The 121896-nt window shown below is 43.1% G+C and overlaps 2 protein-coding genes across 3 annotated transcripts in view; one reads left to right on the top strand and one right to left on the bottom strand.

Moving 5' to 3' along the window:
• Positions 1 to 24184: 24184 nt before the first annotated feature.
• On the top strand, positions 24185 to 68761 carry LOC129853781 (NMDA receptor synaptonuclear signaling and neuronal migration factor-like). The gene is made up of 16 exons (XM_055920177.1): positions 24185 to 24698; positions 36705 to 36766; positions 37275 to 38063; positions 40930 to 41002; positions 42051 to 42056; positions 44907 to 44984; positions 59382 to 59446; positions 60507 to 60596; positions 62347 to 62474; positions 62765 to 62848; positions 63102 to 63135; positions 63275 to 63345; positions 63505 to 63584; positions 63719 to 63821; positions 66200 to 66275; positions 66842 to 68761. The coding sequence occupies exons 1-16, from the start codon at positions 24628 to 24630 to the stop codon at positions 66937 to 66939; spliced, it is 1908 nt and encodes a 635-aa protein (XP_055776152.1). The 5' UTR covers positions 24185 to 24627; the 3' UTR covers positions 66940 to 68761.
• A 36785-nt stretch (positions 68762 to 105546) lies between these two features.
• LOC129853778 (dual specificity testis-specific protein kinase 2-like) overlaps positions 105547 to 121896 on the bottom strand; it is a 28761-nt gene continuing 12411 nt past the window's right edge. For both annotated transcript variants that reach the window (XM_055920173.1, XM_055920172.1), the window contains exons 4-10: positions 120716 to 120837; positions 118233 to 118281; positions 115665 to 115814; positions 108486 to 108659; positions 108244 to 108327; positions 107938 to 108024; positions 105547 to 107509 (exon numbers count right to left, since the gene is read on the bottom strand). In XM_055920173.1, the coding sequence (XP_055776148.1) occupies positions 107405 to 107509; positions 107938 to 108024; positions 108244 to 108327; positions 108486 to 108659; positions 115665 to 115814; positions 118233 to 118281; positions 120716 to 120837 (771 nt within the window). In that variant the 3' untranslated portion in view covers positions 105547 to 107404. The remainder of the gene's footprint in view (positions 107510 to 107937; positions 108025 to 108243; positions 108328 to 108485; positions 108660 to 115664; positions 115815 to 118232; positions 118282 to 120715; positions 120838 to 121896) is intronic.

Here is a 121896-nt window from a genome sequence, read left to right as displayed (position 1 = left end):
TCTAACAAAACATATGCTATACAATAAATATGTTATCAGACTGTCATCTGATGAAGTTGTTTCTTGGTTAGTGGCTATTTATATCTTTATTTGGTCGAAATTGTGATAGCTACCTATGCAGGAAAAAAATGGTGGAAAAAAAAGTTGTGTCTTTTGCTATCGTGGTTAGCAAGATAGATAGATAAACAGATTTACATATTGTGTCTTCCCTGTAAAACATTTTAAAAATCAGAAATGATGGCTGGATTCACAAGATGTGTATCTTTCATCTGGTGTCTTGGACTTGTGATTTAATGATATTTAGATGCTAGTATTTACTTGTGACGCTATGCTAGGCTATGCTAGTCAGCTTTTTTTACTGATGGGGGTGCTCCCGGATCCGGGATTGTGTGCAAGTAGAAGTTTGTGGAGAAATTTGTGGAGTGGTTGAAAAACAAGTTTTAATGACTCCAACCTAAGTCTATGTAAACTTCCGACTGTCAACTGCGTTTATTTTCAGCAAACTTAACATGTGTAAATATTTGCATGAACATAACAAGATTCAACAACTGAGAGATAAACTGAACAAGTTCCACAGACGTGACAAACAGAAATGGAATAATGTGTCCCTGAACATAGGGGGGGGTCAAAATCAAAAGTAACAGTCAGCATCTGGTGTGGCCACCAGCTGCATTAAATACTGCAGTGCCCCTCCTCCTCATGGACTGCACCAGATTTGCCAGTTCTTGCTGTGAGATGTTACCCCACTCTTCCACCAAGGCACCTGCAAGTTTCCAGACATTTCTGGGGGGAATGGCCCTAGCCCTCACCCTCTCCAACAGGACCCAGACGTGCTCAATGGGATTGAGATCCGCGCTCTTCGCTGGCCATGGCAGAACACTGACATTGGTGTCTTACAGGAAATCACGCACAGAACGAGCAGTATGGCTAGTGGCATTGTCATGCTGGAGGGTCATGTCAGGATGAGTCTGCAGGAAGGGTACCACATGAGGGAGGAGGATGTCTTCCCTGTAACACACAGCGTTGAGATTGCCTGCAATGACAACAAGCTCAGTCCGATGATGCTGTGACACACCGCCCCAGACCATGATGGACCCTCCACCTCCAAATCAATCCCGCTCCAGAGTACAGGCCTCGGTGTAACACCATTTCTTCAACGATAAACGCAAATCCAACCATCTCCCCTGGTGAGACAAAACCGCGACTCGTCAGTGAAGAGCACTTTTTGCCAGTCCTGTCTGGTCCAGCGACGATGGGTTTGTGCTCGTAGGCGACATTGTTGCCAGTGATGTCTGGTGAGGACCTGCCTATTGCGGACAGTCTGAGCACTGATGGAGGGATTGTGCGTTCCTGGTGTAACTCGGGCAGTTGTTGTTACGATCCTTTACCTGTCCCACAGGTGTGATGTTCGGATGTACCGATCTTGTGCAGGTGTTGTTACACGTGGTCTGCCACTGCGAGGACGATCAGCTGTCCGTCCTGTCTCCCTGTAGCGCAGTCTTAGGCGTCTCACAGTACGGACATTGCAATTTATTGCCCTGGCCACATCTGCAGTCCTCATGCCTCCTTGCAGCATGCCTAAGGCACATTCACGCAGATGAGCAGGGACCCTGGGCATCTTTCTTTTGGTGTTTTTCTGAGTCAGTAGAAAGGCCTCTTTATTGTCTTAAGTTTTCATAACTGTGACCTTAATTGCCTACCGTCTGTAAGCTGTTAGTGTCTTGACAACCGTTCCACAGGTGCATGTTCATTAATTGTTTATGGTTCATTGAACAAGCATGGGAAACAGTGTTTAAACCCTTTACAATGAAGATCTGTGAAGTTATTTGGAGTTTTACGAATTATCTTTGAAAGACAGGGTCCTGAAAAAATTGTGTTTCTGTTCTGCGTTTTTGTTTACAATACCAGTCAAAAGTTTTAGAACACCTACTCATTCAAGGGTTTTTCTTTATTTTTACTATTTTCTACATTGTAGAATAATAGTGAAGACATCAAAACTATGAAATAACCCATTTGGAATCATGTAGTAATCAAATCAGTGTTATACATATCAAAATCTTTTTTATATTTGAGATTCTTCAAAGTAACCACTCTTTGCCTTGACAGCTTTGCACAGCTTTGCACACACACATGAGACTGAGCTGTCCATCACCCAGCTTCACCTGGAATGCTTTTCCAACAGTCTTGAAGGAGTTACAATGATGGCCTACTCTGGCCAAACCCTCCCCTAACCCGGACGACGCTGGGCCAATTGTGCGCCGCCCTATGGGACTACCGATCACATTCGGTTGTGATACAGCCCGGGACCGAACCAGGGTCTGTAGTGATGCCTATAGCACTGCATCGGGATCAGATCTGTGTAGATCAGTGACACAAAATCTCTGTAACACAAAATGTGAAAAAAGTGAAAGGGGTGTGAGTAGTGTATGTCAGCCTTCGGAAGAAAGAGAAACACACTCGATCATAAAGTATATACAGTCTATACAGAACCCCTGGTAGAGAAAGTCCAAAAATAATGATTGAGAGAGCAGTAGCGATAGCTAGTAATATTACATTTGTTTCGTGGCCTGCCTTCCTCCCATTTTCAAAAAATGATTTATCTGATGTGCCAACCCATCCCCCCCATCCTCACTCACCACAGCACTCTCCTCTTTCTCCTCATCCTCCGTCCCTCCTCCACCTTCTCCTCCAAAACACAGCCTCCCATATCATCAATTTTTTAAGGGGAAAACAAAGCAGTTCCCTCAGGCAGCCAGGCAGGTATGTGGGTCACAGCGCAGCAGCAAGCAGCTCCAGTCAGAGAACCCCTCTGGCTCACATGCAATATGTGCAGCATAAATGGCCAATTGGCCCCTGGGTAATTAAGATGTGGTGATGACGGTGGCACGCTGCTTCAGTCAGTCAGGCCACACAATCAAATCAATGAGCCAAGGGTACGATATGCAGTGTCTCAAATGGCATCGTATTCCCTAATAGTGCATTACTTTTGACCAGAGCCCTCTGTGGTCAAAAGTACAGTAGTGCACTATATAGGGAATAGGATGCCATTTGAGAGACTGACCTAATCAAGTGTATGCAGAAAACACAATGCATTGATTACACTCCGTCCAATAGGCATAGATTTAATTTAATTGACATTTTCTATACCGTATTGACACAAAATGAGGTACTGTTGGTTAAGATGAACTTCTAACTTCTTCCAATGTCTCTCATGGTCAGTCGTCCAGCTGTAAAGATCTTTCCACCAGTGTTGTTGCCTCAGCTGTATTGTATTGGATAACTACTTCACTGGTTTTATTGTCTGGTGTCTGTGTAGTGGGAGAACTACTTCACTGGTTTTATTGTCTGGTGTCTGTGTAGTGGGAGAGCTACTTCACTGGTTTTATTGTCTGGTGTCTGTGTAGTGGGAGAGCTACTTCCCTGGTTTTATTGTCTGGTGTCTGTGTAGTGGGAGAACTACTTCACTGGTTTTATTGTCTGGTGTCTGTGTAGTGGGAGAACGTGTAGCAGATGAGTATCTAGCACAAGAGGCCGCTGAGGGGAGGACGGCTCTTAATAATGGCCCGGAACGACGCGAATGGAATGGCATTAATCATGGAAACCATGTGTTTGATATACAGTATTTGATACCATTTCACTGATTCTGTTCCAGCCATTACAACGAGCCATTCCTCCCAAATGTAGGTGCAACCAACTCCTGTGGTGTCTAGGGAAGAGAATAGCCTACAGTGTGAGTGCATGCTGTTGAAATCCCATGCTTCGTTTTCAAGGGAATTGGGAAGAAATGTCACAGACTAAAAGCAAGCTTCTTGATATCTCCTAGATGATCAATTCATCAACATTGATAGCCTGCTGTATTTATTTTTCTCTCTCTTTCTCTCTTTCTCTATATCTCAATCCAAGGGCTTTAATGGCATGGGAAACACACAGTATGTTAACATTGCCAAAGCAAGTGACGTTGATAATAAACAAAAGTGAAATAAACCATTAAAAATGAACAGTGAACATTAAAGACATTTCAAATGTCATATTATGTCAATGTACAGTGTTGTAAAGATGTGCAAATAGTTAAAGTACAAACGGGATAATAAATCAACATAAATATGGGTTGTATTTACAATGGTGTTAATTCTTCACTGGTTGCCCTTTTCTTGTGGCTACAGGTCACAAATCTTGCTGCTGTGATGGCACACTGTGGTATTACATCCATTAGATAAGGGAGTTTATCAAAATTGGGTTTGTTTTTGAATTCTTTGTGGGTCTGTGTAATCTGAGGGAAATATGTGTCTCTAGTATGGTCATACATTTGGCAGGAGGTAAGGAAGTGCAGCTCAGTTTCCACCTCATTTTGTGGGCAGTGTGCACATAGCCTGACTTCTCTTGAGAGCCAGGTCTGCCTACGGCGGCCTCTCTCAATAGCAAGGTTCTGCTCACTGAGTCTGTACATAGTCAAAGTTGTCCTAAATTTCTCCCTCGCTCTCTCTTACAGTCATGTCAGGAGAATGACCTTGACATGTTTCAAAGCTAAAGCTTGTCAAATCATAGATGTAATGACTACTGATCTATGTCTCTTCTTCAAAACACGTTTGTCTGAATGACGAACAGTGAAGACCTGACTCAGTGTGCAGCATTACAGATTCACCACACCCACACCGTGCCAGATTGTCTCACTTCTCTGAACTGACTAATACCGTGGACAGGTCAGACAAAGTTGGCATAACGTGTCAGATACTGAATAAATCATGCAGGCTTGCATCTCAAAGGGAACGCTATTTCCTATGCTTTTGAGCCCTATGGGCCCTGGTCAAAAGTAGCGCACTATATAGGGAATAGGGTACCATTTAGGACGCATCCCACAGTAAAACGTCATTCCTTTCTCAGGTGTGGCAGTCTCCTACCTGCTGTACATGGTAAGGTCCTCTGTAACCGTGCGATGTGGAGGAGAATACAGTAGGACTGTGTGTGTGTGTATGCGTGTGCATGTGTCTGTGTCTGTGTGTGTCTGCCTATGGGTAATGATAATGGCATCCACCTAGGTCAGGGCCCAAGTCCCCAGGCGGCTAGGGGACAGTTCAGTAATTAAGCCTTGTTGATGGGGAAAATAACCCGCTGACAGCAGGTTAGAGTGAGAGGCAGCTGAGCGTGCCACCGCGCACACACACACACACACACACACACACACAGACACACACACACAGACAGATGACATCAGGTGGCATGTTGGTAGATCAGATTGAAAATGATTGAGCGGCAAAATTGTTTTTTTCTTTATAAATGCCTGTGCATTCTACTGCCTGGTACGCAGATCTGGTTATGTGATTGTGTCCCCTTTAATACTACCTGGGTTGACCTATTCAGAGGCAGGAAGCCTTGATTTCCTGGCTTCTTGGAGTGAACAGCAGAAGATGGCAGCTGGCTACACAAGACTAAAGATCAGCCAACTCAGTAACGCCTTCTCAATCTGGTGACCAGAATATGATTTATATTGTTAATTAGATGTATACAAGATCAAGCCAAAAGACTGTTTTTTAAATTAAATGATGTGATGACGTTGAATCAACATTGAAAACTGATTAGGAACTGTACGTGATGAATAGAGTGCAGTGAGAGCAAGGTGACATTTCTTAACACTTGGTGAACCGTGGTGAATTCATTCCAACCAGTCTTTTGGCTTGATCTTGTATACATTTAATTAACAATATAAATCATATTCTGGTCACCAGATTGAGAAGGCGTTACTGAGTTGGCTGATCTTAAGTCTTGTGTAGCCAGCTGCCATCTTCTGTTGGTTGAACCAACGTTGTTCCCATGTCATTTCAACCAAAAATCATTTATGTGATGACGTTGAATCAACATTGAAAAACTGATTAGGATTTGCATAAAGTCATCAATGTAAGGGCAATTTGTATTTTTTTTCACCCAGCTTTTAACCTAAATCCAATGACATGGTGACATTTGTTGTTGATTTCACGTTGAATTCACGTTAGTTGACAACTCAACCAAATGAAAATCAAAACTAGATATTGAACTGACATCTGTGCCCAGTGGGCTGTTGTCATGATAGCTAGTACACTAAAATGAATAAAAAATAGCAATACTGTACATGATGAAAAGAGTGCACAGACCAGCCTGATCGCTAGAAATATACATTTTCTGGTGTTTTAAAAAGGTCCTGAAAACATTGATATATGCCTTTCTTGGCACTCACAAAAATAAAATAAAAATGATTGCCCCACACCCGGGGCGCAAACTTGTTATGCTCAGAGCTGGAATGTACTGCTTAGACCACTGTACCACTACAATTCACAGTGCTGTCACAAGCCGTGAGAATACCTGACGATAGTTGAGGGAAATAACATTTTTATTGTGTTTAGCCATCCCCGAACCATAGCCCTAACCTTAACCACTCTGAATTAATACCTAAACTGTTAACTTTTGAGTTGCTTCTGTTTTAACCCTGTAACCACGCGGAATTACCCCTGTAACCACACAGAATGAATGCATCAAAAAATAGACGTTTGTCCATAATACATCCAATTTAGACGGGACACTGTAAGATCTTGTCGGCAAAGACAGCACTGTGGGCTCTCTTTAGATTGGAATTGAGAGTCATTACAGAACGTGTAGAAGTCTGTTGTTGTTTTGAATTTCAAGCAGACAGTGGGGAAGAGGGAATCTATGACAATGAAGAGGATTTACATAGTAATGAGCCAGACACCTCTGAGACTGACTAGGGATAGACTTTTCACCCGGGTGCACAGGTTGGTTGATTGACAGGTGGAATATTAAACAATTGGAAGAGAGAGGACCCTGTGGACTTCTGATGAATCATTCTCCAACTCTCTTTAGTCTGTTTTTGATGAGTGAAAATGTCGAGATCAAACAATGCTTGGATTGGGATTCGAAAAACAACCGACTGCTCTGTTGTTTTTTCGAATCCCTTACACCTTTAAATAACAAATATGAAAATATTAGGATAATCTAAATTGCATAGTGGGAATCAAGATAGTTGGATAGAAGGTTAATATTTGAGGAATTATCATGTCTGCTGCTACATATGGATAATTCATGTGTTGGGTTCATTTGAGTGTAAGTTGGAATCTTTTTGAAATTTTGTGACCCAAATTCAATTTTAATGTTTGAGATCCTGTTGGTAATTCAGACATGAACAAAAACAAATTTGGGCTATGATGGAGTCAGCTTACAATCTTTTGATTTTCTACATAAGTGCAGTTTTATGTCAGTCATAATGATTCTCAGTGACATCCAGGGAGGAGAGGACAAGGACACTCTTCAACAAAGTCTTTGTTTTAGAACTACACTCTTAGGGAATAAAAGGAACCCTTACCATAGAGGGTTCCACATGGAACCCAAAAGAGCTCTACCTAGAACCAAAAGGGTTCTACCTGGAATCAAAAATAGTTATTCAAAGTGTTCTTCTATGGGGACAGCCAAGAACCCTTTCTTGGACAGCCAAGAACCCTTTTAGGTTCTAGATAGCAACTTTTTCTTCTAAGAGTGTAGTTTCAGGGGCTCCCGAGGCTCTCGAGTCCGATCCTGAGTGGCACAGCGGTCTAATGCACTGCATCTCAGTGTAAGAGGTGTCACTAGAGACCCTGGTTTGATCCCGGGCTGTATCACAGCCGGCCGTGATCGGGAGTCCCATAGGGCGGCGCACAACTGGCCCAGTGTCGTCCGGGTTAGGGGAATGTTTGGCCGGGGTAGGCCGTCATTGTAAAATAAGAATATGTTCTTAACTGACTTGTCTAGTTAAATAAAGGTACAATGAAATAACCTAAGAGTGTTTTCCATAGTGCACTACTTTCGACCAATAAAAAGGTTTTCTTTGATGGAGTATATAAGGACCTTTGAAAACTTGATTTTAAGCGTGGACCGTCTACACAGATTCTGATGTTTCAAGAATCTATGAGGAGTTCAAGGACAACACCAATCTGAAATATCTATTGTTGAACTTGACTTGAGGAATACGAAGCAAGGGCAGTTGATTATCCATTTGATCCAGCATTTTCCATACCGTATATAGAAATAAATACATTCATAGTGATTCAGCCTTGAACTAGGTGTCCACACACATACATTCCCAGAATAGGACAGGCAGATTTTCTAGTTATGGAGCTTAAGCTTTTTAAGACTGTACAGTGCAGATGGAATGCTATGGCAGGTGATGATGCTATGGCCCGCTTTTGTCAGGTGATGATGCTGGATACTAAAATTAGAGCCAGAGAGGCTCTGTCTGAAACGGCACCCTACTTCCCTATATAGCGCACTACTTACTAAGTTTCCTGGTCAAAAGTAGTGCGCTAGGGAATACACTCTTAGAAAAAAGGGTTCTTAGGCCCCATAGGATAACCCTTTTTGGTTCAAGGTAGACCTCTATTGGGTTCCATGTAGAACCCTCTATGGAAAGGGTTCTACATGGAACTCAACATTATTCTACCTGTAACCAAAAGGGTTCTACCTGGAACCAAAAATAGTTACATCAAAGGGTTCTCCTAAAGGAACAGCCGCACAACCCTTTTATGTTCTAGATAGCAATTTTTTTTTCTTAAAGACTGTTGGGTGCTATTGAGGCCTGAGCCTTGGCCTCTTGTTGACAGTAAGGGAGCTGGTTTGATTGGTCCAGTATTAGGGAGTGATGATGGAGGGATCTGCAGGTAAGAATAGCACCTACTGAGGTTGCATCCCGAATGTCACCCTATTCTCTATATAGTGCGCTACTTTTGGCCTGGGCCTGTAGGGCTCTGGTCAAAAGTAGTGCGCTATGTAGGGAATAGGGTGCCATTTTGTGCAAACATAAGTTCCGGTGTGCAGCTATTTCCGTCTGCTGCTGTTTGCTGAGTGGGAGGGTATATGTTAATAATGTACCTCTGACGTGCGTCAGCAAGCAGCGAAGCTTCTAAAAACAGCTCTTGCACTCCGGGAGGGCACTGAGCTTTACACCCCTACAAGTCCAGTAAAAACAATGAGCAATGTGCATACTACCACACAACAGTACAGATAATTAGGATGGAACCCCTATGATAATGTGTTTTAATATGTGTGTTCAATTCAGAGAAAGGCCCATTTGGGATTGGTATGTTATTAATCTCAGCAGCCCAGAACCAATTTTATAGAATAGGTTCTGAAATATATCCTAGTTTGAGTGATGAATGGTTTGAAAAGGTTGGTTTGATAGATTATGTTCTGGTAGAGGGATCATTCTGTCCTGTGATGGCGTTCCAGTGTGCATATGTGTGTGCAAGTGTGTGTTTGTGTGTGTATGGGATTCTCTTCTGGTTAGATGGATTCTGCCCTGTGATGGCACACGGCCAAGTTGTGCTCTCAAAGTGCTTAATGATGGGGAGAGGATGTGATATACCCACTGGACCATGTGATCAACACATGAGTGAACACTCACCCTCATACTGATTAGTAGGCTATGGCACGTAATGTAGACATTTACGCTGTATGCCGTGAGGGATCCTCTTCCTCCTCATTGCACCCTGCAGTCATTTCTTCACATTTCTCTTTGGATGCGTCCAAAATGATGCCCTATTCCCTTCATACGGCATTACTTTAGACCAAGGCCCATAGTGCTCTTGTCAAAAGTAGTGAACTATCTAGCGAATAGGGTGACATTTAGGAGACACAATCCATGACATTTAGAAATCTCAACATATGGCTAGTTTTCTCCACATTCATTGCTGTTGGTCTTGATGGAAGTTCAAAAGGTCCTACTGTGTCATCATCACACTCCTCTTCCTCCTCTCCTCCTCCTTTCTCACCGTCTCTCTCACCGATTTGCAGTGTCCTTCTTCCACCCCGCTGACATTCTCTCTCTCCTACGTACTCTCTGCGGCTCCACACTTCCCTGTCACTCTCCAGGTTGTGTGCTGTGGGAAATGTCCTTCATGCCTTCTCATATGCCTTAATTGGAAATGGAGAATGAGTGTAATAGTCATACTGCAATCAGAACTGCGTCTCAGTAATTCAAGCATTCAAATGTATGTATGGAAAGAAGACATTTTGGGCAGGTTATTCTACAGTTTATAAACAATAAAGTTACGCTCTCTGGTTCCTCTCCCCTTTTTGTTTACAGAATCCCTATTTCTCTCTCTCACTTCATGGCTCACTTGAATTGCAGGGAAAAGGAGAGGTGATGATGATGATTATTTTGGGGTAATTTACATAAACCTGAATGACTTTTGTTTGCCTTTCCCCCTCAGTTGTTGCAGAATACAGTGGAGTCGAGGTGACCGTGACACTCTCTTTCCGAGAAACCTGCCATTTAAAGGAAAACGGCTCCATTTCAATGCCCCTTGGCAAGCTTTGGAATCCTCTAGAGCAGTGGGGAATCGTAAGGACCTTCTACACCTTCAGAGAAGGCTTAAGGATTTATGAAATAATTATTGTAGTTTGAAAATATACGTTTCTTTTTCATTTATATTTTATCTTCTCAATAATGTTTAAATTATATTCGGATTTAATGTCTTCAGTTTGTGTTGGAAAGGATGGACCTACTGTACTGTTTAGTATTGTAACAAGGGTTTGGGTTACTATGGTTACTGGTAACCGTTTCCTGTTAGCCAAGAGTATATAAGGATGTATTGTATAATATCCGGTTTGTTATAGCTTTGTATGATGTACACTCAAATTGGCTTGTTAGGACGGTCAAGATATTCCCAATCTGTCTGAGCTAGACTGCACCTACAACTTTAATCAATAACTACAGAGATTAAACCGTGAATTCGGGAATTCTAAACTGTTGTGGCGTGAGTGGTCCAAGTCTCCGTGTGAGTATCTTATATCCATGAGAAGAGGTCTATGCCCAAGCTAGCAAGCCTGCCTAGATGTGCCAATCTCCATCGCGCGTGGATAAGAAGATAACTCCAGTAAACTAAAAGTATGACAGTATTGTACTCTACTGACAGACCTATCACGTTATCAAGTCACAATAGATAACTCTCAAAGTACATGAGTGTTTTTTGTTTTTGTTTTGAGAGGGTAGATCAGCTTTAATACTGCAGATATTTTGCGGATTATATCAATGTAATTGTCTGCATCATTTCCAATCCCCCATAAACCTTTTTAAATATTTGTTTTAAACATATGTTCCTTCTTTTCCCCATAACTCTTCCTCCCCTAATTGGAGTAAACTAAACGACAACAATATGAGTGTTTGTTTGTGCATCACTAGAATGCACACTTCCTCAAAACTTGAGGATAGAGCAGTGAGAGTTCCACACGTTTAGCTGTGAAATGCACTTTGACGATCAGTTATACTGTAATACTGCTGACCAGCTGTTACTGAGTAGGGTTTGTGTGCCACCCAACAGGCTGTGGGTACCAGTAATGAGCAGGGGTGATGGATGGAGACAGACCCAATTAAAATAGAGGTAGGAAGGAACATGATCTGCTCCCTGCATTCTCTTTACATACCAGACCTGTGTTCAAACACTATTTGAATTTTTTCATTTGCTTTAGACTACCTGTAGTGACAGATGTGCAGGGTTTGCAGTTTTGCAACTATTGTATTGGTTCCATTGCACCAGTCAAAACCAAGCTAAAGTGTGAACACAGGTCTGGTATACAGTAGTCCCAGGCAGGCAGTACTCTGTGTGGATACTAGATAAACTCCTCCATTATGGCTGGCTCAGCCTCTGTGTTGTTTAGCATGCAACCAGTGTGTCCATTGGACATGTGCTACTGTTCATCCATCACGCTAACAGCGCTGTCCAACATGAGCCAAGACACACACAATCTATCACCCTAACAGTAATGTCCGACATCAGCAGAGCAGCCATAACTGCACTCTGGGGGACTGACATTTTATTTGTGTGTGTGTGTGTTAGAGGGTAGTGTACAGTAGCAGCAATGACATGACTCAGCTCTGTGACTCACTGTCCATGCCTGCCAAACGCACGCTGGAGAGCCAAAAAACCAGCCCCGTACACACACACAGAGAAAAATTGCACGGATACAATCACACGCACAAATACACATGCACACTCACTTTAACCATTGTCAGTTATATATAGGAGAATAGGAGAATACAAATCATGTATAATCTTGACCTTGAATCCATTTACTGCCACTATGGTAATTACCATATCGTATTATGATAACACTGCAAAGCTATCGTATCATTTGCACATTCAAGCAGGTTTGCAATATTGCTCATTAGTATTCCGACCTTGCTCAAAATATATAGCAAGATACCCATAATTCACCAGCGGCAATGTAATGAGAAGCCATTTAAATATGGCATCAGAGGGCAAACTGACAATACAAACATTCAGCTGCCTCCAATGAGATGACACTCCTGGTGAGATAGTTATTTTGCTGTTTAATGATCACATGGGGTTATATTGGATGGTGAGCTGGTGGAGGAGGGATGAAAGAGGAGGGGAGGGCTGGAGGAGAAGAGGGGTGGAGGAAGAGGTGAAGGGATGGAGGAGGAGGAGGTAGAGAGGAGAGGGAATAGTATAAGTATCATCAGGGGGTGTTTGGCAGCATTGGCTGTGTTGCGTTGGGGGGGGTTAGACAGTGAGTAGGCTGCAGATCATGTGTAGGCAGTTAATTGGATTACTGGAATGGCTAATTAGATAGGCCTTCTGCCAAGCTGAAGAGTGTCTGAGCCATACATTTTACTAGGTGCGAAACGTTGGTTTTATAAGTGTGTGTGTGGGGGGGGGCGACATAACCTGCCGGTGGTCTAAGGTCCTCCCGCATAATATTTTTGGTGTATATGAAGCTCATTTCCTGCATTCCTACACAATCTAATATGACCCATGGCCCTTTTAGCCATCTCTATTTAGAACAGCAAAAAGTAAGCAAAAATGCCCACAGTCATCAAGCTAGGTAAGAGGTCATTATTAAATATGTTAAAGTGAGACTGAACCAGATCAAAGGTAATTCAATAATCAATATTGTGTTGCACCTTTAACCAATAGCCTAACAAATGAAGAACTCTTTCAAATAAAGTACAAAGACTTAACGTTAGATGGTCTTTATTAAGACATCCTCTATGTCAAATATCAGGCAGCCCGAGCCGCCTGGATGCCCGACCCCCACCAGTCTAGTCAATAACTCAACTCTCTCCCCAACACAATTTCCTTCCCACTTTTGTTTTATGTCTCAAGGGAAAGCAATAGAAAACAAAAGTTTATTAAAAATGCATACACCTAAACATTAACACATAGAAACAGTACATCCTCCATAAAATTCATATCATAGGTCTAATAGTACTGTAGAGCTCTTTTTACTTGCACACAATATAGCTGTGTCACCCTGTCCTGTCCCTAGCGGTCCACGGCCCTGCAGCGCCCACCAACCCAACACACCCCACTCAGCTTTAGGATCTTAGTGAAACGTTCATTATTGTTTTCAGGTGTGTTAGGCCAAGGCCAGAGTGACAACCAACAGGATGGCAGACCCCCAGGGCCAGGACTGAGCAGCCCAGCAGCTAGGGATTACCTTAATAGGTATCTCCCCTGACGTGGGCATGTTTTCAATACAGACTCCTTTTGGCGTAAAGTATTCCATATAAGGCATCCAGACCTTATGAAATTGCACAGTATACCCTTAATCTTGTAATAAATCAAATCCAGTGATATATTACTTGACATTTCTTCCATCCATTGTGGGAGGATAACCAAGCGTCCAATTAATGGCAATGCATTTCTTAGCCGCTATAAATGCTAGGTTCCACAGTTTATTCTGATAAGTCTCCAGTATCAACATTTCCAAGCTAACAAAAACAGGGAGAAGGGAGAATCTGTAGACATGCTGAGATAAAAGAACATACTCTTTGTCAGAATTCAGCGATCCTTCACAAGATCATAACATATGCAAATATGTCCCCTTTAGTGTTTTACACCTCCAGCAGAGGAATAACATTTCTGAGTGCATGTAATTCACTTTCACTGGAGTATAGTATGTTCTATGGATGATCTTAAACTGCTGTAATTTATGTCTGAGATTATATGAACATGACTGGACATTCTAACATATCTGTATCCATTCATCACCATCATCGTCAATAACGTCTGCCAGGTTTTCCTCACATTTTTGTTTGACATGTTTGACATTGGGAAAAGCATCTGTCAACCCTTGATACAGTTTGGAAATCAACTTTAGAGCTTTGTCAGACTGCCTTAAAATAGTTTCAATCTTTGAAGCTTCTTGCTTGTCCAGTGTTTCCTGCACAGGGAGAATAAAGTGTTGCATCTGCAAAAGTTCACCTCTGCGCCGTAACAGACTGGTCTTCCCTGGCTGCCTGACCCTGCAGGGACACCTGTCACCATCCAAGTCACCATCCAATCCTGCTCAGATGAGGCATGTCAAAGAATTACCTTGGTGTACATTTCTACATTATATAATCCAAGAATAGAATCAATGGTTCAATAATTGAAAATACAATTTTTCTCAGATTCCAGACTGTAGACTACCCATCAACTCAAGATGGAACTTTGTATCCATTCACTGATTATTATAATATACTGCAAAATTCACCTGAGCTCCGTAGACTGGTCTTCCCTGGCTGTCTGACACATTGTTTGATTCAGGTCTAGTGTGATTAAGACGAAAATAATAGCTGAAGTTAGTGAGCTAGTTACCAAGCTAACATTAGCCAATTTTTGGCTAGCTCTAGCTAATGGTACATCAACTGTACTTCTGTTGAAACAGGACTAAACAAAGGCTACAAAACATTTCCATACACACAATAGCTGTTAGATACTGCTACCTGACAGATAGATAGCTAGAGATGAACTGGGTATGGTAGCTAGTAGCTAGCTAAGTAGCTGCTAGTAGTTCATTCACTTCAGTCGAGAGGGGTGAAACATTAGCTAACGTAACATGTTAGTTACACCCCTAGCTCAGCACTAGGAATACAAAAATTTGAATCTGTCAAACAGCAGTTACCTTGCCAGCTAGATCAGTCAAATAAAGAGTAGCCAGTTCCTGCTCTGCTTGCTTTTACAACTCTGAGAAAAAGCTCAACACAAACAGACAGCAGTTGCCTCTGTTCATCTTTCCTGTGTTGATCCTATACACAAGCCTTTCCGAAGCTTTGCCTTCACACAGCCTGTTTGCACACTCTGTGGTATTCATATGGTCCTAAATCCAGCCAGAGGAAACCGGAAAACATCCTACCCGACCGCTCTGAGGCATCGGCATGGTCCTAAAACACACCGGTGCTGCGTTTTGTATCACAGTACAGTGATAAAACTGGAGAGGACAAAAATACAATTTTATAATGTGACGGGGGGTCATGTCCCTTACTCTCAAATCAACATCAATACCTCTCTCTTTATAAACCCTGGGCTATGTTCTCCTGATTCCTTTGAGTAATTGGTTGGTTCGCCGTAAGGTTGCAAAATTCTGGTAACTTTCCAGAAAATTCCCAGGTTTTCTATAAATCCTTGTTGAAAGATTCCCAGAATAGGAAGGAAATAAGCATGAAATCTGGGAATCCTCCCACCAGGATTTCTGGGAAAACCTGGGAATTTTGGGAAACTTCCCACCTTTCCAAAAAAATACATTTGTTATCTGATTATGAAGCACTGGCTGGTTCTAATAATAGCATCTAGTTTCCAGAGAACATGATTGCTTGGCTTGTCTGTTTTTTATATCGAGTAATATTTCACCTTGTCTGAACATCGGATTAACAACATGAACTGGCGCATGAGGCAGAAATAATACAGTGTTAATTTTGCCATCAGCTGGAAGACAGTGTCCCCTTTTCTCAGCGGAGGGACGGTAAGGCCCGTGTATACTACTGGCAGCACCCCGCGGTGAAACACTGTTTCACATTCATTTTCAATGGAAGGAAAGCGGTGAGGCAGCATCTGCTCTCTCCTTCCCCTCAAACAGACCATCAGATGCAGGCCATCAGTCCAGTAAAATAAAATAAAACAATTATTATGCTCACTCCAAAGTAATACAACAAATGATCTATTACAAGTGTGATCATATACCTACATTTAAAAAAATCTATAATTTCAAAATAGTCTGAGAAGAACAACATTGGCAGAGCAATTCAAGCATAGCCAATATGCAGTGATAATGTATTGGGCAGATTGTTTACTACAAACCTCATTGCTCATTTTAATAGGTTAATGTTGCATAGGCTTACATTTTTTAAGTAATAATAAAAAAAGTCTGAGCAGTAGATCTCGGCTTGCATTTTGATTCAGGAAGTGATCTTGACTCATAAAAGGTGACCACTGGTCTAATTGCTTGGCCTTTTCACCAAATCAATGCATGAACAAACAAGCACTTGTAGTAAATGTCAACAGGTTCCATCTTGTTCCCATTCTGGCAAATGTTCGACAAACACATCAGTCTCGGGTTCCATTAGCTAATATCCATCTGTAGAATTAGACTGATATCCAATGAAAGTATAATTAATTCTATGAGTTATTGAAAAGTTTTCCTCTTCTCAAATGGAGTCGCTGGAGCGTCTTCAAATGATGTTGTTGAAGATAAAAAGTTAGACATCGCTTGCCTCAACAATGCTCTAGAGCAGTGGTTCCCAAACTGTGGGCTAGAACCCACATGTGGCGGCAGGAGTCCAGGTGGGTCTCGGGATGAAATGTTATTGTGAGGGAGAATACATTTTTTGGGATAGAAAAACGCTTTCAGTGTAAACTAGGGCTGTCCCGACTAAAGAAAATCTTGGTGGACCGAAAGTTGTCTGTTCTTTTGACCAACCGATTGCTTGAAATGTTTAAATGTGTAATCAACTGGGTGCATTGAGCTTGTCTGATGCTTTAAGCATACGGTTTGATGCCTCAAGAGAACCAGATGAAAAAAAACTTCACCTGACCCAACTATTCTCCTCCAGCTTGTGCTGGCTTTCGCAGATTCTGCCATTACTCCCCTGAAGTTGCCGATAATAGACAACACGAGGAATCGGCAACCTTTCTCATCTGGAATGCCAATTTAACTTACCATTTCTACCGATCTGCATGCCAGTTATAGTTTTCATATGCAAATTTTCATGAAACACTTTCCTTTAACTTATAATAAAATCTTCATATCTCAAAATCATTGTCATGTGGTTAATCAAAATTCTATCCAAATCTAAATGAAAATGATACAAACTTAAAGAGTAACTTCTATTGCCAACTATGTAAAAAAAAGCCTACTTAAAGCCATAAAGCCATAAAGCTGTTGGGACAGTTTGCACTAGCGAGTTTGCAACATTGTATAAAATATTCTGGGCACTCAGTTTCCTGGGCTTAGTGAGCTCGTGACAGAGACAGCTGTAGACTATTTGCAGAAGGGATAAGAAGCAGTGCTTGACTTGGGCAGGAGCTCACTGGAGCTGAGTACCAGCATCTCAAATGTTCTACTGCTTGAGCCCCTGTTCCTCTTATAGAATATTAGCTCAAAAGTATTGTGGAGCTCCTGCATCATATAAACAGTACCAGCAACCAAACTAAGTACGGGAACTTATTAAAGTCCAAGTCAAGCCTATTTTATGACGTTTCCACTGGATCAGAGCTTTACATTTTTCCCTTCTCATGCTGAGTGGTTATCGAAAGGGAGAGAGCTGGAAAGATTTTTCAAATACCTTGAGGAACTATTGTAATTCTCAATGGATGTAAAAACAGACTTTGTTTGCTTGCTGTTTGAGGTGAAGAAAACATTTATTTGAGAAGCTCCACAGGTCATTAGTGGTGGTGCGTTAAGCTAATCAGAAATACTATCAGATCCCCAAATGGGCACATTTATATGCCTACATTTGCACGCTGGCCAGGTAGTCTGTAGGCCTAATTTCTATGCGTGTGTCTGTACTCAACATTGACAGGAGCGCTCCAAACAAAAGACAATGACTAAATTGACAGAACTCGTCAATAAATAAGGAGGGGCAGGGTAGCTTAGTGGTTAGAGCGTTGGACTAGTCACCGAAAGGTTGCAAGTTCAAATCCCCGAGCTGACAAGGTACAAATCTGTCGTTTTGCCCCTGAACAGGCAGTTAACCCACTGTTCCTAGGCCGTCATTGAAAATAAGAATTTGTTCTTAACTGACTTGCCTAGTTAAATAAAAAACACAATGAAGTTATGAAACAATGACTGTGTGCAAATTGGTGGGAGAGAGCGCATTCTGAAGAGAGAGGTGCATTTGGGCGCATAGTCAATCTGACTTCTGCATTGGCCATGCAGCATTCACGGGGATATGGCCTCAACAGAAGTCAGGGCAAGAATGGCCTCAGCAGAAGTCAGGACATTCATACATCTTGCGCTTCGAGGAGCAGTGCAAAGCTGTTGTCAAGGAAGTGAGTTTGTGTTTATACAGGATGTACCGCCCCCGCTTACCGTCAACCAATCATGTCAATGCGGTTTGTGGACTTCAGGAAACAGCAGGGGGAGCACCCCACTATCCACATTGACAGGACAGTAGTGGAGAAGGTGGAAAGTTTTAAGTTCCTCGGCGTACACATCACGGACAAACTGAAATGGTCCACCCACACAGACAGTGTGGTGAATAAGGCTCAACAGCGCTTTTGGCTTGTCACCAAAAACACTCACAAACTTTTACAGATGCACAATCGAGAGCATCCTGCCGGGCTGTATCACCGCCTGGTGCGGCAACTGCTCCGCCCACAACTGTAAGGCTCTCCAGAGGGTAGTGAGGTCTGCACAACTCATCACTGGGGGCAAACTACCTGCCATCCAGGATATCTACACCCCAGATGTGGTGGAAGGCCATAAAGATCATCAAGGACAACAACCACCCGAGCCACTGCCTGTTCACCCCGCTATCATCCAGAAGGCGAGGTCAGTACAGGTGCATCAAAGCTGGGACTGAGAGACTGAAAAACAACTTCCATCTCAAGGCCATCAGACTGTTAAACAGCCATCACTAACATTGAGCGGCTGCTGCCAACATACTGACTCAAATCTCTAGCCACTTAATAATTAAAAATTGGATGTAATAAATGTATCACTAGTCACTTTAAACAATGCCACTTTATATAATGTTTACATACCCTACATTACTAATCTCATATGTATATACTGTACTCTATACCAGCTACTGCATCTTGCCTATGCCGTTCGGCCATCGCTCATCCATATATGTATATGTACATATTCTTATTCATTCCTTTACACTTGTGTGTATAAGGTAATTGTTGTGAAATTGTTAGATTACTTGTTAGATATTACTGCATGGTCGGAACAATAAGCACAAGCATTTCGCTACACTCACATTAACATCTGCTAACCATGTGTATGGGACCAATAAAATTTGATTTGATTTGGTAGCCATGCTGGTTAATTGCTGGTGACAGTGTCACCAGCAATGCACCCCCACACCATCCTGATTCACGCAGTCTCGTCTGAACAGTTGATGTTGAGATATGTCTGTTAATTGAATACTATGAAGTATTTATTTGGGCTGCCATCTGAGGTGCAGTTAACTCTAATTAACTTATTCTCTGCAGCAGAGCTAACTCTTGGTCTTCCTTTCCTGTGGCGGTCCTCATGAGAGCCAGTTTCATCATAGTGCTTGATAGTTTTTGCGACTGCACTTGAAATGTTCCGTATTGACTGACCTTCATGTCTTAAAGTAATGATGGACTGTCGTTTCTCTTAGTTTATTTGAGCTGTTCTTATCAAAATATGGACGTGGTATTTTACCAAATAGGGCTATCTTCTGTATACCACCCCTACCTTGTCACAACACAACTGATTGGCTCAAACGCATTAAAAAGGAAATAAATTCCAAAAATTAACTTTTAACAAGGCACACCTGTTAATTGAAATGCATTCCAGGTGACTACGTCATGAATCTGGTTGAGAGAATGCCAAGAGTGTGCAAAGCTGTGTCGTGACGTTGTTATCGTTAATGTGATGCCATGCTATTTATCAAATAATTAACTATGTTTATAATTACGTGATGAAATTAATCATGTAACAATTAACTCAGTAAAATGGGGCACTACGGGAAAAGTTTGTTCAATGAGTTACTGTTTCCCGATTTAACTCAAAGAATATCAAAATTTATCGATTCCATAGTGGTCACGAATGAATTAAGTAATTTCCTCATCAGTCTCATTCGGAACATTGCATAATTTGTAAATCTGCACAAACCCGGGTCTCACTAATCATCCGTACCACACAAATGTAGTTGATTTTTTATTTACTAACAAGCTAAATGATAACATAAGATACACATACACAAACAGTCTAGGTTATTGGTTAGAACTTAATACAATGGCAACAGGTCCCTAGCGAACCAACACAATATAACACTTGTTACACAAGATGGCGATTTAAAGAAAGACAGAGAGAAAAGCAAGAGAGAAAAGCAACACTTGGATGCATTTGTAAACTATGCTTAGTTTAGCCCTAACACCTTGCCCCGAACTGCCGCTCTTATGGGTCAGAATTGTTATTACGTGTTACACCTGCATTGCTTGCTGTTTGGGGTTTTAGGCTGGGTTTCTGTACAGCACTTCGAGATATTAGCTGATGTACGAAGGGCTATATAAAATAAACTTGATTTGATTTGATATTGATTATTTATGTGTTGAAGGTCTTCGTTGGGTATCTCTGAAGGTCTGGTCTTTCGTTTTCAGGTGTAAGTCTCACATTGTGACAAGATGTCACAATGTCCTTTGTCTTAGTTGTCTGTTCCCTTGCATTCGTTCTGTGAGAGTGGGCTTCTGAGGAGGCTAATCAGCTGTGTCGATGCTCCCAGCGTGGGTAGGAGGGCTGTGTAGACAACCGGTGACTTGAAAAGAAAAACCAGGTGCTCCTGCTTGAATTCACCTTCCTAGACACTGTAACCAACCGTAGCATTTACTGTTAAGAGGTTCCTTTGTCTTCCTCAACCTTGTGTTGCTTTTTGGGATCGTGACTAATCGTGGACCCTGGCTGCAGCGCGTGGTCCTCTAGTCTGAGATGTAAATTCTTAACTCACATGTTTTCTACCCGAGGGTAGAAAGGGGCATTTCCGTCTTTTTGACACGCTTTCTGGGTTCCCTGGGGCGTAGCTAGTTACGAGGCAAAGTATCACAATTTATTATGATCTTGCAAGACAACTAAAATCAGCCTCTTCCATCACAAAAATATTCTCTTTGATCTGGATATTTTCTACACAACGCACAGGATGTAAACATCATACACACATTATGAAAAATCTTTAAGTTATAAAGTTTCCGTTATAACGTCCTCATTTAACTTTTAATGACATCACAAAATCGACATTCATTTTCATATTCCATCTATCATTGTTACCACCATTTTGGCTGATGAAATATAATGTCCCAAAGTCCACTTATGGCACGTTACAGTTCTGAGGTAGACTCAGAGACACGCAGACATTCCAATCCCCAACACTAAAGGAAAAAGGGTTATTCTGCAGCCTTAGAATTTACGATGGGCGTGAAGTGTCATAACCCCGCCCCCCCATCAATCCCTCTATACCATTCCCCCTCTGCGGGAGGGAGAGATATCTCCGTAGAACTGTGATCCACTGTAACCTGATCCCCACAGGCCATTAATGACAGCTGTCATCAAGGCAAAGCGTGGCTTCTTTGAAGAATCTCAAATATAAAATAAAACACTTTTTTGGTTACTACATGATTCCATGTGTGTTATTCCATAGTTTTGATGTCTTCACTATTATTCTACAATGTAGAAAACAGTACAAAAAAATAAGAAAAACCCTTGAATGAGTAGGTGTGTCCAAACTTTTGACTGGTACTGTACATCCACCGTAACAAGAAATAGATGGAAATGGTGGTCAAATCAACTAGTTGTATTTTTACAGTCTGCTAAAACAGTTGTTTTATACATCAATGGTTATGAGTTCTAATCCCACATGGGGCAGATATCCCTTTCAAATCCTTTATTTACAATATTCATCCACATATCCTGCGGCTATGTTCATCCCATGCCCACACACTTCTAATTCTGAAAAGTGAATTCATACCTGTGAGATTGGTCGCCCTGGTAATAGTTGTAGGTTTTTATACAGCACCCAAGACCAATCTGTGAGTTAATTTGACCATTGGAGAAAGAGCTACTGCGTAAATACTGCGATGTGGATTGGATTGAATTGAGCATCTAATCTTCACCTAGCTACCTAGCTAACGTTAGCCACAACAAATTGGAATTTGTAACATTTCATATGTTTTTCAAATTCGTAACATATTGTATGTTTTGCAAATTCGTAACATAGACGATACCAACATGTTTCAAGCAGACCACCATAGTCCTTGTGCCCAAGAACACTAAGGTAACCTGCCTAAATGACTACCGACCCGTAGCACTCACGTCTGTAGCCATGAAGTGCTTTGAAAGGCTGGTCATGGCTCACATCAACACCATTATCCCAGAAACTCTAAACCCACTCCAATTTGCATACCACCCCAACAGATCCACAGATAACGCAATTTCTACTGCACTCCACACTGCCCTTTCCCACCTGGACAAAAGGAACACCTATGTGAGAATGCTATTCATTGACTACAGCTCAGCGTTCAACAGCATAGTTCACTCAAAGCTCATCACTAAGCTAAGGACCCTGGCACTAAACACCTCCCTCTGCAACTGGATCCTGGACTTCCTGACAGGCCGCACCCAGGTGGTTAAGGGTAGGTAACAACAAATCCGCCACGCTGATCCTCAACACGGGGGCCCCTCAGGAGTGCGTGCTCAGTCCCGTCCTGTACTCCCCGTTCCCTCATGACTGCACGGCCAGGCACAAATCCAATACCATCATTAAGTTCGCTGATGACACAACAGTGGTAGGCCTGATCACAGACAACGATGAGACAGCCTATAGGGAGGTCAGAGATCTGACCGCGTGGTGCAGGAACAACAACCTCTCCCTCAATGTGATCAAGACAAAGGAGATGATTGTAGACTACAGGAAAAGGAGGACCGAGCACGCCCCCACTCTCATCGATGGGGCTGTAGTGGAGCACGTTGAGAGCTTCAAGTTCCTTGGTGGCCACATTACCAACAAACTAACATCGTCCAAGTACACCAAGACAGTCGTGAAGAGGGCACGACACAAACTATTCCCCCTCAGTAAGCCCATGGAATATGGTGTTAGGTAATTGCGTAGCTACTGTTACGATAATATTTATATAAATTGCAGTTGTCACAGTCTGCGTTTCTGTCATAGACGCTGTCCGTGGTGCTGAAAGAGCTGTTGTTGTGGCGAGAGGAGTAGGAGTTGTCAATGCCGCTGAAATAGCTGTTTGCGCTTGGGGTGTTGTCCACAGCACTAAACCACACCTGTCAACAGAATTTGGTCAGATGGATGGTATGCTTGGTCAATGATGTCACCTCTGTACATACTGTGTTGATGACGATGACAAGGTAACCAAGATGGGTGATTCAGGCTTTGCTTTGAGACAAGGGCTGACTTACTTCATCTTTACAAATAATAATTTTGCTAGTAGCCTACCCACAGTTTACTGGTGCACTGTAACGAGGTTATCGTGAATTTGACAGTAGCTTACAGGCAGCAAGTAAAAATCTGTATTTCATATTACACCTACTGTAATGTAAATATGGTGTAATGACACACAGTACAATACCAGAAAATTGACTGTATTATCCTATAAAAAAGTAAATACTACCGTAACCGGAATGAATGGATGAAATTCATTGCAGGGTTTGTATTTCAGAGTATTATACTGTAATTACAATGGATTGGTGCAAGCAGGTTGGCTTCTAGGTAAATGTTTACACATTACAGCATATTAATGAAAATGTGTTGTTTTATATCACTTGCACTTCTAATGGCCTAACAAAGGCATCCAAACTAGCAGCGACTACAGGGACAAACAGACCAAAAGGACATGGAAAAATGCTCAACCATTTAAGGTTCAAGACTTGCTGCAACTCCAATCTGTCCCCTATACATGTTAAATTGATGGGGCACTATAACACCATAGGAGTTCAATTGGTATGGCATTCTCCCTCACGGGTGCAACAAATATTGCTTCTTACAAGGCAGTCCTCAAAATACAGTATGTTAAGAAACTAACTGATTCAACTGAAGCGTGGTCGTCACTAGTTACCACAACCACAAAGTCATAAACCCCGCCTATTTCTACAATTTCTCTTCTTAAAATCTGATTTTAAACCTAACCTTAACCCTAACATTAACTGCTAACATTATCCCTAACACAAATCTTAAATTAAGAGGACAAAGCAAAACATTTTGGGGGGAATTTTTACGATATAGCCAATTTTGACTCTGTCGTTGTATTAACTAGTGGAAACATTTTCACCACTAGTGGGTGTGTGATAAAGGAGTACAGCACGAGGGGCATGCAAGCAACCGCGCGCTACGAGCCGGGCACGTTTTCTGCTCTCTGAGTCAACAACGCTGTAGCTGCGCTCACAATCACACACTACAAAGCTTTCCATAGTTACCAAGATATTTTTCAGATTGAACGTAATTGAGTAGTAGTCTATGAAATTACAAAACTGGTTTATTTTTTTACAACTCAGGGTAAAGGGGGAGTTTTCTGATTTGCCGTGGTTCCGCTTTACCTCCGTGTTTTCAACAAGCTTTTATTTCCTTCATATCTGAGCGCCCATCAGTGTAATGATCTGGCTTTTTCCTCGTGTCGTTTCCACTTCAGCATGGGAACTGCAGTGTCCAAAAGGAAGACTTTAAGGAACGATGCAATATCTTCTGTGACCGCAAAAGTTAGGTGAGTGCCTGGCCGGGGGCTCCTCCGTAGCTGGCAGGTATAACGTTAGTGATCAGATGCAGGGTGTAACCAGGTGCATGTTGCGGTGCTGATAACGGTTGGAATAGCCGTGTTGGTGAATAGCGACTCTGCTTTATTGTTCAAGCAGTAATTCCAAACGAACTAAAACCTTTATAAACCTATATTACAATGATATATCAATGATAGCCTATCAAATGTGTTTCACTGTTTGCTGTTGTGGGGTTGAGTGATCAAATATCCGCTTCGCAAAAGTATTTGTAATTATTTATTTAATTTCATGGATACATCTCCTTTCATATCAGCCCATAATTTATATTCCTCGAATGTATTTTATTTTTATTGGGCTAGCTACAATGATAATGCATTTTTTTCAAGTCATTGGACAGCCATGTGAATTTGTAACAGATACGAGTTAGTAAGACCACTGAGACATTTATTTGTAGGCTATACTACTTATTCGGGCGATTTTGCAACTATGTTAAAGAAAAAAAGTGTTTTCTTTTACACATATAAGTTGACACTAAAATAAGCTTAAACGTTTTGTTCATTTTTCAAATATGTTTTTTGAGTCATTTTCAAAAGTATTTTATTCCTGTATTCCACTGTTTCGCATTGAGAAGGCAATTGTCTCACACCCTGACTTTTGATCTTCTGCTATGTATTTCAACATGAAAATGATGATCATTTGTAAATATTTAATGCACCTGGTTAGAAAAGGAGTCAAATAAATGAAAGCTATATAGATTTGTTATGTGTCATAAGTCCTAAATATATATATTTTTTCTACTAAATACAGTTGTCCCACAATTTTATGTCATTACCATTACTCTGAACAAAACGATACATTATAGTGCTTTTATCATAAGTCACACATGAACTGGGAACTGACCGTGGAGAACAAGGATATGCCATGGAGAGTGTATTATATTATGTCTCCATCTTCAAGAAAAGTCACTTTGAATATGTCAAGATCAGAGAATATTCTGAGTCATTACAGCAAAGGCTCTAACTCATCTAGGTTATCCTCTATTTGAAAGATAATGTTTCATTATGTTGTGGTTGGAATTTATCAAACGATAGCTGATCATATTAACCAAGTAAAACTCATGGCCTGGCGGGTAAATACGTAAATGTTGCAAATTGTCATTACCAGCACTGTCATTACCACCACAAAATGTGTTGGTAATGACGATTTCCAGATTATTACCATTACAAAGTAGCGACTATTTGTATACCTTTAGTATATAATGGGTATACCCCTGCTCAATAGTGCTTAGTAAATGATATTTTACTGTCTTTGTAGCAATCAATGATATTTTAGATATCGATTTCCACTCATTTATTTTAAACAAATGCAATGTATCACTGCCACAGAGTCATTACCACCGTAATGTACACATATTCCTTAAGAAAAAATACATGTAAACATTAAATATCACACATCTGTCTACATCAAGTAGAAATATGTTCCCAATATAACTACTGTAAAAATGATATAATATTTTGAACAAGAAATTACATTGTTGATGGTAACCTCCGTGCAGGTATACAAGCACATCCAGCAAAGGCCCATGTTTATAGATTAAGGTATTAAAATAATTATTTATAAATGTGGTGGTACCAAATCCTATAGTCAGATAAACCAAATAATCCAAAAACCCATGATGTTTTTCAATCAGTTTTAAATGAAAATGGAATGTTTTATAATGCAATGGTAATGACATGTGCAGAGGGAAACAGAGGGAAATTGAGTAAAGTCCATGTATTGTCAAATAAAATAGTCACAGGCATTACCAGTTCCTGACAAAACATTTTTCTTTTACATGTTACATATGCCCATAATTGCAAAATCACCCATTTATCTACTGTAGGCTATTGTGTTGTAACTCAAGCAGTACCCTTTGTACTAATCAAGCTTCTTAATGCCCAGTAGCCATGATGGGGTAATGGTATTTAACATATTTTGATAAGTTATTTAAACTCCTAGAAAAAAGGGTTACAAAAGGGTTATTTGTGCAGGGATAGGCTTCTACCAATAACCGTTTTGATCTGAAGAACCCATTTTGGAAGTCAATGGTTCTTTGTAAGGCAAAGGGTTCTACCTAGAACATTTGACATCCTAAGAACTGTTTTTGGAAGAAAGGGTTATTTGATGATTCTTTTGGCATGCAAGAAGGTTTCTACATAGAAGCATTTATCATATTTCCCAGCATGCTCTACTGCAGGGTGATTTTCAGAATTGTTTTTAATATCTGTGTTTTTGCATGTACATTGATTGATTCATTTTATGCTACACAAAGATAAATAGCATATCTTTTTTCAAAACGAATCCAATTTGTTATTAGTATAGATGATTGAGGTAGTCTCAGTATTCAGTCGTCTCTACCCTGGCAGTCATTCTGAATGCAGGTTGCAGGTGATTCAAAATTCCACTTGTTGGATATCCTATCTCTGTCTGGATTCCAATAGTAATTTCACATCCCTTTGCAAGCCAGCATAATGTGATTTGCAGGCCTGATGTGGCCTCTAAACCAGGAGTTTCCTAACACCACTGTATTATGGGTATAACTTGGCCCTCGAAGAACGGCATTATGAAATATGTAATGTATTGTCAGAAATCATTTTAAATTAAAGGCTAATAAGGCTGGTGGAACCATTCATAGAGGGTTCTAGGAAGAACCCTCCAAAGATAAAATGGTTCTCTGTAGAACCCTTCATATCATATAGGGTTCTAGGGTGCTAGGTAGAAGCAAAGGCTTCTAGCTAGCACCAAAAAGGGTTCACCTATGGGAACAAACTGAAGAACCCTATATGTGTGAGTGTGTGATCTGATATGAAAAGGCATATGAAATGCTACCAATCAACTGCACACAAAAATGAATCCTAAACCCTTGATTTCCAAATGGCATGTAGCATATAGGCAACAACACATTTCTAAAAAGTTTCCATAATTTTTAAGCTTTCCAGCCAACAGTCTCTGGCATCTATGGTGTACCAGAAAATGTATTTTATACGCTCTCTTTCTTTATCTCTCTCTCTCTACCTCTCTCTCACTCTACCTCTTTCTTTCTACCTCTCCCTCTCTCTCTACCTCTCTCTCACACAGCCTCTACCCCTCTCTACCCCTGTATCTACTTCTCTCTCTCTCTCTCTACCTCTCTCTTTCGACCTCTCTCTCTCTCTCTCTCTCTACCTCTCTTTCTCTCTACCACTCTCTTTCTACCTCTCTCTACCTCTCTCTCTCTACCTACCTCTACCTCTCTCTACCTCTCTGCCACTCTCTCTCTCTCTCTACCCCTCTCTATCTCTACCTCTCTCTTTCTACCTCTCTCTCTCACATACCCGCACACACAATCTCTTTGTCTCACACACTCATTCTCCTCTCATTCTCTGTTTCTCATCTTAGTCTTTCTGTCTCTCTAACACACACCGTCAATCAAACTGATCACATTATCAAAGACACATATTATTGGACTGAGGCCCAAGAGCTGTGTTTTCCACTTTTTCTATGACAGATTTCGAGACGTGTTCCAGACTCTTCAGAAAGCAATCACCCTTAACTTTAGTGTTCACTTTAAACACTATGATGGTATAATTCCCATGAGTTATGGACTTTTTTTTAACCATCTTGTAGATAGACTATAAAATCCATCAATGTAATGGTGGGGTGGTTTTACATCACTTCTGCCTCAGAATCATAATCACTGGCTGATTGGTCTCCAACACCAGCGGCTAAACATTGAAGGTCACTTTTTCCATGTAGCGAACATGGACACCCTTGTCATGACAATTACCCCGTGTTACCTAGGACATATCTTACGGCATATCTTATTTACTGCTAGAATAAAGGTAAAATGGGTAACAAGGTAAGGACACAGACAGGATACCGTCTACTTCTTTATTCTGGTATGTTCTATTATTCATCTTGCAATGCTGGACTGGACTGTAACGGCGTTCCTCTCTCTCTTCATAAGAAGAGGAGGAGTAGTGATCGAGCCAAGGCGCAGCGGGTTGTGAATACATGATGAATTTTATTTACAAGACAAAACGAAACAAACTATACTTGAATAAACTAACAAAATAACAAAACGAAAGTAGACAGACTTAGTACGACGAACTGACATAACACACGCAGAACGAACGAACAAGTACTTACTACAAAAACGCACGAACAAACCGAAACAATCCCGTATGGTGTAACATCGACACAGACACAGGAGACAATCACCCACAAACAAACAGTGAGAACACCCTACCTAAATATGACTCTTAATTAGAGGAGAATGCAAAACACCTGCCTCTAATTAAGAGCCATACCAGGCAACCAAAACCAACATAGAAACAGATAACATAGACTGCCCACCCAAAACACATGCCCTGACCTAAACACATACAAAAAACAACATAAAACAGGTCAGGACCGTTACATGGACGGTTGCTGGACACAAGACTGAGAGTGGTTTCAGCCAAGAGGTATATTTATGCCCTCAAGGTAAATGGACTGATATGTGTACCTGACAATGCACTGGAACACAATATTGATGTATTTGGCCTGGTAACATTAGAATAAGTGTATACTTGGCTACACTGGGTATTTTAGTAGAATTAGGAGGACAATTATTGCAGGCGGATTGAAGTTCGCTTTCTCTGGCTATGCAAGTCAATAGAACTCCAGAAGTGTTGACAAAACTGTGTCATCTGTTGTACAATGTCAGGTCATTGCTCTACTCATCATATACCAGGCAGAATGTATTGTGTGGCCACTTGCAGAGCAGTGCTGACCATTGACTGTATTGCTGAACACAGCAGAGAGCACAGTGGAGGTTAGCTCCATTACAGTCACGATTAGCCCTTTCTGGTTATTACGGCGCATCTTGGCTTCTCTCCTAATTATTCTACATCCACATTACAGGCCTGAGACGCATCTGGTGCCATGGCATTGATATGAGGAATAGCTGGTTCAGCAGCCTCTTGGTGTATTCCATTAGGATATTGTACATTGGCGTTGGGGTGGGTGCGTCCAAACTGGCACCTTATTCCCTATATAGTCAACTATTTTTGACCAGAGCCCTTTAGTCAAAAGTAGCACACAGTGTAGGGACTAGGGTGCCAGTTCGGACGCAATCATTGTATTACACAGTCACACGCTGCCCTAGTGCTGAACCTACAGCCACTTCTGACAGAGAGGTAATTGTCTGCCTGACACCTAGTATTTATTGTCTGAATCTCAGGCCATCTCAGTGCTAATGTATCTTAATTAAGCCGCCAGCCTTTTCACCCAACCTGTGTTCAATTTTCTCTCTGTGCTCTCAGGCAGTCAGAGGGACATCCAGAGAGGACAAATACTTTAGATTAGGGCTCCCAGATGATAATAGAGTGGGTGCTCTCTCACTCTCACCTCTGTACATTTACATCATTTAGCAGACACTCTTATCCAGAGCAACTTACAAATATATATATATTTAACCAGGCAAGTCTATTAAGAACAAATTCTTATTTTCAATGACGGCCTAGGAACAGTGTGTTAACTGCCTTGTTCAGGTGCAGAACGACAGATTTTTTTTACCTTGTCAGCTCGGGGATTCGAACTTGCAACCTTTCGGTTACTAGTCCAACGCTCTAACCACTAGGCTACCTGCCGCCCCTGTATGGCAGGGATTACAGTGCAGAGGGGATGTATCTGTGGTATCTAGCTGCTGCAATTACTCTGATTACAGCCTGTAGAGGGAGCCTGGACTGGAATGACACAGGGAGACAGTGATACTGTACAGTGGAGGCTGCCTGGCCCTCATTGATCTGAGTAATTACGCCCGTGTTACTGTTGCGCCAACGGCAGACGGAACAGCCGAATGGAACGCAGGACACAGCGGGTCAGAAACTAACACTGCACACTCAGCGGCTGGGCCGGCTACGGTGCTCGCGCTCAGCATAACTCATCATGTTATGCAAAGTAGGGCTGAGGGTTGCGTTCCAAATGGCACCCTGTTCCCAATAGAGGCCCTGAAAAAAAAAACTAGTGCACTATGTAGGGAACACGGTGCCGTAGGCTGAGACTGTCTGCGTGTGGTCAAAATACTGATTAAGCTTACTTGGCATTAACTACCCAGTGATTTCCTACATCTGGTGTTGTTGTTGTTGTTTAATCCAATTACGAAGCAATCATTCTTACGGACTCTGATAAACATCAATTTAATCACCTAAGAACCACAGTGTAGAGAGTGAAACGGAGAAAGCGGCCAGCAGGTACTTTGAAGGCCTGCCAAATTAGAGATTTCCATTTGACTCCCCGAGAGAGAGAGAGAGAGAGAGAGAGAGAGAGAGAGAGAGAGAGAGAGAGAGAGAGAGAGCAATTGAGGACAAGAAACTAAGACGCTAAGTGGCCAACTTGATATTTGTTGTGTCATCTTGTCATTTCACTCAATTGGATGTATTTGTATTGGAGAGAGAACAGAGTCGAGAAGAGAAGGCGAGAGAGAGAGAGGGACTGAGGGAGATAGAGAGGAAGACTCTAGGGAAAGGCGAGAGAGAGAGAGAGGGTGGGATGGAGGGAGAGAGGGAAGGTGAGAAAGATGGGGAGAGAGAGATACATAGGGTGTCTCATAAAGAGGTCATCCCCTCAGTTAGGAGATCTGTGATGAGATTCAGTGGCTGAGCAGGAACACTCTGTGCCCCTCTTTCCCAAATGACTCTAACACATTATAAAAGAGCCCGGTTTGGTGTCAATGAGACACCCAGTAGCTGGGCTACACTCATGATTTCACTAAGACACCCAGGGCCAGAACACTGAAGGCTGGCTTTTTGACCCAAATGGTAGAAAGAGGCTTAAGACAGTTACTTCAGGCACTACCTCATTGAGCTGCACTTTTCTTTCTTCATGTCTATGGGCCAGGATTCCTTCCTGATTACCTGATGAGGAACAACTCTGGGCTTATAACTAGGGCCTGTAGTTTTTCCTGGTCAGGTTACCCTACTCATGTCCTCTATTAAGGCCCCTAATGCATTTTGTCGTCACAGCCCTCTGCATACACATCAGTATAATGTATTTACATTGCACCACACTGTATGGGAGAACAAGTATTTGATACACTGCCGATTTGACAGGTTTTCCTACTTACAAAGCATGTAGAGGTCTGTAATTTTTTATCATAGGTACACTTCAACTGTGAGAGACGGAATCTAAAACAAAAATCCAGAAAATCACATTGTATGATTTTTAAGTAATTCATTTGCATTTTATTGCATGACATCAGTATTTGATCACCTACCAACCAGTAAGAATTCCGGCTCTCACAAACCTGTTAGTTTTTCTTTAAGAAGCCCTCCTGCTCATTACCTGTATTAACTACACCTGTTTGAACTCGTTACCTGTGTAAAAGACACCTGTCCATACACTCAATCAAACAGACTCCAACCTCTCCACAATGGCCAAGACCAGAGAGCTGTGTAAGGACATCAGGGATAAAATTGTAGACCTGCACAAGGCTGGGATGGGCTACAGGACAATAGGCAAGCAGCTTGGTGAGAAGGCAACAACTGTTGGCGCAATTATTAGAAAATGGAAGAAGTTCAAGATGACGGTCAATCACCCTCGGTCTGGGACCGCAAGATCTCACCTCGTGGGGCATCAATGATCATGAGGAAGGTTAGGGATCAGCCCAGAACTACATGGCAGGACCTGGTCAATGACCTGAAGAGAGCTGGGACCACAGTCTCAAAGAAAACCATTAGTAACACACTACGCCGTCATGGATTAAAATCCTGCAGCGCACGCAAGGTCCCCCTGCTCAAGCCAGCGCATGTCCAGGCCCGTCTGAAGTTTGCCAATGACCATCTGGATAATCCAGAGGAGGAATGGGAGAAGTTCATGTGGTCTGATGAGACAAAAATAGAGCTTTTTGGTCTAAACTCCACTCGCCGTGTTTGGAGGAAGAAGGATGAGTACAACCCCAAGAACACCATCCCAACTGTGAAGCATGGAGGTGGAAACATCATTCTTTGGGGATGCTTTTCTGCAAAGGGGACTGGACGACTGCACCGTATTGAGGGGAGGATGGATGGGGCCATGTATCGCGAGATCTTGGCCAACAACCTCCTTCCCTCAGTAAGACCATTGAAGATGGGTCGTGGCTGGGTCTTCCAGCATGACAACGACCCGAAACACACAGCCAGGGCAACTAAGGAGTGGCTCCGTAAGAAGCATCACAAGGTCCTGGAGTGGCCTAACCAGTCTCCAGACCTGAACCCAATAGAAAATCTTTGGAGGGAGCTGAAAGTTCGTATTGCCCAGTGACAGCCCCGAAACCTGAAGGATCTGGAGAAGGTCTGTATGGAGGAGTGGGCCAAAATCCCTGCTGCAGTGTGTACAAACCTGGCCAAGAACTACAGGAAACGTATGATCTCTGTAATTGCAAACAAAGGTTTCTGTACCAAATATTAAGTTTGGCTTTTCTGATGTATCAAATACTGATGTCATGCAATAAAATGCAAATGAATTACTTAAAAATCATACAATGTGATTTTCTGGATTTTTGTTTTAGATTCCGTCTCTCACAGTTGAAGTGTACCTATGATAAAAATTACAGACCTCTACATGCTTTGTAAGTAGGAAAACCTGCAAAACCTGCAGTGTCAAATACTTGTTCTCCCCACTGTATATGTCCCCAGGCACAGCAGCGTGATGTATAGGCTTGTAACGTTCGTTCTTCTCCTCGTCTGAGGAGGAGCATGGATCGGACCAATATGCAGCGTAGGTTGAATTCATAATGATTTATTTAAAAACGAACACGAAGCACACTTGAACAACTACAAAATAACAAACGACGTAAACAGACCTGAACATGAGAACTTACAGACAACGAAGAACGCACAAACAGGAACAAACTAACAAACGAAACAGTCCCGTGTGGCACAAACACTGACACAGGAACAATCACCCACAAACAAACAGTGTGAACAGCCTACCTTAATATGGTTCTCAATCAGAGGAAACGTAAAACACCTGCCCCTGATTGAGAACCATATCAGGCTAATTGAAAAGAACCCAACATAGAAACACATAACATAGAATGCCCACCCAGCTCACGTCCTGACCATACTAAACAAAGACAAAATAAAGGAAATAAGGTCAGGAACGTGACAAGGCTTGGCTACACTATTCCTGCCTGACCACACCACTGTATACATGAGGGTGTTTACTTCCCTATACATTGTAGCACCACAGACAAAAGCAAAGGCATTTGCTCTGCTTTCACAGAACATGCAATTTGGTTTTACATCACTCTTCTTAAATAATCTTCTCCACTTTCTTACTTCAATAAGCATGATTGCAATCCAAGGTGAGCTAGGAACAGAGATATATCAGTTGGTGTTGTATTGGACCTTTGTAGTGTCACAAGGAGATTGGCTCCATGCCACTAGCTAGTTTGTCCTCTGGAAGTGGTTGTTGTGAATGTGTTTTGTCATCCCCATGACCTTTTACACACATCCCTTTAGAATGTGTATAGAAAGGAGTGGAGCCAGAGAGATAAGGGATGATAGCATTCTTTCCTCTCCCTCTCTCTATCAGTTACTGGGACTTTTCAGGGCAGGTTGTTTATTGGGATGAAGCGATTTCCACTAGATGTGCCAGCTGCAGAGTCAAAATTAGCTAGCCTATATATCGGAAACATTTATGAAAACACAAAATTGCTTTTTGGTCTTCATTTAAGGTTAGCAGTGTGGTTAAGGTTAGGCATAACATTAGCAGTATGGTTAGGGTTAGGCATAAGGTTAGCAGTGCGGTTAAGGTTAGGGTTAGGCATAAGGTTAGCAGTGTGGTTAAGGTTAGGCATAAGGTTAGCAGTGTGGTTAAGGTTAGGGTTAAGCATAAGGTTAGCAGTGTGCTTAGGGTTAGGCATAAGGTTAGCAGTGTGGTTAGGTTAGGGTTAGGCATACGGTTAGCAGTGAGGTTAGGGTTAGGCATAAGGTTAGCAGTGTGGTTAAGGTTAGGGTTTGGTTTAAAATCAGATTTTATGACTTTGTGCCTGTGCTAGCTAGTGACTACAGAGCTGCCTCCAGTACATGAGTCATCCCAATAAATGCCAACGTGCGTTTTCAGGGAGAGAGCTGCTACACGTGCTGCCTCATATTTAATTAGTTTGAGTGTGTGTGTTGTAGCAGGGAGAGGGCCATGGCTACAACAACAAAGCAATCCCATTTCATAGCAGCATCCCCCGGAGATGTGTACAGACTGCACAACACCAGCCAGCACCACTGACTGGGGGGGAGGATTATAGCCCTGTGTATCTATGTAGGTGTGTGTGTGTGTGTGTGCGCGCACGCACGCATGCGTGTCATATGTTTGTAAATATGTGCGCACATGCTCTACTTGTGTTAGGCTGTATCCTCTGTGTCTCTAGCCAATATTATGTGAAGTCTGCATAGCTATGTGGGCGTGCTTAGAGATGTGTTTGTAGAAATGTGTTTGTAGAAATGTGTTTGCGTTCAAGAGTTGATCTAATTACCACTGTTAAACCACTTAGTACTGCTGACCATGTTTTTTTTCTGTTGCCAATTAAGAGAGCGAGAACAATAGCTCTAGCCACTAAATAAAACATTTCCACATTCACTCCACATTTTAAAGGAAAGGGAATTGGGAAAATGATTTTTTTAAAGAAATTGATGTTGAAGAATTATAATGAATTGTATGGTAATATTTCATAACCCACCCTATTACGTTTTAAGTATTCATAAAGATGTTCCGTATGAAATCCTTTGTCAGAGGGTTGGTCATGGAGCCGCAGATTGTGCAGGCTTTTGTTCCGGCACAACACTTAAAACCTGATTCAACAATGGTCTTGATTGTAATCTGGTAGTTTAGCACTGAGCTGGAATAAAAAGTCTGCACAGTTTACAGCCTTCCCATGACCATGTCTGAAGCACTGTTCACATTCCAAGTTGGCCAGTTAGAACGCCTCTGTTTGTGTTCCAAATGGCACCCTATTCCCTAATAGGTCCACTACCTCTGACCAAAGCCCCGTGGCCCCTGGTGAAAAGTAGTGCGCTGTTAGGAAATACTGTAGGGTGCCATATGGAAGACACATTTGTCACAAAAGTCTAAAACCGAATTAAATGACCCTGCTACTGTGTGTGGTACAGTACATGGCAGATCGTATTAGGAAGTATTAAACCTGGAGAAGAGAATTGCACGTGGCTTTTGTTTCGTATTGCAAATCTATCCCCAGGCCCATGCTAACAAACCGTAGGGGAGATTGAATTTGTGACATGTGAAAGGAGTGCTTTTAAGTTTTACGAAGATAACGATTGAATTCATGTACATACTCAGTCTCCCACATCCTTCTTCTAACTCTCCATGCCCAGTGCTCCCCACGTGACTATGTGTGCTTGTGTGTGTGCATGCATGTGTGTGTCTGTGCTTGTCTGTGTGTGTATTTGTGTATGTGTGTGCAAGCGTGAGGAATCATATCAAACCTGTCTGGAACACACTGCATATTGGATTTCACCTTCTGTAGGAGAGAATAATTGCCACTGTGTAGGACACGTACCATGAACATGTTTGCAATGTATAGATAGACTAGCAGCGTGAAGTGACCTTCTCGAGTAGTTTCTGCTGAAGAAGACAGTTCCATAGGGAAATCAGAGTAAAGTCAAGTCAATGAGACAAATGTTCAGGTTAATCAATGATTGCGCAAGACAATCATAGAACATTGCTTGCGTCGCAAATGGAACCCTATTTCCTATTAAAGTGCACTACTTTTAACCAGAACCCTATGGGCCCCGGTCAAAAGTAGTACACTATAGGGAATCTGAAGCTATTTGGCACGTAGCTAGCTACTGAGTAGGTGACGCATTGGAATAGTGAATCACTCTCAGTTGGAGTCAGCAGGAAGGCTCACGGTGGCAGGCAGGCAGTCAGGCAGTCAGGCAGGCAGGCAGGCTGCCAGTGGTCCAGTGCTAATCAGTGTTGTGTTGTGCTTCTTTTTGCAGAGCAGCCAGAGCTTTTGGAGATTACCTGTCTCACACACACCCTGAGAACCGTGCCGGCTCAGGTAGGCAACCTCTTCACCTGTGCCCAGCCTCATCTGGTAGCCTACATCCCAACCTCATCTTGTACATTCCAGAGCTTTCCTCATTACATGGCTTGACCTTTCCAAGGACCTTCCTTATCACTCGGCCTTCCTCTCATCTCACTGTATAGCAGTTAGAAGCAGAGAATGCTCTGAAAATTTGACCATATTATATCTGGCATATTTTACTGTGAGAGGGTGTGTCCTCCCAAGGCCCAGGACTGGGCAAGTCTGCCAAACCCCTTCTATCCTTCAACTTATCCTCTCAAAATCCCTCCCAATTCCCCTTCTCCGTCATCCATCTCTTCACATCTCATTCCCCCTCTCATCTCCCAAAAGCTTTCTTGGCTCCCTGATGTTTGCTCAAATGTTGCCAAGGCCTTGAGATCACAAGACGAACAGCTCATCTCTTCGCCCCCTCTCTCTCTATCTCTCTCTCTCTCTCTCTCTTTCTCTCTCTCTCTCTCTCGCTCTCTCTCCCTCTCTCCAGATCACCTGCTGTCTGATACCTTTATCGGCCAAGACACAGACTCCCCTGACCTCAGTCGTTTCCACAACAACCTACAGCCTCAGAATCAGCCCCAGGCCCACAGTCTCCAGTCACAGCCCAGCACCCTGCATTCCCAGCCCAGCAGTCTCCAGCCCCAGCCCAGCACCCTGCAGCCAGATAGTTTGCAGCCCACAGGACCGTCCAAGCGCAGGCTCTCAGCAGGGCTCTCAGTGGAGCGCAGCTTCTCCTTTGAGGAGCAGCAGCCGCCTCCCAGGTCCACTGGGGGAAGTCTGACGGGCCTGAAGCCAGCTGCCCAGCGGGTCTACACCATCACCAGGGAGGGAGGCATGCTAGGGGGCCGAGGCAGTGAGGAGAGCCTGGAGCTGGAGGTGCTGAAGCAGCCCCCGTCCCCTCCTCCCTCCTCCAACCAGCCCTCGTACTCAAATCCACAACCACCAGGCAGCAAATACCAACGCGGCGGCGGTGGTGGCAACCATCACCGTGGCAACCATAACCATGGCCCACAGAACCACAGGTCCCAGTCCCAGCCCCTGCAGAGCTCGGGGAGCGCCCATAACATCCGGGACTGGGGGGTGCGGAGGGGGGGCTCGCGGGAGGACTGCACCCCAGAGTCTGTGACCTGCATCAGGGCCCCATGTCAGAGCCAGCGCTCCCTGGATCTGGAGACGTCCCCGCAAGACGGAGGCAAACAAAGGAAGAAGCTGGAGAGGATGTACAGCGAGGACCGAGACAGAGACAGAGACAGACAAGGCTCTGCTGAGGAGAGAGGTGAGGAGGAGGAGGAGGGGGGGGGGGGGGGGTGGAGGGGAGTGGGGCCTTCGGTGTCTATATATCTCATTATCTCCATCCCTTGTCCACTATGATAAGATTCATTTGCAACATAATGTTTTTCTCAAACGCAAAGCACTTAAGGTTGGAATCTGTATCGGTGAAACTGCCATGTCCGTTTGTAATATTACAACAACAATGATGTTACTTCAAACAGTGGGGCCCGCGGTGGTACTGCAGGGGGCCCGCAGCTAAATCTCAATCACACCTACTCATTCAAGGTTTTTTCTTTATTTTTACTATGGAATAATAGTGAAGACATCAAAACTATGAACTAACACATAGGGAATTATGTAGTAACCCAGAAAATGTTAAACAAAAATTATATTTCAGATTCTTCAAAGTAGCCACCCTTTGCCTTGATGACAGTTTTGCACACTCTTAGCATTCTCTCAACCAGCTTCATAAGGTAGTCACCTGGAATGCATTTCAATTAACTTCTTGCGACTATAGGGGGTGCTGTTTCAAATTAGCATAATTGTCTCTACAGATGAAACGGCTTCCTACTCAATTCTTGATCGTACAATATGCATATTATTACTATTATTGGATAGAAAACACTCTCTAGTTTCTATAGCCGTTGGAATTTTGTCTCTGAGTGGAACAGAACTCATTCTACAGCAATTTCCCTGACATGGAGTCAGATTTCACACATTTTGGCCCCTGATCTGGAGTCAGTTTAAAGGCCACTGTGAACGCTATGAGGATACGGACACTGCTTACGTCTTCCCCTGGATGCCTTTACGTGATGACGCTTTGAATGGTATCGATTGCGCAATCACAGCCACTATAAAAGAAAAAAACCTGTAGGTAGGAACTCTTTTCCAGCTGCGCCGGACGCGCGGTGGACACCGCCCTGCTCTTTTTCCAAGCATTAGTGTAGCCAGTAATATTTCTCCGGTCATGTTTTCACCCGTTATAGGTGTTAACAGCATCATAAGGTAGTTAATTTGAACCGTTGTATAGCAATTTATATCCTTTTAGTGCGATTTTGAGGCATTGCTTTGTTGTGCACTTTGACGCGCTGGGCACATTTCGGGCTCCCGGTCGTACGTTAGTGGGCATTTCGACGGACAAGTGGACATCTTTCGACCAAAAGAAGATTAGACCCAAGAAAGGATTCTTTGCCCAAGATTCTGATGGAAGAACAGCTCACAGTAAGAACAATTTATGATGATAAATCGTGTTTCTGTCGAAAAATGTTAAAGCTTACGCCGCCATCTTGTTTTGTATAGCTTCGCTTGGCGCAACCTGTATTGAAAAGTAAGGATAATTAAAAAAATGTAAATCAGCGATTGCATTAAGAACTAATTTGTCTTTCGATTCCTGTCAACCCTGTATTTTTTAGTCAAGTATATGATTAGCTATTGATTAAACTAGATCACTCAAAGATGGCGACCGACATTTCCAGGCTTGTTTTGCTACTATTTTCATTGTATAACCACGTTTTTTTATGGCTAAATATGCACATTTTCGAACAAACTGTATATGTATGTTGTAATATGATGTTACAGGAGTGTCATCTGAAGAATTCTGAGAAGGTTAGTGAAAAAATTAATATATTTTGGCGATGATATGATATCGCTCTCTTTGGCTAGAATCAGTGCTCGGGTAACGTTTGCGTATATGGTATGCTAATATAACGATTTATTGTGTTTTCGCCGTAAAACACTTAGAAAATCTGAAATGTTGTCTGAATTCACAAGATCTGTGTCTGTCCATTGCTATGTGCTGTGTATTTTTAAGAAATGTTTTATGATGAGTAAATTGGTAATACAGGTTGCTGTCTGTAGTAATTCTAGGAGCTTTGGTGAGATTTGTGATGCTGGCTGCAATGGCAAACTATGAGTTATACCTGAAATATGCACATTTTTCTAACAAAACCTATCCTATACCATAAATATGTTATCAGACTGTCATCTGATGAGGTTTTTTCTTGGTTAGTGGCTATCAATATCTTAGTTTAGCCGAATTGGTGATAGCTACTGGTGTTGAGAAAAAATGGTGGACAAAGAAAAAGGGTGTCTTTTGCTAACATGGTTAGCTAATAGATTTACATATTTTGTCTTCCCTGTAAAACATTTTAAAAATCTGAAATGGTGACTTTATTCACAAGATCTGTATCTTTCATTAGGTGTCTTGGACTTGTGATTTAATGATATTTAGATGCTACTATTTAATTGTGACGCTATGCTAGCGATGCTAATCAGTGTGGGGGGGGGGGGGGGGTGCTCCCGGATCCGGGGTAGAGGCTTGTTAGAGGTTAACAGGTGTGCCTTGTTAAAAGTTAAATTGTGGAATTTCTTTCCTTCTTAATGTGTTTGAGCCAATATAAAATATAAAATCTATTTTGATTTGTTTAACATTTTTTTGGTTACTACATGATTCCATATCTTATTTCATAGTTTTGATGTCTTGACTATTAATCTACAATGTAGAAAATAGTAAAAAAATAAAGAAAAACCATCGAATGAGTAGGTGTGACCTTGAAAACTGCATCATTTTCTCTCCAATGCCAAGAGGCGAGCCTTTAAAATGTTCTTTCCCAGGGCCCGAGACTTGGTTAGAGGGGGTACCTGACTAATTTGCTATCAAAAAAGGGGTCCCCGGCCCCCAAAAAGTTTGATAACCCCTGGTTTGATAAACAAAATCAATAACAAATCCCCCATGGTGGCCAGTGGCACTGTTTCCCCTAATACGGATCTCAGCTCTAACATTGTATGAAGCATGGTATCTGCTGAGAGAGAACAACAGTTGGAGTCTTATGTTGTGGGCTAAACTTCTGCTTTGTTTCCTTGGTATGTAGAGGACAACCCTAATAGCTGGTTCCCCAAAGAGAATATGTTCAGCTTCCAGACGGCAACCACAACAATGCAGGCGTGAGTATAGGATACTCCCAGTCCAGATATAACACACTCCTAACGAACATGACATGGCTTCCTCAAGAGTTCTGTGTTCTCAACACGGATCTAAAGATAGATGAGAGTTCAGAGTGCCTCCCAAATATGCACCGGATTCCCAACAGTATATAGTGCTCTATAAAGGGAAAAGGGTACCATTTGAGATGTTTCGACTCCTTCACATGGCTCTACCCTGGACACAGTTGGAGGCCAGTAGTTTGAGAGAGGCTCTGTCATGCAGTACAGAAGGGCTAATGACTGTGCAAGGCCTTCGGACCTTGGGCACTGTGTGTTGCATGAGCAGGTTCATTAGTCTACACACACACACACACACACGCACGCACGCACGCACGCACGCACGCACGCACGCACGCACGCACGCACGCACGCACGCACGCACGCACACACACACACACACACACACACACACACACACACACACACACACACACACACACACACACACACACACACACACACTACTGCTGACTGCTTAATTATCACCTGTCTGGTTGAACTAGTAATTACGGCCCACACACACCCTGCACTCCCAGCACGCCACTGTCATTCTCCCTGCTCCCTCTCTCACTCCACTCATCTCCTATCTGGCCGTCCCCCTGGATCCCACGCTCTCTCTCTCTCTCCATCGCTACCTCTCTGTGCACATCTGTCAACGTCTTTGTTTATTTTTCTTCTCCATCTGTCGCTGTCCCTCCTACCCTCTGCGTCATCTGTCCCCCCCTCATACTCCCCATGGAGGCCCTGCACTATATCCCCTATATAGTGCAGTACTTTTGACCAGGGCCTATAGGGCTCTGGTGAAAAGTAGTGCACTATATAGGGAATAGGATGCCATTTGTGATGCACACAGTGTCCTTGACTGGAATAGCATATGATTGACAGCTAGCTCTCCCAACCGTATATCTCTCTGTCAAGTTCTTTATTTATTACTAAAGTGTCTTAACTTGATTCTTCTCTCTTTCCTTCCCTTCCTCCACACGGCCTGCACCAACTCCTGCGCCTACAGTATATCGTGAGTAACTCTCTCTTTCTCTCACTCCTTCTCTGTGCCCCTCAGACAACTCACTGTTAAACTCTTGGCTATGTCTCCCTGTGTGCTGTTACCCACTGTATCCCTCATCCTTATTAACCCCTCTTAACCCCCCCTGCTGGACTGAGTGTTCGATGTTACGGAAAAACATCAACAGTATCCAAAGCTCCAATGAATAAACAATACATATTCTGCACAATAGGTCTAAATTGTAAATAAGTACAGATTGAATTCTCACTTTAACAGTATAGCTAGTATTAAATTGTATTAATCTACGGATCAACAATGCAGAACATAAAATACATAGTACTGTAGCACAATGAGTCACACTAGAGATGGTAGTGTATTGTTCTGTTCCTCTGTAGCCGGGGTCATGACTCACACACACACACACACACACACACACACACACACACACACACACACACACACACACACACACACACACACACACACACACACACACACACACACACACACACACACACACACACACACACACACACACACACACACACACACTGACGTTGTTTTAAGCTTGGCTTCATCAGTTCATTCGGAGCAACAAAAGGACGACTGACTCTTCAAAAGGCCGCATTCGGAAGGAACATAGAATTGCCTAGAGCAATATAGACTTACTGTAGTTATGCAATATTGTATAATACACAAGTGCATAAGTATAATGAAAAGTACACATTGCAGGTGGTCTCATGAAAAGGCCATTATGGCGCTCATTGTTTTAGTGGTCCCCGTCTAGATAGAAGTAGATCCCAACTGACACCCTATTCCCTATATAGGGCACTACCTTGGTCAAAAGTAGAGTACTATAAAGGAAATAGGTTCCCATTTGGGACGCATTGAGAGTGAATAGATTATATTTCATAATTAAGCAATAAGGCACAAGAGACCATGCTATGCGCTGAATACAGTCACAGGTAAATGCTGTTGTTCAGCCCGATGCGAAGCGAAGGGCCAGTCAACCCATTTAACTTTGACTGTATTCTGCACATAGCACGGTCTCGAGTCCCTTATTGCTTCTATAAAACGGATTCCAACATATAAAATGTAAATAAATGACACATTTTCATGAACTTTATCTTGACAATTCAATTCATACTATTTAAGTATTCCTTTAGAGGAAAGAGTCCGGACAGAAACTGGTTGTCAATTTTTTGGGCAATGTTGTTCGGGAAAAACACTGGTTGTTCTTTCTATACTTCTAACAAACAATTGTGGCTATGCTAGCTAAACTAGCTAGCTAGCCTATAGCTTATTTTGTTATGTCTGCTAACTTTTAAGATGTTTTGTTCACATTAATCTGTACATTGCTATTTATTGTGCATCCACTATAAAAGTGTCGCCTGGTACATTGTCTCCAGGCACAGGATCCATTCTCTCCCTATTTTCTGCCGGAATAGTTCACCAGGCGACACAGAGCACTTTTTTAGTGGATGGACGATAAATGGCAATGCACAGAGCGTTAGCAGACATAACTGGGCTAGCTGTAGGCTAGCTAGTTATCCAGTTTAGCTAGCATAGTCCCAGTTGGTATTAGATATAACGTTGCACCCTCTCCCGCCCGTGGGGAAAACAACCTGTGGTTACCTAGGTTGCCCCATTGGCTCACAGCAAAAACTTCACCTTTTTCGAATGCAATTTTTTTGTTGTCTGCTTGTTTTAGTTAATTACAAAGCTACATTTAAGAAAAGGGCAACACGTTTAAAGATGACTTTTCAACATTGCTTGCTCCCGAGCGTTCTCGTTACATAGAAAAACATAATATTGTAGGCATGTGGGGCTTCCCTCATGCCCCTTTTAATGACGGTGCTGTAAGTGAGTGACTGCTAGCTAGCTACCAACAGGAACATTAAGCTAGCCAAGACCAACACAAACAAACATACTATACAGCTACAAGTAGTAAGTGGAGTTTCAAACAGACTATACTAAACACGTTAAATGTATTGTTATTTTAATGTTGGTAACTGTTTTATTAAAGCAATAAAGCACTTGAGACCGTGCTATGTGCTGAATTCTGTCACCGGTAAATGGGTTGACTTCGGGCCAAACAACGCAATGTACTTGTAACTATATTCAGCACATAGCAGAGTCTTTTGTGCCTTATTTCTTAATTGTGCACTGTCCAGTATTCATAGAACAGGTTGTGAAGTAATTTGTTTTATAATCCTCATTAGTAGTTATTAGTTTATACCACAGCATACAGCAGTCTAGTTTATGCACAGTAGGCAACGCACATGCACACACACACACACACACACACACACACACACACACACACACACACACACACACACACACACACACACACACACACACACACACACACACACACACACACACACACACACACACACACACACACACACAGACAGCTCTCATCATCTGTCTGACAGGCAGTGATTGACCCCAGTGCGTAGAATATGGATAGCATCTGTCACACATGATTGTTACTCTTTTTGGCACCCTGTCACAACATATATCCATTTAGGAGGTACACACACACAAACACAATTGCTAGTTTCCTGTGTACTCCACCTCTGTGGCTCCGTGTCTGTCTGACCTCTGCTCCTCTTGGTCTCTGATTGGTGGCTTGGTGGTATCCTTATGTGTGTGTTTGCAGTGTGCGTGTGTCGTGTACAACAAGCACCTGTGCTGCTGGCTCTAACCCACTAGCCACTAACCAGTGCTAACCCTGTGATGGCTAATTCTCTGTGGCGTGGATCCCCGCTCACTAACGCCTTCTAACCCTGCACTCACAAACCCAGCCCCTCACGTCTGAGCCCTGACCCCGTTAACACTGTGACGTCCCAGCAGGGCATTCCGGTGCATTGCTGAGAGAAAGAGGAGGAAACGAGAACAGGAGGCAACCTCTACTATAACAGAGACTGAGAGGTACCTTCCATGTCTGAACTGGCTGCCCTGTGCACGGTGTTGTAGTGTGGTGTGGCCCCCGCCCCAACAACCCCTGCACACACACACACACACGTGCACACACACAGAAACACACAGACGCACAGGCACCCTCTAACATTATTGTTGTGCCTCCCCCCTCACATTCACACCCTGTCCGTCAGACCAACTCTAATGATCGACCATGTCTCAGTAGCCTCTCACTGTTCCAGGTAGCGTGATCATACAACACTTTGCTTAGGAGCCAGACAGTTGCCTCCAGAAGTCAATAATCATTGGTGTGCGTGAGTGTCTGGGTTGCTGTGCATGGATGGGTTGGTGGTAAAGGAGGAAAGCTAGTGTCTGTCTCACCAACTCAAACCCAGCTCGAAAGTTGCGTACTACAGTATATATGGAATAGGGTTCCATTTGGGAGACAGCCTGGCTGTATCACTGTAGATGGGACTAGGAGCTGGGTTTGCGTTGGTGAGACTGACACTGCTACAACAGCTTGTCAACATTTTAGTCCGCAGGCCTGGCAGCTGTGCGACAATGGGCAGTGGTGTGTAACCGTGGCAATGAATCAATGTATGAACATTTACAGCATGGCGTTGGCATGACAGTTTTAATCAGTGTTAAACACCGAGCTGCTGCAGTGCACGACGTGTGACTGTGTTCATGGAGACTGGACTGTAACTCACTTCTCTGCCGGACAGCTTTGTGTGGCTGTGACTGTATGAATCATGTGTCACAGTGTAGCTCTTACAGGTTAAAGGGTACAATAAATTGTCGGTGTATTCAGTGCACCAGGGTTCTCATGTGTTGCAGAGGAGTATGGACAGTGTTTCATTGTATCAATTTGGTTCGATTTATTATATTCAGATTGAAGGAACACATATGGATGGGTGGAGATTGGACTAAGAAGTTTGTATATGAAGAGTAACGCACGCACGCTTATACACGCACGCACGTGCACACACACCAAAACATTAATTTAGATCTGGAGGAGGTGCTCTCTCTTGCTCGCTCGCTCGCTCTCTTTCATCACTGAGTAATTTCAGGGAGTGCATCGTGCTGTCACAGGCACCCAGTTGATTTGTGTAAGAGACCTTGACAGCATTTTATTTGTAAACCAGCTGTCTAGAAAACACACATTAGCTTTAGCTTGGTATCTAACACACAAACGGTTAGGCTGCCGTTACACGATGCAACTTGCAAGTTCTTTCTTGACTGCTTCGCGAAGCACCCCCCTGCAACTAATCTGGTTGCATCCATTTAAAACTTTTCAACAGCCAATCAAAACAAACACTTTTGTCACATGATCCATTCGACGGTTCGGAATTCTGACCCAGTTGTCATGTCAACACACAGCTGTCAGTTCTGCGCAGCACAATCCGCGACCAAGGTTGACAGAACAAAGACTAGCACAGCAGGAGATGTTTAAGTGATAATGCACTTGAAGCCGGTGTTTGGAGGATATATTGGCACAGGTGTTGTTTGGCCCGAGACAAAATTGAGTTTAACAACACCCGTGCCAATATATCCTCCAAACGTCAGTTTTATACATCAGGTTACCAACATATTCAAATAATGACTGACATATTTTCATCAAAAACATTATTTAGATTTTTTTTAAATTCATACTATTTCATCCTTCCACAAGATATAGTCCCGACACAAATCTAGGGTTGCTACCCAAGCCGGCTGGTCGTTCGTTCTATCGGTTCGGTTGCTAGAGACGCGACACATGGACGCGACCCAGTCATTCGTTCTAAATGTTCCATTGCCATACTGGCTGGCAACGTTCTTATCCCTTGCTTGCTAGCTAGCCAACTACGGCTAACTTACAGTCACGTCAAAAAGTGCAGGTAGAATAACAGCAAAGTAGCTGCATTTGCATTTGTTTAACCCTCTGTGGCATGGTGTTGCCCTCAGGCAACAAACTACCTTTTCTACCTCACACCACCACTTACATTTTTTGGGATAAATAAAATATATCACCTAACATGTTTGTGTCCAATGAAATGGGGGGCTGAAGTGTGTGACGGCTGTCTAATTCCTCCTCCTCCTCAGACGAGGAGAAGGAGTAAGGGTCGGACCAAAACGCAGCGTTGTATGCAGACATAACGAAAATTTATTTAAACAAGACGAAACACGAAGAACACTTGAAATGATTACAAAACAACAAACGACGTAGACAGACCTGAACTTGAGAATTTACAATATAACACGAAGAACAGGAACAGACTAACCAAAACGAACGAACACGAAACAGTCCCGTGTGGTGCGACAGACACAGACACGGAAGACAATCACCCACAAACAGACAGTGAGAACAGCCTACCTTAATATGGTTCTCAATCAGAGGAAACGTCAAACACCTGCCTCTAATTGAGAACCATATCATTCAACACATTTAACCCAACATAGAATTACATAATATAGAATGCCAACCCCAACTCACGCCCTAACCAACTAAACACATACAAAAACAATGGAAAACAGGTCAGGAACGTGACAAAGTGAGTGTGGCCTTTTGTCTGGGGGTAGAGCAGTCCTTTCAGGAAGCAAAGCCACATGGGACACAGTGCCACCAATTGGTAAGATAAAATCACTTTTTAACATGTTTAAATTGAAATAACGTTATATAAAAAAAATATGCATGAGTATGTAAAGACATTTGTTTGCTTGTTTAAAGATTTATTTTGTTTTTATTTATATACTAAAACTGTTTTTTGGTTTGTTGCCTCAGGGCAACATTGTGGAGTTAGACCACTTTTGTTCGGGCAATATCATGCTAAAGTGTGGAGATGTGCTCGGATGCATAATTATGACCATAGTCAATGTTTTTACTTTACTATCTACTGATACTTACAGGAAATGGACACAAGAACGTTTTATGGGCGGAAGTGTCATGGCTGTCGTTGAAGAAAGACCAAAGCGCAGCGTGGTGAGCGTACATTACTTTTTATTATAGAAAATGTTGCCAACAATAAACAATACAAACCGACCGCGAAGCTTAAGAGGGCTATAGTACCCCAAACAAAGACAACTTCCCACAGTGACACAAGGGAAAAAGGCTGCCTAAGTATGATTCCCAATCAGAGACAACGATAGACAGCTGTCCCTGATTGAGAACCATACCTGGCCAAAACATAGAAATACACAAACCTAGAAAACAGAACATAGAATACCCACCCAAATCACACCCTGATCAAACCAAAATAGAGACATAAAAAGCTCTCTAAGGTCAGGGCGTGACAGGAAGGAACATCATCGAGCAGTTAGGGTCATTCCCTCTGACAGTGAGGACAGTGAGCTTGAGGAGTCAGGAAGAGTGGATCCCCGAATCAGGTTTGAAAGACAGTTAGGAGGTCAGGGGTCAGTCAGCAAAGTAATGTGTGTGCGCACGTGTGTGGTGTGTGTGTGTGTGTGTTTGCATGCGTGTCTGGATGAAGAAGGGTATATGACACATTCATATGTGTGCTTCCTGCTTTCTTTTTTAAAGGAGAATGCCTGAGGATGAAGATGTAGCAGAGGTTGATGTTCCACGCCTACCCCGGTGGAGAACACCCCACAATGCATATGTAACGGATGTGAAATGGCTAGCTAGTTAGCGGGTGCGCGCTAGTAGCATTTCAATCAGTTACGTCACTTGCTCTGAGACATTAAGTAGGGTTGCCCCTTGCTCTGCAAGGGCCGCGGCCTTTGTGGAGCGATGGGTAACGACGCTTCGTGGGTGCCAGTTGTTGATGTGTGCAGAGGGTCCCTGGTTCGCGCCCGTGTCGGGGCGAGGGGACGACGTAAAGTTATACTGTTACACATACTTCATTGCTTACCCAGAATGGCAGGGCCTGCTTTCAAGATCTGATGATATCATGTCCCCCTCCAGTACTTCAAGCAGTTTTTCTCGGAAGACATTCTGGAAGTTATTGTAGGGCAGTCAAATCTATGTGCGATACAATGTAACGCAAACAAGCCCCTTAACCTCACTACAGAAGAATTGGAGCAGTTCCTGGGTATTGTGGTGTACATTGTTTGGTTTACCAGGCACCTTCATGTTTTGGAACAAAGCCTGCCGAGTGTCCCAAGTAGCTGACACCATGATACTGAATAGATGGGAGGCCATCAAAAAATCCCAGAGGTTGACAGGTGGGATCGCAAGCGAAAGATGATCACCAAAGTCCCCTGCCCTGCTGTGGTGTAAGAATACAACAAGAATATGGGTGGGGTGGACTGAACCGGGACAAAATCAGATCAAAGAAGTGTTCCACTTCCTGGATATGATCATCGTGACCACCTGGCTGCTCTACCGAAGAGATTGTGAAGGCACTGGCATGAGAAAGAAGGAACAAATGAAGCTGTATACCTTCAAGTCATACATCGCTGAAGGCCTATGCAAAAATGGAACGAGTCTGGAGCGCAAAAAATGTCGTCCCAGTTCCACAATTGCTTGTGAGGTATGAGGAGAAGAGGAGAAAAGGACCCGCTGCTCCAATTCCAGTTCCTGATGTGCGCCTGGATGCCACAGCCCACTGGAAGATTATGGCTGAAAAGAAGGGGAGATGCAAGGTACCAGGGTGCACAGGTACACCAAAAGCCAAGTGCCAGAAATGTGATGCTCACCTCTGTTTCACATCCACCAGCAACTGCTTCCTGAGGTTCCACACAGAAGAGAAACACTGATTCAGCACACACACACACACATATACCCGCACACATAGGCTAACCCCTCCACACACACAGACACACACACACACACACACACACACACACACACACACTCATTTGGATGTTAGTTTATATGTTTGTATGGAATGTGAGAAACGTTTATACATGAGGTCTCAGTTGTAATTAGTAGTAGTTTGTTTATTTGATTGTTTAATGTTTTGACTTGAAAGCTTCTAATTGTGATTGGCTGAAACTATTTGTGGTTGATGTTTGTCTAAATAAAACTTGTTCTAATGCATATATTGCTAAGTTTTCCTTATTCCACTTATCATACGTACTATAAAAAACCTTGGCGTTTCAGTACCCTCGTAGCACACTGTTGCTGAGGCAACAAACCAATATCTGGTTGGAAGGGATGACGACACATTTATGATGGCTATATTATCAGGGTTTATCATATTATCATATTATCAAACTCCCCAAAAATCGGGTGAAATCCCCCCCCCCCAAAAAAAATAAAAGTCATGCCATAGAAGGTTAAGCTGTTTTCCAGAGACATTTATTTGGATACATCCATAACAATGAGATAATGAGGCATGGTTTCGCCTGGAAAATGTGCTCACTCGTCAGGACACTGATGTTCAGAGGAGCTAGCCAACAACACAGCTAATGTAACAGGGTTATATTGGTGATTCCCCTTGCCACTTTATTGTTAAGCCAATGGGTTTTTGGTTTTAGTTTTGTCTTGCCTTCACCTACTCAACATGGCATCTTATTGGCTGGTTTGCGTAGCTCGCTTACGAGGGAGGATGTTTCAGTTAGAATCGTCCCAGCGAACAAGCACCAAACCAGCGGTAAGTTGTTGGTTGCAAAGCACTGTACGTCAAAAGTCATTTTTATACTCCCAAGTGATGGTTCAAATGTACAATTTATATCAATTTGTTTGTAAATGTTATTCGAACATCACAAATAAGATGCAGCGTTTTTTGGTGAATATTTATTGTGCATTTTGTTGTAGAGAATTCCCGCCAATACTAGCTAGCAACTTACCGTGTCTGGTGGGGAGGTTCGTATATTTTGTACAGTGCGTGAGTGCAGAGTTGGATGGTGAGCCGTGCATTGCATGACGTGCAATTTTGTGCTGTTTTCTGTCAGAATAAAGCTCCATGACTGGTGCTACAAGTTGGAGTTTGTGTCGATGATTGATTGTACACAACGCAAGAAGAGTACTGTTACACTAACGCAATCACTTCAAACTGAAGCTGGAAAGACTGCAAACTAGCTGCACTTCGTTTCGTTTGACATTTTTTCAATTGACATTTCTTTGTATATGTCCATACAAATTATGCCAGCAGATTCATGATTTCGACTGGCTGAGAAACGCTACCTGCCTGTCTATCCGTCTCGTCCCGAATCCCGGCACGTTCATTACTATGGGACAGCTGCACATCGAATTTGAATATTGAAACAATGTTGCAAATGTCAGAGAGACAGTAGGGTTTTTACAAATCTCCGCTGTTGAAAACAAAATGTTAGTCTAAAAGAAATAGATAATGTCTAGATGCTTTTTATAGTGGAGATAAAGTTTATAAATTGCCTGGCTGGGCTGATGAGACAGTGGATTGCGCAGTCGGATGCAACAGAGTAAACAGGCATTTTAAAGGCATAGATTTAGCCTGTGGTAACTTGTGGAATAGACACCGGCTGGAATGCGGTTTTAAACAATCAGCATTCAGGATTAGACCCACCGTTGTATAATTACAAATTATTGTACATGGTATAGCAGTTAATAAATGCAATTTTGAAGTGAACCCAAACCTCTCCCTGACCAGTTTCAACTGAAATTGTTCAACATGAGCTACTCTAGCTAGCAAGTTTGTTGCTAGCTTGTTTAGCGTGTTGCTAGATACCTACCTAGCTTGATCAAAAAGTGCTGGCAATTATTTTTTTCTAGCTATCTAAATTGAACAGCCAGCATTTTGTCTTAATCGTTCATTATACAATAACGAAACGCTTGGATAAACCAATAATAATTTGTGAAATCACGATGTAATGCAGCAGATGACACGGGATGAGTTTAGAATTCTCAAACAATATGACAGAAGCATCTTCAATTTGATTGGCTGTTCCATGCAATTTTAATCGCATTTGAGTTGCTTCATGTAACAGCAAAGTTACTTGAGATGATGTCACTTGCAACTGCACCTAAAATTGCATGATAGTTGCTTTGTGTAACCCCAGGCTTAGGCAACAGTCTCAATAAAGGTATTACCGTTATAAATTGGACACAGCAGAATGCAGAATTATAACATTAGTTATAATTTATGAGTGTTTCTTCCGACATGTTTGTCTTAACTATGGTATTCATACCACAACAGTATAGAGAGAGATTCAGTATTGCGTGCTGGACAACACGTGGGTCCAAATACCTAACTTTGAGAGAGTCCTCTTAGACAAAGACAAGCGACGACACCGCTAAAAGCGTCTTAACAGAGGCATGCATGCACAATAGCATCACGTGTCAAACAAGCATTCATGAATTATGAAAAAAACTGTTTTAGGCTTGTTTCTCTTCTACAACTCTGTTCCACTTACATTTAGGGCTGTTTCTTTTCTCTGTTTCCCCTCATCCTTTTCCCTCTCTACTTCCTCCTTTAAAGCAGGCAGTGTTTGTGGGTAAACTGACGACAGCAACTCACACACACACCGCCCACACACACACACACACACACACACACACACACACACACACACACACACACACACACACACACACACACACACACACACACACACACACACACACACACACACACACACACACACACACACACACACACACACACACACCCATATGCATAATGCCTGTGTTTGATCCACAACATGAATCATAACCATGGATATGTGTAAACCAGACAGCTGTGTAGAACGAGAGACAAGGGCACAAGGGATGAAGTAGGTTGAAGAGACGAGGAGAAGTAGTGAGGGATAAGAGGGAGGGCAGTATTCAACTTCAAATTCAAAGTCTAATTTCAACTTCTAAGTTAGAGGGAAAGAGGAGGTTAAGCACACATAAATTGCACCTTAAGCCATACCAGTGGCGATTTTAGCATGTAAATCTTTGTGGGGCAAAAACAAAATGTGGCATGCCAGCAAAGCCACTAAACAACACAACACAACACTAAACAATACATACATTTTTAAATTTTTTATTTCACCTTTATTTAACCAGGTAGGCTAGTTGAGAACAAGTTCTCATTTACAACTGCGACCTGGCCAAGATAAAGCAAAGCAGTGCGACACAAACAACAACACAGAGTTACACATGGAATAAACAAACATACAGTCAATAATACAATAGAAAAAGTCTATATACAGTGTGTGCAAATGTGGTAGGATAAGGGAGGTAAGGCAATAAACAGGCCATAGAGTGGTGAAATAATTACAATATAGCAATTAAACACTGGAGTGATAGATGTGCAGAAGGTGCAAAGGAGCAAAATAAATAAATAACAGTATGGGGATAAGGTAGTTGGATGGGCTATATTTACAGATGGGCTATGTGCAGTGATCTGTGAGCTGCATTGAAAGCTGGTGCTTAAAGTTAGTGAGGGAGATAATGAGTCTCCAGCTGATTTTTGCAGTTCGTTCCAGTCATTGGCAGCAGAGAACTGGAAGGAAAGGCGGCCAAAGAAAGAATTGGCTTTGGGGGTGACCAGTAAATTATCCTGCTGTAGCGTGTGCTACGGGTGGGTGCTGCTATTGTGACCAGTGAGCTGAGATAAGGCAGGGCTTTACCTAGCAAAGATTTATAGATGACCTGGAGCCAGTGGGTTTGGCGACGAATATGAAGCGAGGGCCAGCCAATGAGAGCATACAGGTCGCAGTGGTGGGTAGTATATGGGGCTTTGGTGACAAAACGGATGGCACTGTGATAGACTGCATCCAATTTGCTGAGTAGAGTGTTGGAGGCTATTTTGTAAATTACATCGCCGAAGTCAAGGATCGGTAGGATCGTCAGTTTTACGAGGGTATGTTTGGCAGCATGAGTGAAGGATGCTTTGTTGTGGATTAGGAAGCCGATTCTAGATTTAATTTTGGATTGGAGATGCTTAATGTGAGTCTGGGAGGACAGTTTACAGTCTAACCAGACACCTAGGTATTTGTGGTTGTCCACATATTCTAAGTCAGAGCCGTCCAGAGTAGTGATGCTGGACGGGCCGGCAGGTGCAGGCAGCGGTCGGTTGAAGAGCATGCATTTAGTTTTACTTGAATTTAAGAGCAGTTGGAGGCCACGGAAGGAGAGTTGTATGGCATTGAAGCTCGTTTGGAGGTTAGTTAACAACTTCTTATGGCTGCAGCCCGGCGTCGGTACACTTATGACAACAGCCAGCTCAAAGTGCAGGGCGCGAAATTCAAAATATATATTTTTTAAATATTTAACTTTCACACATTAACAAGTCCAATACAGCAAATGAAAGGTACACATCTTGTGAATCCAGCCAACATGTCCGATTTTTTAAATGTTTTACAGCGAAAACAGCACGTATATTTATGTTAGCTCACCACCAAATACAAAAAAGGACAGACATTTTTCACAGCACAGGTAGCATGCACAAAGCCAACCTAACTAACCAAGAACCAACCAAACTAACCAACAAACAACTTCATCAGATGACAGTCTTATAACATGTTATACAATAAATCTATGTTTTGTTCGAAACATGTGCATATTTCAGGTATAAATCATAGTTTACATTGCAGCTACAATCAGAAATTGCACCGAAAGCAGCCATAATAATTACAGACACCAACGTCAAATACCTAATTACTCATCATAAAACATTTCTGAAAAATACATAGTGTACAGCAAATGAAAGACAGGCATCTTGTGATTCCAGCCAATATTTCCGATTTATTAAGTGTTTTACAGCGAAAACACAATATAGCGTTATATTAGCTTACCACAATAGCCAAAAATACAAGCCATTTCCCAGCAGTAAAAGTTAGCGAACGTGACAAACCAGTAAAAGATATATAATTTTTGATTAACCTTGATATTCTTCATCAGATGACAGTCCTATAACATCAGGTTATACATACACTTATGTTTTGTTCGAAAATGTGCATATTTAGAGCTGAAATCAGTGGTTATACAATGTGCTAACGTAGTTACTATTTCCCACAACGTCCGGATATTTTTCTGACACTTTTTCTGACACACATATTCTGACCAAATAGCTATTCATAAACATAACAAAAAAATACATGTTGTATAGGAAATGATAGATCCATTAGTTCTTAATGAAATCGCAGTGTTAGAATTCTAAAAATAACTTCATTACGACATCCAGCTTCGGTATAGCTAGAGTAGCCAAAAGTTGGGCGCCGACGACTAATTCACATGTATGACAGATATATGAAATAGCATCATAAAATGTTTCTTACTTTTGCTGATCTTTCATCAGAATGTTGGACAAGGGGTCCTTTGTCGGGAACAATCGTTGTTTGGATTTAGAACGGCCACTTTCCCTCTCGATTTAGCAAGCACACTAGCCAAGTGGCACGAATCTCTCCATCGTCAACAAAGTCAGAGAACGGAACACGGCAAAACTCCCGAAAAAATTTCAATCATCTGATTAAACTATATTGAAAAAACATACTTTACGATGATATGGTCACATGTATCAAATAAAATCAAAGCCGGAGATAGTAGTCGCCTATAACGGCAGCTAAACAGAAGGCAAATCCAGGTACCTTCTCGCGCTCTCCAGAAAACCGGAAATGGGGGACACGTCATACAAAGAGCTTGTATTCCACTTCAGACCAAGATAAACACTCAATTTCTTCTCTCACCGCCTCTTGACATCCAGGGGAAGGTCTATGAAGTGCATGTATACTAATACGTATCATGCCCATTTATAGGCAGGAAGTAGAACAGAGCCTCGATTTCAGACTTTCCACTTCCTGGTCAGGAAGTTTGTGCCAAATGAGTTCTGTTTGACTCACAGATATAATTCAAACTGTTTTAGAAACTAGAGTGTTTTCTATCCAATAGTAATAATAATATGCATATTGTACGAGCAAGAATTGAGTACGAGGCCGTTTGAAATGGGCACCTTTTATCTGGTTACTCAATACTGCCCCTGCAGCCCAAACAGGTTAACACAGTGTCCAAAGAAGGGCCAGAAGAAGAGAGTCGGCCCGAGAATTGAACCCTAATTAATTGCACTATAACGGTGACAAAAGGTGCCTACAAACTGTTAGGGCCTACATAAAGTTGTCCCAACAGCAGAGCTTTTTTTTCAGCACCATGGAGTGAATCCTTACCACCGCTACACCTGGCTATCAGCGGAGCCTTGTCTGGCAGTGAAACAGTTCATTCAGCCTCATTTACTGCCTTTAAAAAAAAGCTTATATGCTGACTTGCTTAAACAAATGTGGTTTCTACTGACCATTGAGATGTACAAACTATGGCATAATGGGACGACGAGCAAATATGAGGCAATCTGTAATTGCGATTAAGACATTAATGAGCGAGCTAGGGCGGACGTATATATATACACTGCTCAAAAAAATAAAGGGAACACTTAAACAACACAATGTAACTCCAAGTCAATCACACTTCTGTGAAATCAAACTGTCCAATTAGGAAGCAACACTGATTGACAATAAATTTCACATGCTGTTGTGCAAATGGAATAGACAAAAGGTGGAAATTATAGGCAATGAGCAAGACACCCCCAATAAAGGAGTGATTCTGCAGGTGGTGACCACAGACCACTTCTCAGTTCCTATGCTTCCTGGCTGATGTTTTGGTCACTTTTGAATGCTGGCGGTGCTCTCACTCTAGTGGTAGCATGAGACGGAGTCTACAACCCACACAAGTGGCTCAGGTAGTGCAGTTCACATGCACATTTGTAGCCTGCTGGAGGTCATTTTGCAGGGCTCTGGCAGTGCTCCTCCTTGCACAAAGGCGGAGGTAGCGGTCCTGCTGCTGGGTTGTTGCCCTCCTACGGCCTCCTCCACGTCTCCTGATGTACTGGCCTGTCTCCTGGTAGCGCCTCCATGCTCTGGACACTACGCTGACAGAAACAGCAAACCTTTTTGCCACAGCTCGCATTGATTTGCCATCCTGGATGAACTGCAATACCTGAGCCACTTGTGTGGGTTGTCGACTCCGTCTCATGCTACCACTAGAGTGAGCACCGCCAGCATTCAAAAGTGACCAAAACATCAGCCAGGAAGCATAGGAACTGAGAAGTGGTCTGTGGTCACCACCTGCAGAATCACTCCTTTATTGGGGGATGTCTTGCTAATTGCCTATAATTTCCACCTTTTGTCTATTCCATTTGCACAACAGCATGTGAAATTTATTGTCAATCAGTGTTGCTTCCTAATTGGACAGTTTGATTTCACAGAAGTGTGATTGACTTGGAGTTACATTGTGTTGTTTAAGTGTTCCCTTTATTTTTTTGAGCAGTGTATAATATATCTAATATATTATATAATATATAACTATATGTTCAGCACTTTTGAAATGTACAGCGACAGAATTCAGAACATTGGCCGTTCTTACAGTATTCTCCCTGTACACCAAGTCAGAACCGTAGGATAAATAAAGGGGGCATATACGCAGACAATGAAAGCTCTTACAATATTCAATGATGACATTTATGTAAAACAGGCTATAGGCTACATGTGCACCACCAAGTCAGATCAGTAGGCTAAGTTATGAGGGGGAAAGCTACCAAATTATTAGGGTGAGGCACATGGGCTACTAACAGCTTGCTACACAACATACACTTAGTATTACTTTCCTAGCTACAGTATACATATCTCCGAGGCATATTCACCACCACCACAGAAAGCACTGAGCTAGGCTGAAACACCTGCATTTTGGAGCTGCCTTACTCAAGAAAGCAAAGATGAGACCATGTTTTTGTATGCGGCTTTATTAACTCAAGGATTTTTTTTAACATTGTTTGCAAACTGATATGTGACACGTATTAATGCCAAAATAACATGCAAAACAACAAAAAATGTATATTAATAACAAAAAATATATATAAATAAATCAAGTAATACTGTATATATACATTATTGTATATACATGTGTATATACAGTGTCTTTGAAAAGTATTCAGACCACTTGACTTTTTCCACATTTTGTTACGTTACAACCTTATTCTAAAATCAAAATACAAATCCTCAGCAATCTACTCACAATACCCCATAATGACAAAGCAAAAAAAACTTTTTTTCAGAAATGTTGGCAAATGTATTAAAAATAAAAAACAGAAATACATAATTTACATAAGTATTCAGACCCTTTGCTATGAGACTCAAAATTGAGCTCAGATGCATCCAATCAATTGACTGGACATGATTTGGAAAGGCACAAACCTGTCTATATAAGGTCCCACAGTTGACAGTGCATGTCAGAGCAAAAACCAAGCCATGAGGTCGAAGAAATCGTCTGTAGAGCTCCGTGATAGGATTGTGTCGAGGCACAGATATGGGGAAGGGTATGAAAAAATGTCTGCAGCATTGAAGGTCCCCAAGAACACAGTGGCCTCCATCATTCTTAAATTGAAGAAGTTTGGAACCACCAAGACTCTTCCTAGAGCTGGCCGCCCGGCCAAACTGAGCAAACGGGGGAGAAGGGCCTTGGTCAGGGAGGTGACCCAAGAACCCGATGGTCACTCTGACAGAGCTCTAGAGTTCTTCTGTGGAGATGGGAGAACCTTCCAGAAGGACAACCATCTCTGCAGCACTCCACCAATCAGGCCTTTATGTTAGAGTGGCCAGACGGACGCCACTCCTCAGTAAAAGGCACATGACAGCCTGCTGTGAAGATGTTTTTCAGCGGAAGGGGACGAAGGGTCTGTATACTTATGTAAATGTGATATTTCAGTTTTTTATTTGTAATAAATGAGCAAAAATGTCTAAAAACTTGTTTTTGCTTTGTCATTATGGAGGTATTGTGTGTAGATTGCTGAGATTCTTTCAAATCCATTTTAGAATAAGGTTGTAACGTTACAAAATGTGGCAAAAGTCAAGGGGTCTGAATACTTTCCGAATGCACTGTATATATTTTTTGTCAAACAGGTGGGGCTCAAAACCGTTGGGGATCTGCCCCGAATGACAGTTCGCAACTGAGCCAAACCATTGCATGTGTTTCCTTAAGAAAGTTGTTTAGTAATTGCCTGTTTCACTCATATGTTTATGAGGACGCTCCAGTAACAAGGTTATCTCTGCGCATTACTGAATCTAGTCAGTATTTACAATCTGTGTAACTAACATCACATGTTTTTTTGAACGTTTGTACAGTCAGTAGATGACAGCTGAATCACAGGAACTTGTTTCACAAGCTTGGATTTGTTTTACATTCACAGATCCACAATGTTTTAGATCTTTTTTCAAAGGTTTTGGATGAGTCAGTCTGACCAAACTTGGAATAGAGTTCATCTCTTTTGATCCAGTTGAATCATGTTGTGGGAGAGTTCGAAAGGAATCAGTTTGATCAGACTGAATAACTTCAAACAGCAAAGCACCCCCCCCACCCCCCCAGTACATGAACAGCCATTGATTGACAAGCTGTTTCACGTTACTAAACTGTTACTCTTCTTCTTCCCTCTGCTCTCTCCCTCTTCTTCTCCCTCTGTTCTCCTTCTCTCTCCTCCCTCTTTCTTCTCCCTTCTACTGCTCTGTTCTTTTCTGTGACAGGAACTTCCGGAAGCACCTGAGAATGGTGGGCAGCCGCAGAATGAAGGCTCAGAGTGAGTTCCCCAGTGAGTGTGGCCCTGGTGCCTGTGCCGTCGTAGCTTGTTATTATGGGCTCAACTTTCGTCAGTGTGGTTGTGCTAAATGCATGCAGCCTGTACAGTACATGTGTCAGTGTGTGCTGGATAAAATATACTGCATGGTACATCCATGCATTCATAAATAAGTGTGGCATGGCTCAATATCAACTAGTTGAAGCTACAGTAAATGGAACCAAGTGGTCCATTGTGGGAGTGTGGTGAAACTGTAGTAGTAGAGTCTCCCAAGCACACCGAATCTCACTTCACCCGCCCTTTTCCACCCGTTCTCCCCTCTGAATTCTGTGTCCCTCTCTTACATTTCAACCTGTCTGAAAAATAGACATCCAACTCCCGGGTGAAAGTGGTCAAAGAGTCAAGATGGTCAACGTTACGGCATGAAAGCTTTCAAGTTGGCGTTTTATAGTAGGATGTCTGGTTAGACGAAGCTGGTAGAGGTGTTGACTTTATTAGCAGCTGTTAAGTGACTGGGTGGTTTGGATACGACAGGCCCAGCTGTGAGCTGGAGTACCAGATGCTCACCCACTCAGTATCACTGTTTCGTGATGATGACTCAGTCAGAGCAATACAAGGAACGTGTTTTCAGCCAGGCTGTTTTTGAATGAACCGGAATGTGTTGTACATATGGGAAGTGTTTGTGTGTGTTGGCGTCTGTATGGCGGACTAAATCCCACTCCGTGGTGAAAGACGTTTCTGATGAGTTCCTAGCGTCTGTGTGGAGTGGCTACATCCCAATTATCTCTCCTTTTCTCCCAAAGTGTTCCTTTGTTCACTTCCCTTCACTGATTTGAAAGGAAATTACAGGTATTAAAATACAAGGTGGAAACTCCCTCTAGCCTCCACCAATCCAATGCTTTTAGATTTGTTGGAAGTAGTGAACAAGTGTACGCTTCAGAAGAAAATAGATATTATTGGAACACGCCCAGTGTCTTTTGGGCTTGATTAGGGAAAGTGTGTGTGGCACTCCCCCCCCCCCCTCCCCCCGGCCTCCTCCTCATCCTCCACTCATTCTCCTTCACTCCTTCATCAGCATATGCCGACCGCCGAGCTAAGAGTTTCAACCGCTCCTGGAGTGACCCAACCCCTGTGAAGCCAGACTCTCTCCATGGCTCCAGAGACAGTGAGTCCAGACACATACTATACACACACACTCGCTCATGCAAGCTGACGTGCCCAGGAGACATACGCAAACACACTTTCTCACTCAAGCATACTCGGGCACAAGCATGTACAGTTAAGAATAACTTTACTGAGGCACAAACAGGCACTATACGTACACTATGGACACACACACTCTCACACAAACACACACACAAACACACACACACTCATTTGAAAGAAGCTCCCCTGTACAGGCTGTTTGACCCTGATTGTATTTTTCCTCTACCTATTCACGTCTGTCTTTTGGCGGCGACGGTCTACTGTACCTTGCGTCTGTACGTCTGTCCTTTACGCCAGTACTGTGCGTCTCTGCAGTCCTCCATATCTGTCCAGGGTCTGTCCGAGTCTGTGCTTGTATGTTCCAAGCTCTGTCTTTCATCAAAATATTTTGTGTCCGTGTCTCTCTGCAACCTATTGTCTGTGTATCTGATGGCTTTGTGTGCCTGCTTTATGTGCCTATGATTTCTTGTGCTACAGTGCATTCGGAAATTATTCAGACCTCTTGACTTTTCCCACATTTTGTTACGTTGCAGCCTTATCCTAAAATGGATTAACAAAAGCCCAAATCCTCAATCTACACACAATACCGCATAATGACAAAGCAAAAACAGGTTGTTCAGAATTTTTGCAAATGTATGAAAAATTAAAAACAGAAATACCTTATTTACATAAGTATTCAGACCCTTTGCTATGAGACTCAAAATTGATCTCAGGTGCATCCTGTTTCCATTGATCATCCTTGAGATGTTTCTACAACTTGATTGGAGTCCACCTGTGGTAAATTAAATGAATTAGACAGCATTTAGAAAGGCACACACTTGACTATATATGGTCCCACAGTTGACAGTGCATGTCAGAGCAAAAACCAAGCCATGAGGTCGAAGGAATTGTCGGTAGAGCTCAGAGACAGGATTGTGTTGAGGCACAGATCTGGTGAAGGGTACGAACACAGTGGCCTCCATCATTCTTAAATGGAAGAAGTTTGGAACCACCAAGATTCTTCCTAGAGCTGGCCTCCCGGCCAAACTGAGGCATGGTGGTGGGAATGTTTTTCAGCGGCAGGGACTGGGAGACTAGTCAGGATCGAGGGAAAGATGAACGGAGCAAAGTACAGGGAGATCCTTGATAAAAAGGAACCGAGAGACAGGAAACACAGGGATAAATACACTGGGAAAACAAGCGACACCTGGAGGGGGTGGAGACAATAGCGAGGACAAGTGAAACAGATCAGGGTGTGACAAGAATAGCTGTGCCTCGATGCTCCCCATCCAACCTGACAGACCTTGAGAGGATCTGCAGAGAAGAATGTGAGAAACTCCCCAAATACAGGTGTGCCAAGCTTGTAGCGTCATACCCAAGAAGAGTCGATGCTGTAATCGCTGCCAAAGGTGCTTCAACAAATGACTGAGTATAGGGTCTGAATACTTACGTAAATGTGATATTTCCTCGGTGTGTGTCTCTCTATGATTCCTGTCTTCTTCTCTCTGCAAACAGCCAGCAGCCAGGTGTGCAGCTTTGGTTGTATACTCTCCTCTAATCAGCTCTGTTTGTCATCCTTTCATCTCTCAACGACTGTGTGTGTGTGTGTGTGTGTGTGTGTGTGTGTGTGTGTGTGTGTGTGTGTGTGTGTGTGTGTGTGTGTGTGTGTGTGTGTGTGTGTGTGTGTGTGTGTGTGTGTGTGTGTGTGTGTGTGTGTGTGTGTGTGTCAGATGGGGACCTGCAGTCCTCGTCAGGGGCTCTAGATGAAGGGTCACAGGAGGATGCAGACTGGGAGGAGGAGAGAGAGCTGGAGAGAGCAGCCTGCGAGGGAGAGGACTTCATCCCACCCAAAATCATAGTGAGATTCTCAGCTCACCTACGAGACCAGTTAGCCATCTCATAGCAGTGCAAAGTGAATAGGGTACATTGTGTTGTTAATAGCTAAGTGTCAACTGTAGTAGAATATCTCTGTAGCTCTGTTCTAGATGACCTTAAACAGATATCATACTACTAAGTAGGGTTGTTTCTGACAAATGTATGTATCTGTTTCCATTCTTTTTATGATGTTACTTAGTATATAATGTACCCATTGTGGACAGTTTTTAGTGGATTTTTGTATAGATGTTGAGACTGGCCGTCTTCTTCCAGCTGATATCCTCTAAAGTCCCGAAGGCTGAATATGTCCCTAACATCATCCGTCGGGACGACCCCTCGGTCATCCCCATCCTTTATGTGAGTCCCTCTCATCCACTGGTCCGTTGCACTACTCCTACCTGTTATGATCATTCCTGGATATTCTGATGACTGTCATATTGATTTACAAGAGCCTCTTCTACACTTCCTAGTTATTACAGTTTATATGGGAAATATCAACTTTTTAAATGCTACGCCATAACGGGCATACCATAAACCACCCCGTTCACACAGTAGTCGGAATTGTCTTACCGTCTCATCTTATTGTGTCCTATTTGTCATTTTTCTGTAGGATCATGAACATGCCACATTCGATGACATCATTGGTGAGTAGATGGATGATGTTTGTTTTTCAGTCATGGTATGCCCTGAATAATGATCATAATACAGTATGTGGCCTCTCTCCCCAGCCTGCAGAAAAGTAACATTTATACTTTCCGCCCTCATCTTTCCCTCCAATCACAGAGGAGATAGAGAAGAAGCTGACGGCCTACAGGAAAGGCTGTAAGATCTGGAACATGCTCATCTTCTGTCAGGTGAGAGAGAGGAAGGGGAGATGGTTTAGACAATATTGTGTGTTTGCGTGTGTGAGCTGGAGAATGGGTCCGTGTTGTCTCAAACTCAGCGTTTAAGTCTGCTTATTGCTGCTGCGGTTATTGTTGCACGCACATAACTGGAATTAACCTGTTCTCCAGGGAGGTCCGGGGCATCTGTACCTGCTCAAGAACAAAGTGGCCACGTTTGCCAAGGTGGAGAAGGAGGAGGACATGATCCAGTAAGATCACTCACTTCTGACAACAATATCACCATGACAACTGTCACTGGATTGCAGGAACATAGACTAAAGTCATACACTACCATATTAATGCAGATTCATTTAATCTCTTCCACTTTTATTTGTATGGACAGGTTTTGGAAGAAGTTGAGTCGGTTTATGAGCAAACTAAACCCTGAGGCCAACCTCATTCACATAATGGGCTGCTATGTTCTGGGGAGCGCCAATGGAGAAAAAGTATGGATTTAAAGTTTCCTATTGTAGTTGCAAAATTCTAGTAATTTTCCCAAATTTACCAGGTTTTCTAGAAATCCCCGTTGGAGGATTCCTGGATTTCCTGCGTTCTCCTCTCCTGATTCCAGGAATTTCTGCCAAAACCTTTGGGATTTTGTGAAAGTTACTGAAATTTTGGCACCATAGTCTGGGTAGCAGTCTGTTTAGCTGTCATTCCACTCCTTGACAATCCTCGTCATGCTAATCCTTGGCATATGACAGCTGAACAGACTGGTACCCAGGCTAACCCTACCCAGTACTATATTAACTTATGTCAAGAGTTGTTTCCTATTCTGTCACTGTCAACATTTATTACCACAACCGTACTGCTTCATTATAGATTAATGCACTGTATATAGGCCTATCCCTCTTTTTTTATTCATGTAGCCAGTATAGAGCCTCACACACACACACATCCCCCTGCCCTGGCCCTCCTCACCCACAGAGCCTAAGCCGTACTGGCAGACACTGCAGGGAACAAGCAGCTATGCACACAAACAGTTTCACGGACACACACAGACACACACGCACGCACACACAAACAAACACACACAGGCACTTAGTGCAGATGGTCTTGAAAATGCGTGCACTCTCACACAGAAACTCCGTGCACATGTGTTTACTCATTTAAATAATTGAACATACAGTTTTCACACGCTGTATTAGGCAGTCCAATATACAGCAACACATGCATGCATTTTGTACATTAGCACGCTGTACAGTCTGTCTACACTGACACAGACATCAGTGTTGTTCTAGTCTATCTGACATTTTCTCCACGTTGTTCCTTCTCTGGTGTGTGTGTGTGTGTGTGTGTGTGTCTGTGTGTGTTTGTGTGTGTGTGTGTGTGTGTGTGGTAGTCTGGAGGCTGTACAAGTCACAGAAATGAAACAGGGAGGCATTTTTCAGTGCATTTTTCAGTGTTCTCTTCTGCTATCTGTAATCCCCTGCTACCTCAGCTGGAATGCAGATAGAAAGCTTTAGTCATCCGTCTAATAATAGTCTGCTAGTTTCAGAGACCTACGTACCGGTACACACCCAGCCTACCTGTATCTGCAATTCAACTCTAACATCTCCTTGATTGATTTTGGGTGTCTCCCAAATGGCAACCTTTTCCATATATAGTGCACTACTTTGACTAGGTCCTATAGGGAATGGGGTGCCATTTGGGATGCAATCCTTAACTTTGTTATACAGCTCATTTCCACTCCTTTAGTTGTATTCACTCCCTGTACAGTCTTCTTCTGGGGAGCAGTCACCTCTAGCCTACAAAGGGCAAGACAAAAACATCATTAGTTCCTCCTCTGAATTCTGTTCATCCGTGAGTCTGCTGATTACTGCCGATAGAATCTACCACCGAAATCCTTCTGTTGTACAGTATTCCCCTCTTTTAAAACAGTGACCCGGCTTTAAAGGTTCAAACTATTGTTGTTCATCTCTGTCGACACGGTCAGGGGAGTTGAGGTTAAGCACTGTAACACTTGAGCACGTTATATTAGCAGAGTCCAGCTAGGGGCCGCGAACCCTGACCTCTCCCACACACACACAAACTCCCCAGAGGTTCCGTGCATTGATTTAGATCCTGAGCATGTTGCTACTTCTACTGCTCTGTGAATGGCGTCAGCAGAGAGGAAACGGGCTTCTGGAAAAACATTGTTAATTGGTTGCGAGGCTCCATGGGGCAGTGGGACTGGCTGGTCCAGACTGCAGGGAGTGGAGTAGGAGAGCAGGAGCGGAGAAGAGAAGAGGTGCAGGGAAAGGGGAGGTGCAGAGAGAGGGAGAGGAGCGGGGAGAGGGGAGGTGTAGGGAAAGGGGAGGTGCAGAGAGAGGGAGAGGAGCGGGGAGAGGGGAGGTGTAGGGAAAGGGGAGGTGCAGAGAGAGGGAGAGGAGCGGGGAGAGGGGAGGTGTAGGGAGTGAGCGGAGAAGTGGGCAGGAGGAGGGTTATGTAAGGTACAGTAATGTGCTCTGACAGGCTCTCTCCAGCAATGAGCACTCTCCTCGTACACAACAGCCACTCAACAACAGATATACTCAGGGAGACAAACACAGGTTAACACTTCAGTGTCACTTCCCATTCTGCTGTATACACAAGACACACTCTGCCCCTGTCGTTCCCACTATGAAGGGCTCTTTTCAGTTGATGTTATGACATTTAACTTTGGAGTTAGTTGTATTGCTTTTGGAGGTACAACTGAGCGTTAGTTTCCTTTGGAAAAAGAATGAGTGACAATATGTCTGCAATTGTTTTTGCTGTGAACAGAAGACTATTTTCTCTCCTCTCAAGAGGTTTGTCTGTTTTGCCAGATGGATGTTTTGAAAATGTAAAATGTTCTGCTTCACAGCTAATCCAGAATCTGAAGCAGCTAATGAGACCTCATGCCATCGAATTCAAGTCCCCACTAGAGCTGTCTGCGCAGGGTGAGTGTAGCACGCATGACCCCACAAACACAATTTCACATATGTACATGATCGATTTTCCAATATCTGCTACATGCTCCGCTGTGCACGTTCCCTGAATGTAAATAGTGAACATGAATCAAACCTAGCAAGGCAAACCAAGTTCATCAGGACATTAGGGAACACGCTGGCAGACATGTCGGAAGTTCCAGAGCTCTGAACGCACCGCCCATCAATCATTTCCCCCTGACACTTATTGATGTCATGCTAATTATTTCTCAATTAATATCTCATTATCTCCACTGAGTGTTTCCCTCTCCTCCATTTCCACCAGTTTATAGCTTGATCAAGCTTTACAGTACATGAAGACCTCAATCAACTGTATATTTCAATCAACTGTATATTTCAATCAACTGTATATTTCAATCAACCTTTGAGAGTAGTTGTTGGGAAGGGGGGGGGCGGAGTGAATTATTTTCCTTTCTGAGAACAGATTAGCTAGTGGAGAGGTGAAGAGAAATCAACTGTACTTAACCGGTGCCCCTCGACCCCACCCACTCTCTCTCTATTTCTCTCTCTCTCTCTAGGCAAGGAGATGATCGAGATGTACTTTGACTTCCGTCTCTTCCGCCTGTGGAAAACCCGCCAGCACTCCAAGCTGCTTGACTATGACAACCTTTTGTGACGTTGCTCACCTTTCACCTTTGTCAGCCTACTGGCTGTGTATCTCATCACCGATAGCCTATAGTGACGGCTTTCCTTGAGAGGTCCTGGACGGGAGCGCTCTGTAGAAGAGGTGCAACAGGAAGACAGGGTTCAGGTGGTTTTACTCACTGAGGAGGCTTCAATCCTCAGCTCTCAGATGAATTGAAGGCACTAAGTGAAATCCAGTAGCAGCTACTGTCAAGAGGTGAACTGTACATTTCCCCCCATCCATTTTCACTGTCTCAACTAATGCCTCTACTGGAGAGAACCAGAGAGAGAAGGTAAAAGAGAGGAGTGGATAGATCATCCTTTAGTCTCAAGAGACACATAGAGTTAGATTTTAAGCTCAGGAGCCCAGAAAGTCTTCTTTTAGAGAGAGCGAGAGAGCGAGAGCGAGAGAGAGAGAGAGAGAGAGAGAGAGAGAGAGAGAGAGATGCAGCACCTGCAGGGAAAATAAAAACTCTTTGTGAAAGGGGAGAAGAGATGGCGACATATTTCCTCCTTTGTCTACCTGTCAGCTGTGTGAACTCAGATTAAAGCTCATTTTTTTCAGGAAGTACGTAGATCTCCCTAAGGAGCTAAATGTATTTATAAAGTGCTTTGGTGGTTTTCGGAGCTTTAGAGAATAGATTTCCGTTATCTATACATGTACCACAAATAGAAAAGATAGTACTAAATTAGTCTTACCAATAATTCAAAGTATCTATATATCGTATAAAACAGCTTTTATTTTAACTTATTGTATTAGTATTTCTTATGGACTGTTTGACTTGAATATCTCAGGGTTACTGCTTTCCCTCATATGATAATTGCCGTCGCCTCATGTACCGTCATAACGTAACGGAATAGGATCGGAGATGTCTTTCGACTAGTTCCGATCCTCTCCGCTCAGTGGTTGTCAGGGAAACCATTTCTGTGTCTCTGAGCACCTGTGCGTGTTTGTGTGTGAACGAGGCAGGTGTTTGTATTTTTAGATTCTTCATACACTAGGTCAATTGTAGCTTATTGCTCATTACGCATGCAACAGTGACACCATACCAGAGCCCTTCCACGTTGATGTTTTACCCTGCTGAACTATGGACACGGACGTTTCTTTCTTGTCGTGTTCAGTTCACTCCCAGGGAATGATACCCTTATGCTGTGAGCGCTCTGTCTTACTGTGTGTGTCTGCATTGCATTGCTAACTGTGCATCATTTAATACTGCCATGAGGTTTATAGAAAGTGGACTAGGCCTAGCCTAGATGACTTGTGTCACACTGCTTATGGTAATCTCCCTCTCTTTATATCTACAGTATATTTACTTGTGTTGAACTAGTATTGCTGCTAGTTACTCTAGTTCTCTCTGCACTGCCTGTGTTTTTCTTCATTCTTGTATGAACCAAAATCTCAGTATTCTTGTCATGTCATTCTTATGGCATTTACTTTCTTTGTATTGTGCTATTGACTTTTAACAAATGGGCTCTCTGTCTTGCCTATGTGATATTGTGCAACACTCAGTAGTGGTTTACAGTACATCTCAAACACGCGGAGCAGTTCTGTGAAGGAGTGTGTAATGATATTGAGATTGGTTTCAAACTTTTGCTTGTGCTCAAAAGTGGCAAAATAACATCGTTTAAGGATGCTTTTCTCATTTCCTCCTTAAACTGTTCCACCAGAGCTAATAACTGAATGTGTGTGTAGCTCCCCGGTGTGTGTGTGGGTGGTTTGTGTGTTTCTCAGAATCCTTGCCTGATGGGGCACTGCAGGGGTACTGAACTGTGAGGAGTCTTCATTATCAGTGTTTTCTCTCAGCTGGGGGGGGGGGGGGGGGGGGGGGGTGGGCAGAGAGTGGGATGATAATACACATCTTTATGCATCCATGTGGACATACTCAATACAGAGAGACAAAAGAGAGGGGGAATTTTCTTTATATTCCGTAAGATTTGCTATTATTCAGCAATGTTGGTACAGAGGGTACACGTCTAACAATTCTTTGTTGACCTTCCTAGAATGAGGCAGGCACTCCGTGTATTTTACTCACTTGTAGTTGTTCAACATTTAACTCTTTCTCACTAACATACGAGTATTACTGTACATGCGTTATATTGATGTGCAATCAACATTCAGTTTGTGCCACATGGGTACTGTATCTCTCCCCACTCCTCTGTTTAATGTGTACCTTTACAAAACTGTTAACCAAGGATACAAAGCCTCTATCCTGTAGCAATAGACTTCGTAACATTTCCTAAACTGTTATTAGAAAATTTGCGCTTTGCCTTGTTTTGGTCCCAACTGGCCCCAATGCACAGCAATCTCCAACATTACTGACATTGATATGGAAGTAGAGACAGAGGGAGAGCGCACGAGAGAAAAGAGAGAGAGTGAGAGAGAAAGAGCACGACTGTACACTTCGATATGTGAGGTTCAGTGTTTCTAGCAGATGAGGATGTGTGTGTATCTTGCTACTCAGAAAGTAGCCTACTGTATGTGTGGTCTTGGACATCCCACAGTTACTGGCCTTCCACTTCCTCTGCTCAGAGCCTCACTGCTGCCTGTCTCAAAAGCTAACCCCAGGAGGGATTAGGGCCTAGATTTAATGCGGAAGATCTGCGCAATAGCACAATAAAAATTTAAAAGACAATGTTCCTGTGTTCCCCCGAGACTACATTCACGGTACACACTGCATATGTCGGCTATCAGAAATGGCCGAACGCGGCTCTTCCACGATGTGGATTGAATCTAGCCCAAGGTGTTAGAGCACCAGGACATTAATTGTTACCGTATTAAAGTACATCCAATTGGCCATATCTATCTGTCTTGGTCTGTTTTAATGCAAGTTAGCTCGAAAAACGGAAATGGTAAAACAGTGAATTAAGTGAAGTGAATTACTTGAGCACAGTGAAATACAGTGAATTCAAAAATGTTGTATGAATCATTGATGTATGGTTCTGCTTTAAAAATATGTTTATGACCCAGGAGATAGGCCAGTGGACAGAGAACCATCCTTTAAATACCATGGATATAGGAATATTTATTATCTGGTATTTGAGGATGATTTCAAACCATTGTGCCAGCAGAGCCGGAAGTGGCGGAGCAAAAGTAGTGCACTATATAGGGAATAGGATGCCATTTGGGATGCATCTGTAAGAAGAGGAGTGTACGAGGGCTATGGCAATATTTCTTGGGATAGTTGACAAGCATGGATAGACATGGATAGACATTAAAACTTTGAGATTGCAAAAGAGAGACGTGTAAATGAAAAGTTGGTCTGGCCCATATTTAGATGAGAGCTAGGGGCTTTGTCCCAAATGGCTCCCTATTTCCTATTTTAGTGCACTACTTTTGACCAGGACTCTGCTCAAAAGTAGTGTACTTTCTATAGTGAATGCAGTGACTGTAATGTATTATGCTGGAGCCAGAATCAGCGAAGCGAGCGCTGACTGCTCATCGTGGTTTGACTTATCATCCTGGCCAACGAAGCAGCCATTTCCATTTCTGTGAGGAGAAATATAATCACACAAACCAAGACATCCATCTCACACGCTCTATTAATTCAAAATGTAACCTTCTGTCATCACCAATGAGTAAATAAGACATTGCCATGAACTTTCATCCCATTTTTAATGTTTGAGTTTCTCCCCCGTTGACTGCGTCCACTTTTTATTAAGATATATTGTATGCCTCCCAAATGACACCATGTTCCCTGTATAGTGCACTACTTTTGAATAGATGGGGAAAGGGTGGAATTTGGGACTCAGCCATTGCCTAGTTCTCTGCTCTGTGTGCTCTGCTCTGTGTTGGGGATGCTTATTGTGTTATGATGATTGATTGATGCAGCTCTAATTGCTCTGAGGCCTCATGTTGGGAAGTGATTGTATTTTGGGGCGAGGGGGAGCGCACAAAGATCTCATATTGTGTAACCTCGGTCTTAACTTTTCACAAAGTCATGTCTGGGCCAGAGCGTTGCATTTTCAGTAGATTTCTTTCGGTAGATTTACATAGCAAACTAGAATAGAAAGGGAGCCTTTAGAAGTGATAACTATCACTAATGTAATTCTTTAGTCAGGTTGAATATCCAAATGTCTTGATAAAAGTATTGTTTAAAATGCTAATTATGATAATGATAAGGTTGATTATCTGTGGTGATTTTAATTCGAGGAGATACTGAAGAAAATAGACTGGGGTAGTGTACCTTTACTTAGAATAGCCATATATCTTGAGAATTGACATTTAATTGACATTTTAAACTTGCTGTAACTGAACTAATATCACGAGCAGTACAGTATGTTTCGCACTGTACAATATTGGTACTAGCCAGTGGCAAATGTTTTTAAAGTGTTATTATTCTTTTCAGTAAAAAATGTATCCAGTTCTAATCAATTTGTGTCTTCGTTGTTTCTTTGTTGGCTGACTCACCTGAATCTGTAAATAACTTTCTCTATTTTACAAGGAACTGTTGGGAAATAAGCAGCACAATGATAGATAGGTGGTTTATCCATCCAGTCCAGCATCTCAATTTATCCTCAATCATCTCTTGCCTCTCTGCCTATAATACACCATGGTTGATAAACTATTTGTCTCTGACACACACACACACACTTTCCACAGTCTCTGGCTGGTCATCAGCTGGTGCTTAAAGGTTGTCAGCTCATAGGAGATGTACTTAAGTGTGACTATTCACAGAGCAATGCTTGTAAACAGCAGGCAGAGAATAACTGAAGGGCAGTGGTGGAAAAAGTACTCAATTGTCCTACTTGAGTAAAAGTAAAGATACCTTAATAAAAAATGAATTAAATATAAGTCACCCAGTAAAATACTACTTAAGTAAAGGTATCTGGTTTTAAATGTACTTAAGTACAGGGGTGGAAAAGTACAAAAAATGGTCAAGTAAATGTAAATGCCCTACATCAAATTCCGTATATTAAGCAAACCAGAGAGCTCAGTTTTCTTTTTTCCACAGGCAGAATGGGTGGGGCACACCAACACCCTGACATCATTTACAAATGCAGTGTTGGTGTTTTGTGAGTCCGCCAGATCAGAGGCAGTAGGGATGACAACACGTTATATTGATAGGTGTGTGAATTGGACCATAACTCTCTCCTGCCTCAGCCTTCAAAATTTTTCAATAGTCATTTTTGGTGTCAGGTAAAATGTATGGGAGTAAAACACAACTTATTTTATTTAGGAATGTAGTGGAATAAAAGTAAAAGATGTCAAAAATATAAAGAGTAAAGTACAGATACTCCAAAAACGACTTAAGTAGTACTTTAAAGTATTTTTTACTTTACTACTTTAAACAACTGTTAAAGGGAGATGGATGATGGAGCTGCTGAGACCAACACTGAAAAACAAGAACAAAGTGATGGTGAGCACTCATGGGATTGGCTGACTGGAGCCTTTCATTAGCAGGTAGAGAGAAAGGGAGGGAGGGAGGGAGGGAGAAACAAGCCATTACACGTGATGTAGTCTGAATCTGGGCCACTCTCCTCCCTCTGTCTTAAGCCCCAAAGTTAACATTCCTCTAAGGGCACACGATTGGATTACGTGACATTCTCAGGGTGTTGGTGTTTAATTGGTATTGTGGCTTTTGGCAACACATTTGAAAAAGGTCCCCAGGGATATTAATAATTAAAAATAATGAGTCAGGGTTTTTTCATTAGCTAAGAGTGTTTTCTGTGCCTCATCAAAGACGTTCAACCACACACAGTCGAGAGTGATTTCCTATGGATAACTGTACAGTATCTGTACACAAACACATCTCTTTACCTGTACACAGACACGTGGAGCTCTTTGTTTGTGTGTGCGTGTGCACTTCCATTTGTGTTCTTATATGTGTGAATGTCTGCATGTGTGCCTGTGTATGTGTGCCTGCGTGTGTGTGTGTGTACGTGCCTGTGAGCATGCATGCATGGCTCAGATTGGAGTGAAGAATGGCATTTATAAGCACTTTTATAGCAGGTATGTCTCCTAGGTTGTAGGTTTAACCAGGCATTTACAGCCTGTATGAATCAGGGCCAGTAAGATGGGTGATCGTATGACAGGCTGACACGTTTGGAGGAGACAGACTGCTTCAACCTTTCTGCTGTCTTCACTGATGAAGGGTGCTATATTCCACACTACACTACCTCCTGCCTCTCCCCCCGGGCCCCAGTCCTACCAAGGGCACTGCTTCATTGCACTTTCCTCATAGAATGCGGGCCCAAATGACACCCTATTCCCTATATAGTACACTACTTTTGACCAGAGCCCTATTGACTCTGGTCAAAAGTAGTGCACTATAAAGGGTAAAGGGTGCCATTTTGGACAATACTGGGGTCCTGACCCTCCTGGTCCACTTCACTACACTTCACACCTCACATCTGAGGAATGGAGGCCATAGAGGAGGCTTTATAGTCCTGTAAGACCCTTAAATCTGAACCCTTTATACTTAAGGGAAATGGCCTCTATGGATAGGGATAACTTGAAATGTTTCTTAGAGAAGAAATATGCAGAACTATGGTAGCAATTGAAAGGGAACAGTTTGGAGATTATGTACAAATTATTAGACCGAAGGTGATGCGAACAGTTCCCCTGACACAAGACTGAATCCGAACATTACACTGCTGATTTTATGTGCGTTTTACATTTACTATACTTTTCGCTGCATTGGTTGATAACGAAATCTATAAGTAATCTGGATACATTCAGTAACATGATAAGAATATTCCTGGAAAATGTGGGGTAGGTGCAACATAAGACAAAAAAATTACAAGGGTTTAAGTGAGAGGACTAACTTGTGACTCCAAATGGCCACACATCTCTCCAAAGTGTGCCCAGTTCCAAAGCAATTTCAATGCACCGTTTTGACTCAAAAAAGAGTCTTCAACTATAAGATGCTTTTTTAAGCTCTGCTAGCTGTGCCGTTGAGGAACTAGAGCAAGTACACTTGTAGTTGTTTTGAACACAACCCTGCATCCCCACCATCACAAAATTATTGTTGTTCATTGCGCAATCCAAAAACAGACGATTATAAATCGCAATCTGGTTCAGGTGGGTATCATTTGAAAGCCAGTTCTATTTCCAACATGTCTAGCTAAATTATAAAATATAATATTACAATGTTAGGCTTTCACAATGTACTTCAGGAAAAATTATTGTAATTTTAGTGGACATAGAAAAGAGTCATGAGTGCATTCAGGTACGTGTGCTGCGTGAATTTTCTTCTCAATAGACAAACAGACTCATGGGGGCGGTTTCGCGGATACAGATTAAGCCTAATCCTAGACTCAATTGCACTTTTAAACTGGACTAACTGAAATGGCATTTCTCAGGTTTAAAAAAGTCTCAGACTTGCCATAGTAGATTTAAAAAGCTTGATTTCCAGAAGGACGATTAGAGTTCATCTAGATCTAAATGAAGCCTTAAATTAAACCTGGCAGGTTAAGGCAGGTTAAACTTCAGATTAATGGATGTTGGCCCCCAGGTGATTTAAAATTACTATTTTCTTAACTTTTACCCCTTTTCGTGGTATACAATTGGTAGTTACAGTCAAGCCGCACTGCTTCTTGACTCAATGCCCACTTAACCCAGAAGTCAGCCAGACCAATGTGTCAGATGGAAACACAGTACACCTGGCGACCGTGTCATTGTGCATGCACCCGGCCCACCACAGGAGTCGCTAGAGCACGATGGGACAAGGACAACCCTGCCGGCCAAACCCTTCCCTAACCCGGACGACGCTGGGACAATTGTGCGCTGCCGGTTGCAACAAAGCCTGGACTCGAACCAGGATCTCTAGTGGCACAGCTAGCAACTGCGATGCAGTGCCTTAGACCACTGCGCCACTCGAGAGGCCACCCCCAGGTGTGGAGGAAAATGGATGACCTGGACTTCTTCAGTGATGATCAAAGAGCACCACCAAGGCCAGACAGAAGGGTGGTTATAGACAGGAGGTTATAGAATGATTTTGATGAAATCGATTTCTGTAACATTTCCGTACAAAAGAAAATGCAGCTGACGTTTGTTTGCTTGAGCCAAGGACTTCGTCTGACTCTCTTAGGGGAATGCCCTTCCCTCCTTCCCTACAAGTACTATATATGTTATATGTGAACTGAAAGACATCAAGACTCATCAAGATCCCTAATGCTGCTGCCCACAAGGTATAGTTAATTGAATATGGGAACTTCCATGGAGTAATTGGCTGTATAGATGGATATCATATTCCCATCATGTGTCCCTCTACAGCAGGTGCTGAGGAGTACAGGATTAGTAAATACTAGTTAATGAAAACTCCTCTTTTCATGCTCAGCTTGGAGGACAACATAGTGGAATCAACTTCTTGTTCACCTCCTTTCTTCATGGAATATGACCTGAGCAACAACAGTACAACCAAGCACATATACGCACCAGAGGTGTAGTGGAGTGCATGTTTGGTGTATGGTGTCTCAGAAACACATTGCGCTTCCAACCAAGAAGATTCTGCATTGTCATAATTACAAATGTTAAATGAATGTGTCCTACCAAATGAGGAGAGGAACGATCCCCCATCTAAACTGTCCAAATGGTCATCATCGGGGATGCCTCACAGGGGTTGCTGGCTATCAGTGATCCCGGTCAACAAGTCCCCCAGCTCATATGTCTCCGCGTTTCCACTGCTCCAGAGTCCAATGGCGGCGAGCTTTACACCACTCCAGCCGGTGGTGATCTTAGGCTTGTGTGGCTGCTCAGCCATGGAAACCCATTTCATGAAGCTCCCGACAAACAGCTCTTGCGCTGCTGTTGCTGCCAGAGGCAGTTTGGTACTCGGTAGCGAGTGTCGCAATTGAGGACACACAATTTTTACGCGCTACGTGCTTCAACACTCGGCGGTCCCATTCTGTGAGTTTGTGTGGCTTACCACTTCGCGGCTGAGCCGTTGTTGCTCCTAGATGTTTCCACGGGTTTGGCTGAATTAGCTAAATCCACTAATTTGAAGGGGTGTCCACATACTTTTTTATGTATAGCGTACAGTGAATGTACAAAACATTAGGAACACCTTCCTAATATTGAGTTGCACCCCCTTTTGCCCTCAGAAGAGTCTCAATTTGTCGGGGATGGACTCTACAAGGTAGAGCATGGAAAACCCAGCAGCATTGCAGTTCTTGACACACTCAAACCGTTGCGCCTGGCACTTACTGCCATACCCCGTTAAAAGGAACTTCAATCTTCTGTCTTGTCCATTCCTCCTACTGCATGATTCCATGAGTTATTTCATTGTTTTGATGCTTCACTATCATTCTACAATGTAGAAAATAGTAAAAATAAAATAAAACTCTTGACCGGAAGTGTATATATATATATATTTTACACTGTTTGGACCTGAAAAAATGCCCAAGGAATCCAATGACAGAAAATCGTCCCATTGGATTTGTTTCCTTGGTTAAGATTTTAGATCATTACATGATATAACAGAAGATGGTTTAGAAAAACAATCAATATTTAAACTTATGCATGACATTTTCATCAGCAGTACAACATTGATTTGAGTGATGTAAATGAGGCTGATATCTAGGTATCGGAGGTGAAATTCTGAGAATATGGATGTACTCCACCTACCACCACCTCTGAGCTCAATAACCATCCTTCACCCTCCCTGAAGAGTGTGTATGATGAATGCCTGATGCACCCCAGCAAGCATATGGCTGAGTCCCAAATGGCTCCCTATTACATATATAGTGCATTACCTTTGACCCATAGAGCTCTGGTCAAAAGTAGTGCCCTATGTAGGAAATAAATTAGGAAGCCATTTCAGACTCAGCCATTGGTGAACCTGTCAGGGCCCTGTCGCTCCCCCACCGCACCCTAACCGTTCTCCCACCACTCCTGTACTTGGGGTTTGAAGGTTAATTGGGTTGAACCCAGATACACATCATAATGGTCAGATCAATCATCAATCAGGTCTTTACTGTGTGGGGGTCAGAGGGGGGAGAAGAGTACAGAGAGCAGAGCTCAGTGTGCGTCTCAAATGGCACCCTATTCCCTACATAATGCACTACTACCTTATGGGCCCTGGTCAAAAAGAGTGCATTATATAGGGAATAGATTGACATTTGGGACGGGACCTCAGAATGGATTCAGGCTGAGACTGAGAGGGAATTGAATGCTTTTACAGTGTTATCATGCCCTTAAAGCCATCCACCCTCACTAGTCCTCACCATCCCTCACTGATATAAAAATCTGTTATAGATATATTATAGAGCAGGGGTAGGCAACAGATTTGAGTATTTTCTTCCCAAAATGGTATTCAGCTAAAAATGTGTTTCATTTAGGAAATCTGTTCACCAAGTACAGTACTCCCATAAAAAAAAGAGATGTGATAATTTCTCAAGATGTGAAATTATTGTTATTTTCAAATCGCTTTTTGTGCTTAGTTGTGGTCACTTTGCAGAGTACAAATGATTCAAATTATTTTCCAGCCCCCTGACCACCCGCGGCAGAATCTAGTTGCCTACCGCTGTATTAGAGGCACAGCATCCTGCACTGGCTGGGTCATGAGCATCAACAGATTGTCCAGTATACAATACAAGACGGCCATATTTCCACATCACTTCACATTTCACACACATAGGCTGAGTGTCTTGTGTGATATACCCTGCCAGGTGTAATCACATAAGACACCAGCCAGCACTGAGCACACAGACCAATTCTTGCTAATAAAGTGGACAAAATCAAATTGTATTGGTCACATACACTTGTTTAGCAGATGTTATTGCGGGAGTAGCGAAATGCTTTTGTGCAGTGTGTAAGCAGGCAGGTATGACTTTGTCCCAAATGGCACCCTATCCCTACAGGCCCTGATCAAAAAAAGCTATACTATATACGGAATAGGGCGCCACTTGGGACAAAGATTGTACAGCCATTAAATGCATGTCATAGCAGTGCTATAGCCTGCTGTAAGTTTATTTTCCTGATTATTTCCCGAACCACAATTCATGTCAGTTCTCACTGGATAGGATTCTCAGTTATCTGAACCGAAAGAGGTCAGGTGTGTGTGAACGTGGACATCTTCCTTCTTAAGCCTCATTCCTTGTTCTGGCCGGACATTCTGTAGCAGTTGCTACCGGCCTCCTGTTACATTTATGCTTCTCCCAATCTCTACAACCCAGCCCTAGTTTACAGGGCCATTTGGGGCATCCTCCATGATGGCACTGGAGAGAGAGCGATGGCCCACACCACAGACCCCTGGGAAGGGAGGACACTGACGCAGTGTAATACGCCATGGACACCAATGCTAGCATTCTGTACGTATATCTACTACAGTGCAACCTCTGGACCTCAGGATACTTCTGATGTAGTTACTATAAGGTAAATGGGATTTCAGTCCCTTTCATTAGGCAAATCCTCATCGATCCAGAAGACGTTATCCGTCTGTTTGATTATGGTAAAGACTGGCCTTATCTTCTAATATATTCCTATTTTATTCTTTATTTTTTCCCCCAACTTTTACTCTGTTAATGTTTTATTCATTCTGCTAAATTATCATGTGAGGTGATGAATTTCCTGTGTTGTAAAGTAATTAGTTAAATCTACCATGAATTGGCCAGTGTGTGTTCAACCTACTTTTAAATCCTTAATAACCGTGTAACTTGGACTTTTACTGTTAATCCTCACCCCAGGCCAGCTATGTAGGAGAAAGCTTCTCTCTGGTCTCCCCTTAATCTCCCCTGTAGCTCTGAACGTGCTTCTACACCTGCATCGCTTGCTGTTTGGGGTTTTAGGCTGGGTTTCTGTACAGCACTTTGAGATATCATCTGATGTAAGAAGGGCTATATAAATAAATTGGATTTGATTTGAACGTCAGAAGTTAGTAATAAAAGCTAAGTTCCTCTATTTCGCAAAGGTAGCTATAGTTCTTTGTATAGAAATATACATTATTTATAGACCCCAAGGAGAGATATTCTGTTAGCTTTCCTGTTTGTTCAGTGTCTCTCTACATTTTTTATTCTATTCCTCTCCAATATGCTCAGTCAGCTCTCCTCTCTCACTTTGTAGAAACCTGCCTCTACGGCACATTACCTGGCCCAGGGGAGGAGAGGAAAACAGAGAGATGGAGAGAAGAGACAAGAGAACTGAGAGCTGAACTGATGTACCTTCTCTCTGCTGCTGAGTCCTTTTTTTCTTTGAGTTGGTCTCAGTTTGTTTCTTTTCTTATGGCCAGAGAGAGAGAGAGAGAGAGAGAGAGAGTAAACAGTTTGCAGGGCATTAGGTGTGACCATGTGACCAGGCTGCATTTCCATCCATGTTTCCCCTCCTCTCAGCATCTTGACCCACATATACTCCTGGCTGATGCAAGACATGACATCTGGGTCTAGTTGGAAGATGGTTTTAAAACATTTTGGGGGCAAATCGGAGATCGGAAAAGGTCAATGACTCCGGTGTCCTGTCCTATCTAAACCCAATGACTTTAATGCCTTCAGCCTGTCATGCAGTCTGGATGCTGGTTGAACCCCACAGACTGTCAGCAGGGTTCAAATATTGAACCTGTGAACTCAACATGAATTAATTCGTCATACCACTTCACATACAACACATATAATTTGTTCCTCACATCATTTATACACTTACTGTAAGAAGGTATTCTTCTATGTTGTCTCTGTCATTCCAGCTGAGCTCATTCACAGGTTTACGCTCTGATTTACACTACTCATCTACCTAATCAGGGTGTTTTAATTGCTTCGGGGTGAGAGGGAGAGATAGATAGAGAGAACAGTGTGTGGATAGGAAAGCTGCTGAGGTGGCTTTTTCAACTCTGGCCTGTAATGGGGAAGTGACAGAGCTGGAGCATATTCACACATCAAGTGTCCAACAGAGCTGTGGCTGCTCACACTGAACCCAGAGGCAGGACTCAAATAGCATTCATCGCCTGCCTTCTACAATTAAATGCATATAATTCAAATTGTGCTTTTAGAACTACAGGAAGCTCTATAAATTACAATAACTCTTTTCAAATTGTGTCCAATTATATCCCATGTGATATCTCTTTATTGGCCCCGGCCACCTGGTTGAGCCAAAGTACCAGTCAAAGGTGTTTACTCCCCATTATGGAGAAAGTTAGAGCCTGAAGCAAGCTATGAGTCACAGATCCAAATGAGCCACTGAAATTGGCAGAGAAATTACTCACCTCTCCTCGAGCAGAAAGGTTAGGCTAGAGTGGTGTGTTACGTAAGGCTTATTTTGGATGAAATACCACTTGGTGACTGATGCTGAGTGTCGTTTGTGGCTCTCCCACTGTGACTGCTGTTAGCAGTTGATGTTATTCTTCAATAACACGAACTCCAAAGCAAATCAGGGGGAGAAAAATAGGTTTATTTGAGAAGGACAAATCATAGATGTTATGCTGGGAGATAGACGTTCAGTCTCCCCTGTCCTCAGCTTTTCTCCACCGTACAAAGGAACAGGATGTCATTTATAACCCCCCCCACCCTAGCCTGGGGTTGACCAATCAGAAGTCCTTGCAGTACCACTGGGCCAATAGCCAAATAACAAGTATCCTGCTCCCGACTCAATGTACAGACCGTAGCACATGTAGCTCTGAGTTCAGGAGTGGCATTCCACAGATTCTAAACAGCTGTTGAACTGAAACCCAACTCCTAATTACAATTCCCTATTGACCATTAGTACTCTAGTTTTTAGTCCTCATCCTCTGCGTTGTGTATTTATCTTCTTATACTGGCCTAGTTGAACCTGGAATCCTGAGGAGAGGTGAGTGGCTCACCATGATGCCTGGTCTAGATGCTCTGTCCCCAATCAATCAATCTCTACTCCCCCCCCCCCCCCCCCCCACATCTCTCAAGAATGGTCTAACACCAATATCTGTCCCACAGGATGTGACAGAGCTGGTCTAAATTCTAGAAATGGGGTCGCCTTGACCCTGGAACGCCATGTCTTATCCATCAGCTCTCAGATGTATTTTTCCTTGCCCTGCGAGTGTTCTGTCTCTTCTGATCATGACTCAGGGAGTATTGAGCTGTCGGTGAATACATTTTAAGCCAACTCAGATTTGCAACACTTACCATGCTGTTTCACTCTCACAAACACTTTCAGCCCTTGGACTTAAGAAAAATGAATTTCAGAGTACCCACATGAAAATACAACAGTATACTATGGTTTGAATACTGTAGTATTATTTGTAAGAAATTGTCTAGTTTTGAAAAGACTGTATGGCTGGATTTAGTGAATGGTAAAAATAAAAAGGCTCCCGTCAGAGTGACTCAAATTCATGAGTTCTCTTTAAGACGTTTTATTTTAGGCAGGTCAATCGTCAGAGGACATTGAAGTTAAAGAATATATACTGAACAATAATATAAAACGACACATGTAAAGTGTTGGTCCCATGTTTCTTGAGCTGAAATAAAAGATCCCAGAAATGTTCCATATGCAGAAAAAGCTTTTCTCTCAGATTTTGTGCACACATTTGTTTACATCCCCATTCGTGAGCATTTCTCATTTGCCAAGATAATGCATCCACCTGACAGGTTTGGCATATCAAGAATCTGATTAAAACAGCATTATCATGACACAGGTGCACCTTGTGCTGGGGACAATACCACTCAAATGTGCAATTATGTCACAGATGTCTCAAGTTGAGGGTGCGTGCAAATGGCATGCTGACTGCAGGAATGTCCACCAGAGCTGTTGCCAGAGAATTTAATGGTCATTTCACTAGCATAAGCCGCATCCAACGTAATTTTTGAGAATTTTGGCAGTACGTCCAACCGGCCTCACATCCGCAGACCACGTTTAAGCACGCGAGCCTAGGACCTCCACATCTGGCTTCTTCACCTGCGGGATCATCTGAGACCAGCCACCCGGACAGCTAATGAAACTGTGGGATTGCACAACCTAAGAATTTCTGCACAAAATGTCAGAAACCATCTGAGGGAAGCTCATCTGCATGCTCGTCGTCCTCACCAGGGTCTTGACCTGGCTGCAGTTCGGCGTCGTAACCAATTTCAGTGTGCAAATGCTCACCTTAGATGACCACTGGCACGCTGGAGAAGTGTGCTCTTCATGGATTAATCCTGGTTTCAACTGTACCGGGTAGATAGCAGACGGCATATTCTGTGTTGTGTGGGCGAGCGGTTTGCTGATTGTGAACAGAGTGCCCCATTGTGGCAGTGGGGTTATGGTATTTGCAGGCTTAAGGTACGGACAACAAACACAATTGCATTTTATCGATGACAATTTGAATGCACAGAGATACCGTGATGAGATCCTGAGGCCCATCCACCACCTCATGTTTCAGCATGATAATGAATGGCCGTTTGTCGCAAAGATCTGTACACAATTCTTGGAACCTGAAATTGTCCCAGTTCATCCATGGCCTGTCCCCAACTGAGCATGTTTGGAATGCTCTGTATCAACATGTACAACTGCGTGTTCCACTTCCCGCCAATATCCAGCAACTTTACACAGCCATTGAAGAAGAGTGGGACAATATTCCACAGGCCACAATCAGCCTGATCAACTCTATGCGAAGGAGATGTGTCGTGCCTCATTAGGCAAATGCTGGTCACACCAGATACTGACTGGTTTTCTGATCTATGCCCCTACCCTTTTTTTATGGTATCTGTGACCAACATATGCATATCTGTTTTCCCAGTCATGTGAAATACATAGATTAGGGCCTAATGAATTTATTTAAATTGACTGATTTCCTTATATGAACTGTAACTCATTAAAATCTTTGAAATTGTTGCATGTTGAGTTTATAATTTTGTTCAGTGTAGTATGTATGGTTCTAGGAACAAAGGAAACAGGTGACAGTTAAATCCACAATAAGCTACAATAACCCTGGCACAATTCATCAATACAACTTTGCCATATAATGCTACTCAAATAATGCTACTCAATAACTAGCAATACTGAACTGGCTTAAACTTAAATGAACAATATGCTAAATGCTAAAGCTAAGAAGCCATAAGAAAAAATAGAGCAATACAGCATCAAAAGTAAAGTTCAAGAACATCATCTGATAAGTCAGAAACTATAGAACAAAGTACATAATAAGACAAAACATCAGGCAACAACTCACTTTTGGTCAATGACGTATACTGCTAGTCCTCAGATGATCGCTACTGTTCAATGAATTGTGTGGTATGAATTGTGGCCATCTTTAATATGGTTAGCGGGTGACCACCTGACCTGTAAGATGAGTCGCCAGGGGACTTGTCTGCTATTTTGGAAGCACTTTGCCACTGTGATGGTGAGTTTGATCGTGAACTGGGCATTAAACATAGTATAATCTGCAACAACCGCCACCACATTAATGCAGCTAATGTGTTCCCTTACCGCTCTTCAGGCATTGTCCTTTGCGATGGCTGGCAAAGACGGGTCGCTGCTTACACAGGTCTCTGCATCTCTTGGCCACCGAGCCAGTGGTAGGGTTTGTCCATTTTTGGCAGGATTGCAGTGTGGGTTGACACTGTCGGATGAAGTCCATACACTTGACTGCGGCACCATCTCTGCCGCCCCATGGAGCCAAGGGCAAAGGCAACTTGAGGCAGGGATGCATCCGGGGTTTGCAATGTCAGAAATTGTGTGGTCAAATCAAATGTTATTTGTCACATGCGCCAAGGTGTAGACCTTACAGTGAAATGCTTACTTACAAGCCCTTAACACTTTCTTTTTCTTAACTGTGTTTTTGGTTTTAAGAAAGTATTTACCAAAATAAACGGAAGTAAAAAAAATATTTAAAAAACGATAAAAAAAAAAAGAATTACAAATAATTAAGGAGCATCAAAATAACAGTAGCGAGGCTATCTGTGCAGGGGCAACATGCGGGGGCACCGGTTAGTCGAGGTAATTGAGATAATATGTAAATAGAGGTAAAGTGACTATGCATGGATAATAAAACAGAGAGTAGCAACAGCGTAAAAATGGGGGGTGGGGACAATGAAAATACTCCGGGTAGCCATTTGATTAGCTGTTCAGGAGTCTCATGGCTTTGGGGTAGAACCTGTTAAGAAGACTTTTTGACCTAGACTTGGCGCTCTGGTACCGCTTGCCATGCGGTAGCGGAGAGAGTCTATGACTAGGGTGTCTGGAGTCTTTGACAACTTTTAGGCCTTCCTCTGACACCGCCTGGTACAGAGGTTCTGGATGGCAGGAAGCTTGGCCCCAGTGATGTACTGGGCCTTATGCACTACCCTCTGTAGCGCCTTGTGGTCGGAGGCCGAGCAGTTGCCATACCAGGCAGTCCAGCTAGTGGCCTGGCAGTGTCCGAGAAGCGTCATTTCAGCATCACTGCGAGAAGGCTTGGGATCAAGAACCAGTGAACTTGGCATCTCCACTTGACAGGACAGGGTGTCACAGGGCATAACCAGGGAAGACAGAAGGCACTGTTGCACTGGAGTGTAGCTGGCAAGGAGGCCCTCATAGCGTTGCAGGGTCCAGCCAATGTGTCTTGAAGCCACATTGGCAGGTTTTGCAGATTGTAGGGATTGAGGCTCGTCGAGTTTAGTTTACCCTTGAGCTGTAGGAACTCTATGAAACCATCTGGGACACTTCGGCAGTTTGCTGAGAAGTCTGTCAACATGGAAACAGTAGTTCAACTTATAACCAGAATGATCTTCCAAAGATGTCCATCTGCTGGTGAGCATGCTGCTTTGTAGAGCGAAGCTCTGGAACCCCTGAGAGTCCCCAACCTTCACATCTTGGGCCATGAGGAGGGCAGCCATCTCACTTTGAGTGAGCTGATGATGTTGGCCATGCTTGACCTGGAGTGCCTGAATGCTAGCTGTGTAGGGTGATAAATGTAGGACTGGCCAATAATCTGTGCTTCAGAGAGCTTGAGATGTTCCAATAGGACGTGGTACTTGTATTTCTCAGTCAAGGAGATTGTCCAGTGCCTGTTTTAGATTCGTAAAGTCCTTTTAACTGTCAGTGGTGAAATCTGGTTTAGGAGCCCAATACAGTGGCTAAGGGTGACTTGCATTGAAGGTTAGACCCATCTGCTGAGCTGGACCCCAGGGGGCTTCAGATACCCCTTTGGAGCTGGATGTGGAACTTGCTGCGGGATAGCTGGGTACTCCGACTTTGAAACAGGGTATAGAACTTCCTGCGAGTGACCTGGATAGACTGGTACTGGGAACCGATGGAAGTACACTGGCTGATGTTGAGCCGAGACTGGTTGAGAGTGACCTAGTTGGCCTCAAGCATTGACAGGCTGTGAGTGAACAAGTTGCCCTTGAGCTTGAATGCCCTCTAGCTACAGAAGTAGGGCCTGAGGGAGAGTACGAAATTATTTGTCAATGCTCCTCAGTGTTCTGCACAGGGCAGGTTGCCGATCTGAAGGCCTGGCTGAAGGTGTAGGTAGTTTGAACAACTTGTATGTAGTGAAAGTGCCCTCTACTGATGATAACAGTTTAGGACTGCTAGAACCTTGTGGTTGGGGTTTACCCAGTTGTAGGACTTCAGGGTCCAAGCGGGACACCACTCTCTGAGGGGGATCGTCTTTTGGATTTGTAGTAGAGGTACATATTATGCGAGGAAGAGGATTGCCTCTTGGAGACCATCTTGAGATCCAGGCTCCACTTCCTTTGGTTGCAAACCTTAAAATGAGACATAGGACTCATCGGAGTCGGAGGTTTTGTTCTGTTGCTGGTTTTGGAGCAGTTGTGCTGGGACCAGCCAGAGGCCCACTCTCCTGACTGCGGCCGTTCTCACTCTCCTCCAAGAAGAATAAAGAAATGTGGCCAAGCATCTCCTGACGCCTTCTATGCCGCCTTTCATACTGGAGCAGTTGGCTTCTAAGCTGCTTAACCTTTCCGTCTCTTCCATTTCAGCTTTAGACACTGACTCCACAAGTGCTCTTAAGGGACTTCATGTTCAGAGATGCCTGTTGCACAGGGGTTTGCCCATCAGCTCGTCCTGCCCATATGTCTGGCAGAGAGCTGGCTAAATGAGAATGTCCTGTATCCATCCTCTTTGGTAGCCACCAAATCCACACGAAGGGCCATGAAAGAAATGGTTTCGTTTTGAAAGGACTGTATGGTTTTAGTAAATAGTAATGGCCACCAAAGGGCTCCTGTCAGAGAGACTCAGATTCAGAACTTCTCTTTGATAATTTTGATCCGTTTTATTTAGGCAGGTCAATCATCAGAGGACATTGAAGTTATAGAATGTATGGTTCTAGGAACAAAATAAACAATTGACAGTTAACATATTCACTATAGCTACAATTGCCCTGGCACAATTCATTAATACACATTTCCCATATAATCCTACTCAAATGGGTGCTATAAGTAGCAATACTAGAGAACAAATCAAAGTACATCGTAAGACAAAACATCGGATAATAACTCACTTTTGGTCAATGACGTATACTGCTGGTCCTCAGATGATGACTGCTGTTCAATGAATTGTTTAATGTGGTGTGTTATGGCGGCCATTGTCACGACTTCTGCCGAAGTCGTTGCCTCTCCTTGTCCGGGCGGTGTTCGGCGGTCGACTTCACCGGTCTTCTAGTCATCATCGATCCATTTTTCATTTTCCATTGGTTTTGTCTTGTCTTCCCACACACCTGTTGTCAATCCCATTCATTACCTGTTGTGTATTTAAACCTCTGTTTCCCTTCATGTGTTTGTCAGAGATTGTTCGTTGTCATGTGTTGTGTTAATTGTGTATAGGTGTGCGACGGGTCTTCGTACCCAGATTTGTTTTTATATTTTTCCGTGAGTGTTATGGAGCAGATTACTAGGACTTTAATTAAAGTACTCCATTCCACACTCTATTTGACTCTCCTGCGCCTGACTTCCTCTGCCACTTATACACGCCAATGTGACAGCCATCTGAATATGGTCAGCTGTTGACCACCTGACCCATCAGGTGACTTGTCGGACATTTTGGAGAGACACTTTGCCACTGTGATAGTGAGTTTGATAATGAACTGGGCATTAAACATGAAATAATCCACAACAATATTTACTGTATATACTATAGTAATCAATGTAGTGTTTTTGCAGACATGACTATGATAAACTGTATTATTTACATGTTTGTATAGTATTAATACTGTAGTATTACTATAGTTAAGAAACCATAGTATATGCTATAGTAATCAAGGGATCAAGGGGTAGTGGTATAGTATTCTACGATGTACTACAAAATTCTATAGTAAGCACTACACAATCGAGGTGTGGAGTATAGTATTCTAAAGTATACTACAGTTTTCTACATAATTATATTGTAATTACTATAGTATTTTATAGTAAACTGTAGTATTTATTAATGTGGGGCACCTCAACACACCCATGCATGCACACACACAGATACTACCACACCATGTGTGTGTGTGTGCGCGTGGCGTGCGCACACATAACTTATAGAATATGTAGAGGCATGCACACACATACGTAGTGTGGGTGTGTGTGTGGTTGCGGGCGTGCATTTCTGTCTGAAATTCTGTTTGTCCTACATAAAAGAATTCATTCCTGTCCAAAAACGAGCGTGTGTGTGTGTTTCATTCCTCCTGGCTATCATTTTGCAGTCGTCAGATTCAGGGTTCCCTTGGGAGCTCCTCCATTGAGGAAGGGCACCGCCAGTGATGGGATTAGACCAGAGAGCCCAATGGGCCTGTCAATAGCAATCACTCTAACAGCGCATCCTCACAGCCACTCTCCCCCAAATGGCCCCCTATTCCCTTTATAGTGCACTGTTTTTTGACGAAAGTTGTTTAGTATTGTTTCTTAGAGCGACATTAGCCTGGGTGCTAACGTTTCTGCTCTCTTGCCAACTCCTTATGGAATTGCCATGTTTGGCTTGACGATGGAGTAGGCGAAACCACCAACAGATCTGGGACCAGGCTAGAACGAAATATAATCAGCCAGGAATACAAAACTTTAACAACAACTGCTCTTTCCATGACATAGACTCACCAGGTGAATCCAGGTGAAAGCTATACTACCTTATTGAGGACACTTGTTAAATCCATTTCAATCAGTGTAGATGAAGGGGAGGAGACAGGTTAAATAATGATTTTTAGGCCTTGAGACAATCGTGAATGGGCAAGACAAAACATTTAAGTGACTTATGGTTGTAGGTATGGAATGGTTGTAGGTGCCAGGCTCACCGGTTTGAGTCTGTCAAGAACTGCAATGCTGCTGGGTTTTCCACACTCAACAGTTTCCCGTGTGAATCAAGAATGATCCATCACCCAAAGGACATCCAGCCAATTTGACACAACTGTGGGAAGCTGTCATACCCTGATTTGTTTCACCTGTTCCTGTGATTGTCTCCACCCCCTCCAGGTGTTGCTTATTTTCCCCAGTGTATTTATCCCTGTGTTTCATGTCTCTGTGCCAGTTCGTCTTGTATGTTTAGTCAAGTCAACCAGTGTGACTTGTACTCACATCCTACCTTACCTTTGTCTGTACACTATGCCTCAAATCTATGCTATCGTTCCCAGAAATCTGCTCCTTTTACTCTCTGTTCCGAACGTGCTAGACGGCCAGTTCGTATAGCATTTAGCCGTACCCTTATCCTACTTTTCCTCTGTTCCTCTGGTGATGTAGAGGTTAATCCAGGTCCTGCAGTGCCTAGCTCCACTCCTACTTCCCAGGTGCTCTCATTTGTTGACTTCTGTAACCGTAAAAGCCTTGGTTTCATGCATCGTTTCATGCATCGTCTGAGATTCATAGATTCATAGATTGGAAAGCTGCCGCGGTCATCCCCCCTCTTCAAAGGGGGTGACACTCTAGGCCCAAACTGCGACAGACCTATATCTATCCTACCCTGTCTTTCTAAGGTCTTCGAAAGCCAAGTTAACTTCTCTAGGGTAGGGGGCAGCATTCGGAATTTTGGATGAAATGCATGCCCAAATTAAACTGCCTGCTTCTCGGGCCCAGAAGATATGATATGCATATAACTGGTAGATTTGGATAGAAAACACTCTACAGTTTCCAAAACTGTTAAAATACTGTCTGTGAGTATAACAGAACTGATTTGGCAGGCGAAAACCTGAGAAAAAATCCATTCAGGAAGTATTTGTTTGGGAGGTTTTGTAGTTTTCTATTCAATGCCATTACAGTATCCATTGACTTATGACTCAAATTGCAGTTTCTATGCCTTCCACTAGATGTCAACAGTCTTTAGAAATTGTTTCAGGCTTGTAATTCTGAAAAATGAGGAAGTAAGAGCAGTCTGAAGGAGTGGACCCTAAAGTGTCGCAGAGCTTTTTCATGCGCTAGACCGAGAGAGTGCCTTTCTTGTTTACATTTTAAATTGACGACGGTATTGTCCGGTTGAAATATTATCGATTATTTAGGCTAAAAACAACCTGAGGATTGAATATAAACATCGTTTGACATGTTTCTATTAACTTTACGGATACAATTTGGATATGTTTGTCTGCTTGTTTTGACTGCGTTTTAGCCTGTGGATTACTGAAGAAAATGCATGAACAAAATGGAGGTTTTTAGATATAAAGAGACTTTATCGAACAAAATGAACATTTATTGAGTAAATGAATGTCTGCTGAGTGCAACCATATGAAGATCATCAAAGGTAAGGGATTAATTGTATCGCTATTTCTGACTTGTGTAACTGTTCTACTTGGCTGGTTACTGTTTGTAATGATTTGTCTACTGGGCTATGTTCTCAAATAATCGTAAGGTATGCTTTAGCCGTAAAGCATTTTAAAATCTGACACCGTGGTTGGATTCACAAGAAGTTCATCTTTAAACATATGTAAAATATGTTTTGTTTTCTGAATTTTTATAATGAGTATTTCTGTATTTGAATTTGGCGCCCAGCAGTTTCACTGGCTGTTGAAGAGGTGGGACGCTAACGTCTCACGTACCCAAGAGAGGTTTTAACAAACAGATTACTGACCATTTCGAATCCCACCGTACCTTCTCCGCTATGCAATCTGGTTTCAGAACTGGTCATGGGTGCACCTCAGCCACGCTCAAGGTCCTAAACGACATCATAACCGCCATCGATAAGAGACATTACTGTGCAGCCGTATTCATCGACCTGGCCAAGGCTTTCGACTCTGTCAATCACCACATTCTTATTGGCAGACTCGACAGCCTTGGTTTCTCAAATGATTGCCTCGCCTGGTTTACCAACTACTTCTCTGATAAAGTTCAGTGTGTCAAATCGGAGGGCCTGTTGTCCGGACCTCTGGCAGTCTATGGGGGTGCCACAGGGTTCAATTCTTGGGCCGACTCTCTTCTCTGTATACATCAATGATGTCACTCTTGCTGCTGGTGATTCTCTGATCCACCTCTATGCAGACGACACCATTCTGTATACTTCTGGCCCTTCTTTGGACACTGTTAACTAACCTCCAGACGAGCTTCAATGCCATACAACTCTCATTCCGTGGCCTCCAACTGCTCTTAAATTCAAGTAAAACTAAACGCATGCTATTCAATCGATCACTGCCTGCACCTTCCCGCCCGTCCAGCATCACTACTCTGGACGGCTCTGACTTAGAATACGTGGACAACTACAAATACCTAGGTGTCTGGTTAGACTGTAAATTCTCCTTCCAGACTCACATTAAGCATCTCCAATACAAAATGTAATCTAGAATCGGCTTCCTATATCGCAACAAAGCATCCTTCACTCATGCTGCCGAACATACCCTCTTAAAACTGACCATCCTACCGATCCTCGACTTCGGCGATGTCATCTATAAAATAGCCTCCAACACTCTACTCAACAAATTGGATGCAGTCTATCACAGTGCCATCCGTTTTCTCACTAAAGTCCCATACACTACCCACCGCTGCGACCTGTACGCTCTCATTGGTTGGCCCTCGCTTCATACTCATTGCCAAACCCACTGGCTACAGGTTATCTACAGGTCTCTGCTAGGTAAAGCCCCGCCTTATCGCAGCTCACTGGTCACCATAGCAGCACCCACTCGTAGAACGCGCTCCAGCGGGTATATCTCACTGGTCACCCCCAAAGCCAATTCCTCCTTTGGTCGCCTTTCCTTCCAGTTCTCTGCTGCCAATGACTGGAACAAACTGCAAAAATCACTGAAGATGGAGACTCATATCTCCCTCACTAGCTTTAAGCACAAGCTGTCAGAGCAGCTCACAGATCACTGCACCTGTACATAGCCCCATCTGTAAAAAGCCCATCTACCTACCTCATCCCCTGACTGTATTTATTTATGTATCTTGCTTCTTTGCACCCCAGTATCTCTACTTGCACATTCATCTTCTGCACATCTACCATTCCAGTGTTTAATTGCTATATTGTAATTACTTCGCCACCATGGCCTATTTATTGCATTCACTCCCTTATCTTACCTCATTTGCACTCACTGTATATATACTTATATATACTTTCTACTCTATTATTGACTCTATGTTTTGTTTATTCCATGTGTAACTCTGTGTTGTTGTATGTGTCGAATTGCTATGCTTTATCTTGGCCAGGTCGCAGTTGCAAATGAGAACTTGTTCTCAACTAGCCTACCTGGTTAAATAAAGGTTAAATAAAAAAATGGGGGAAAAATGAGAAGAGCTTGGGGCCTAGGATCGAGCCTTGGGGTACACCCTTGGTGACAGGCAGTGGTCGAGACAGCAGATGTTCTCTTTGAGAGAGGTAGTTAGCAAACCAGGCCAAAGACTCCTCAGAGACACCAATACTCCTTAGCCAGCCCACAAGAATGGAATGGTCTACCGTATCAAAAGCTTTGGCCAAGTCAATATAAATAGCAGCACAATATTGCTTAGAATCAAGGGCAATGGTGACATCATTGAGGACCTTTAAGGTTGCAGTGACCCATCCATAACCTGAGCGGAAACCAGATTGCATACCCAAGAGAATACTATAGACATCAAGATAGCCAGTCAGTTGATTATTGATACGTTTTTCCAACACTTTGATAAACAGAGCAAAATAAAAATAGGCCTATAACAGTTAGAATAGGCTTGATCTCCCCCTTTAAATAAAGGACTAACCGTGGCTGCCTTCCAAGCAATGGGAACCTCTCCAGAGAGGAGAGACAGGTTAAAATGGTCAGAGATAGGCTTGGCGATTTAAGGGGCAGAAACCTTAAAGAAGAAAGGGTCTAAACCATCTGACCCAGATGTTTTTTTGGTGTCAAGTTTAAGGAGTTCCTTAAGCACCTCGGACTCAGTGACCGCCTGCAGGGAGAAACTTTGTAGCAGGGCAGGGGAAAAAGAGGGAGGAGCATCGGGGATAGTCGCATTAGAAGATGAGGAAATGTTGGACTATTTCAATGATGATCAAAGAGTACCACCAACGCCAGACAGAAAGGCAGTTATAGACAGGATCAACCCAGTGAATGATTTTGATTAAATACAATTTACGTGACCGCTTCCGTATGTACAAAGAAAATGCAGCTGACATCATTTGTTTTCTTAAGCCAAGGCTTTCAACTGACTCTCTTAGGGGAAGGCCCATCTCTCCCTCCCTACAAGTACTTATCTCCTTGAGGTTTTTGGCATCTGGAACCTTCAATCGTGAACAGGAGACTTCTGTAGTGTAAGTTAAACGACTGCATGCAAAATAGTCCACAAAGTATGCAATGCTATATGTGAACTGAAACAAAATTAGATCAAGATCCCTAATGCCTAATCCCACAAGGTATAGTTCATTGAATATGGGAACTTCCCTGGAGTCATTGGCTGTATAGATGGATGTCATATTCCCATCATGTGTCCCTCTACAGCAGGTGCTGAGGAGTACAGGAATCGTAAAAACTGGTTCTCAATAATTGTACAAAGTGTGTCCACTCCAAATGTGCAGTTCTCCAACATTGTTGCACATTGGAAAGGTACAAATCATGACTCAAGGATTTTCCAAACTCCTCTTTGTATGCTCAGCATGAAGGAGGACAGCATAGTGGAATCCTACTTGGTGACAGTGAGTATTCACAGTTTGGTGCATGGAAGAGTCATTTCCAGGGTCTCAGAAACACATTGCGCTTCCAACCAAGAAGATACTGCGTTGTCATAATTGTAACAGCAGTGCTTCACAGTTACCTCAAACAGCATCCTCACATTGAAGATGAGGATGACCCAGATGTTCCCGTGGTTGAGGCAGACAATGACAGAAACGGACTAGCCTGCAGAGGTGCTTTTGCTATGGAGCACTTCTCACAACAAAGATAGCTCAAGTGATTTGAAGAAAACAATAGCCATGGATTGGTGACAAAAATGGTTTAAATTCATAAATGGAAATATCGGGACCCCGAACTGGTGCGGGTTTGAGAAGAACATTTGAGAAGAACATCGCATCTGAACTGTCCAAATGGTCATCATCTGGGATACCTTCCCGGGGTTGCTGACTTTCAATGATCCTGGTCAACTAGTTCCCCAGCTCATCTGTCTTACTGGGGGGCTGCAACCAGTCTTGAAACGCTCCCTACGAGCAACATTTGTCTTCTTTAAGTCCCATCCCTGTTTTTTGAGATAATTAGCAAAGACAGCACTGGACAAGTACTTGTGGGGCCTATTTGTCAGAATTAGGCCAATCAGCAGGGAGTTTGCTGTTTTTGTTATGTTAATCCGTGTGGATTCTGCTATCAGTTGAGTATAAGTGTTGAAGTCAAGACAAATATTCTTAAAATGGTCTGAAGCTGGGGTAAGCTAATCTAAATTAAATCCCCTAAAACGACAAATTCAGATGATAGAAAAGGTTTTAAATCAGGGATGGGCAACTTTGATATGGGTGGGGGCCACAAAAAATGGAACTTATGAGGGGCTGCATTGGCTTGTGGGACTGCGTACCCACATTCATAGTCGTACAGCAAATGTCCTGCAATTCTACAAACTTTGCTATAGGGTGGAGGCAATTGCTTGCAGTTTGTAATATATTATCTGATGACCACCCCAGTTGGTAATTTCACCATGTTTAGATAGCTGAACACTAGACTAATTTACCAATCTAAAAAATATTAACTGACATGGGCAATTGTGAATTCTATGATTCTAACTCTCAACAGTAAGTTGAGACCCCGACTGAGTTCACACCCCAAATGTTTTAAATAAAATAATAATAACTGTACTGAAGAGCTCAGTGACTTGTATGCGCTGCTAGAACTGCTCCGGGTTAACTGTAAGTGCTGTTATTGTGAAGTGGAAATGTCTAGGACCAACAACGGCTCAGCTGTGAAGTGGTAGGCCACACAAGCCCACAGAACTGGACCGTCGAGTGCTGAAGAGCGTAGTGCGTAAAAATCGTCTGTCCTCGGTTGCAACACTCACTACCGAGTTCCAAACTGCCTCTGGAAGCAACTTCAGCACCAGAACTGTTCGTCGGGAGCTTCATGAAATGGGTTTCTATGGCCGAGCAGTCGCAACACAAGCCTAAGATCACAATGCGAAATGCCAGGCGTCGGCTGGAGTGGTATCAAGCTAGCCGCCATTGGATTCTGGAGCAGTGGAAGTGCGTTCTCTGGAGTGATGAATCACGCTTCACCATCTGGCAGTCCGACAGACAAATCTGGGTTTGGCGGATGCCAGGAGAACGCTACCTGACCGAATGCATAATGACAACTGTAAAGTTTGGTGGAGGAGGAATAATGGTCTGGGGTTGTTTTTCATGGTTCGGGCTAGGCCCCTTAGTTCCAGTAAAAGGAAATCTGAATGCTACAGCATACAATGACATTCTAGACGATTCTCTGCTTCCAACTTTGTGGCAACAGTTTGGGGAAGGCCCTTTCCTGTTTCAGCATGACAATGCCCCATGCACAATGCAAGGTCTATACATAAATGGTTTGTCGAGATTGGTGTGGAAGAACTTGACTGGCCTGCACAGAGTTCTGACCTCAACCCCATCGAACACCTTTGGGATGAATTGGAACACCAACTGCGAGCTAGGCCTAATCGCCGAACATCAGTGCCCAACCTCACTAATTAGCTTGTCCCCGCAACAATGTTCCAACATCTGGTGGAAAGCCTTCCTAGAAGAGACGAGGCTGTTATAGCAGTGAAGGGGGGACCAACTCCATGTTAATGCCCATGATTTTGGAATGAGATGTTCGATGAGCATGTGTCCACATACTTTTCTCAATGTGGTGTATGTAACAGACCAAGCCCTCTATGCGATTTTTTTAACAGCGGGGGTATCTATATTTATGGCTTTTGAAATAATAGCACTGGACGAGCTGACCACAGTGGGCTTCCCATTTGGGCTAACAGTAACATAACTAATAGTGGAATTAAAATGTATGAGCACAAGATTACTGCTGCCAATACCCCTGGGAACATGGTTATCTGTAGCTGTACGACGATAACACTGTGAAACTCAAGGACATTCAGAGCAGGGCTTGAGCTGTTTTGAGCCAATGCTTTATAATAGCTTCTTCGATGTTGGCTGAGATAACTTTGCCCCTCTCCTGTTTGAATGCAAACCATCCCTCTTATAAAGCTGGGGCCTTTCCCAGAAGTGGTCAAAAGTGTCAAAGATCTCCAAATCGATTGAGGAACAGTAGGATTCAAGCCAGTAGTGTAGATGGCTAAAGCAATAAATTCCGTGACCTATGATTGGTAGAGGACCGGAAATGAGAACCAGAACCAGTCCGTCTCCTTTAGCCTGCCTATGAGCCCTCTGAAGTCAGCTTTGGATTGCTCCGACTTATGAAGTTTGCTGTTGTTTGTACCAACATGAATGATTACGGTGTGAGCAGTCGGGAACTGCTCCATTACAACAGGGAAATGGTGATCTATGTCCCGAACACAGGCTCCAAGGAAGCAGAGGGTCCTTGCTTCCGCGTTCACTACATCCCTAACTATGGAGCTTCCTAAATCAACCACCTCTAAAAGACGAGAAGGTCGCTGCGAGACTGTGGAACGTGCTCTGGGGGCTGATCCAGGGGATCACGTTGAACATATCACTGGTTTTACATTTGTGTCCAGATTTCTCTATTGAGGCTTATGTCAAATGGAAGTAAGTTGCTTACTTCTAAAAGTACAGACTCAGAGCTTCAAAATGTTATATCGTACACTGTAGTTGGAGGAAACATGGGAAAGTTATGCTGCTTTAAATTGTATTTGTTATCCCACTTAAAAGACAAGATGGAGAAAATGCCCTGAGATTTTCACCCATTCCAAGAGGGCTCTTCTTTGTTTATGTCGATTCAGCATTGTTTTCACCCTCTTCAGCCATAGCCCAACCCCACCCACACATGTAAACGCATTAGAGTGAGCATGGCATTGTCCTCTAGAAAGTAAATTCCCTACTTAAACCCAGCTAAATTCAGGGCAGCAATGTTTCTGAGAGCTGTAGCAACACTTTTGCAGTTGTGTTTCCAAAAAATCTATGGTAGCTAAAATGATCTATATACTGACCTGGGGACGAGCCCATTCTGTTATAGACAGAAGCTTTTGACATGGCAGACCAATCAGGATTCATCTCTCAGCATGTCCATCCAATCATGACCAGCCAGGAAGGATCCTTTAGCTCAGCGCTCTGTACTTGGCTCAACTAGGCTGATAGTTTATCATTTTTATTCATATTTACGGATCCCGTACAAGCTTGTAATTAAGGCACATGAAAGTTCACATGTTCAAGAAGGCATTTCTGCAAAAACAAAACAAAAAAATAGATATTTTTTTTACGGCCCTACTGTGAAGTAGGAACCAGTGTCAAATGCCTCAGATCCTGTAACCATTCACATTTCATGGCAGAGGAGTCAGACAGGCTCGTATTCAGGTCAGGATCAATGGTCCCGGCTACAAGAGCCTACCGCGACGCAAGACAAGCATGGCAGGTGACAGCCAGGCAGGCTTAGCCTGCTAGCTCGGGCACTTCAGACAGGAGACAGTAAAATACAGCCAGGAGAAGAGTTGCATAAAAACTGTGTTAAGAACAGCACTAACACCTTCCCTCTTAAACTGCACTATTTAATCTGTTCTGACAAAGAAACAAGGACGAGTAAAACATTTTTGTAATCACCCTGACACACACACACACATACGCTCACTCTCACAAACACACCCCGAAGTCAGTCTCTCTGCATACCGGTGTTTGTTATTTCTTTATCTTTCTTTACAATACACAAAAGCAATATACCATGCCTGACCCACTCTCTGGTCTTTCATGCACAGTCACAGCCACAGACACAGCCACAGACGCACACAAACAGGCACGCACAAACTTTCCTCCCATTCATTTCCCCTTCCTCTCTATCAGCACCAACTTTTGCACGTCACTCCCACAGCCGAGTAGAAAACCTATGGCCTCCTATACAGTACGCCTCTTTACAGCTTGTCCGACATTTATCATCCTTGCATTGTTCTCTTTCCCTCCTTCCTTCACTCCCACCTTCATTCTTCTTTTCTCTCATTTTTATTTTTGTCTCTCCAGTTTTATATCACCCCCCCCCCCCCGGATGAATTTTCAATGTCATCATTTTTGTCCTCTATACCCTCCTACTCTCTTTATTTACAGTACATCTGCTTTGCCCTCTGCTCTGGATTGTACAGCAGGGAACCACACTTACTTCACTGTTCATCATTACTCACGTAACGGTTAACAATTCAGCATATCTGTATCGATTTGTATGAAGGATGAGATATTTAGCTGTGATATAATTGGAAATATGTAAGTACATAGACATTACTGTATGAGTCTGTATTGTAACTAGAAACAGCCACAGTGGAGTAATATTGCACTATGCATAAAATAATTTATCATTTAGGTTCTGAAACAGAAGTCACTTAGTTTTGCGACTAGGTCAAGGCTAAGGTTAGGGTTGAGCCGGGGTGTGTACATGAAGCTAGGGTTAGGCGGGGTATTTATGACTACATCCAGGCTCAACCCTAACCCTAACCCTATGTTCACATCCCGGTTCAACCCTAACATCAACCACAACCCTACCCTAGCTTAATTTCCACATCCCGGTTCAACCCTAAACATAGCCTCATTAACAACCCTAGCTTTACCTCTGTGATAAGTATCTTAAAAAACTAAATTTGTCGGGGCATTGACCCTACAAGGTGTCGAAAGCGTTCCACACGCTGGCCCATGTTGACCCCAATGTTTCCCACAGTTGTGTCAATGTAACGTCCTGACCAGAGTTCTTATGTGTTTTGCTTGTTTAGTGTTGGTCAGGACGTGAGCTGGGTGGGAATTCTATGTTGTGTGTCTAGTTCGTCTGTTTCTGTGTCCAGCCTAATATGGTTCTCAATCAGAGGCAGCTGTCAATTGTTGTCCCTGATTGAGAATCATATATAGGTGGCTTGTTTTGTGTTGGGGATTGTGGGTGGTTGTTTCCTGTCTCTGTGTTTGTGTTCTGCACCAGATAGGACTGTTTCGGTTTGCCACATTTTGTTATTTTGTTCATTGTAAGTGTTCACTGTTTTCGTTTAATTAAACATGTTGAGCACTGGCTACGCTGCATTTTGGTCCTCTCCTTCATCCCAGGAAGAAAGCCGTTACAGAACCACCCACAAAACTCGGACCAAGCAGCGTAGCAACGGGCAGTAGCGGCAGCAGCAGCAGCAGCGGGACCAGGAGAAATGGACATGGGAGGATGAGCTGGACGGAAAAGGACCCTGGGCAGAGCCAGAGGAGTACCGCCGCCCCAAAGCAGAGCTGGAGGCAGCAAAAGCAGAGAGGCGGCGTTTCGAGGAGCTAGCTCGGCAGCAGGAGCCGGATCTGGGTTACACCACTTGGGAGGAAATAGACAGGTGGTCGGTTGACCCAGGCAGAGTGCTGGAGCCCGCCTGGGATTCGATGGAGCAATGTGCAGAGGGATACCGGTGAATGAGGTTAGCACGACGACGCGGTAAGAAGCCCGTGAAGAAACCCCAAATTATTCTTGTGGGGGGGGGGGGGGGGGGGGGGGGGGGGGTAGGGGGGCTAAAGGATAGTGTGGAAAAGTCAGGTAGGAGACCTGCGCCCACTTCCCATGCTTACCGTGGAGAGCGGGAGTGCGGGCAGACACCGTGTTATGCGGAAGAGCGCACGGTGTCTCCTGTACATGTGCATATCCCGGTGCGGGTTATTCCACCTCCCTGCACTGGCCGGGCTAGATTGAGCATTGAGCCAAGTGCCATGAAGCCGGCTCTACATATCTGGCCTCCAGTACGTCTCCTCGGGCCAGTGTACATGGCACCAACCTTACGCATGGTGTCCCCGGTTCGCCAACACAGCCCAGTGCGGGTTATTCCACCTCCCTGCACTGGACGGGCTACGGGGAGCATTCAACCAGGTAAGGTTGGGCAGGCTCGGTGCTCAAGGGAGCCAGTACGCCTGCACGGTCCGGTATATCCGGCGCCACCTTCCCGCCCCAGCCCAGTACCACCAGTGCCTACACATTTACATTTACATTTAAGTCATTTAGCAGACACTTACAAATTGGAAAGTTCATACATATTCATCCTGGTCCCCCCGTGGGGAATGAACCCACAACCCTGGCGTTGCAAGCGCCATGCTCTACCAACTGAGCCACACGGGACCACCACGCACCAGGCTTCCAGTGTGTCTCCAGAGCCCTGTTCCTCCTCCACGCACTCTCCCTGTGGTGCGTGTCTCCAGCCCAGTACCTCTGGCACCACGCATCAAGCCTCCTGTGCGTCTCCAGAGCTCTGTACGCACTGTTCCTTCTCCCCGCACTCGCCCTGAGGTGCGTGCCCTCAGCCCGGTACCACCAGTGCTGGTACCATGCACCAGGCCTATAGTGCGCTTTGAGAGTCCAGTGTGCCCTGTTCCTGCTCCCCGCACTAGCCTTAAGGTGCCTGTCTCCAGTCCGGTACCACCAGTTCCGGCACCACGCACCAGGCCTACTGTGCGCCTCAGCAGGTCAGAGTCGGCCGTCTGCCCAACGCCGCCTGCACTGCTCGTCTGCCCACCACCGTCTGTACTGCCTGCCTGCCCAACGCCGCCTGCACTGCTCGTCTGCCCAGCGCCGTCTGAGCTGCCTGCACTGCTCGTCTGCCCAGCGCGTCTGAGCTGCCTGCCTGCCCAGCGCCGTCTGAGCTGCCTGCCCAGCGCCATCTGAGCCATCCGTCTGCCCAGCGCCGTCTGAGCCATCCGTCTGCCCAGCGCCGTCTGAGCCATCCGTCTGCCCAGCGCCATCTGAGCCATCCGTCTGCCCAGCGCCATCTGAGCCATCCGTCTGCCCAGCGCCATCTGAGCCATCCGTCTGCCCAGCGCCATCTGAGCCATCCGTCTGCCCAGCGCCATCTGAGCCATCCGTCTGCCCAGCGCCATCTGAGCCATCCACAATTTAACATTTTGAACACTGGCTACGCTGCATTTTGGTCCTCTCCTTCATCCCAGGAAGAAAGCCGTTACAGTCAAGTTGGCTAGATGGCCTTTGGGTGGTGGACCATTCTTGATACACACAGGAAACTCTTTAGCGTGAAAAACCCAGCAGCATTGCAGTTCTTGACACACTCAAACCGGTGCGCCTGGCACCTACAACCATACCCCGTTAAAAGGCAATTCAATGTTCAGTCTTGCCCATTCACCCTCTGACTGGCACACGTACACAATCCACAGTCTAAAGGCTTAAAATCATTATTTAACCTGTCTCCTCCTCTTCATCGACACGGATTGAAGTGGATTTAACAGGTGACATCAATAAGGGATCATAGTTTCACCTGGATTCAACTGGTCAGTCAATATCATGGAAAGAGCATGTGTTCTTAATGTACAGTGCATTCAGAACGTATTCAGACCCCTTCACTTTTTCCACATTTTGTTACTTTACAACTGTATTCTAAAATCGATTAAATATAAAAACATCTTCATCAATCTACACCAAATATCCCAAAATGACAAAGTGAAAACAGGTTTATGGAATTCTTTGAAAAAGTATTCAAAATAAAAACACAAATACCATATGTACATAAGTATTCAGACCCTTTGCTATGAGACTCGACATTGAGCTCAGGTGCATCCTGTTTCCATTGATCATCCTTGAGATGTTTCTACAACTTGATTTGAGTCCGCCTGTGGTCATTTCAATTGATTGGACATGATTTGCAAAGGCACACGTCTGTCTATATAAGGTTCCACAGCTGACAGTGCATGTCAGAGCAAAAACCAAGCCATGAGGACGAAGGAATTGTTCGTAGAGCGCTGAGACAGGATTGTGTCGAGGCACAGATCTGTGGAAGGGTACCAAAAATGTCTGCAGCATTGAAGGTCCCCCAAGAACACAGTGGCCTCAATCATTCTGAGCACACATCCAAGACAACGCAGGAGGGGCTTCGGGACAAGTCTCTGAATGTCCTTGAGTGGCCCAACCAGAGCCCGGACTTGAACCCGATCGAACATCTCTGGAGACCTGAAAATAGCTGTGCAGCGACGCTCCCCATCGAACCTGACAGAGCTGGAGAGGATCTGCAGAGAAGAATGGGAGATATTCCCCAAATACAGATGTGCCAAATTTGTAGTGTCATACCCAAGAAGACACAAGGCTGTAATCGCTGCCAAAGGTGCTTCAACAAAGTACTGAGTATAGGGTCTGAATACTTATGTAAATATGATATTTTAGTTGTTGTTGTTTTTATACATTTGCAAACATTTCTAAAAACCTATTTTTTGCTTTGTCATTATGGGGTACTGTGTGTAGATTGATGAGATACATTTTTTTTCTAAATGCATTTTAGAATAAGGCTGTAACGTAATAAAATGTGGAAAAAGTCAAGGGGTCTGAATACTTTCCGAATGCATTGTATGTAGAGGTAAAAAGAAAGTCTTAAAGTACAGCCATGTTGAAACACTTTAAAGTACACTCAGTTTGGAAGAGACGACAATCTTAATTGTGTCATTCAAAGGTTATTTCTACCTCATCTCTCTGTCTCTGCATGTCCTCCCTCTCTCTTTGGCAGGGCAAAATTATTCTTAGGCTGTTTTTTTCTCCCTGTTTGCTTATGTTTCACTCCTCAACTCTCCGCCGCATTCCCACTTGACTCTGAAAGGACTTGGCCAGTGGTCATCGTATAACAAACGACTCCGTCGCAGAGCTCAACACAATCTGCCAGGGCTTTGATCTATCTTCAAACGTCTGCTATTGGCAGAACAGTAAATCTTCTGTCACCACGGCACTTCAATTACCGAAAACAACAGTAATGTACAACCCCATTTACACCGAAAGTACTGGGCCGGCCGGGAGAGGAGAGATCCTTCCCAGAATACCAATGACAGAGTTCCCTTCCCCTTGGTCCATCCATAATGTCTGCGTCCCAAATGGAAGCCTGTTCCCTATATAGTGCACTACTTTTGACCAGAGCCGTATGCAGTGCACTGTATTTGGGTGTAGGGAATAGGGTGCCATTTGGGACGCAGACACTGTGACCTCTAGCTGTAGGTCCTGCAGACAGATTCACTCCTAGAAGCAGGGTTTATAGATCTATCCCTCCCAATATCGATTAACACTGAAACATCCCATCAGACCCATTAATTTACTCTGCATTCTGCTCCATTCAGCACATTAGGGGTTACTGGTCGTGGTGGTGCTGGGGCAGAATGAATTAGCTGTGGACCTCGTGGGGTTGAATTGAATGAAATACTTTCTGAGGGCTTCAATAACGCATGCAGACCACTTCACCACGGTTCTCCCATTTTTCTTGGAAAGATCATTCTATAAATTATCTAGTAACCTTAATTGGACACAGAGCAGTTAACTGCCTCGTAAAATCAGATTTTATGACTGAGAGGAAATTGTAATATACAGTAATACTGCATATGCCATTTAGGAAAGGCTTTTATCTAAAGAGACAGAGCCATGTGCGCATACATATACACATATATGATGTACAGAAAAATATTCTCCATGGCACTCCCTCCAATCCATCTTCCTGATTGATTCTGGTTTTATTTACAAATGTTGGGTCACCTCCAGCCTCTCCCTGACCTACTTTGTAAACACATACACACACGCACACATGCACACACACGTGCATGCACACACACGCCCAGTTTCTAGCTCGGGAACATGCAGGCATTCAATCTCGCTGACACACGCCCTGACCCTAGCAGCATGCCCCTTATTCTACCCACCAAAAGGTATTATTGTACTTATTGATTCATCACTGAAGCTGTCTCTGACAACACCGCTTTTAAGCATCATTTCTCTTATTTGAACCTTCGAGGTCATATTCATGTCTGTGTACAGCCACGAATATGGATTGACGTCATACTTGTTCATGCTCCCTTTGAGCCTTGGTCAAAAGTAGTGCACTTTATATGGAATAGGGTGCCATTTGGGACCCTTCCAGTACGCTTCCATGCCTGGGTTTGACATTTACAGGCTCTTCATCGATCACTGGTTTCATGTTGCTGTCTAGCACATTGACCCTGACTGTACATATATACATGGACACAAATCAACACACACACACACACACACACACACACACACACACACACACACACACACACACACACACACACACACACACACACACACACACACACACACACACACACACATCAACAGACACACATGACACACATGCACAGTTCAATAGCCTATATGACATTTATACCAATGCTTACTTGGTTCAGTAGGCTAAGTGACGGCTGCAGTGCCTGGTCAATCTCAAGTGGTGATTAAGCTTTGGTCGATTTACTGAATCCCAGAAACTCACTCTACTGTATCTGCCCAGTCTTAAGTAAATCTATATCTGCCCTATTAAGTAAAAAAAACAAGTGAATTTCCCTGTGCAGTGTAAAAACAGTTCAGGTTGTGCTTTGGCACATATTTTGTGCAATGCAAAAAAAAAAAAAATGTTTCAACTCACTTTTATGGTTTATTTGAAGGTTATTATTAATCTATGCTGTTAATTTGTGGAGATTTTTGTGTGCTGTAGAATCTATTTCCTTAGTAGAATCTATTTCCTTAGTTATCACACCTCCCCATATACCCATGGTACCAGTGTTCTTTGTGCTCAGCACAGCACAATCTAATAAAAGAGATATTGCCTCATAGTGTTTAATTATTCAACTCTCTGCAGATTTTTCTTTATATATATATATTTGCTGTGCAAACAATTACCGCATCGGCTCACCACAGTCACACAAGGAACAACCTCACAAAGACCTGCATACGTGCAATAAATGGAGTGACATCATCCCTAAACCCCAGCGGAACACAAGTAGAAGATAAAAGGGGAACAACAATGAAGCTATTGTTGAATGAAGGCCTTTTTAGCCAAACATTATGACCAGTAAACATATTTGTGTGAAAGCACATTTGCACGGAAATGAGGGGTTTGAATTTGATGCACAACTATTTCACAAAAGTTATACTATACTTATCCTGCTATAAAATGACTACAGGGAAGAATACAACTGAGCAGAAGCAACCAAGTAAGGCCCTTATTCCCAGGAGAAAAGCTAACAAAAACGTGGTCTTTCAAAACATATTTTACGAAACGCTACAACCTTGTGGGCAGTTTAAGTCAGTACATAATGCAATACTTGAATTTAGGGTAAACTACTACTTACAACTACACAACACTCACATACCCGCTACTCAGTGGAGGCTGCTGAGGGGAGAACAGCTCACAATAAGGGCTGGAACGGAGCCAATGGAATGGCATCAAACCATGTGTTTGATGTATTTAATGCCATTCCGCAAATACTACTCCAGCCATTACCACGAGCCTGAATGAAATAGAAAGTGATTAGGAAACAGATCATCCTAACTAATTATGCTTCTTAAAACACCATCATGCATTTCCCCACGCGTCCCCATAAAACCAAACCGCTGTGAGAGAGAAACCCAGTGGTCCCAGTTCCTATCAGATTGTGTTATTGCTCAGGTTAACACCACATATATAATAAACAACGGCGGCTCCTAATAAACACCCCTGTATGAGAGGAGAGGGATAAAAGCCTTGATCTCAAGGGCCAGAGCCCTTACATTGTGTGGAAGGAACAAAGCTTCATCAGACAAAACCATCAGCAAGAAACAGTCCTTCTGCATAATTCATCAGTATAGATCTATTCATTATTGTAATTTTGAAAGAGACACAAGCTGAAAGAGAGGTGAAGACCAGGACATCCATCTGAATGATGGGCAGCTCTGAGAGCACAGCTGCCTCTTCCCTGGTGTGACACTAACATTACCTCTTCATAACAGCTCACCTGGAGAGAGGATGGGCCTTGTATGACTTCCTGGTGTTCACACGTGGCACCCTATTCCCTTTATAGTGCACTACCTTTGACAACCGCCCATAGGACCACGGCCCATGGGGCTCTGGTCAAAAGTAGTGCACTATAGAGGGATGCAGCTTGTTTGTTCACACAACAGGAAGAGAACAACCAGACCAGGTACTAGGACCATTGTTCATTAGGCAGGGAGGTACCACCTGAAAATGCTAGCTATTTTCAGTTTCAAAACGTTTTGCATGACCCAGATGTTTCAGATAAAGATGTTACGTACACTACATCTTAATCACTTTGTAAATTAACTATGCCAATGACCAAGCCTCAAAGAGCTTAGGGCCAGTCTGAAATCTGATTAGCATGGTCAAGGACACCTGAGGAGGTGGGGAGTTGCCCAGGTAACCAAACATGAAAGCAATGGCACTTCTGACCCCCAACAAGGTTGTTATACAGTAGTTACACTTCTGGACCTAGACCGCCATTGACGATGTAAGATCCAATCTATGCCAAACACACCTCAATCTTACCCTGTACTAGAAAAAACTTTTATTGAAAGAAGCAATTCATTTGTAAAATACACGTACATGTTTCAAATATTACTTTTTTTCTTTAAATGCCTATTTTCCATTTCTTACAAATGTATTTAGCTTTTCAGAGTAATGGTACACAAAGTCCAAATAAAGTAAGAACTTCCTTCATAGAATATCACAAAGACCTGCCAGAGCGGGGGAGGAGGGGGATATTTAATAATATTTTAAAAACCTAAAATTCGAAAAAGTTTTATGACAGGAGGAACGTCTAGATGGTTCATTTTGGACTATTATTTGATATGATAAAAAAAAAAAAAATAGCTCAATAAAACCTTTTTTTTTTACAACAACAAAAGCTAATAAAATATATCTCTACTCTTCAAGTGATACTTGAAACATCAGATTGAGATGAGCCCACACTCACTGGTAAATACTGGTCACTTGGCAAGAGCATTGACTCCACTGGAAAGATCTCACAGACAGTTGTTATTGGCTGACTTTCCTACGTGTCAGCATTTTTTACATTTCGCTTGAAAACTACAGGCAACTATGGGCAAGATTTACAGCCACATGTTATTCATTGACAAGAAATTCCAGATTGGATATTGGATATCAAACGTAGTACCTGATACTGTAGATACCTAAATATAAATGTGTAGATTGCAAAAAAGTGGACAAATAAATAAATAGGACAGATGATTAAACATGCTGAGGACAAAAAAGTGTTACATTGTATATAAGAACAAAAATCACTAATCTATTGAAATAAGATCTTCGGCCAGGTAGAGTGAGCTCAGGGACAATGAATTGAGTATTACTGTAGCTAATGTTAGACCTATCCACTGTATGTAAAGTGCCACTGTGTTTGCTTAACAGTAGCCAATAGAAAAACGCCCAATTTGATAGCACTCGTAGGGACATTTCAAGCGGAGGTGTGAGGTTACGAATCGAACTCTGATACGTTATGTGTACCCACCCACTGGCATCAGCCTGCCGTCTGCATTGTGCTCGCTAGCTGAACTGATGGCAGCAGGTCAGAATCAGGGCCGTGGGGATGTCTTTGTCGAGCTCCTTGTCGACTGTGAACAACGACATCTCTACGCACAGCGCAGCTAACTGAACGGAGGGAGGCAATTTCGTGTCTGAAAAGAAGTGTCGTGGAGTATTGAACATGACGTCTCTCCAGAGTCCGGTCATTTAGGGAGAGTTGAATAAACAATAGAAACTAGAGCTAGGGAGACAATAGAAAGCAACGGTGGAAGGAAAGACATCAACAGATTAATGTCTGTATCGTCAACACAAAAATACTGTCATAAACAACAACACAAACTGAAACAAAAAGTTGAAATATTAGATGAATTTAAGGAAAAAGAACGTTGAAATAAGGTGAGACGTGCCGCTAAACAAAATGATGCCCAACTGCTATCCCCCTAGGTAGAATATTCAACTGCACACAAAGTGTGTGAACTGGTTAAGTAAAGTCTTCCAGCTCCCAGAGAAACCCTCTCTTCAAGAAGACGCATATAGTATTTTCCATTCATCAATCCACCAGTCTTGAATTTTAAAGTTGTGGATCCACCCACCAACACATCTGTAGGTGCAGTTTAGGTGCAGTGTAGGTAGGCACAGACATAGAGGTCAGCCCCTATAGAGAGGTCATCCTGGGGAACTCTGTCCCTTGGCCTTGTGCAGCTGTCTAATGTTGTGTTCCAAATGGCGCCCTATTCTCTAAAGGGCCCTGGTCAAAAGTAGTACACTATACAAGGAACAGAGTGCCATTTGGGATTCAGGCCATATATAAGTACAGAACTTCCTCCAGATGGACGGGTGGGCGGGGGCTTCGGGCCAGACCAGGCTGCTCACCCAGTGGTCTGCTCTGAGTTATGGGGCGGCTCAAGAGTCTCAGCGATCTCCCCCAGTTCATCCAGCAGCTCTATGAACGCCGGTCTCCTGAAGGACTCCATCTGAAAACACAGAGGAAACATAAGGATTGTCTGGGGTTTAAAACAAAATCAGAGCCTGTATACACAAACCGTCTCAGAGTAGGAGAGCTGATCTAGGATCAGTCTTTAAGATACATGAGATATTTTGGACATGAAAGACCTGATCCTAGATCAGCACTCCTACTGCATTGTGAGTATGGGTCCTGAAATACTATTTCTGACATATGAAGTCTGTCTGGCATCAGACCAGAGACAAAGAGATGTTGGCTTTCCATTTAAGTTTACACATAGCTAGGGCTCTATACTGGTCATCAGGCTGTGAGCAGCCATGTAACGTTTACTACAGTAAAGTTATGGTACCTAATTCTGTATCTACTACAGTAAAGTATACTCTATCTGTAAGCAGCCATGAACTGTACTGTAAAGTATACTGCACTATGTTTACTCACCAGACAGCAGCTGGTTGCCAGCTCCAACACACGCTGAGGACACCCGCTCGCCAGCTCCCTAAACGCACTCACATCCAGGCCGTAGTCCTGTCAAACACGCACATGCACAGCAGACATTACACATGGTACATACGGCAGAGCTTCCACACAGGGGACACGGCAGAAAACCTGGATCTATGTCTAGTCGTACTGTATGTCTCCTGCAGCTCTCTATTCAGTATGTGTGTTTGTGTGAGCGTATATCAAAATGAACAAAGCTTTTTCACTGACGGTCGTACATAAGGTGAAAACAGAGTTGAGTTTTACCTGGGTTCTTGGTAGAATCTCTGGGTCTGCAGGGATCCTTGCCAGTATTTCACAGAGTACAATCCCAAAGGAGAATACGTCCACCTGATGACAACACAGAACCACATACCAATCATCCAACCAACAATGAGCTGTGTTCAAACAACGAGAAAATGAAGAAAAAAAACAAATCTTTCCATTAGCCTCCAAAGAGTGTTCTTAACCACATCTTATCCAATGAAGGGTCTTGGTGGCATGTATACCTTCCGGTCGTAGGGTTCCCCGCGAAGCATCTCCGGGGCCATCCAGAAGGCAGATCCCACCAGGGAGAGCTTCCTCTCTGGGTCTTTAACCGGCAGCTCCACCACCTCTCTGGCCAGGCCAAAGTCTGTGACCAGGGCCTCCCTGCCCCGCGCTGTCACACGGATCAGACAGTTCTGCAGAGACAGACATAAGAAATCATATGTTAGTATAGAGTGCCTTCGGAAAGTATTCAGACCCCTTGACTTTTTCCACATTCTGTTACGTTACAGCCTTATTCTAATATTGATAAAATAAATAAAGCAATCTACACACAATATCCCATAATGACAAAGCGAAAACAGGTTTAGACATTTTTGCAAATGTATAAACAAAAGAAAATGTTATACCTTATTTACATAAGTATTCAGAACCTTTGCTATGAGAATCGAAATTGAGCTCAGGTACATCCCATTTCCATTGATCATCCTTGAGATGTTTCTACAACTTAATTGGAGTCCACGTGTTGTAAATTCAATTGATTGGACATGATTTGGAAAGGCACACACCTGTCTATATAAGGTCCCACAGTTGACAATGCATGTCAGAGCAAAAACACAAGCCATGAGGTTGAAGAAATTGTTCGTAGAGCTCAGAGACAGGATTGTGTCGAGGCATAGATCTGGGGAAGCGTACCAAAACATGTCTGCAACATTGAAGGTCCCCAAGAACACAGTGGCCTCCATCATTCTTAAATGGAAGAAGTTTGGAACCACCAAGACTCTTCCTGAGAAATCGGAGGAGAAGGCCCATGGTCAGGGAGGTGACCAAGAACCCGATAGTCACTCTGACAGAGCTCCAGAGTTCTTCTGTGGAGATGGGAGAACCTTCCAGAAGGACAACCATCTCTGCAGCACTCTACCAATCAGGCCTTTATGTTAGAGTGGACAGACGGACGCCACTCCTCAGTAAAAGGCTCATGACAGCCCGCTTGGAGTTTGCCAAAATACCCTTAAAAACTCTCAGACCATGATAAACAAGATTCTCTGGTCTGATGAAACCAAGATTGAACTCTTTGAGCTGAATGCCAAGCGTTACGTCTGGAGGAAACCTGGCACCAACCCTACGGTGAAGTATGGTGGTGGCAGCATCATGCTGTGGGGATGTTTTTCAGCGGCAGGGACTGGGAGACTAGTTAGAATTGAGGGAAAGATGAACGGAGCAAAGTACAGAGAGATCCTTGATGAAAACCTGCTCCAGTGCGCTCAGGACCTCAGACTGGGGCGAAGGTTCACCTTCCCACAGGACAACGACCCTAAGCACACAGCCAAGCCAATGCAGGAGTGGCTTCGGGACAAGCTTCTAAATGTCCTTGAGTTGCCCAGCCAGAGCCTGGACTTGAACCCGACCAAACATCTCTGGAGAGACCTGAAAATAAGCTGTGCAGCAACCTGACAGAGCTTGAGAGGATCTGCAGAGAAGAATGTGAAAAACTTCCCAAATACAGGTGTGCCAAACTTGTAACATCATACCCAAGATGACTCGACGCTGTAATCATTGCTAAAGGTGATTCAACAAAGTACTGAGTAAAGGGTCTGAATACTTATGTAAATGTGATATTTCTGTTTATTTTTCATTTTTATTAGCACACTTTTTTTTTTTTTTTACTGTTTTTGCAATGTCATTATGGGTTATTGTGTGTAGATTGATGAGGGAAAAAACTATTTAATACATTTTAGAATAAGGCTGTGGCACTTGGATAAGAACCAGGTGGTATGGTCATAATAGACAAAAATAGAGTTCTTTGTCCACGCACAACAGTGGTGGGTTTGGTGTCAAAAGAAAGATACATATGCAGAAAGGAACCTCATGCCTGCTGTAAAATATGTTGGTGGATATTTGGTGTAATGAGGCTATTTTGCATCCACTGGTCCTGGGGCTCAAATGAAGGTCAACGGCATCATGAACTCTACAAAGTACCAGGGCATTTTAGCCCAAAAACCTGGTTGTAGGTTTTCAGGAGGCTGAAACTTGGCCACAAGTGGATCTTCCAGTAAAACAATGACCCCAAGCACACATCAAAATCCACAAGGAAATCTACATTTTGCTATGTCTATCCCATTGAAAACCTGTGGTTTGAATTGAAGAGGGCAGTCCATAAGTGGCAACCAAGTGATATCAAGAATATGGCATGTGTTCTCCAATCATAAAACATTATAGAAAAGGGATCAGTGCCATTATCCTTACAAGGGGAGAGTGCACAATATATTGAAAACGAGGGTGCCAATACGTTTGAGCCCTATCTTTCTGAGCGAGAAAGATATGACTTGTTGTCAAACAAAATATCTTTCTCTGAGCAATTGTATTAGTATAAAACAATATCATTTTAAAAATTTTGTTTGAGTGTACAATATAGCTCAGTATTTGTATTATTTATTTTATACAGTATATTTTTTGCTCATCTTTATTAAGGGTGCCAATCATTTTGGAGGTTACTTTATGCCATAAAGCAGACACTTTTATCCAAGGTGACAGCATACATTTTCATATGGGTGGGACGGTGGGAATTAAACACCCAACCTTGGCAATGCCACACATCAATATACCAATAGCATGTATCAATATATACTATATAGAAAATTATTTTCCCCAATACACAACAGTACGCCAAGACATTTCAACATGACATGGCTAGATCCAGCCAAATAAACAACATATTTAGGAGATTTCATTCAGTCCCTTTTTCCCACTACAGTAGTCCTGCCACCATTAAGCCTTTCTGTTATGCCATCTGCTTGCCAGCAGAGGGTAGTGTAACACTGTTATAGTACGATCACAGCAATAACCAAGTTCTACCATACCGCAACACAACTTATTGAGTAAAGCAAATGTGTCTGAATATGCAGACAACTCAACTGAACATTCTCTGCCTTGGAATCTCACACATGATGCGTTCAACATTACACTTGTCTGTAGGTCTACTTGATGCTTTAGATACCTGAGCAAAACAAATCAGGCGTTTTGAAAGCTGAGAAAACGTGATGACAGACATGTCATGGAACAACTCCTAGTTCTCTCCATAGTATAGGCAGATAACTGTATGTGCCCCATAGGGCTCTGGTCTAGGAAATAGGGTGCCGTTTGGGACGAAGCCATTATGAAGGGGATACCCCAGACCAGACAGCCAGACCAGACACTCTTAAATAGCCTGACTCAATGGAATCTGCACTCATCACCTCCCCGCCATGCTAAATGATTCAGTTCTGACCTGGGTTCTGCTGGTGGGCTAATGAGGTGATAATCCACCTGCTTTGGCATCTATGCTTACAAAGAACAAAGCCCAACTGTGTGTTCAGTGGTTGTTACGGATACAGGTATCCTGTGTGTGTATTTCTTTTCTCGCCTTCTTCCCTCACAGGTGGCATTCATCATTCCCCAATCAGTCGCCAATCAGAAGACACCTGCTCCTTTTCTCTTACCCTATCACATTTCCTTTCCCTTGGTTTAAAAACCCTGTCTGTTGTTTTCTCTAGAGCGCAATCTCTCTGTCAATGCCATCTGTCTGTAGATCTCGTATTTGGTTTTTGCAACTACATGTCACTTTGTCCCCACCTGTGAGTATTGTTTTGGTAATGGCGTTTGACTGTTTGTTTGATGGTGGGAAAAGGGGGCACCAAGACAAGTCGCCCATGGGCATACATTACCGTAGGAATACTTTGTATAAAAACACTAGTTAGAACTGGGCGGACCACCCACTGTATTTTTGGTTAGTTAGTTAGCTGTTATTGAAGTAGGCTAGTCTAGCTTAGGGGTGTTTTTGGATATTTATTTCTTTCCTTGGGTCCAGCTCAGCCCCTTTTCCTGCCCCCCCCCCCCCCCATTACTGTGTGTTTTCAAATAAACCATGAGTGTTTGACAGTAATTTAGTTGTCTGTGGTTATTTCGTTCTCACTCTTACTTTTTCACAACTATAATTTGCATGAGTTATGTTACGGGTCTCGTTACCATCCCCGCTAGACTGTCGGGCCAAAGGGATTCGTAACAGTGGTGATTACCATAACAGAACTATTTATTGTAAGTGTGGGGAGAGTGCATGGGAGATGACTGGGGCCTGGGCTCAGTAACAGTAGGTAAGCTACTATAGAGGACCCAAGATTCAATAGTGGAGTGGTTACATAAGCCGAGCAGGTAAAGAGGCAGACTGACAGACAGGCAGACAGACAGGCAGACAGGCATGCAGGCAGAGAGACAGTCAGTCAGGCAGGGCAGGCAAGCAGACAGACAGAAATATAGACAGGGAGACAGGCAAGCAGGGCAGAAAGGCAGACAGGCCAAGAGACAGTCAGGCAGGTAGAGTGGTTAGGGTGTAGAAAGGCAGACAGACAGGCAGGCGGAGAGAGAGTCAAGTCGGCAATAAGAAGGCAGGTAGATAGGCAAGCAGACAGACAGGCAGACGGTGGTATGGAGCAGAGACAGCCCAAGAGAGATAGACAAGCAGAAAGGCAGACAGGGGTGGGAGCAGAGCAGGAACTGCTGATGAGGGAAAGCAGGCGGAGGGAGGGAGTGAGGGGAGGGCCCTGTTGGCTGACGTCTCCTAAGCATCTGGATCCCATTATAGAGGGAGCCACAGGCCCTCTCTCCCGCTCCAGCGTTTCCATTCAGTAGCCTGTTATTATCTGGAGATCACTCCAAGCACCAGACCTGACCGCTAAATTTAGCATGGGCCCTCACCTCAGAGCCAAAGAAAGGAACAGATCTAGAATGGAGAGTTTGAGGGAAAATAATAAAAGTCTGTGCCACTGGAACTCTGAGGAATTGGCATGAACTGCAACCAAGGTTGTGTCCCAAATGGTACCCCTATTCCATATACAGTGCATTCCTTTTGACCAGAGCCCTATGATCCCAGTAGTGCACTATAGTGGATAGGGTGCCATTTGACCATCAGAGCTAACTCTGGATTCCAGTTACTGATGTAAAGCTCACTTGTAAAACTCACTAAAATTATCTATGTTTGCAATTCCATCCACCATGCCTTTCCTTACCCTGGTCATTTTACACTGTAATGACTGCTTCTACAGGAGAGATGTCAGAAGCCCTGCGCTGTGCAGCCAAACCTCATGTCTCTAACTGAAGCAGTGATTGGTTTAACCTAACATTACCTCTTCAGAAGATACCCTGCACATGTCTTATTGGACATAGTGAATGACCTTGCATGTCTGGCTTGGATCCTTTGTTATTTATAGGCAGGGAAGTCTCTTCTTTCACGATTGAAAGAGATTGCACATGAGAAGGTGCCTCGTCTTGTCTATAGGCTTCTGTCATACATCCTCACAGTGCTCTTTCGAAAGACTCTGTAATTGTGAAGAAAGCAATTGTTTGTTGGTCATAAGATAGATGTTTGCATCCTAGTGCCAGCTCTAACGATACCAGTGGGGGGTGTCTAGGGGGTAAAAAACAACAGTATTATGTTGCAGAAACACCCATTTGTTTCCGGTAAAATGCCACCATTGAGACCAGAGCCAAATGGATTGTCTTTCTGGGTGACGTGCTAAACGTCAATATGGAACACGCCAGTGTCACCATCAGTGTTCCCAGTGTTAGAGCAGCGAGGGAGAAAGAGAGGGTTCGCTGTGAAGACTTGTACAGGGGGAGAGAGAGAGAGAGAGAGGATGGGTGATGGGCCTCTTCTATTGATTCACTGCTCACTGATCCTACTTTCCCAGATTAAGCGAGACTGGCTGGCTGGATGTGTGTGTGTGTGTGTGTGTGTTTGTGCATGCGTGTGTGTGTGCAGAGTTGGTTAGGTTACTTTCTAAATGTAATCTGTTATGGCTACTAATTACCTATTGAGAAAACAGAAAGGTGTCATAATATATTTGTTTCTCTCGCAAACATCCTTTCTGAATTTAAAAGTAATCCATTAAGTAATCATTTAGTTTTTCAAAAGTATCTGTAATTGGCTATTTTTGTGTGTGCTGGTAACATAACTGATTACAGTTACAAGTTTTTAGTAATCAAATTACATGTAACCGATTACATGTAATCAATTACTCCCTAACCCTGTGTGTGTGTGCGTTCATGTGTGTGTGTACAATAACACCGCTCAGAGTGGGAGGACATTAGCATGACAATGGACTGTGCTTGTTGCTCGGCTCCTCTGCATAACATAACTGACCTGCACTTCTGTGGAACCTGGCAACCGGGAGAGAGAGTCAAAAGATGTTTCTACGCTGCTATCTTCTCCACATGGGACAGTGGACTTATCCTCAGCTTCAGTCTGACTACTGAATGAGCCTCAATTCAACCTTATCCTGCATTGTCCACAACAGCAAAAAAACGATTTATTTAACCTTTATTTATTCAGGAGATCAGGAGACCTCTTTTACAATGGAGACCAGCCAGTGGGATCACTACATATTGCCACAGCACTGGTGTTGCAAACGTTTGACGTAAGAGTAGGGGTTTTCCTGATGTCAAAGAGAGTAGACAGTGGCTGTAGCCAGGCCAAAAGTAGTGCACTATATAGGGAATAGGATGCCAATTCAGTGACAGCCAGTGTGTGAGATGTCATCTCCTACTGTTTTTCCTGAGTGTGGACCTTCCTACTGTTCCTGTTCATAAATGGTTACCTTTTGGTCTATGCACCACAAATAAGACAATAATCTACAATTAGATGTGCGTGCAGTTTTCCTTTTTTCAGTGACGTCCCTGGTCTACTGTACCTTGGAGTTGGGGACCCCGGTCTACTGTACCTTGGAGTTGGGGACCCCGGTCTACTGTACCTTGGAGTTGAGATCCCTAATCTACTGTACCTTGGAGTTGAGGTCCCTGGTCTACTGTACCCTGGAGTTGAGGTCCCTGATCTACTGTACCTTGGAGTTGAGGTCCCTAGTCTACTGTACCTTGGAGTTGAGGTCCCTGGTCTACTGTACCTTGGAGTTGAGGTCCCTGGTCTACTGTACCTTGGAGTTGAGGTCCCTGGTCTACTGTACCTTGGAGTTGAGGTCCCTGGTCTACTGTACCTTGGAGTTGAGGTCCCTGGTCTACTGTACCTTGGAGTTGAGGTCCCTGGTCTACTGTACCTTGGAATTGAGGTCCCTGGTCTACTGTACCTTGGAGTTGAGGTCCCTGGTCTACTGTACCTTGGAGTTGAGGTCCCTAGTCTACTGTACCTTGGAGTTGAGGTCCCTGGTCTACTGTACCTTGGAGTTGAGGTCCCTGTGATAGATGTTCTTGTAGTGCAGGTAGATCATTCCCCTGGCGATGTCACAGGCCAGGTCCACCTTCTCCCTCCAGCACAGAGACACATCCTTCCTGGCTAACAGCTCTTCCAGACAGCCCCCACTCACATACTGCAACAGATAAACGACCCATCAGCCCCCATTAACAAACTGGGAACAGACCAAGAGACCAATCATCCTCACTTACTAAAACAGACCTGGAAATTAGGTTTAGGTTCAAAGGAAACGGAACACTGCAACTACCTTACTCTCCAACCAACGTGCATGAATTGAGTAGCAAACTGAAGTGAAAAACCAACATGTTTTGGCTGCTGCAGGCCATATTTTCCCAGATGAAGGGGCTCACTCACTCACTCACACAGACACACAACCCAACCTTATATACACAACATGACCAAAAGTATGTGGACACCTGCTCGTCAAACATCTCATTCCAAAATCATGGGCATTAGTATGGAGTTGGTCCTCCATTTGCTGCTACAACAGCCTCCACAGCCTCCAAGGCTTTCCACTAGATGTTGGAACATTGGTGCGGGGACTTGTTTCCTTTCAGCCACAAGAGCATTAGTGAGGTCATGCACTGATGTTTGGCGATTAGGCCTGGCTTGCAGTTGACGTTTCAATTCATCCCAAAGGTTTTGATGGGGTTAAGGTCAGGGCTCTGTGTAGGCCAGTCAAGGTCTTCCACAACGATCTCGGTAAACCATTTCTGTATGGACCTTGCCTTGTGCACAGGCATTGTCATGCTGAAACAAGAATGGGCCTTCCCCAAACTGTTGCCACAAAGATGGAAGCACAGAATCATCTAGAATGTCATAGTATGCTAGCCCGAACCATGAAAAACAGCCCCAGACCATTATTCCTCCTCCACCAAACTTTACAGTTGGCACTATGTATTCGGGCAGGTAGTGTTCTCCTGGCATCCGCCAAACCCAAATTCGTCTGTCAGACTGCCAGATGGTGAAGAGTGATTATTCACTCCAGAGAACACGTTTCCACTGCTCCAGAGTCCAATAGTGGTGAGCTTTACGCCACACCAGCCAACGCTTGGCATTGCACATGGGGATCTTAGGCTTGTGCGCGGCTGGTCGGCCATGGAAACCCGTTTCATGAAGCTCCCGACGAACAGTTATTGTGCTGATGTTGCTTCCAGAGGCAGTTTGGAACTCGGTATTGAGTGTTGCATCCGCCGAGGACAGACGATTTTTACGCGCTACGTGCTTCAGCACTCGGCGGTCCCGTTCTGTGAGCTTGTGTGGCCTACCACTTCGAGGCTGAACCGTTGTTGCTCCTATATGTTTCCACTTCACAATAACAGCACTTATTGTTGACCAGGGCAGCTCTAGCAGGGCAGAGATTTGACAAACAAACTTTTTGGAAAGGTGTCATCCTATGACAGTCCCACATTGAAAGTCACTGAGCTCTTCAGTAAGTCCATTCTACTGCCAATGTTTGTCTATGGAGATTGCATGGCCGTGTGCCCATATACTTTTGCATATCAAATCAAATTTTATTTGTCACATACACATGGTTAGCAGATGTTAATGCGAGTGTAGCGAAATGCTTGTGCTTCTAGTTCTGACGGTGCAGTAATATCTAAGTCATCTAACAATTCCCCAACAACTACCTAATACACACAAATCTAAAGGGGTGAATGAGAATCTATATATATGGATGAGCGATGGCTGAACGGTATAGGCAAGGTGCAATAGATGGTATAAAATACAGTATATACATGTGATATGAGTAATGTAAGATATGTAAACATTATTAAAGTGGCATTATTTAGAGTGTATTGTATAAAGTGACTAGTGATCAATTTATTAAAGTGGCCAGTGATTGGGTCTCAATGTAGGCAGCAGCCTCTCTGTGCTAGTGATTGCTGTTTAGCAGTCTGATGTCCTTGAGATAGAAGCTGTTTTTCATTCTCCCGGTCCCAGCTTTGATGCACCTGTACTGACCTCGCCTTCTGGATGATAGCGGGGTGAACAGGCAGTGGCTCGGGAGGTTGTTGTCCTTGATTATCTTTTTGGCCTTCCTGTGACTTCGGGTGCTGTAGGTGTCATGGAGGGCAGGCAGTTTGCCCCCGGAGAAGCGTTGTGCAGACCGCACCACCCTCCGGAGAGCCTTGCGGTCGAGGGCAGTGTAGTTGTGATACCAGGCTGTGATACAGCCCGACAGGATGCTCTCGATTGTGCATCTGTAAAAGTTTGTCAGGGTTTTGGGTGACAAGACAAACTTCTGTTGCGCCTTCTTCACCACACTGTCTGTGTGAGTGGACCATTTCAGTTTGCTTGTGATGTGTACGCCGAGGAACTTAAAACTTTCCACCTTCTCCACGGCTGTCCCTTCGACGTGGATGTCCACGATCATATCCTTTGTTTTGTTGACATTGAATGAGAGGTTGTTTTCCTAATTGTGTGCATATGTACAGTACATGATGCAGAAATAGACATTAGTGTTTCTCCTCACTTATCTCACTAGAGTGTGAACATGTCATGAATCCAAGGTGGAGAAAGTAACAATCACCTCTAAAATAGGGTAGAGTTTATCTTCTTTCACACAGATCCCCAGGTACCTAGAACGAAGGACAACAACAGAGTTATGATGGGGAAACATAATGAAATTCAGAATATACACTAACGTTCAAAAGTTTAGGGTCACTTACAAATGTCCTTGTTTTTGAGAGAAAAGCTCAAAAAATTGCCCATTGAAATAACATCAAATTGATCAGACATACAGTGTAGCCATTGTTAATGTTGTAAATGACTATTGTAGCTGGAAATGGCAGATTTTTTATGGAATTTCTAAATAGGCGTACAGAGGCCCATTATCAGCAACCATCACTCCTGTGTTCCAATGGCACGGTGTATTAGCTAATCCTAGTTTATCATTTTAAAAGGCTAATTGATCATTAGAAAACCCTTTTGCAATTATGTTAGCACAGCTGAAAACTGTTGTCCTGATTACATTTGTGGGTTCGATTACAGGCTCAAAATGGCCAGAAACAAATAACTTTCTTCTGAAACTTGTCAGTCTATTCTAGTTCTGAGAAGTGAAGGCTATTTCATGCGAGAAATTGCCAAGAAACTGAAGATCTCGTACAACGCTGTGTACTACCCCCTTCACAGAACAGTGCAAACTGGCTCTAACCAAAATAGAAAGATGAGTGGGAGGCCCCGGTGCACAACTGAGCAAGAAGACAAGTACATTAGAGTGTCTAGTTTGAGAAACAGACGCCTCACAAGTCCTCAACTGACAGCTTCATTAAATAGTACCAGCAAAACACCAGTCTCAACGTCAACAGTGAAGAGGCGACTCCGGGATGCTGACCTTCAAGGCAGCATCTCTTGTGGACAGACAAAATGTCGAGAAACTTGCCTGGGCTGCCGAGATTAACAACCTAAAAACACCATCCTTCACTGAAAGGTTATTACTAATTACATGAACAAGTCAGTCTCCATTTTATTATATTGCTCTGACGTCGGAGCCTGAGAACATTGCCTTCCTCAAACACAGTGAATTTGTCCCAAATGGCACCATATGGGCCCTGGTAAAAAAAAAAGTGCACTTTGTGGGTAATAGGGTCCATTTGGGATTCAACCACCTTGTCTGAGGAAGACAATGCTTTCACATCCTTGTTTGAGTAGTGCCCACTCACAGAGGGATGGATGGCCTGTCTGTGCCAGGTACATATTGTACTGGACTCAGATACGCTTTTATCACGGCTCTCTATGCTCTGACATCAGCAGATAAACTGTGCTGTTTGATACCTGCTGATACTGTGACCTTGCAAAAAGGCTAATAATACTGCTTGGACAAACACTATGCCTTCACACCTTATGTAACCACTTCATAGGGGTAGAATGGGCCTACGTGACTATCAAAAACCATGCCAATCATTATCATATTTCCCAGCATGCTCTATTGTAGGTTGATTTTTAGAATTGTTTGTTTCAATATGTGTGTTTTTGCATGCACATTGATTGATTGATTGATTTATTGATATTACGCTACACAAAGATAAATACCATATATTTTTTCTAATCCAATCTGTTGGTAGTTGGGCCTGTTACAGAGATGGTTGTTCCCTTTTTAGATGGTTTAGGTAATCTCATTTATCAATTTTTCCTACCTTGGCAGTCATTCTAAATATATGTTGTTGGTGATTAAAACTTTACATTTTGGGATATCCTAACTCTGCCTGTATTCCAATAGGAATAACATATCACTTTACAAGACAACATAATGTGACTTGCCCGATGTGTCCGGCAAACCAAAAGTTTCAGACCACTGTTAGGGTAAACAAAAAAATTTACTTGAAAGGCACACTGGGAAAAAGCCTTCACACCCTACAGTGTTAAAACAACACCCAATTTTTGCCATTTAAAAGGAACAAATGGCTTTGTCACTGTGGTGGTACCCTAAACAAGCAGATTTGTGCTTTTTCCAAAGGTACGCTTTTGTGCCTGTACTACCTTGCCTGTACTACCTAAGGTACACTATTGGCACTTTTAAGCTACGAACTGCAAAGGTACAACTACGTACCTATAACTTAAGGTACTACAGTGACAAGCGTTTGTGCCCCTTTAAGAACACATTTCTGAGAGTGTACGGCATAATATAAATCAAATCAAATGTCATTTAATTTGTCACATACACATGTTTAGCAGATGTTATTGCGGGTGTATCGAAATGCTTGTGTATATAAATATGTAAATACAGTGTAAAGATAATACAATATAATACAGTATAATACCCTATATTTTGGACTCGAATGCAGGAACAGTACGCCATGATTCTGTGGTCCACTTAATAATATCCACCTGATACTATGCCTTCACAGCTTATCTAACCACTTCAGTGGGCTAATTGAACGATTATATTCCTGTGCCATTGACTGCACCACATAGTAGACAAAGCATACCCTGCATTCCAATTGTTATCAATAAGGACATGTACCAAAATGTATAAGTGATCATCACAAAAAGGTGTGAGTAACTGACTAATACCTGACTATGTTGGGATGGGAGAGTTTCTGCAGTAGGCTGATCTCACGCACGATGCTATCCTGGTCCACGTCGTTCTTATATATCTTCACCACCATCACCTTACGGGTCGTACTGTGAATCACCTTAGAGAAACAGACAAGGGTTTACAGTTTAAAGGTCCAATGCAGACGTTTCTATCTCAATATCAAATCATTCTGGTCAACAATTAAGGACCTTACTGTGATTGTTATCAATTAAAATAAACAAAAAAAGGCTAATAAGATTGCTTGGACAAACACTATGCCTTCACACCTTATGTAACCACTTCATAGGGGTAGAATGGGCCTACGTGACTATGAAAAACTATGCCAATCATTATCATGTTTCCCAGCATGCTCTATTGTAGGTTGATTTTTAGAATTGTTTGTTTCAATATGTGTGTTTTTGCATGAACATTGATTGATTGATCTTACGCTACACAAAGATAAATAACATATATTTCTCAATTAAGGACCTTACTGTGATTGTTATCAATTAAAATAAACAAAAATAGCATCTCAGCAAAGAGCAATTTCACAAGCAATGATTTTGGCAGAACTGTCAGGGAGTGGTCTGAGTGGGGAAGGAAAAACAGAACATTTGCTGTTATTGGCAGAGATGTTTGGAACTCTTTTTCTTATTGGTCAATTATTAACTAATTCACCGCATGGTGATGTCATCATGGAAGGCCAGAACTCCAACCCACCAAAGCAGGCTGAAATTTCAGGCGATCTTTTCAAATAGCTCTTACACTGAAAGAGCATTATCATAATTTCCACAATCTCACAGTACTATTCCAACCTTACAGTGTGGAAATATGTATAAAACACAGGAAATCCAGTTTTTTGACTGCCCTGGGCCTTTAACCACTAAAAGACCTACTCAAGACCTAGTCATGTAACGGTGTACAAAACGACAACAAAAAACAGTTAGGTGTCTGAAAGAAGCTGTTTTTGCAGGTAAATTCATTAAGACCTCCATTAATTGACACGGCCCTCATTTTAATTCTGAACAGCCCACATGGTTTTACAGTGACCTCTGATGTATTACCTCACCATCTCACTGGCACTGCTGAATTCTATTAATATTTTAATGTGATTAAATCATCACATAACATAAAACAGATTAATGGCCAGTATTATCTCCAGCAGTGTTCTCTCTAC

The sequence above is a fragment of the Salvelinus fontinalis genome, chromosome 4, assembly GCF_029448725.1.
Source record: "Salvelinus fontinalis isolate EN_2023a chromosome 4, ASM2944872v1, whole genome shotgun sequence".
Lineage (NCBI taxonomy): Eukaryota > Metazoa > Chordata > Actinopteri > Salmoniformes > Salmonidae > Salvelinus > Salvelinus fontinalis.
This window is presented reverse-complemented; position numbering and strand designations above follow the sequence as displayed.

Excerpts from the sequence above, each read along its gene's own strand:
- LOC129853781 (XM_055920177.1), top strand. The coding sequence starts at position 24,628 with ATGGGAACTGCAGTGTCCAAAAGGAAGACTTTAAGGAACGATGCAATA. Across the intron at positions 62,475-62,764 it reads TCATCCCACCCAAAATCATA|CTGATATCCTCTAAAGTCCC; the intron begins GTGAGATTCTCA and ends GTCTTCTTCCAG. Across the intron at positions 63,822-66,199 it reads GGAGCGCCAATGGAGAAAAA|CTAATCCAGAATCTGAAGCA; the intron begins GTATGGATTTAA and ends TCTGCTTCACAG.